The 144,179-nt window shown below is 42.2% G+C and overlaps 2 protein-coding genes across 7 annotated transcripts in view; one reads left to right on the forward strand and one right to left on the reverse strand.

Moving 5' to 3' along the window:
* Window positions 1-12,878: 12,878 nt before the first annotated feature.
* On the reverse strand, window positions 12,879-42,362 carry PGM2 (phosphoglucomutase 2). Of its 4 annotated transcripts, XR_005599275.1 has the most exons (16): window positions 42,160-42,361; window positions 34,432-34,599; window positions 30,057-30,163; window positions 29,611-29,695; window positions 29,073-29,156; window positions 28,001-28,194; window positions 27,139-27,328; window positions 26,266-26,363; window positions 20,251-20,431; window positions 20,064-20,157; window positions 18,969-19,098; window positions 17,312-17,501; window positions 16,507-16,640; window positions 14,590-14,626; window positions 13,311-13,445; window positions 12,879-13,130 (listed from the first exon to the last, which is right to left on the reverse strand). XR_005599275.1 is itself a non-coding variant. In XM_039541347.1 (15 exons), exons 1-15 carry the CDS (start codon window positions 42,211-42,213, stop codon window positions 13,425-13,427), a joined length of 1,767 nt encoding a protein of 588 aa, XP_039397281.1. In that variant the 5' UTR covers window positions 42,214-42,362; the 3' UTR covers window positions 12,879-13,424. The 4 variants fall into 4 exon arrangements, 2 of the variants coding, with proteins under 2 accessions (XP_039397281.1, XP_039397280.1); XR_005599274.1 differs by having other exon boundaries at window positions 12,879-13,445; window positions 14,468-14,626; XM_039541347.1 differs by having other exon boundaries at window positions 12,879-13,445; window positions 42,160-42,362.
* A 54,794-nt stretch (window positions 42,363-97,156) lies between these two features.
* Window positions 97,157-144,179, forward strand: part of RELL1 (RELT like 1) — a 52,976-nt gene continuing 5,953 nt past the window's right edge. The window contains exons 1-6 of one of the 3 annotated variants that reach the window (XM_039541336.1): window positions 97,157-97,300; window positions 129,897-130,139; window positions 132,883-132,954; window positions 135,519-135,576; window positions 138,682-138,921; window positions 142,069-142,252. In XM_039541336.1, the coding sequence (XP_039397270.1) occupies window positions 97,207-97,300; window positions 129,897-130,139; window positions 132,883-132,954; window positions 135,519-135,576; window positions 138,682-138,921; window positions 142,069-142,249 (888 nt within the window). In that variant the 5' untranslated portion in view covers window positions 97,157-97,206 and the 3' untranslated portion in view covers window positions 142,250-142,252. Of the gene's footprint in view, window positions 97,301-111,554; window positions 111,576-129,896; window positions 130,140-132,882; window positions 132,955-135,518; window positions 135,577-138,681; window positions 138,922-142,068; window positions 142,253-144,179 lie in introns of those variants that run through there. The other 2 variants (XM_039541335.1, XM_039541337.1) reach the window with 2 other exon arrangements.

Below are 144,179 nucleotides of genomic sequence, written 5' to 3' on the forward strand. Positions count from 1 at the left end.
AAGTCTTTTATATGTACTGGCAGTGAGTGTAAAGGAAACCATAAAATGGCACAACCACTATACAATTAAAATTAAGGTGTTCCACTGTTTGTGGTCACTGATAAAATGAAACTGTTATGGATGCAGAAGACAGCACGATTTTCTTAAGGCATCTCTATAAAACAGGTTACTTACATTAACCGTATTTCCAATGCTTTCAAATATTTGGGTAAACATTTAACCTTACAAAGCCACTGTCCAATTACATTTTTAGAAATTGATTAATTTAAAAAGACAATTTTTGATCCAGCACTTTTTATATTCTGATGTAAAAAATATTTTTAAAAAGTATTATATACGTTTTTCTGCTGCCCTGTTAGTGTTTGAAGGTGGGTTTTTTGGTTGGTTGGTTGTGTTTTTTCTGTCTCTCTCTTTTACTGGGCCCAGGAGTAACACCACCAAATATGCTTGGTTCCCTTCCTCTTTTTGTGCACCCTCTTGTCTGCTGTTGCTTCAGGGTTAGGGTATGTCTTCACTGCAGAGTTAACTTGGGCTCTTACTCTGGTGTTGCCACTCCCCACATCTGCACACACAACTATCTCACCTGAGTTTGGTGGTGCTTTAAACTCTGGCTAGCTAGGGCTTGGATGCCATTGTCACTCAGGCTGCCAACTCACCTACTTTGTAATGAGGACACAGACTAAATCACTTGCATGCTGACAGTCCTCCAATGTCTTCCCATAATTCCCCTTTTCCGTGGGTCTAAAAGGACAGACATTCTCCCACAGTTCACTGAGAACCAATCATAGAGTGGCTCACACCCATATGGTAAGGCCCGTTATTGTGTTGTTCTGTTCCAAGAAAAAGGGTACTACATATTCTACGCAATTTTATGTAGGAAATAACCTGAGAGATCTTGTGGAAAAAGTTCTCTGACAAGAAACTCTGTCATGCATCCAAAGTTAGCTGGCTGTCAACTGATTTTGACACTATGCTGATTAAAGAATGTTTGGATATAATTTCGACAATATTTGCCTAATCTGGGTCCAAGATAGTACAAAATGATTGAAATATGTTAAAAAATGTATTGAAATAATTAGTGAAAGCATCATGCAGCTCATACATGATAAACAGATGAAAACATATGTAAAATGCTCAGAAATCTCATATTTTTTATCTTTGAATTATGCATGAAATTACTTATAAAGCACAGAAGTCTAGTCCGTCTAGTGCATATTATACACCAAAATTTTCCTCATTGATCATGCAGACAGATAGTGTGCAATAATCAGCCACAATGCTATTTTGGTAAAATTACTGGTGCAAAACTTTACCCTAATCTCTAATTTATCTATCAGCAATATCCGCGGTTCAGAATAGTTATTAATGTATTCATTATAACTCCAGGCAAAGTATTTGCATGATAAATGCATGATATTTTAAATTAATTTCTTCCTAAATGTTCATAGGCATCTGTTTTCCTGCAAACATCATATTTTCCTTAGTGGCAGCATTGCAGAACAGTAGCATATAAAGGCTTTACATCTTACAATGAGGTTTTGGTATCCCAAATGATGATATGTTTAATTTTAAATAAAATAGAGAGGGTAGAAACACATTGAAAAGTGCTTGTACATAGCACTGCCACATTTTTCTAGCAAGAACAGTTAATATTATGGGATATTGTAAGCACAGCAGTGAACATTGTTATCCATGTAGATTTCCAGGAAATTATTTCATTGTTGCATGGGTGGCCAACCTGAGCCTGAGAAGAAGCCATACTTTACCAATGTACAAGGCCAAAGAGCCACAGTAATACATCAGCAGACCCCCAATCAGCTCCCCCACCCCTCTCCCAGCGCCTCCCACCCACGGGCAACCCTGGCGATCAGCACCTCCCCCTCCCTCTCCGCACCTCCCAATCAGCTCTTTCATGGCATGCAGGAGACTCAGGGGATGAGCGAGGGCATGGCAGGCTCAGGGGAGAGGGTGGGAAGGGGTGGAGTGGTGGCAGGGCCTGTGACAGAGCCAGGGGTTGAGCAGTGAGCACCCCTCAGCACATTGGCACCTTTAGCACCAGTGCCTATACAAGGAGCCACATATTAACGTCTGAAGACCCGCATTTGACGCCGGAGCCACAGGTTGGCCACCCCTGCATTACTGTCTCCTATGTGGATTTTTTTTTTTTTTTTTGCTCTCCTCCTCCACCACTTTTCAGCATCCAGCATGCAACTATTGAAAAGTTAACCCAGTATTGAGCCTGGCATGTGCACACATAAAAAGAGACAGTAATAAAACTTGCAAGCTTTGGATTTGACCAGTTAACATGTGTATTCATGCAAAACCAATGTGGCCAAGCTCAAGAATGGTGATGAAGACCAAGAAATCTCTTGTCAATCATCTAAGATTCACAAGAAATCCAGTTTAATAACGGATTTGTATCGTTATATGCATCTAGCCTCAAATCAAGGAGTCCACTCAACTAATTACATTTGTCAGGTAGGATAAATACCATGAATGTGCTCAAACATGGTTGGACTTGCATGGTGATAATAGTTATATTGCTGAAGCATTTCAACAGCAGCTGTCAAAAGAATTTGATGACATCCCCAGTGACTCAGGATTCCATTCCACCTGCTATAGGTATTCTATAGACAAAAAGCACATAGAGAATGCAAGAAAATGCTGTGTCCAGCAGTTAATATTACAGGGAAACAGACTGATGGACAGTACCTCTTCCAGCACCAGTTCCACATCTTCGCCCAACCCCAGGAAGACACTTTGGTCAATATCTGCCTTCCCTGTTTGTGTGTCTGGACCAATCTTTCTTGCCATCTGCATCATATACCAGAAAAGGAAGTGATACTTCACTGTGGAACATAAATGCAAGATTAACTAGACCAGGCAGAAATGATAGATGCAGTAAAGATAAAAAGAGCTGCAGCACTGAAGGATCAGAATATTGTCATCACATACCAGGACAGTATGGCAGTTGAAGTCCAGTATCATAAAACATGTTACAGAGACTACACAAGATTTTTGACAAAGTTTGTAGATAAGGATAAACCTACTTGTGTTGAACAGATGTACAGCAAAACCTACAAGATTTTATATGCCACTGTCATCCACCAGAGGCTCATTGTAGACCAGGAGATATTGCGGATGACAAGACTTACCCTTACCCAAGACTGTTTGCCAGAAGCTGGGAATGGATGACAGGGGATGGATCACTTGATGATTACCTGTTCTGTTCATTTCCTCTGGGGCACCTAGCATCGGCCACTGTAGAAAGACAGGGTACTGGGCTAGATGGACCTTTGGTCTGACCCAGTATGGTCGTTCTTATGTTCTTACCCAGATTTTCATTGAGCTTGTAAAAAAACATGAAGGTCTTGATGATTCAAGTTACAGATAAGTGATATTGTATAGGCCAATATTTTCATAATCATTTAGGCACAATCATGGCAGACACAAATGGAAATTTAAACATCACAGCATTTTTCTAACCTTTACGTTTGTTGGCAGGTTTCAGAGTGGTAGCCGTGTTAGTCTGTATCAGCAAAAACAATGAGGCGTACTTGTGGCACCTTAGAGACTAACAAATCTATTTGGGCATAAGCTTTTGTGGGCTAAACCCCACTTCATCAGATGCATGGAGTGAAAAATACAGTAGGCAGATATTATATAATACATACATATATACACACACACACACAGAGAGTACATGAAAAGATGGGAGTTGCCTTACCAAGTAGTGGATCAGTGCTAATGAGACAATTCAATTAAAGTGGAAGTGGGCTATTATCAACAAGAGGAAAAATCACTTTGTAGTGGTAATGAGGCCAATGTAATCAGGGTGGCCCATTTCAAACAGTTGACAAGAAGGTGTGAGTAACAGTAGGGGGGCAATTCATGTACTGTGTATATATATCTGTCTACTGTATTTTCCACTCCATGCATCTGATGAAATGAGTTTTAGCCCATGAAAGCTTATGCCCAAATAAATTTGTTAGTCTCTAAGGTGCCACAAGTCCTCCTTGTTGTTTAAGTTTGTAGTAATTATTGAATACTATAGTAAAACAAATTTAAAGCACAGTAGCAGAATCATGATTTACAACTACGATAAATGTCCCCGTAGAGAACCCTGTTTTTAGAAATCATGCATGGTTTTGTATTGCAATGTTGGCCAGCTGAATACTGTCTGATATGCAACTTCCTTCAGTTCACCTTTCATATACCACACCACAAGAATGTCAGTGACATGGTGTACGTTGATACACTTTCAACAAAATACATTTATTAATAGACTTCCTTATCAATCAGAGGCAGAAACAGCTACAGACACAACTGTGAGTGAAGAGGAACAAATTCATTTTTCAACCACAAGCTGACCTACCCTTTCAAGATCATCAACAGTAAATACACAAGCTCCTGATATGCAGTCAGCTAGGACTCCGCACAGTGGTGCACTGATCATCAAGAGCACGTTGGATGACACTCCTGGAACGAGTTGTCTCTGGCCACTAACAACAATCAATTTAAGTGTTGAATCTGCAACATCTGTCATGGCAGTTGAACTTTACAATTTGATGCCCTGGATTATTGGCACATCAGAGGCACCAACACTGGCTGGCTATATTGATCTTCCAGATGATGTGGACCGTAAACTCATATTACTTTGCTAAGAGTTTGTTTACCTTGAATCCAAGTGTTGAAAACAGTCACCTAAATCCCGTTGCCTTGGATTGACAATTAGACACTTGACAAGTGGTCGCCATACTAAAACTGGGACATTGTGCATCTGAAAATACAGTAATTAGCCATGGTGAGACACGCCTTGCTCAGCTATAGCTTGATAAAGGTTCTGATGAGATTCCACTGGGCTTTGCAAAGAAGGCTTCAACAGTTCTAGTATGGGACCGTATTGATTTTGGAGAAGAAACCCTATCTGGATACTGTAGAGCCACATCACTGAATCAACCCCAACATCAAGGAGAGCACCACTGCCAAAAGGTGTATATCGTTCTCTTAAAGCACCCCATTGATTTGTGGTAAAGCAGTACCATCAGAACAAGAGGCAAAGTCCACAAGGCTTGAGTCATAATACACATGCCCCATTAAAAGCTGACAGTTACAGATCAAACCTGGAACCTGCATTAAGAAATGAACTGGCATATATTTGTATGAAGGCTCTCAATGCTGACTCATGTACACTTCCTGGAGGGACATGTTTTCATACTTCTCTTCAGCATGACTGTGCTCTTGAGAAATCAGCTATCCCTTACCTTCCAGTTATTCAGGCATCACCAAACAAATGTCTACTGTCTACACAGTTCTGAAATGAAGTCCTGTATAGCTGATAGCTGAAATTAATTATGTAGTCTTGGTCTTTGACCAAGCAATGTATACAAAAGCACAAGTCCAATGCAAAGAAGATGACTACACAAGACGTTTGATAGTGTGGCTAGGCAAATTGTATAGCTGCATGTCATTTCTAGGTGCCCTTGGAAAAGGATTTGTGGATGCCGAACTTTGTGGCAATCTTGATAGAGTCAGAAGTTGCTGCCCAAGGATCAGAGTGTTCCAAGAGGACAGTGTTATAATTGCAGCATGAGAGCACACACACTTCTGTATGAAAACATGCAGCATCTGATTCCAGACTTAAATCATTTCCCATGGACAAAGCAGATAAGTACCTAGAAGTCATTAAAAGAAAATGAAACTAGCATTCCCTGTTGTCTTGTTTGATGTTCTGTGTAGAGCAGATGATGACCAATGTAGTCATTTAATATGAAGACTTTGTCAAGAGAAAGAGCAAAGAGAACCCAATGTTTGCCTTCTGGAGCTCTTACATAAACCTGGTGCAAATCTTGCTCCCTTTTGTGAGAGCAACCCAAGCGTCTGACTGGGAGTTGCATCTTTCAGTTATATGCTTCATGAAGCCCTGGTTCTTCTCTTACAATCAGACAAACTATACCAGGTATCGTCTATCAGATTGACTGGAAATGGAGAAACTGCCCATCACACACTCAGAATGTTAGACAGAACTCAGCGCTTGAGGACAGTGGACAGCCCAACATCAAAGTGGACCTGGGTTCTCTTAAATCGCATGTGACCAGACAGTTGAATAACCTATAATAAAGTCTCAAAAGCAAAAGGTGGTTTGATTGGGTTGACACAAAGCCATTCAGCAATTTATCGTTGGATCTTGTCACAACATAAAAGAGCTACTATGACGAGATAGCGTGAAGTGATGGCAGGCATGACTCCAGAGGCATGGAAAAAGAAAGATCTTGTCAGCACAAAAATTCAGGATGATGAGACAGCTACAATGAGCATTCTGTGCACTATGGAATGCGTGATCAATCCTTTTGATGCTCAAGATGGACTAGTGTCTTTAAGTGTTGTAGCCTCTAGTGAGATTACAAATTACATGGTTGCTGCTCAAAAGAGAGGTAAAATTGCACTGGTGGACTTCTTGAACCAGCGTCTGCTTTCTGCTACTCAGAACATTTTTTTTCTCCCATCAAAAGCCAGAAAACTTTCAGAGATCAAGTCAAACCAAAAGCAAAAAGTACCTGGAAAAGACATGATCCTTCATAACAACAAGAAACTCTTTCTTTTTTCAAGATTTCTTGTATGATCTCAGGGAAATCTTGAACCACTCTTTAGGAGCAGTTTCCTACCCTCTTGCTATTGCTGATGATACTCTGGCAAAGACCAACAAGTCATCTCTGCTCTATTTTCTTCAATACAAAGGTGGAGAACACCTTATTGACCATGTTCCAGAGAATGATGCAATAATCTTTGCTGGAGTGGCTATCATCAAAACACTATGTGATGATCCTTCAGATACCATTTTAGTGTACTTTCTTGAAAGCTCAATCAGGTACAAGTCATCTGGACTTTGTCACAAATAAAATGTATTTTACTCAAGGAATAAGCACTAAAGTGCAACAGCCATACACAACTCAAAATGAACACTGGATTTGAATAGGAAAATAAAATTCTGATTTATATGAATGATTACATCAATTCATACCAATCCAGAAAAACTGTAACTCATAAATATTTAATAAGTGTCATGTAAAGGAGATTCCAGTAAAGAAGTTTTACTTTTTCAGTGCTATTGCTGAGGAAAAAGGGCTGGTTGGCAAGGAAAATAGTAACATTTTAGGTATTTACATAGAAAAATGTATCCAACACACTAAATGTATCATTTCAAGTAGTTAAGTTGACGTACAAATACTTTTCTTGAAGGTAAATAACATAATCCAGCCTACAATGAAAGGTGAGTATTGCTGAGAAAAACAAGTTATGGAGATGGGTAATACCGTGACTTATTCTTACTACCTAGAGACAGACATGTAATTTATTGCACATATCTCTTAGACTGATGATTGTAGAAAATACTGATGCATTAAATACCTAGTCGGGCAAGTATTTTTAGTTCCCTAGCACATTTTATTGTCCATTAATACTAAAAAATAGGGCTGTCAATTAATCACAGGTAATCCATGTGATTAACTAAAAAAATTAAACCATTAAAAATTAATCACAATTAATTGCAGTTTTAATTGCACTATTAAACAATAGAATACCAATTGATATTTAAATATTTTTTGTTTTTCTACATTTTCAAATATTGATTTCAATTACAACAGAATACAAAGTATACACTGATCACTATATTTTATTACAAATATTTGCACTGTAAAACTGATAAAAGAAATAGTATTTTTCAGTTCACCTCATACAAGTACTGTAGTGTAATCTCTTTATAGTGAAAATGCAACTTACAAATGTAGATTTTTTTGTTACATTACTGCACTCCATAAAAAAAAGCAAAACTTTACAGCCTAAAAGTCCACTCAGTCCTACTTCTTGTTCAGCCAATTGCTAAGACAAACAAGTTTGTTTACATTTACAGGAGATAATGCTGCCTACTTGTTATTTACAATGTCACCAGAAAGTGAGAACAAGTGTTTGAATGTGACTTTTGTAGCTGGCATTGCAAGATATTTAAATGCCAGATGTTCTAAAGATTCATATGCCCCTTCATGCTTCGGCCACCATTCCAGGGGACATGCTTCTATGCTGATGACACCATTTAAATGTGTTTAATTAAATTTGTGACTGAACTCCTTGGGAGAGAATTGTATGTCTCCAGCTCTGTTTTACCTGCATTCTGCCATATATTTAATGTTATAGTACTTTCAGATGATAACTCAGCACATGTTGATTTGAAGAACACTTTCACAGCATATTTGACAAAACGCAAAGAAGGTACCCATGTAAGATTTCTAAAGATAACTACAGCACTCAACCCAACGTTTAAGAATCTGAAGTGCCTTCCAAAATCTGAGAGGGACGAGGTATGTAGCATGCTTACAGAAGTCTTAAAAGAGCAACACTCCAATGCAGAAACTACAGAACCCAAACCACCAAAAAAGAAAATCAACCTTCTGCTGGTGGCATCCGACTCAGATGATGAAAATGAATATGCATCGGTCCGCACTGCTTTCGATTGTTTTCGAGCAGAACCTGTAATCTGCATGGATGCATGTCTTCTGGAATGGTGGATGAAGCATAAAGGGACATAGGAATCTTTAGCGCATCTGGCATGTAAATGTCTTGCAACGAAGCTGCAACAGTGACATACGAATGTCTGTTCTCACTTTCAGGTGACATTGTGAACAAGGAGGAGGCAGCATTATCTCCTGGAAATGTAAACAAACTTGTTTGTCTGAACAAGTGGCTGAACAAGAAGTAGGATTGAGTGTACTTGTAGGCTCTAAAGTTTTACTTTGTTTTAAATGCAGATTTTTGGACATAATTCTACATATGCTAGTTTAACTGTCATAATAAGGCGATTGCACTACAGTAGTTCTATTAGGTAAAATGAAAAATACTATTTTTTACAGTGCAATTATTTGTAATAAAAAATAAATATAAAGTGAGCACTGTACACTTTGTATTCTGGGTTGTAAGTGAAATCAGTATATTTAAAAATGTAGAAATCACCCAAAAATATTTAAATAAATGGTATTATATTATTGTTTAACAATGTGGTTAATCACGATTAATTTTTTTAAATCATGATTTTTTTTAATCACTTGAAATCCCTATTAAAAAATAAAAATTTTCACCCCATTTGCAATATTTTTTCTTGTATACAACTTAAGATCTTCATTAATATTTGCCCTATAAAGACCCAGATCAGACAAAAATGATTGAAATGTATTGGACATATATTAAAGACAAAATTGAATGGATTGAAGTTATGGACAAAACCCTTTGTCTGGATGGTTTCAAAATTGGTAAATTTGGATGTGCTGTGACAGAAAACTGCAGGCTTTCTTGTGGAGAACTTTTAACACAAGATCTCTCAGGTTATTGGCTATATAAACCTGCAAAGAGTAACAAAACTCATTTTCTAAGTACTATAGAGCTAGCCATGCAGCCTATCAGCTAAATTGTTCAGTCCACCAGGTATTTGGGTTTCTTTCGCAAGTTGTTTTGAGATTAGGTTCAAATATTGAGAGTTTAATGTTTTTTAAAATACAGATTGCTCAGAAAATTCCAGTTTAATTGAAGTTAAAAAATTATGATCCCACTATCTAGTACTCACATGGCACACGTCACTGTAGATATGTCTTCATTAGAGTTAACTCAGGTAGGGTGACCAGATAGCAAGTGTGAAAAATTGGGACAGGGTGTTGGGGGTAATAGGAGCCCATATTAAAAAGAAGCCCCAAATAGTGGGACTGTCCCTGTAAAATCAGGACATCTGGTCACTCTAAACTCAGGTGACCAGCATCTGAACCTGAGCACCTGAGTAAACTTAATCCGGGCGTGAGCAGCCACACTGCAAAGCTATCCCCAAGTTATTGTGTTCTCACTGGTGCTTTACTCACCGATATGAGTTGCTAAGCCACTCTAAGATTCTTTCTCAGTGAATGGTGGGAGAACTCGTCTGTTCTTTTATCTGCCTCTGATCGCAATCTCCAGAGAGAAGTAAGTTCTGAATCATTTTTGCCAGAATTTGCTTAATCCTGGGGCTCATGAAAATAATCCTGAAGACAGAATTCAGATTTTGGCCTGGGTCAGATTTCAGTGACTAGCAGGTTCATTTTGTTTGCTTTAACTCCCCCAAAATGGATAGCCACTCTTCTAAAAAGTCTGGAAGCCCATTCCCATTTCAAGTTACACAAGATGAACACTGAACTCAACTGGTAATACACTCAGCATACTTCCAGGAACAATGTCAGCAACGAGTAGTTTTATTTTGTTTGGACCTTAGTGTTGCCTCCATTTCTCACAAACGATTTGGTATCAATGGGAAACAAATTAATAGGTTTTCCAACTCCCACATTCATCTCTACACACAAATGGATTGGTGGAATGATGGATTTATCAGACTAAAGGGGAATATTTGGTAGGAGCCGCTAATCATACTGACAGTATGAAATTGTGGTCTAATAAAACATTAAAAATCCACCAACCCCCCCCCCCCCATCAACCCAGGAACTAGCCATTTAAATCTGGTCACCTTCTCCCATATCTAGAATGGAGAGGGATTCTGAAAACTTTTTGACTTAAATAGGCAGTATTCAAGGGGCAAAGACCTCCAGCCTCTTCACATCTAAATTATAGGTTATGGTAAACAGGAAAGTATATGTGGAAGTGATGCTGCATGCACCAAAAAAATCTAGAGGGTGGAATGAAGATAAAAACAGCCCCCCAAAGTCCAACATACTTACCCGGCTAAAGGCTACTAAACTGTTCAATCCATCGTGAATCTGTTTTTTCCCCCTCTCCAGTTATGCTGAGATTAGATTGAAATCCAAAGTTCCATATTTTTTAAAAATTCAGATTGGTTAAAATTCCAGTCTCACTGAAGTTAAAACATTGATCCCACTGGTTGGTACTCAGATAGTCCATGTTATATTTGAGCACCCTTGTAGTTAATCAATGGCTGTTTTTAGTAACACTAGAAATTGAAGATGTGTACCATCTTTGGCTATGAAGTTAAATCTATTTTCATTCTTGCTCCTTTCCAAAGTATTTAGTAGAATGTCATGATTTACAACCATTTCTATGTATTTGTAATAAACTGTAGGAGATACTTTTACCAAGTGGCTACATGACTAGACAACCATCTTAACATACCTTTTAGAACTGCTGTTTACATATATAGATTATTATTTTAAGAGTTCTGTGAAAGTCCAAAGGAAACTATTTTTGGGTGAGTTACAGCAGTAAATAGATGTAAATTACAATTACACATAGGAACTGACAGATGGAATCAGATCAGTGGTCCATCTAGTTCAGTAGACTGTCTCCAGCAATGGCTAGTACTGGTTGCAAGAAATCTTTTTATGGACCCATGTGAAATAATTTTCCCATAGGACAAACTTCTTAACCATCAGTTAATAGTTGGCTTATGCCTTGATGCATAAGGGCTTATATCCATTATTTTATCCTAACTACCATAGATATGGCTGCTGATGTTTAGGTCTCCTTTTCTGAAACTTAGTAAGTGCTTGGTCTCTATGACTCAAACTTTAAGGCCAGATGACACCAGGATCATCTAGTCTGGCCTCCTGCACATCACAGGCCACAGAACCTAACCCACTCACTCCTGGAGTAGGCCCATTACTTTTGGCTGAAGTTACTGAAGTTCTCAAATCTTGATTTTAAAAAGTCTTTAAAATATCGAGAACCCACTGTTTATTCTAGTTCAAACCAGAAAGTTTGGGCCCCGCATGGCAGAGGAAGACAAAAAACCTCTAGTATCTCTGCGAATCTGGCTTAGGGGAAAATTCCTTCCAAACCCCATATATGGTGATCAGTTAGACCCTGAGCATGTGGGCAAGACCCACAAGTTAGAAAACTGGGATAGAATTCACTATAGTAATTCAAAGTACTCCCCCCTCTTGTGTCCCATCTCTAGCTGTCATTCTTAGCAGTATTTTTATCATCTGATCATATTATGAGATTCACTGAGCCAACCATAATGACTCCCATTAAAATTCAGTCCTTTTAACCATTTACCAAGTTGAAAATTGACTGATTATTCCCATTGTGTTTTCTGTCTTTCACTTTGTGGCCATCATTTCTTATAGGATTTTAATTGTTATACAGAGTAAGCATTTCTGCTTCTCACAGCTTGTAGCAGCTAAGCGCCTCATATTGGGCTATCTTTGGCACACCCACCATACTCACTATTGCCTCCTCTTTAAATCTACATGCTGTCAATAAGATCCATATGTAGTCTGATACAGCCTTCAATTGTTTGAATTAAAAAGTAATGTGCTAGTTTTAACAAATATGTTCTGTTGCCATTTTCATAAAAGCTCCACCATATAGGGTATATTTTTTGTTTGGTTAACTGCTTCTTAATTACACTTAATTATCTTGGTGGTTTGTAAAGTCACATTTCTGAAAACGTATAGAACAGTGACAGCCAGGCAGCAGTAGCACTGTACCCTTTTTTGAAGGTTACACAAATCATCAGGTTTTATTGTTTAGAATAATCCTTGCTCTAAAGTTAAGGTGACTGAAGCAAATTAATTCTTACTGCACTTCTCTGGATTCTAGAAGCATTGAAATAAGGAGTAAGAGATCAGGGCTTTGCTATCAAATTTCCATTGAAGACTAAGAAGATATCATCTGCAATAGGATATTACTTTACTTACAATGTAACTGTCTAGATATAAACATTCTGTGTTGTCACAGCCTAATATCTTGTGTACAGCCTAACATTTTCCCTTGCGTCAAAATAAAATCCTAGCAACTACCCATATATGGAGTAAGATCAGTAGTATTTATTTTACAGTACCCTATTTTTTCCATTTTACCACTTGTTTACAAAGGAAACCATTGGAATACAGGAATCTCACTTTAAAAGGAATTATATTTTGCTTTCAAGATTCAATTCAGGTTTATACTATGCCAAATACATTTTAGCACAATAAAACAAACACACAAGAATGCTGAGTTACAAACTAACATTAATATGGCATTTACAATAAACACACATTATATGGTCCTCAGTGAAGTATATTCATAATTCCAGACTGCAGTGTGTCCTTCCCATGGTTTTCAATAAGTTAGAGTTGTCCTTGCGTTTCATTTTCAGAAGATAACTACAGGGGCAATGAAAAGCAATATGCATGGAATTTCTGTACAAAGTGAAACATCCTAAGTCTCACTGAAGTCAATAGCAAACCCCTCCCACTCGTTATCATTAGTAGTATTTAATAAGTAATTATGGGCCCAGTCAAAGATCAGGGCTGCATCACATGATGCACTATATAAATACATACCAAGAAGCCAGTCTCTGCCCAGCATGATATTAAGTGTCTTTAGAGAAAGACACAGGGCTGGCATGCTCAACTCCAACCCAAGATGCTGCATTTCCTCTTCCCCTGCCTGAAAGATTATGTATTTTCATAGACACCCTGGCAATAGAAAACCAACGTCCATTCTGGCCTGCTTCATTGACTAATTTATGATGACTAGCATATATGTAGTAATACATATTACCTGCTCCATATTTTTATATACATTAGTATGCATTAAACACCAACAACATTAAGCACAAATATTGTAATAGTGATGTAGCCTAAAACCAGCCTACACCATAATCCCATTACATCAGCAACTGGAAGAAGTTAACATTTGACATAAGCATCTAAGAAACTTGTCAAAATCAAGATACATTCATTCTATGTCTTAGTACAAGCTAGGGGAGGCACCTTCATGGACCAATATCTAGAATGCTAGTATCTAAAACAACAGAACAACAAGTTAGGGAGCTGGGACAAACTGATGGGTTGGATTTTAGTGACATGTAAAGAGATATACAACTTGTATTATGTATAAATAATACCAGCTGAAATGTGTAACTTGGAGAGCACTCCTTCTGTGTAAGGTGAATGTAACATCACAGCATCACATGGCTTCCCATAGACTGGTATCGTATATAAACATTACTCCTGTACCATATTATTATTATTGTCTTATAGCAGTAAAACATGTCCACATGGTTCATTGTTAAATAAAGTGTGGCGGCCTACCCCAGTTTTACCAAAATTATCCACAGATTTCCAGTGCCCCTTAGTTACACAACTAGCCTGCCTTGCAAAAATAAAACTAGACATTCATGCAGCGCTATCCAGTTCCCACATAATCAAAAACTTGGTCATTACTTTGCTATCAAATTAGGCTACATACATGTAAAAAGCAGACTGCATTTACAGAAATTAAGGCAAGGCAAGTACAATAAAATATTTTATTAGAACAAGACTTGATTATTGAAACATATTTGCACTGTATCAGACAATTTTTGGTTGCTAGTTTTTATAAGAAATCCCTTGATTTACCCAGATAAAATAAGACATTAGACTAAAGAGGATGTGGAACACATATTGGTAAGAATATATATTTTAATAATTTTTTTTTGGTCCTTAAAAATCCCTACTTTTTAAATAGTGTAGGGTTTTGCCCACAACATGCTGCAAAGACCATCTTAATTATTTACTCTGCCTTGGGCTGCAGTTTATTTTTTTCTGGTTGAAAGAAATACTCTTCGATAGCACTGACCAGCTCATCTAATTCCTTCTTCAGTTGGTCAGGGTCACTAAGGAAAAAAAAGGAAAAATCAAGTAAACAAAACCAAAAAAATCAAAGTAGAGCAGCAAAAAAGGCTAGAAGGAAAAAAAAGTCTGTATTCTGAGGGTTTGTCAAGACAGTTAGTGCATGGCAAGTAAATTACAGTACACTAGCAGTCCATGTGGACCCTGCTACTGCATGATAAAAGTTCCCCAGTGTGCACTGATTTATATCCCAGCTTGCCCAAGCACTAACTGTTAGTCTAGACTAGCCCTCAGTCTGATGTGTGATGTTTTAACCACACATTTTCTATTAATGCTAGTAAAATTGCGCACTTGATTTCTTAGAACCACATGTGGGACTACGGCAGTGTTTAGCTCTAATCTTTGTGTATCAAGGAGCTGAATTTACATGTTTGTCCATGTTTTTCAAAATATAACTTGATATATGACAACAGCTGATTTAAGCTTCAAATCTTTCCTATTTCATCCCTACTTCATATGTTTAGCAACATTTAGATCTTGTATCACATTTTCTTTCATTCATGATAAGGCATAAATACCATTAGCCTTATTTAACAAAAGTTAAAATATTTTAAAAATATGCTATAAAAACATATTTGTATTTTTTAATCCATCCGTCACCTCTCATCTTCGATTGTAAGCTCAAGGACTGTCTTTTTCAGATATTGTTATATACAGTCTATCACAATGAGATTGGGAGCTTTAGGCAAATATTGCCATCAATATTCAACATTATATATTTAAAGATAAATTTTGATAAGCAATTCATAGACAGTGTTTTCTGGTTTGTATTTGAGTTAGTTGTTAGTGTCCAAAATCTTCAATCATCACTATAGCTTAGCAATCAAAAAGTTATGGATACAGAAAAAGGAAGAAATGCAAGCTTCTCCACAATACTCCATTAATGTGCTTCAGCCAAAATATTGCACATTGATATGGCAGTCTCCATTTCTATTCAATTCCTGACTTCTAATGAAACTTCCAAAAAGTGTTGTCTTTTTGTTTTGTGGAGACCAACTCAGCCACCAATTCATTTCACACAGAGCATGGTTCAGACACTACCAATCTGGGCTAGATCTGAATGACTAACTTAAAAGTAAACTACTACATATGCTAATTGTCAAAATTAGAAGGCATATTTCCCCTCCTCCCTTTTAAAAACAGAGAAGGAGGGTGCTTTGAGATTTGAAGTTTCTTGCTTTGATGATGGTAGGTTATACTAATTACAGTGCTGCACTTAGAATGTTACTTGTGATATACTCTTAATTTATCTTAAGAAAGCCTAAAGCATACAGACATGTGCCAGTGTTTAGCATTTGTACATCTACATAAATGTGTCCTTGGTTGAAAGAGGAGAGGAAAGAGAACATAGAGATTCTGATGAGGGATCCAGAAGACCCACCACATAATTAAGAGTATGTTCTTTGAAAAAAACTCTCCAAATTGTTTACATTTATGAAAGTGGGCCAAATTCATCCTGGTGTCAAACAAATGGGATAAATACCAAGATGTTATTTGACAAGGCTACTTGAGTCAAAGGAGTAAGTATAATATTTCAGTAATTAGAAGTCTTGATAATATTAACTTTGAAACAAACAAAAAAAACAAAAAAAAGAAGATTTGAGAAAGGAAGCAGTCCTTTCAAAGTCTCTTGGAATATTTTAATACAATTTTAAAATGGTATCAAGTTGAGGGCCCCTTCCTGCTCCTACGGAAGTCAAGATAACGTTCAATGAAACTTCAGTGACAGCAAGAATTGGCCATTAATTGTGCGGAATTAAAGCTTGGAACACATTCTTTTGCTGAAGAGTGCAATTATTAAAATTATATTAAAATAGGCCTTTAAAAAAAACCCTGAATTTAAATCCTAAAAGCAACATAATACCTGTTTCCAGGAGGTGCACAGAGTTCAGCATAGTATTTGATTTTTGGTTCTGTCCCACTGGTCCTCATAGTAGCCACCCCTCCATTAGCAAAAGTAAATGTTATCATCTGGCTACTTTTACTGGTAGGAAGCACCTAGAAATACATACATACATATCATAGAATAGCTTCCTTAAAACTTCACTACTTAAATATATACAATGAGTTTTAGATGCAAGGAAAAAACCCAACAACTTGTATTCAGTACCAAATACACCAACCTATTTTATTTTGGCCTCCCAACTTCAACAGACATGTTAGAGTTAGTCACAATCTTACCCTCAACCTAGGATTTGAAAAGTGAAGCCATGTCATGGCTTGTGAGTCACTACTAGATAACATCTTGAAATCTTGTCAAGATTTTGGTAGCATATAGAAAAAGCTACAGAAAGCATGGGCTCAGTGACTATCAAAAGGAGAAAAAAAATACATATCACCCTTGATTCTAAAAGAAGGCTAAAGAACCCAAAGCTTCACATCTGAATAGATATTTTACATTTCTTATATCAATGCAGAGGGGAAAGATAATCCTTCCAAGCAGTAGGAAAAAACAGAGAAAAACTTGAAGCTGTAGTAAATAGCACAATCCTCCAAGTTTCCTCAGCTGACTCTGCCATTTTATGCAGCTTGGACAAGATCACAAAGTATGGCTACAAGAATCTGTGTGGTTTTTAGTTGGTATTTTCACTTTTCTCTGTGTTAAGTATATTGTTAATCATATGACTACAAAACTTGATCTATCATTATTTTTTAAAAAGGATACTTACTGCCTTTTGATCAGGCTGGCTGCTATCGTAGCCAGTAGTAAGATCCCTTACTCCAGAAACTTTAAATTTGCCACATGATTTTGGGTACGTGTTCTTTCCATCATAATTTCTAAGATTCTCAAATAGCTCTTTAATAGTTTTAGGATCATGGCAGATAAAATATGAAGCTTTAGTAATGTGGTAGCCATACCTGTTAAGAAAAAATATAATGATTTGAGAACAGATTGTGTATACCTTCTCATTGTGATACAAAACACACCATGATACATGTGTGTTTATAATGCATCTAGGTAAAGGGTTCTCAACCTTGTTCTTTCTGAGGTCCCTCAACATGCTATAAAAACTCTACACCCCACCTGTGTCATAACAATTGCATATAAAAGCCAGGGCCAGTGTTAAGGGGTAGCAAGCAGTGCAGAAGATCCTACAATACAAGATGACCAGTAACTGTTGGCCTATGCCTTGTTTATGTAATCATATACCATGTATCTGCAAAACTTTCAGTAACACACAGGTCTTACAGGCACAAAACAACATTATATAAAGACAGGGGCCAGTCCTGTGTGTAACATGAGCTCTAGTCTCCCATCAAGCACATCTCTTTGGCATTAATGGGAAATACACATACACCAGGAGCTGAATGGAGCCACCTAAGTTTAGAGTGTTGTGACTGTGTTGGTCCCAGGATATTAGAGAGACAAGGTAGGTGAGATAATATCTTTTATTGGACTAGCTTCTGTTGGTTAAAGAAACAAGCTACGCCTTGTTTACATATCTTGTGATGCATGTAGAAGATCCCTGGGGTGGATTCATGGGGGGATGAGGCTGTACCATTTCCCAAGACACACAAACCTTCAAAAGATGAGTCTAGGAGCTTAAATTCACAACTTTGCTAGACACTAAAAATCATGGTCTTAAAAAAGACTGGATTTATGACTTATTACAGCCAACTGTAAGTAACCCACTAACCCTTCCTTTTTTGTCCTGTGACTGCAGGGGTGTTAATGGGCCATTTCACCTTGAATGGCCCTTAGAATGTGTGTTAATTTCTTATGCTAATCAATCTGTTTCACCTTGTATTTAAGGGTGACACTGCCACTCCCAGACCTGAAGAGCTTTGTGTAGTTCTAAAGCTTGTGTCTTTCACCAACAGAAGTTGGTCCAATAAACTATAATATCTCACCCACCTTGTCTCTCTCTGGGACCAAGACAGCTGCCGCATTGTAAATTCAGGAGGGTCCATTTGGCACCTGGTGTATTTGTAATTCCCATTAATGCCAAAGAGATGTGCTTAATGGGAGAACAGATCTCATGTTTCATACAGAATTGGATCCTGTCTTATAGAATCAATTTTTCTTGCCTACAAGATCTATGTGGTACTTAAAGAGTTACTGAAACAGTTGTATAGCTTGTCACATGAATAAAGACTCAAACTTAACAGTCAGTTGAGGCAACTGTGTACATTCTTAAAAGAGAGAGACACAGGCACTGAATATGTTAAGCTTTGTTTTTATGAGACAGGGCAACTAGCAAGTAGATAATTATTGTTGCAAAAGTACTTTGCCTCTATATTGTATTACATATTATTCAGTAGCAAGTTAACTAACATATTGGAGATGGAGAACACCTGATAACTAGACAATGAAATTAAACTCACTCATCATAGATAGCTTTCAACTGCTGAGACAAAGACAAATTTTTGGTTGCTAGCCAACTAGACATCTCTGCAGTTATAACAGCAGCACTGACGCCATCTTTGTCCAGGACAACAGGGCTGCACATATATCCTAAACAAAAGAAAGCATATGAAAAGAAACCTGTAATAAAAGAAACTAGAGTATACAGAGAAAACCAGGTTGACAAAGAAATACTGACACGCTGCAGAAGAAGTTTTTTTTTTTTTGGGGGGGGGGGGGAGGGGGAGGGGAAGCGGGATGAAATCAAAGTTTCACAATGGTGAAGCTTAATCACAGAGTTTGGTCCCAAATTTGATTCTTTCCAGTGCCAACGGAACTCCAAAAGTCACTCTTTAACTGGTGTTGGAGTGCTATTCTTAAAAGAAAAAAAGAAGTAGCGTCCCAAATGTGCCATATTTGTATGTCAATTATTCATAACAATTAGAGTTGGGTTTTTTGTTTGTTTGTTTTTTTAAATTGTCACCCATGGAAACTTGCTTGAATCTCCAATTTCAAGTTAACTTGGCTTCTTCATGGCTCATGCATACTCTGCAATTGGAACTGCATTAACTATTCTAATGATAAATGTACAAACCAGCTCACTACCATATCTGCATCACCTGTGAAGTGCTACAATAAGTAGTAAAAACTTAGTCAACCAGGCAGATATGATACTGAACACTCCTGGGGAGTGAGTGTTGAAATGATAGGTTTCAGAGTAGCAGCCATGTTAGTCTGTATCCGCAAAACGAACAGGAGTTCTTGTGGCACCTTAGAGACTAACAAATTTATTTGAGCATAAGCTTTCGTGGGCTACAGCCCACTTCTTCGGATGCATCATGCTCTCTGTATGTATATAGATCTCCTCAATATATGTTCCATTCCATGCATCCGAAGAAGTGGGCTGTAGCCCACGAAAGCTTATGCTCAAATAAATTTGTTAGTCTCTAAGGTGCCACAAGAACTCCTGTTCTTTTTGTTGAAATGATGGCATTTTTACATAGCCACATTCTGGACAGAAGTGATCTTTACTGTTCTACAGTGCACCAGAGCTATCTATACTGTTCATTTCTTACCTATAGCTTCTTCAAATGCAAATAAAACAGTTTTCTCCTGGTCCGTGAGCTGCTTGGCTCTATTTCCCATCCACTTGAAACCTGTCAATGTCTCCTAAAGTGAGATTGCAAGGGAAGAGGGGAGAAAATGTAAGATACATTGCACAGAAAAACAAAACCATGAATAGACTTTTACACAACAGTTTACCTCAAAGTGAAAGCCTTCCTTCAGTGCAATTGCTCTCAAGATTTTGGAAGAGACAGTGCTGGATAACATGTACACATCTTTGATGGCAGTAGGGTCTTGATTCTGATTTTTCCAGCAAGTGAAGATCCACCAGCCTAAAAGAGCTCCCAGCTCATTGCCAGAAAACACTTTCCACTCACCACTGAAAACAAAACAATGCAACCATTATAAAAACAATTTAAAAAAAAGACAATACTGGAGAACATTTAATAGTTATTGTGTACAAGAAAATTGCCAGAACAGATGAAGTCATCTAACTGCTGTGAAGGTGAATTTGATTTTCAAAGGACAAATGGGAGTTAGGCATCCAACTCCCACTGAAAAAAAATCAATGGGAACTGGGTGTCTATTTCCATTTGAAAATATTCTTTATTTTTTTATCCAACTAAAACAAAACATTCTTCTTGTCATTCCCATTGGCTTCTGTGCCTGTCAAAAGCTGCAACAATTCACTATCCACATTTGATTATACTTTTTCTCCTTAGCTTTAATAGTTGTATTTTTAATTTTAAACTAAGGTATTGTGGTTTTGGAGCATCTACATCATATCTTGATTAAAAAAGACCTCATATTTACAAGCTACAGCACCAACATGACTTAGGCTATGGCTACATTAGCGCTTCAAAGCGCTGCCGCGGCAGCGCTCCCGCGGCAGCGCTTTGAAGCGCTAAGTGTAGTCAAAGCCCCAGCGCTGGGAGAAAACTCTCCCAGCGCTGTCCGTACTCCAGCTCCCTGTGGGGAATAACGGACAGCGCTGGGAGCCGCGCTCCCAGCGCTGGGGCTTTGACTACACTGGCGCTTTGTAGCGCCGCAATTTGCAGCGCTGCAGAGGGTGTTTTTTCACACCCTGCTGCAGCGCTGCAAATTTGCAAGTGTAGCCATAGCCTTAGGGAAAAACCACTCGGTACTAAATGACCATTATTTGAGTGGGTTCAGTGACAGTCTGGGCTACTAATTTTCACTTAATCACAAGTACATTAAGAATGGAAAAGTCTCAAACATAAGGAGAAATATCAAAAAGGTCAAAGCTGACTCAATTATTGGAAGAGCAAGGAAAAAGAAGGGAAAAGCAGAAGAGAAAAGGAGAGAAAGTTGTTCAAAAATCTAGTTGTGAAGGGGAACAAAGACATCACTAAAGCTGACATAAATCAAGACCTACAAAAACAGTACCTGTTGTGAAAGAGAAGCAGCCTCAGTCTCTTGCATCTATTGATGCCAATAGGCACAAAGTAATGCCCAGCAACAGTTTAGTGTAATAGCAGATGACAAACTACTTGCGTTCTAACGGGAGTTTCTGTCAAGGAAGAAGTACAGATACTGTAGAAGTCTATTCTTAACATACTAGTTAGTGTACAAACATCTTCAGCAGGAGGAAGAGGACAGGACTCAAAATGCGAGGACTGTGGCTGGCCAAGAGATCAGGAAAGAGAAAGGCACAGAAAAGCAAGTACACACATTGTGTGCTTAATTCAGACATAGCTCTCATTGCCATAAAAGTGTGCTAAACTACAAGCAGAGTTTCTAATATAGAATATTAAAGTCAGGTTTAAAAAACACCTAAAGATGCATTTGGCACTCTGCTCTAGGTAAATGTCCCCAGCAGAAGCATTTTCTTTTCCCTCAGTGCCAAGGAAGTCTTTTGTGTGTGTTTAACACATGCAACATTTTGCTGGCAGCTTGACTTTGCACCTTCTTCCTAATTAGCACATTTGCTTTTTACATTTCATTTTTGCTGGTATGCTAATGGACTTGGAAATTCTGTTCCTGACTGAAATGTACTTCTGATTTAAAACTTCAGTGCACGCATCATTACACAAAGAATGGCCCAACAGGATCAGACCAAAGGTCCATCTAGCCCTGTATCCTATCTTTGGACAGTGGCCAATGCCAGGTGCCCCAGAGGGAATGAACAGTACAGGTAACCACCAAGTGATCCATCCCCTGTCGCCCATTCCCAGCTTCTGGCAAACAGAGGCTAGGGACACCATCCCTGCCCATCCTGGCTAATAGCCATTGATGGACCTATCCTCCATGAATTTATCTAGTTCTTTTTTGAATGCTGTTATAGTCTTGGCCTTCACAATATCCTCTGGCAAGGAGTTCCACACGCTGACTGTGCGTTGTGTGAAAAAATACTTCCTTTTGTTTTAAACCTGTTGCCTATTAATTTCATTTGGTGGCCCCTCATTCTTGTATTATAAAGGAGTAAATAACTCTTCCTTATTTACTTTCTCCACACCAGTCATGATTTTATAGACCTCTATCATATCCCCCTTAGTTATCTCATTTCCAAGCTGAAAAGTCCCAAACTTATTAATCTCTCCTCATACCACAGCCATTCCATACCCCTAAATTTTTTTTGCCCTTCTCTGAACCTTTTCCAATTCCAATATATCTTTTTTGAGATAGGGTGACCACAGCTACACGCAGTATTCAAGATGTGGGCATACCATGGATTTATATAGAGGCAATATGATATGATCATTGTTCAAAAAGGGGGGGGGGGGGGGGAAGGCAAACCTAGGTATGTGTGCTAGCAAACATTAATATCCTGGAACTGACATGGCTACAACTACACAGCATAAAACATTTTAGAGTAAAGGATGACAGGCTTCATCTACATGTCCTTAATGGACCCAGGGGAGAGGGTGCTGATAAGTCCATTCCTCTTCCCAGATACAGAAATGCCTCTCTAATCCACACAGCTGGAGCAAGGAAAAGCCCTTGAGTTGCTGTAGGAATGAAGAGGATCTGAGCTCTTCTGGTGAGCAGGAAGAATACTTGTGCTCTCCTCCTCTTCTTCCGTGGGAGCTTGAGAGCCTGAGTTCATTGGAGTGGTGTAAACTCAAACCTCTCTAATTTCAACAACCACAGGAGGAGATACGGTAAATAGTCCTCTCTCAGTGCTTAGCCAGTGTCAAGGATGGGGCCTGAGTTTCAAATCACTCTGATAGCTCATACATAGTGAAATATCACCCATACTGCCCCTGCCCCTGCCCTTGGCAGCAGCAGCAGAACTTAGTTCTGTACTGCAAGGAAATGAAAACGTGAAGTCCACCTTCGGTTCAGGTTTACAGTAGGGCTGTTGATTCATCACAGTTAACTCACACAATTAACTCAAAAAAAATTAATAGAGACTAAAAATATTAATCGCAGTTTTAATCATACTGTTAAACAATAGAATACCAATTGAAATGTATTAAATATTTTTGGATTTTTTCTACATTTTCAAATATATCGATTTAAATTACAACACAGAATACAAAGTATACAGTGCTCAGTTTATATTATTTTTATTAAAAATATTTGCACTGTAAAAAACAAAAGAAATAGTATTTTTCAATTCACTTCATACAAGTACTGTAGTGCAATCTCTATCATGAAAGTGCAACTTATAAATGTAGATTTTTTTGTTACATAACTGCACTCAAAAACAAAACAATGTAAAACTTTAGAGCCTACAAGTCCACTCAGTCCTAGTTCTCATTCAGCCAATCGCTAAGAAAAACATGTTTGTTTCACATTTACGGGCGATAATGCAACCCACTTCTTAATTACAATGTCACGTGAAAGAGAGAACAGGTGTTTGCGTGGCACTCTTGTAGCCGGTGTCACAAGATATTTATGTGTCAGATGCGTTAAAGATTCATATGCTTCTTCATGCTTCAGCCACCGCTCCAGAAGACATGTTTCCATGCTGATAATGCTCATTAAAAAATGTGTTAATTAAATTTGTGACTGACCTCCCTGGGGGAGAATTGTATGTTGCCTGCTCTGTTTTACCTGCATTCTGCCATATATTTCATGTTATAGCAGTCTCAGATGACCCAGCACATGTTGTTCGTTTTAAGAACACTTTCACTGCAGATTTCACAAAAACACAAAGATACCAATGTGAGATTTCTAAAGATAGCTACAGCACTCAACCCAATGTTTAAGAATCTGAAGTGCCTTCCAAAATCTGAGAGGGACGAGGTGTGGAGCAAGCTTTCAGAAGTCTTAAAAGAGCAACACTCCAATGCAGAAACTACAGAACCCAAACCACCCAAAAAGAAAATCAACCTTCTGCTAGTGGCATCTGATTCAGATGATGAAAATGAACATGCATCAGTCTGCACTGCTTTGGATCATTATCGAGCAGAACCCATCATCAGCACGGACCCTGTCCCCTGAAATGGTGGTTGAAGATAAAGGGACATATGAATCTTTAGCGTATCTGGCACGTAAATACTTTACAACACCAACTACAACAGTGCCATGCGAACACCTGTTCTCACTTTCAAATGACATTGTTAACAAGAAGCAGGCAGCATTATCTTCTGCAAATGTAAACAAACTTGTTTGTCTGAGTGATTGGCTGAACAAGAAGTAGGACTGAATGGACTTGTAGGCTCTAAAGGCTATTAGCCAGGATGGGTTAGGAATGGTGTCCCTAGCCTCTGTTTGTCAGAGGGTGGAGATGGATGGGTAGGAGAGAGATCACTTGATCATTACCTGTTAGGTTCACTCCCTCTGGGGCACCAGGAAATTGGCCACTGTCGGCAGACAAGATACTGGGCTGGATGGACCTTTGGCCTGACCCAGTATGACCATTCTTATGTTTTAAATGCATTTTTTTGTACATAATTCTACATATGCAGCAAAGAATCCTGTGGCACCTTATAGACTAACAGACGTTTTGCAGCATGAGCTTTCGTGGGTGAATACCCACTTCTTCGGATGCAAGCCTTCTACGTATGTAAAGGCAACTGTCATGCTAGAGATTGCACTACAATACTCGTATTAGGTGAAATGAAAAATACTATTTTTTTTTACGGTGCAAATATTTTTATCAACAATAAATGTCAACTGAGCACTGTACACTTCATATTCTGTGTTGTTACTGAAATCAGTCTACTTGAAAATGTTGAAAACATCAAAATATATAAATAAATGGTATTCTATTATTGTTTAACAGCGCGATTAATCCTGTTTAATTGTTTTAATCACTTGACAGCCCTAGTTTACAGCTGTATAGATTAACTTCTGCTCTACCAGATCAGGTGAAATGAGAAACATTAAATGTCTGGGTGGTAGTATTCAGCAGTGCACTCCAACTGAATCTCTGTCATCTGGTACAGCTTTCAAGAAGCTGTCTATATGATGCTGGTCACTCAAGGGGACTATGGGATGGTGAGTCAGAATTACAAGTCACATAGGCTACAGGCACATCTGACAAAGGTGACAAGTCCCCACTTTCTGTGGCCCAAGCAACAGAATCTAAATAGGCACAAATGTCCAGCTCTGCATCTTTTACAATGGAATTGAGAACTAGTAGCCAGATCATCAGAAGTTGCTGAGCACCTACAAATCTCATAGGCGTCAATGTGAGATGCAGATACACAGCATCTTTGAAAAAATCAGGCTCAAGGTGTCTAATAAATATCTTAACATATGTAGTCAATCACTACCCCTATTCTTGAACTGGGAAAAAGATAGAAGGGGTTGATATCAATGAATTACGCTGTCCCCCTGATTCTGGAGGTCAATGAAAGAGTGACATGCAATTAAAGATGTTAGTTGCTACTTACTAAATGAAATGAGTGAGAAAGCATGTTTTGCAGTGTACTACGGAAGATTTCTATTTAAAAACCTTGATAAACTATAAAGTAGACTAAGCTATTTGGGGTAAGAGCTGTCTCTTCATATTTGTCTTCTTTTTGTATGTTACCTGGCATAATGGACTCTAAACCATCATTGCAGCCTCTGGGTGCTATTGCAATATAGGTATTATAAATTCCCCCCGCCCTTCCTCCCCACACTTTTAGAGCCCTCAGGTTTTCCCAACAACATCTATGAAAGGTAAGGCTAGAAGGAACCATTGTGATCATCTAGTCTGACCTCCTGCATAATACAAGTCACAGGGCTTCTTAGAATTAAATCAGGCTTCAAGTCACATAGCTGTGGTTGAACTACAGCATATTTTTATTACTGTACCTTTCTTGTTTCTCTGCAACAAGAAGTCGATCAGCATCTGGGTCATTTGCTAAAATAATTCCAGCCCCTTCTTTTTCAGCCAAAGCAAAAGATAACGTCTAGAAAACAATGGTAAAGTGCAACATCAGAGAAGGATCAGTACTTCCAAATATTTCCACTTTCTTATAGGTCTGTAACATTCCCATTTTATTTTAATTTGAACCCACAAAGCTATGTTTATAGCAGAAATGCCGTCCTTAATTCATTCAAGGGTACCCTCAGTATTGCAGAGATCTCAGTGGGTAGCAGCAGTACATTAAAATAAAATATGGAGTGTGAACAATAAATCAAATTACACTTTTTTCTACATTTGGGGGCTGATTCAAAGCCCACTGAAGTCAATGAGACTGCACTGAAGTTAATGGGACTACTCACACAAGTCAAGTTACTCCCATGAATGTTTGCAGATAAGGCCTTAGATATCTACATTTAATATCATCTTATTCTATAGTTTAACTGTTAACCACTGATGGATCCAGGTTGTTAAAAATGTATTGTAAATCGGACATTCTTTAAAGATGGAGGAACATTCTCAGTTTGTTTTTTTAAGGGCCATTTTATTCTCCATGCTGATACTGTATATTCTACTAAAGAGTTAAAGAAAAAAAATCTTCTAGTAGTTTATCTTGTTATTAGATAACCAGTTCATTAAAAGCTAAACAGGAACTATGAAAAAACACTGGTTAGCGTTTCAAGAAATCGAACAGAATGGAAACTCAAAATGAAAAACTATTTTATGAAAATTTCATACCTAGGTTTACAGTGACAATTTCTGGCTGGTGGACAGAACACTTTTTAATATAGATTGCAAATATTTAAAAAAAAGATATTTACCAGTACACCTTTACCCTCTTCAGGATTTGGGTACTTTACTGTTGGAAATTCTGGATCAGGATCCTTCTGTTCAGCAACAGCCAATGGAGGTTTAAAGTCAAATGCCTTAAAGGCTGACTGCACAAATTCATGGCCTACACCATGCACAGAAGTGTGGACGAACTTCAGCTTTGTTTCCTTGTTTATATTCCTGAAATCAAGTAAATTAATGATGATGTTCAATTAATATGGCCACTGTGTGCCACTTAATGGGGTTCAGAAACAACCATGACTCAATGCTCTGCAACAATGTTAAACTACGAAGCCAAAGAAAGACAGTTTGTATTAAAAGGCCTTTTTTACCCCTCTCTCTAGCGCTACATATGACTGTACCAAGATATCAGATAGAGCCTTATAGAGCACCAGAGGAGGGAAAGAACATGCATGACTGGCTGATAAGATTCAGTATCTCAAGTTGAGTAATGGCATTTAAACGGACTTCTACATAGGAGCAGAAGCTACACTGAACTACAGTGCTATCTGTTGCTATGTTATTTATCTTTCACTCATATGCTTGTGTTATATTTTTTAACTACTTTAGAGGCACATACAACTAAGAACTAAACCACTTCTCCTCCTAAGTAGATGCATAATGCTTGTTTATAATATTACAGCATCATTTTTCATATATTCCTGGCTTTCTAGTGTATTGAGTTTAGCAGTAGCTAGCCTAAGGGTAAAGTTAATGTAAGTGACAGAAATTAAAGTTTTGGTACCCAGCTCCTCCCCCTCCCCACCCCCAGTTTTAGTTTCAATCTTTCTTGTTTAAAATCAAGTTAAAAATATAGGTTTGTCACCAAGAGAATGACAATCACCAGCTCACCTGTGAAAGCAGTGCTTTTGTATGTCTTTAAAGTATTCCTTATTGATAGTGACATAAGGATCATGAAGTAGCAAGCTGCTGTCAACCAGACTGTCATCCCAAGCCTGAGGCCATGGCTCTTGGTTCTCTTCGATAGCTTGAGAGATTCCTTTGTCATGAGGTGAGGTTATCTGTGCACCATTTTCCCAATAAACCTAAATGGTACACAGGACACACAGGGGTTATTTTTAAACATTAATACCTTTACTGATTTTAGTTGGCTAAATCCTGGCACAACTCATGGCCGATTCCAGTAAATACAGCTAAAACAATACAGTGTAACATACTTTGGATATAGATTTCCCTAAGCTTTGTTTTTCCTGAGGATGTACTACCCTATATTTAAATCCCCCTCAGAAAACAAGTAGACCATCATCAGGCTCATCTCATTTAGAGATAAAACCAAATTTCAGGCCATTTGCTAGGCAGGTAGTTAATACTTGTCCACAGAACACTGTATCAACCTACATAGTTTCCTCTAATTTGATATATAACCACTATGCATGAGACAAGGAAAAAAAGGGGGGGGGGGGAAGAATTTGTTTGGGGTACTAAAAAGACAATTTTTAACTGTAAAAACAGTCAAAAACTTTTAATCACCTACACCACCTGCTTCTCTTGGTCTTCGAACTACTTCCACACACGCGACAAATCATTAATTTAAGTCATGTTACTATAAAATTCGTAAAACTTTCAAAGGGCTGAACATATTTGAAAAAGCAGCAAATTATTGAAAATAAACATATAACATTTTAGAACACTGAAGCAACTCATTCTGGAGGAATGAACACAGGATGAATGACAAAGATCTGAGTTCTAACGTTGCCTCTGCCTCTAACTTGCTGTATAGCCCTGGGCCAGCCACTGTCTCATCTGTAAAATGGGGATGATACTACTTACCTTCCTCCTTCCTAGGGCTACTATGAAGATTAAGGACTGGATAGCTTTTTCAACATACAGAGTGCTATTATAAATGCTATTATTAAATAGTCATGTCTGAAAACAGTGGAAGATTTAAGTTATATAGGAATACCTTGTAACCATTATCTTGTTTTGGGTTATGGGAAGCAGTAATCATAATTCCAGCAGAAAGTTTCAGATGAGTTATTGTGTAGGGCTGTAAAACAATAGTATAAAGAGTTATCCTGGAGTCTCCATCTTGCCAAATTCTGCGAATCAAGCCATCGCTGCACCCGTTCAATCATTATTTCAAGTCTAGAAAATATCAGTATTCTCTTTACTGATTGTGAGCCATGCCATCTAGTGGCTTGACTGGTTAATTGCAGACATATTCAGTACCACACATGTCCAATAAACGTGTAAGGTCAAACAAAGAATATTTGATTTTCCAAAGACTAAATCTGGACTGAATATACCAAAATAACAAAAGCAAAGAAATAATGTATATGAAAAATGTTAGCCCAGCAGCTAGGATCTTAAATAAGCCTGAGAGTAGCAAACCAATGAGCTGATAGATCAGTTTGGTTTTTCTAAAAAAAGATTATAATAGTTTTTTGTACTTGACAGTACCCCATTATGTTGTATGAAAAAGAAATTATAGACAACCATACCACAAAAGGTGTTGGTGTTATATTGGAGAAGAGGTACACTGGAATTCCCTGACTGATGAAAGTTGTTGCAGCAAGCCTTGCAAACCTAAATGACAATAAAAGTTTATTTGGAAATACATTCATGAGATTCTCTCACTAGCCAGTTAAATAAACCTCACAAGCAGCATACAGATTTGATTCTGGTATAATTTTTGTCCCTTATTCTGGTTACAAACATGGTCCAAATTTGCAGTACAGACTGGATTTTACCTGTGTTTCATACCAAAATGCAAAAGAAGAGCAAAGTTATATTTCTTATCTTCAGATGTACAGTGTACACACTTTTACATTCAAACTGGACACACATCTAACTGCTCCAAAGAAAATGCTATTGAAGCAGTGACCAAACTAGAATAGATTCCATATAACATGCAAGGAAAATCATTTCTACAAATTACTAAGAGTACCTCTTGCTGCTACTTCCACTTGAAGGATGGGCGCGAGCATCAAAACCAATGACTACCCCTCTTTTCTTTAGGTCACTGAAGTTCTTTTCAAGGTACCTGCAAAATCCCTAAAGACAAAAAACTCAGAACTCAATCTTAGTATTTTTAAATGTGGCTGCAATAAATTTTAAAATCTTAAAAAAAAAAAAGCCAATTACTCTGAATTGGTTTAGGGTACAATTTTCCAGGAGCAAGAAACACTGACTGAAAACCAAGAAAATGTTGAGTCTTCAAACAAAAAACTACCATTGATTGGTTTTATAATGTGAATAATTCCACATGAAAAATTTAAATCCAGGTAGATTAGATAAAAATGATTATTTTGGATTACAGTACTTCAAAAATGATTAATTCAGATGCTCTTTTCCCATGCTTCTGGCCTGAAAAAGTAATAACTACTATTCAATACATTCTATTTTTAATCTCAAAAACAACAAAATGAAGCCTGTTTAGGACAAAGTAAATAAGTGACACAGGATATACCCTTACTTTTATTCAGCATCTCCACGTACAGCAAATCTACTCTAGAATGTATGTGGTATTAGAACTTTTATGCAAATTGAGGGTTACTCCGATTTACTAAATTGGCTTAATTTGTGATTTCTTAGATTTTTAATGATTGAGACAGTAGGAAAAGCAATTGAGCTCCTTTAACTAAGCTAACAATTTTGTACATAAATCAGGGTTGTCAAGTGATTAAAAAAAAATCAAAATTAACCGTGCCACTAAACAATGAAATCACTTATTTAAATATTTTTGGATGTTTTCTACAGTTTCAAATATACTGATTTCAATTACAACACAGAATACAAAGTGTATAGTGCTCACTTTATATTTATTTTTTTTATTACAAATACTTGCACTGTAAAAAAGGAACAAAAGAAATAGTATTCCAATTCACCTAATACAAATACTGTAGTGCAATCTCTATCATGAAAGTTGAACTTACATTTGTAAAATTATGTACAAAAAAATAATTGCACTCAAAAATAACAATTTCAATTTAGTTTCAATTTAAAAAACTTGAGAGCCTACAAGTCCACTCAGTGCTACTTCTTTTTCAGCCAATCACTCAGACAAACAAGTTTGTTTACATTTGCAGGAGATAATGCCATTTGCTTCTTATTTAAAATGTTACCTGAAAGTGAGAACAGGCATTGGCATGGCACTGTTGTGGCTGGCATTGCAAAGTATTTACACGCCAGATGCGCTAAAGATTCATATGTCCCTTCATCTTCAACCACCATTCCAGAGGACATGCTTTCATGCTGATGACGGGTTCTGCTCGATAACGATTCAAAGGAGTGTGGACCAATGCATGTTCACTTTCATCATCTGAATCAGATGCCACCAGCAGAAGGTTGATTTTTTTTTTGGTGGTTCGGGTCCTGTAGTTTCTGCATCTGAGTGTTGCTCTTTTAACACTTCTGAAAGCATGCTCTACAACTTGTCCTTATGAGATTTTGGAAGGCACTTCAGATTCTTAAACTTGAAAAAGATAACTGTAGTTATCTTTAGAAATCTCACATTGGTACCTTCTTTGCATTTTGTCAAATCTACAGTGAAAGTGTTCTTAAAACGAACAACATGTGCTGGGTCATCATCCGAGATTGCTGTAACATGAAATATATGACAGAATGCGGGTAAAACACAGAGCAGGAGACATACAATTCTCCCCCAAGGAGTTGAGCCACAAATTTAATTAATGCATTTTTTTTAAATGAGCATCATCAGCATGTCCTCTGGAATGGTGGCTGAAGCATGAATGAATCTTTAGCACATCTGGCACGTAAATACCTTGCAACGCCAGCTAGAAAAGTGACATGCAAACGCCTGTTCTCACTTTCAGCTGACATTGTAAATAAGAAGCGGACACCATTATCTCCCGTAAATGTAAACGAGCTTGTTTGTCTTAGTGCTTGGCTTGTAGGCTCTAAAGTTTTACATTGTTTTTGAGTGCAGTCATGTAATCAAAAAAAAAAAATATCTACAGTTGTAAGTTGCACTTCCATGATAAAAAGATTGCTCTACAGTACTTAGATGAACTGAAAATTACTAGAATTTAGTAGGTGGAGTCGAAGTTACATGGCCCAATGTGAGTGGTGGGCTCCTGCGCTGGTCTGGGCGTAGGGGAGTAGCCCCTTTCTGGTCTCCTCTTCTTCTCGGGCACTGGGGACTGAGAATGGTGCCACCCACTGCCCTATGTGGGACACCTATGTGGGGAACCCTGCTGGTGCCAAGGGTCTCTGGCAGAGTCCTTCCTCAGCGCTGACTCGTGCCTCATTAGTGCTGGCACCTTGCACACTGATGCTGAGGTGCTCTGACGGCTCCGCCGAACCAGGGTCCGAGCGAGGATGTAGAGCAGCCTCCATCAGAAGAATCTTGAGGCACTGATCCATCTCCTTCTGAGTCCTCAGATAAAATCCCTTGCAGATCTTGCAGCATTCCTTCTGGTGACTCTCCCCCAAACACTTTAAGCAGGAAGCGGGGCGGGGGTCACTTCTTGGCATAGACTCGCCACACGCTGCGCTGGGTTTAAACTCCAGGGATCGAGGCATGCCCGGGTACCAGAGTAAAAGGGGGTAATAAAGGGAGAGGGGGTGATGTTATCTAATGAAAACATGACCATGCAAAGTATTCTTGCTACAACTGTTATATAATTGCAACAAATCTTATATAAAGTGTGACACATTGCCAGAAAGGGCTAAGCAGCTTGCAAGTTGATTGACTCTGGGTCAACCATTAGGGACATATTAGAAAAGTGTGTATGGTAATTAAGGCCATTCTATGGTAGATAAGGTAGAACTTTGAAATGCAAACCTATATTGTTCGAAATTAGAGGTAATGCTAATTGTATGTGTGTACTCATATCCTGTTTAATGCTAGCCATGTAAACAGACAGTTCCTGTCTGTCTCTATAGCTATTGATTCAGAGATCAAAAGGGAATATTAACATTTAGATGAATCTTGGGTGCAATAATGTTATTGTCTGTATGTCTCTTTAAAGTTTGTGATAAAATAATTTATCCATTAAGTAGTTTATGTTAATCCATGTAGTTAATTACCGGTGAGGTTTAGGAAACAGAAGGTTACATTAGAAGCCTATTGTTCACCCAGGACTGTATGGTCAAGTGGCTGCTAGAAAACTGTATAAAAGACCCTTGGGCTCTGATCCTGTCATCTCAAATCTGCTTGAAGCTTCAATGCAGGGGAAGCTTAAGCCACAAGATTGAGATCCCAGCTCTGACTGGACCACCCTGAATATAATTTGGACTATAAACTATGGACCAATTCTGAAAGAACTCTTTGCAACTACAAAGCTCACCATCTCTGTTGTAAATCCGAACCTCAAGAATTATACTCATGTCTGTATGTATACTGATCTTTTAACCAACACACAAGCTCTCTTCTTTTTTAATAAATTTTAGTTTAGTTAATAAGAATTGGCTGTAAGCGTGTATTTGGATAAGATCTGAAGTATTCATTAATCTGGGGGGTAATGTGTCTGATTCTTTGGGATTGGTAGAACTTTTTTTATTCGATGAATAAGATTTTCAGTAATCCTCATCATATTTGACTTGGGCATCTGACTGGAGGCCTGAGGCTGGGTTACTTTAAGGGAACTGTGTTGTTGGCTTCAGGGTAATGAGTGAGGTATTATAGAAGCTGTTCTGTGCTGGCTTGGTAAATCTAAATATTGGAATATCCACCAGCTTTGGGGATTGTCTGCCCATTCTTTGCAGTTCACCCTAACTGAGTGACCTAAATTGGCTCCCCTGGGACTCCGGTCACAGGGGATTACCTGCTAACTGAAACTTCTCTAACACTATAATATACTACTATAAACCTATCTAACTATTTACAGGACAAAAGTTCAAACTACTAGAGAAGTTGCACTTGTAAAGCAAGAACTAACGAGTGTTCCAGCTAATCATTACAGGTGGTAAGAAGGAACTGAAGTGGCGGCAGATCAGCAGGGTCCTATATTCAATGCCATGAAGGCATGACCTCAGGGAGCGCCCATACGGACCCAATGGGTACTGCTAGGGGAAAAACCTTGCTGCTGCCGCGCATGCACACCTAATTGGAATGGACATGAGCAATCACTCGAAGAACTAGAATTTCAATATATGTTAGTGGGTTTTCTGAAGTGGTCAACATTGACCTAACTCTGCTCCCACTGAAAACCATCCTTGAGGTTTTGGACAGTGGTTAAGCTCAATTTTATTTCCAAATTTCATCTGGTTACTTTTTCATTAAAAATATTCATTTCTACTGAATGCAGAAGAAAAGCCTTCAGTTAAGTAATAATAGAAAAACAAAGTGAACCTGGTACCTGAGTTGTCTGGATAATAGTCAAGTCATTCATATGAGAAATTCCTGCCCCCATGGCTGCTCTAAGTCCTGCTGTCCCAAACTCCATCCGTGAACCAAAACATTTTTGTAGTTCTCCTGCATTTTCTTCAGCAACCAGTTGCTTCACTATTTCTGAGGTTTTAATATTCTGTAGAAAGATAATATTACAATATATTGCTATTCTGAAAAAGATTGTTATAACTTTAATCTCAAACTGTGACATTCCTTACCATTTCTTCTACCGAACTGGTTCTCAGACTAGACTTGGTATACCACATCTAAAACTCCAAAGTATTTGTCATAACACTTTCATAATTTTAATCAGTGTTATCTACTGAAGTGCAACAAATGTTAGATTTTAAAATAGTTACATCCTATAGAGGATCCTACATCCTACAGAGGATTGCTGAGTGCAAAGCTCACCACAAAGTTGTAAAGTATATAAACAGCTACAGGGTTTTTTTTAAATATAAAACAACCACAAGCTCTCCCCACAAAGTAACAGAATTACATATTTAAAAAATACTTTATTTCACAATAGGAAAATAAAAGACAGAAAATGCACTTTGCGTATATCATGTATTGAAAAAGTATCCTAGGGGCCTATCTGCAAACTAGGACTCATGGGAGTAATTCCATCAAAATCAATGCAACCATTTTCATGCATAACAGTTCACAAGATCAGGACCATATTTTGTTATAAGTGGGATAATGATATGCAGTTTATCAGTGATCAGAAGTGAACTTTACTTTTGATTTTGTAACTTTTTATTGGTATTAAAGCAAGCCCCTTGGAACCAAAGTACCTAAGTGGTGTTTTCGTGGATCACAGTAAGCGTACGAGGGTTATAGCTATTCAAATTGGGTTTGCTCAATAACAAATATTCTTGGAGCTCATTGTGTGAAAAAACAGTTGCAGACTGGCTCATCCCCCTTTCTCAATCACCACAGTGACCAAACAGCATGTTAATCAAGAACATCTGCAACTTCACAGAAGATAGCAGTTGATAAAAATTAATGTTTGTTTAATTTAAGTACATTTTTCAATTTGAAAAACTACTTAAAATTAAATTTGAAATTATGACAGACCTCATAAGTCACTGGCCAAACAAGCAGAATGAGAGCTTGTTGAAGTGCTAAACCAGCTTTTGACAGCAGTAGCTTCTTGTGCAGACGCAGAGAGAATACCTACTTTCTTGATCACTGTGGACAACACCACTATCCAGCGTGTCACTCAGGCCCACAGCCTATGCGTTATCTTCACTTCAGATCTTTCGATGTCCTCACATCTCTGCTATATCTTAATCTTGCCAAAATTTTCTGTATAACCTTTCTAAGATATGGCCTTTCTTATCCATTCATGTAGCTAAAACCCTCATCCAAGCGCCCATCATCTTGCATCTCAATTAATACAACATCCTTCTCTCTGGCCTTGACAAATGCAATCTTGTCCCACTTGTATCCTCTCAGAATGCTTCTGCAAACCTCACTTTCCACGCCCATTGCTTTGATCATGTCACCCCTCTGTTTGCATCCCTCCACTGGCTCCCTCTTCATTATCACATCCAACATAAGGTACTGATACCAGTCAGCTCTGTGTTCTTAGGGAACGAGGGCACAGTATCCAGCCTCCCTGACTCCCTACCCACTCCCAGCCTCTGCTTGAACCAAAACCGATCAGAAGACTCGCAGAAAGCAATAGAAAGGCGGTGGGAGACACATCTAAACCCCTCCTGACAAGGGTGACAGGATTAAGGCAACTCCCCTAGCCTCATCTGCATCAAAGATGAACCGGGGGGCATCTCTATTAGCATACACAATGGAGAACAGAGATTACCATACTGATCTCTGGGACCAGAAAAGCAGGGAAGCATTGCATCATGGGGGATCTCTGCTCCAGATGTTAATGAACCTATGCCTGCACACACCCAGCTCAGCAGTTATCAGACCAATTCTAATAATGAATCCTTGATTGATATCCAAAATACTGAAGCAGCCTAATTGCACTGTGAGCTCCCTGGAAGGAATACCACCCATAGCTAGAAGTGATCAGCTCCTATTGTCTAGCCCAGGGGTAGCCAACCTGTGGCTCTGGAGCCACATGCGGCTCTTTAGAAGTTAATATGCAGCTCCTGGTATAGGCACCAACTCCAGGGCTGGAGTTACAGGCGCCAACTTTCAAATGTGCTGGGGGGTGCTCACTGCTCAACCCCTGGCTCTGCCCCCTTCCCTGAGAGTGCTATGCCCTCACTCCTCCCCCTCCAAGCCATCTGCACACCACAAAACTGCTGATCAGGAGGTGCAGGAAGGGATGAGGAGTCGCTAATCGGCAGGCAAGAGGCGCTGGCGGGGGTTGGGAGAGCTGATTAAGGGCTGCAGACGTGGCTCTTTGACAATGTACCGGTACACTGGTAAATTCTGGCTCCTTCTCAGGCTCAGGTTGGCCACCCCTGGTCTAGCCTAAAGAAAACCCTTGAGTCATCAGTTTACCCATAAACAAATCCAGTGTTCTCCCTTGAACCATTGTTGTTTTCCTACAAAAAACCCTATCCACACTCAAGTAAGTGTTCTGATGCATGGATCCAAACTCTGCATCAGTTCCACTGGGATTTCATCTTCTCCTGACTGATGTGCTGGGGGTTCTGCCCATCTCCAGCACTCAGGATCCTGACCTTACCACCATCACCACAACCAGTTCAAGATTCATGGAGTGGTGAGACCCCAGCTCTCTCTCAATCTGTGTTTCCTTTTCTATCACAGGTATAACTTTTTAACCCTGACTTTGATGAGGTATAGTTTTCTATATATAACTTTTGTAATCTTTTATAATGTAACTTATGTTTGTTTAGGCTCTCCTTGTGTGGTTATCACTATTATTCAATAAATAACTTTTATGGTTAAGCTGGTTGCTTCCCTCCCTCTCTGAACTTTAATCCTTTGTGTTTCTGGCTTCCCCATTTACTCTGCAGCAACACTTCTCTTACCTAAGCTAAAGATCCCCGTAGTGCCGAAAAATACTGTGCGGTTTGCTCATCAAGTGGGTTACTACCAGAACAATTGTAACCTGAAAGTGGCGATAGGGATGTGCTGAACCTGTGACATATGAGGTGGCAGCTCGAAAGTGCTGTTCGACCCAGCCTACTCAGGCTTACTCTCTTCTGTTGCGGTATCTGTGGCATATAAGGGTAGCAACTTAGAAGTGCTGCTTGGCCTGGCCTATTGAGCCCTGGGGAATATAAGGATGTCAGCTTGAAAATACTGCTAGACCCAGTACACTGAGTCCAGGGACATATAAGGGGTCAGCTTGAGAGTACTGACTGGCCAGTCCACTCAGACTTGCTCTGTTAAAATATGTGTGTGTGTGTATGTGAGAGAGACGCACACTCATCTGATTCTGGGGCTTGAGGAGCCCAGCCCTGGGGAACCTAGGTCCTGCAGGATCACTCCATTGGGAGGGGACTTGCAGAAGGGAGAAGTAGAGCTCCATATGAACACACAAGTGACACAAGCAGTACATTGATAGAATTACAGAACCCCCCACCCCAGAAGAGTAACCCTAATAAATAAGCATACCCCAAAGTAACAGGCAAATCTGGTAACAGTACTTGTATTCACTTCCAAGGCCCTACACAGTCAATACATACCTATCACCTGTCATTTAGTATCAACCTACTCGTTAAAAATTTTCCACAAGCACCTCCATGCTTTCTACCATGCTGCCCCACATTTGGGAGGTGCTCTCCATAAACCACCTATTACTTGACTACAGTCAAATATTCAAGCAAAGAATGCCCTGATGTAGGCACTGGCCTACCTTTTTGTTTGTTTCATGGTGCCATTTGTTAGCTAGCCTACTTAAACGGCCTAATCACTCACTTTACTACATGCTAATGTCATCTGTTGGGAAAACAAAACTGACTGATTGGCTGGACTCTCTTATCAAGCAGAGTGCCCCAGGGATTGGTCCTGGGGCCAGTTTCATTCAACATCTTTATCAATTATCTGGATGATGTGGACAAATTAGAGAGAGTCCAGAGGAGGGCAACGAAAATTATTAGGGGGCTGGGGAACATGACTTACGAGGAGAGGCTGAGGGAACTGGGGTTATTTAGTCTGCAGAAGAGAAGAGTGAAGGGGGATTTGATAGCAGCCTTCAACTACCTGAAGGGAGGTTCCAAAGAGGATGGAGCTAGGCTGTTCTCAGTGGTGGCAGATGACAGAACAAGAAGCAATCGTCTCAAGTTGCAGTGGGGGAGGTCTAGGTTGGATATTAAGAAACACTTTCATTAGGAGGGTGGTGAAGTACTGAAATGGGTTACCTAGGGAGTTGGTGGAATCTGCATCTTAGAGGTTTTTAAGGCCCGGCTTGACAAAGCCTTAAGCTGGGATGATTTAGCTGGTGTTGGCCCTGCTTTGAGCGTGGGATTTGACTAGATGACCTTCTGAGGTCTCTTCCAACCCTAATATTCTATGATTCTATGAATAATGTTCTCTTTTAAATGCCAACCTAACATTGCTAAAAAAGGTAATTATACTTTCTTTTTTGAGGTCCTCATTACATTGTACTTGGAGTTATTTTAATATAGAAAATGCAATTAAGTCACTTTTTTTTTTGTAATTAAGACTAAGTACCTAAGGCTAAGCCTACTGGAGACAAAGTCTTGCTCTTTTTTGCTAATGTTATAATGAATTAGTGCTTTGGCCATTTTTTGACATTTGACCAATGTTTGACAAATTATTTTTGGATTGGTCAAATGTCCAATTCTACTTCAATTTACTAACTACACATAATATATACTTTGTTTAATAAATCAGTTAGTTTTAAATGCTACATCTGTTTCGATAAGACAAAAAAGCTTATGCATCCAGTACATTCCAGGTACTTTTAGTTAACTAATACAAACAACTTTAAAATGCAATTTTTGCATATGCTAAATTGAATTCCAATTTCCATTAGAAGATCTTGATACAAATTACAAGTGAAAAATTAGTCTAGTAATTAAGAAGTGTATGATTTCCCCATTTTTAACATAATAAAAATGTAAAAAATAATCTGTTTTAAGATAAATAATAGCATTGTAAGTGAGTAATGATGTGGTCTGTCCTCATTGCCAAAAAGTACCAAGTTTAATGTAAAGACTACATTTAGTTGCAAATCAACATGATTTAATGGTTACCAGCTAATTAGAAACAACTTTTCTTTAGGAAAATACCTAAAAAGTAGAAATGAAAACCACAATTAAAATCAATGATTTCAACAATTTTTCCTGCTTGCTGATTTAAATTGGTGATTTAAATTGCTTGAGTTAAGTCAATCCATTTTAGAACAGTGGAGCTGAGGGATGTGCTGGCCGCCCTTCCTGCAGCCCCCATTGGCCTGGAGCGGCACACAGCGGCCAGTGGAAGCTGCAATCAGCCGAACCTGCAGATGCAGCAGGTAAACAAACCGGCCCAGCCCGCCAGGGCTTTCCCTGAGCAAGCGGTGGACTGGCTTTGAGAACCACTGCCTTAGAAGACATTATTACACCATGAAGCCTCCTTCTTCCACCAGACTTCATGTCTACCTGCTCTCAGCTAGAAAGAACTTTAGTGAGACATCACACTCAGGAAAATGCTTTTGAAAGGGAGACTAGACTATAAAAGTGAGGGACAAAAACGCCCCATGTTCTTGTCCATCTCTCCACCTAAGACCACTAGAAAAACCACAATTGGACTTTGGGGCCAGATTCCGGCCTGAGAGTTTGGTCAGCAATGTTACTGGGAATCTGGTAAGGAACTTCACTTTGAACCATGTCTAGTTTTAAATTTAGAAATGGTTTTCTCTATTTTTCTTGTAACCATTTCTGACTTTAATGCCTCATTTCTTGTACCCAATCTCTCTCTTTTTAGTTTCGTTCTTCAATCAAAATTAATCCAGTGTTGTGAATTGTTTGTGTAACTCAATTGAAGGCAACAAGCTATTATGTACTGATCCTCTTAGAGGGGCAAAGGACCTATTGCAGGGGTCCCCAACACGGTGTCCGCGGGCGCCATGCGTCTAAGTGTGCCCGCGTACTGGCTGGCGGATGAGCATATGCCGAAATGCCACTGACAAGCAGTGTCATCCAGAGGTGTCGCCGTCGAAATGCTGCCGATTTTCGGCGGCGATGCTTCTGGATGACGCTGCTTGTTGGCAGTATTTCAGCAGACGCTCGCGTCGTCTGGCACCCGCCAGACAAAAAAGGTTGGGGACCACTGACCTAGTGTATCTTGACTGTCCAGGAGAGGACTGGACACTGCAGAACACACATTTTTTGGGGGGGGAAAACTCAGGACTTGTTGCATGTTGGGGTCACCTGCAAATAGTAACCAAGACTCCTGGAAGCTACTGGGGTCAAAGCTGCTGGACCAGGGCTGTGGCTTTACACAGACACTCAGGGTGCAACCTGCATATTGGCAGGCTAATAATGAGTGACCCAAGCTGGAAGCTACAACAGCAAAGCATTGTGAGGCACCACAGGTAGCAGGGGTGACACAGACACACTGGTCTGGATTGCACCCTGTAATGTCATAGGGACAAAACAGGAAAATTAAAATACAATATTGTTGAAAACAAACTAAATGTAAGCGCCAAATAGGATATTCAAAAGCCAAGTAAAGTGCCATCATTAAGAAGGGGTGCTAATAATTAAAATCAACTCTGAAAAAAAATAGCAGAGATTATGATAGAAGACAGGAAGTGGGACCTAATGGACAGAGTATTGGGCAGGGACTCTGGAGATCTGGGTTTTAGGCCCAGCTCTATACTACACTGGTTTGCTGGGTAGCCTTAGGCACATCACATCTCTGTGCCTCACTTTCCTCTTCTGTAACACTGTACAGAACGGCAGGAGCTTTTCAACACAACCCCAATTCCTCAAAATCAAAACCAAACCTTTTGCTTAAATGAACTGTTTTAATTTTTTTCTGAGGTTCAGAATAGAATTACTGGTCAAAACCAGAGAGAAAGAGAGTCGGCATTCACCCGGGCTGTGGGAAACCAAAGTTCAAGTTCCTGCTCTCAATCAAGCCTGACTTTTATATTTAACCATCAGCCCAGCTGAGGGGGGGGGTCCCTCTCCCTCCAGAACAGTGGGGTGTCTGGAGGTCCCTTCTAGTCCTACATTTCTATGATTTCAAAATTGTTCTGGAAATGCAATGCTTGTTCTCCAGCCCAGGCGACACGTAACAACAACACTCCCTTTGTCAAGGGCTCTGGGGCGGGAAGGCATCCAAGAGTATTATTGCTCTATCAAGGTATTATGCTAATCAACACGTTTGGCCTAAAACTTAAGGCTTAAGGGAGCTATTTTCTTCCAGTCGCAGGCCTGATGCGACTCTCGCCCTCTCGTACCTAGCGAGTGTTTGTAGCGCTGCCCTCACAGCCGAGCCAAGCGGGATGTTTTTCTCCGTCAGCTCCATACAAGAAAGCGAAGGAGGCGCTGGGACGCAGCCGCGTCCTGCGCTTTGCGACCCACACCCCGCGGGTAGGCAGCGAGCGAGCGGCCCGGAGCCCAGTGGCTCCGGCCAGAGCTCAGACCCGCTGGCCCGGGGGGCGTGCCGGGCCCAGGGAGCCGAGCGCAGGGTGAGCCCGGGAAGCTCCGTCAGCCACCCGTACCGCGACCGGGGCGATGCCGGGGCCAGCGAGGCTGCGGAGCAGGCAGGGAGAGCGCGCCGGGCCCCTCCTTACCTTGTCCCAGCGCAGCCACTGAGCAGCCGCCTCGGTCAGCCTCGGCGCCACCATCCTTCCCGAGCCGTTCAACTCAGCTTCCCGCCCGGCACTGCCCTTCCGGAACGGCGCGGGGCGGGAGCCGTTAGCTGTGGAGTAGGCGGGGCGAGGGAGGGTCGCTACCCGTCTCGCTCTGCTGCCCTTACTGAGCACGCGCCAGCTGTATGCGCATGCGCACTAGCGTCGCCTGAAGTTGGTGTTCTGCTGCCCCTCCCTTAGCTCTAAGTAACAAATTTTCGGGGCCGAGGTGGGGGAGGGGAGGTGTTTCTGTGCAGGGGCCAAACCGTGTCCCGGCGCGGGTGGGACAGATGGAGGGGGCCGGCGCCGGCGTACAGACCCGGGGCATTGCGGCGGCGGGTGTCACGGCGCTGCCTAGCCCGGAGCTTAGCAGCGCTGCTCCCTCTGAGAGGCTGCGCTAAGCTGCCCAAGAAGGCGCGAGGCCCGTGCCCTGCGTCGCCCCCTGACCCGCCGCCCCAACCGCTTCAGCCTCCCTTGGCACAGGCGTTCGGGGGGCGGCAGCGCTGCTTTCCCGCTCTCGAAGGTGTAACGTGCCCGCGCCTAGCCTCCTGCCGGCCCGCAAATGCGCCTTGTCTGCGGCTTCCAGCGCCGGCCGGGCTCTCCATTCCCTCTGAGCCGCTGTCCGCGCTTCCCTCCGTTTGTTTATTTAAAAACCAGTATTTTCATGACTCCGCCTCAGCGCCCCATCATTTACCTTGGGTACCATTGTGCACAGGGTTGGCACTGTGCTACTGAAGGTAGGATTTTAACAGTAAATAATTCTAGAAAATAGTTTCTAGTAGTAGATAATCACATTTTCTAGTATAATGTTTCCTATGCTCTTATAATGAGTCCGCAATCTGCAATTCAAAAATTGTCTTTTTTTATTTTTCCTGGAAGTACAAGTCTTTATTCTTTATTTTATGACACCAAGGCTGTCCAATTTCCTGGTTTACCATCAAAACTTCATCCATTTCCTTTGTTTCATCCACATTGAGAACTGCCTTTTGTCAACCATTCCACCTCTCTCTTTCTAGCAATGTAGGGCTTGTCTATGCTGGAAAGTTTTACCAGTTGTACAGGAGTTATACCAGTAAATACCCTACGCCTACGTGGACACACATTCTGGTATAAGAGTGCTTTTTGTGGTTTAGTTTAAGACTTTTCCAAACCAACCAAGCTAAACTTAAAAAGGCACTCTTATACCTGAACAACTGGCTGGGATGATTTAGTTGAGGTTGGTCCTGCTTTGAGCAGAGGGTTGGACTAGATGACCTCCTGAGGTCTCTTCCAACGCTAATCTTCTATGATTCTATGAACTGTGTCCACACACAGAGTTATGGCAGTATAACTATACCAGTTTAAACTTACATTAGCTTAGGGCTTGGCTACACTCAGGTGCCGACTTTCCCTCTGCCCGTTGGATGTCCGATCCCCCACCACCCCGGCCCTGCCTCTGGCCCACCACTTCCTGCCCCTGTGCTGCCCTCACCCTGGCCCCAGTTCACCCCTTCCCTAAAGTCCCTGCCCCTTCCCACCTCCATTCCACCCCTTTCCCCAAGTCCTCACCCCTGCCCTGCCTCTTCTCCTCCTCCTCCCCTGAGTGCGCCCTGGCCCTGCTCCCCCCCTCACTCTCGGAAAGTCCTAAGCGCCGCCAAAAAGCTGTTAGGCAGCGGGAAGTGCTGGGAGGAAGGGGGAAGAGTGAACGTGGTACGCTGTAGGTGAGTGGGAGAAGGAGGCGAGGAGGGGAGAGTTTGGCTGCCGGTGGGTGACGTGCATCCACTAATTTTTCCCTGTGGGTGCTCCATACTCTTTGGGGCCACCGAAGATGTGAGGAAGGCTTCCATGGTAGAACCATCTCGGTGGCTTGCATTTTCTTGGGACTGTAGGATCATCTAAATAAAGATTTCTTGCCTTATCTACTGTTGTTTCCCAGAAGTGATTGTATGACAAGTCAGTGCGCATCCCACTCAACACCCTTTGCAACAGGCCAACTTTCTTCATAACGCTTGCCAACATCGAAAACATATCACAACATTCTGGATTATTTAGGGCATCCTGCGTGGCAAGGTTAAGGGAATGTGCAGCACAGTGCACAGATTCTGCTCTCGATGCTTCACTCTGGCTTGGACCCCAGAAAATTAACTGGATACATTACTGGCTCCATTGTAACACTGCCCCTGGCAATCAGAAAAGGGGAAATCACACCTGAGAAGCGTATCTTCCACAATTTTGAAAAGAGAAGCAGCATCCATTGCATCAGTTTGGTAAAACCCAATAAACTCCTCATAAATCTCCCCGGCTTCACTAGAAAAGAATTTTAAAGAAAAACTTACTTGTTCTTTTCTTGGCAAATCAGTAGTCTCATCTATTACAATGGCGTAAAACTTAGAAGCCTTTATCTTTTGCACAATTTGTCTTAGCACCATCATTGCCATCATTTTGATTATTTCATTAATAACCTCATGTGTAGCCACTTGTATTTTGTGCGACTAAGCCACTGTCTCAGTTCCTCTGAATCTGTACTGCGTAGCAACAAGAGCTGCATCAAATTTGAATCACTCTCATTATGTCCACATAATACTATTCCTTGTTGAGCTAGGTACTGAACATTGGTAAAAATGTTGTGCAGTGCGTTCCTAGTTGATTGTGATTCTTTTCTGTAACTGGCCGACATTAATGCAGAAACATTTACCTGCAATTGCAGAGCAGCATACTTCATTACTGCTTCCTTGTGACAGGAGGATTTTTCATGTGATGTAAAGCCACGCATTGTTTGTCTCCAATCTTGAAATCCGGATGAAATAAACGTTGGTTTGGCCTTTGTAGAAAATATTAAGATCTTCTTTTCAGAACAATTTTTGCAGATGGAGCAACAAGATCTGTCTAATTAACTATTGTAACTATTGATAGCCAAGATTGATGAAAACTCCTTTTCTTATCTTGTAGATTTGCCACATCTTTCTTTTGTATAACTTCAGTCTGCAAGCTGGGTGTCGAACTCAGGCCATCACTTGATGAATTACACGTTTCTTCTTTTTCTCTGGGTAACCTTATTAAGAATTTATCCATTGTTGATTATTATTACTGGTCTTACGAATCGAGAATTTGTTGCAGGGAGAAAATGAAGCTACAGCGTACTGGCACCACAAGTTTACAAGGGCCAATTAAAAGTGGAAAGTCAGAAGCAGCACTCGCCTGCTTCAATGTCCTGCTCTGGCTGGGATGGTTTAGTTGGGGCTGGTACTGTTTTGAGTAGGGGGTTAGATTAGATGACCTCCTGAGGTCTCTTCCAACCCTAATCTCCTATGATAATACATTATATTTTGTTGTACGCTTATACAACCAATTATATACTTTATTTTAAAGAGTATAAAATAATCACATATTGTGCTAAACACGATCATACCCCAAACTGACCGCCAAATTTAAGTTGTGTGTTTTTTCCCTTAGGCACACATACAGTATATGGATGCCTTTCAAATGAAGCTGGATCAGGGCCTTATTTGTAAGAAATACAATGGTGCAGAGTGGGTGAATTCGCGACACAGACTTTCAACCACCTGCTTAGACGATGACGAAAATGACGTGGGTTTGCATCACAGTCCCGCGTCATTGTCGTAATTGTGTATGCAGACTGTCGGAAGCCTGTGCATCGCGAAAGCACCTGATTATTTAGCCTGTTTTCACAACACAGGTTTGTGGTACCTTAAAATAAGGTTAAGTGTTCTCTTCAAGTTGATGCTCAGTGGACAATTGTGAATAAGAGATATTGTTCACATCAAAATGTATGTAAAATATAAGTCCAAACATTGGTGGAGCACGGGCACCACGGGCCTATATAACTCGCTGCCTGTGAACACTGGGCATTTATTCCTCAGGTGCTCAGTGGAATTACAATAATAGCACCTTCTGGGCTCTTCTGCTTTTTCAGGAGATTTGGGACAAGAACTGGAGGAGTGAACCTGGGGAAGGTGAGTGTCCAGCCTCCCATCCACTCTCCTTCTTTCCAGGGTGGCTTTGTTCTATCAGGCTTTAACAGCTGTTGTCCTAAATCAGATTGATCTGTTTTGCAAAATATGTGGGCAGTTGCTAATTTTACTCTAGCCATCTTCAGGACACATGGAATTACTGCTACATACTATCTGCTAGAGCTCCGAAGTTGAGTACGTCACTGGTCCTATTAAAGTATACCTGACTGCTTATATCTGCCACCAACTTCAAATCAATACTGCAACTAGTAACCCACAGTCATGATGAATTGTAGCAGCACCACACACTGATCTCTGCTTAGCACCCTCAGCTGTTTTTTAAGTCCTATTACTGCACAAGTAAAAAGAGGCTCTGACTCGTTTACATTGTAAACATGACAAATGTAATTAAGAAAAAATAGTAAGAAGCTTTAAAGTGAACTCAGTATTGATGGCTGAAATTTACTTGAAAGTTCTCAATTTAATTAAATATCCTTTTTATTGTGTGTGTTTAAGGAACTGATCCAGCTCCCGTGGAAGTCAGTCAGCTGGAAAGATTCCAGTTGACTTTAATGGGAGCTGGAACAGGTCCTAAATCTCATCAGCATTGGCAATTATTTCTTTACCTTTGAGAGAAAAGCACTTCACAATAAGTCAATGAACAATAAAAAAATCTTTAAAGGGAGTAGTAAGTAAACAAGAAAAAGGAACACCTGGATTACAAAAATGCATACATTTGACAAGAAAACACTTTATACTGCCTTTAACTTGGAGTCCATTTAGGCTCAAAGCAGCTGACTGATAGTACTAATGAGGCACACTTTTTACAGGGTCATACACAATTCTGCCAATGTAACTCAATCCTGAACTGCTATTCCAGTCATCAGCAGAATCGGCCAAATGTGCCAAACTTTGTCTATTTATGTGGTGGTTGGTCAGACGGCCATTCCTTGAGAAACTGCTGTACATGGCATGCCCCCTAAAAGTCAGAACAGAATGACAGTAAAGTTCCAAAAATATCCATGACCCAGAGACAAGCTGACACAGGACATCCTTGGGTCATGTCACACAGCCCATATATCATGATCCCATGTGACATACATTTGCTTTTCATAAACATGTCTTTTCTGAAAGTCAAAGAAGATGCAGAATGACTAAGTTGGGTAATGGTAGAATTGTCTATGAAACGGAATAGTCTAGTGCACTGATCATAGGAGTAGGGATAGAAATCAAATCTGTCCTGTGCCTATCTATCCTCAGGCTTGGGGGGAATTTCCCAGGCTCTCAAGGCTTTCACTGGTGGGGTAGCCATTGCTACTACAAATTCCACTATTCCAGTTGCTAAAATGATGTTAAAGACAGCAGAAGAGAATTTACTTAAGAGCTTTAAAGAGAACCTATGTTTGGTCCCAGTGCAAATAGGCTATGAACAAGATGGTCTGAATTCATTTATTGTCAGGAGATGTATATAATTTTGGGTAACCAAATTTATATTTTATGTGATTCCTTTTTCAAATGACCCCCCTCCTCCAAATAACCAAAACCAACCACCCAGCCAGGGTCAGCTGAGAAGTGCTTTTCATTTTCCCATTGGAATCAGGTATGCCCTGACGCTGATTTGCAATGTAACCTTGGGCAAATCACTTATCGTCTCTATCTCAGCTGCTGCAACTTGTAAGATGTGGCTAGTACTTATTTAACTCACAGGTGTGTTGTGAGAACTGATTTAATATTTGTACATTAATTTGAAAATATGAGTCCAGTGCTATTAATGACCCTGCAGATTATAGACAAGAGAGGACTTCAGTACAACAAATCAAAGGGGGTATTTATTAAGCAGCTGGACGCAAGCTGACAACTAGTAATTCTTTGTTGCTCTCTCTCTTAGATTGATGAACACAGTGGTGTCCACATCAAAAGGAACTTATAACCTAGTGCTGGCTAGGATTTATCTGACCATTCCATCAATACATTATACATTCCTAGCAATATCATGGATTTAGAACAAGATATTATACAAGAAATCATTCCCAATGACATGCCGCTGTCAAAGTTAGACTCAGGACTCACAGGGTATGGCTACACTTGCACTTCAAAGCGCTGCCGCGGCAGCACTTTGAAGCGCTAAGTGTAGTCAAAGCGCCAGCGCTGGGAGAGAGCTCTCCCAGCGCTGTCCGTACTCCACCTCCCTGTCGGGAATAACGTACAGCGCTGGGAGCCGCGCTCCCAGCACTGGGGCTTTGACCACACTGGCGCTTTGCAGCACCGCAATTTGCAGCGCTAGAGAGGGTGTGTTTTCACACCCTGCTGCAGTGCTGCAAATTTGCAAGTGTAGCCATGGCCACAGTTTGTTAGACCACTCTGTTTTATTAGCACAGCGCTCTGCTAATAACACACAGATAATGTGAGCACCATGCAAAACACAAACTATCTTATTTATACAGATAAAAGGGTGAGAACTTAACAAGATAACAAAGGAAGCAGAATCAGATAAGTTTACCTGGGCTAGGCATGCATATCTTATTTCCTTACTAACTATTACCAATCTTCTGTTAATGTTTCGCCATTAGCACCATTGTTTATGCCTAATGTTTCTTTTCCTGGCACCTGTATTTCAACATTTCTTATTTCTGCTTAAAGGTACATACAGCATTTCTTTAATCCATTCTTATTTTTACAATATAATTCATTCTACTTTCACACCGCTCAGTGCAGGTTGAAATGATGTGATGAAGAATACCAGCTGTCTTATTTACAACATCTCTAAAAGAATAACGGTGAAATCACTTGGGGAGAATAGGCAAGGTTCCATGTACTCCATGGTAAACTGCACCTAAATGCTGCATCAAGGGCACTGAATGCCGCAAGACAGCTGATTGCCACAGGCAGGAGGCGGGGGGAGCAGGGAGAAGGCGCTGATCCGCGGGGTGTGCCAGCGAGCGGGAGGCTCTGGGGAGGGCATAGGAAAGCTGATGGGGAGGCAGCCAGCCTGTTTAATATCTGTATTAAAAGCTTGTTTAAAATTCTTTAAAACTTATACCTCTATTAAATTGCTTGTTTAAAATTGTTTAAAATGTATATAATGCATTTTGTCTGGCAAAAAAAAATTCCCTGGAACCTAACCCTCCCTATTTTCATTAATTCTTATGGAGAAATTGGATTAGCTTAACATCGTTTCGCTTAAAGTCACATTTTTCAGGAACATAACTACAACGTTAAGTGAGGAGTTACTGTACCACAATCAGACTAATTGCCTGTGTATTATTTATGTAACTATTACATTTTGTTATTTTACACAGTCCTTTCATCTTCAGTTTTCAATGTGCTATAAATTCTTAAATTGTTCTATAAATGTTGCAAGCTGGAGAGGAGATGTTAGGACTTTTGGCTTCTATGGAGATAAAGGAGGCTATTTGGGGCTGTAGGATAAGCATAGAAGCTAGACATTACTGCTCAAATATTGACAGTGAAATTGACATTTTTAGGTTTCAGAGTTAAACAAGTCAACATGAATGAGACAGTTAATGCTTTTCAGCTCTCATTGTATTCAGTCTAAAAATTCAAGACACCAACATGGCATCAATTTTCACTTTGTTCACTGTTTAAAGGTACTCTTCCCACCAATGACTAGAAATTTTTTTTTTTAGAATAGAGCTTCGGTTTTGCAACACAAATTCCGTGGCAAAGATTGGATTCCACTGGAAATTTCACAGACTACCAACAGCCTGGCAATAGAATAGCCTCTTAAATGAAATGCTAGTCTCCTTATCCAGGTCTGGGGGATTTGGTGATGATTATACTCTTGGCTTGAATTGTAATCTGTTCTCCACTGCCACAGAATACGAAGTGACATGAGGAACTCTTCTGGAAGAGATGCTGTCTTCAGATCACAGGATGGTTCTTTCTGGAAATTTTTATTTTGTTTTGTAAATCTGCAATACACATTAGCAGGTTCCTTCCAAAGTATGAACTGGTATGTGATTGTTAAAATATGTTTGTCTAGTTTGTTCTAGACAACAGCTCCTTTCCAAGTTCAAGGAAGAATTGCTTTATGTTTGTCTAATAGACAATAAGAGTTAGAACTAATGCCAATGCTTTTTCCAAGAATATTCTGTCTGACTACCCTTGATGTTGCTTTACTTTCAAACCAGAAACCTTGCTCTTCTGAGGTTGATTTTTATTTTCTCTCTCAAATTATTCAGTTGCATCAATGTAAATAAGATCTTTAGCATTGGAAATAACTTATCCCCTATACCAGTGTTTCCCAAACTTGGGACGCCGCTTGTGTAGGGAAAGTCCCTAGTGGGCCGGGCCGGTTTGTTTACCTGCTGATCGCAGCTCCCATTGGCCTGGAGGTAGACATTACCACATCCGAGGTAGAAGCCAAATTCGAACAACTTAATGGGACTAAATCAGAGGGCTCAGGTAATCTTCATCCAAGAATATTAAGGGAACTGGCACATGAAATTGCAAGCCCATTAGCAAGAATTTTTAATGAATCTGTAAACTCCGGGGTTGTACCGTATGACTGGAGAATTGCTAACATAGTTCCTATCTTTAAGAAAGGGGAAAAACGTGATCCGGGCAACTACAGGCCTGTTAGTTTGATATCTGTAGTATGCAAGGTCTTGGAAAAATTTTTGAAAGAGAAAGTAGTTAAGGACATTAAGGTCCGTGGTAATTGGGACAAAATACAACATGGTTTTACAAAAGGTCGATTGTGCCAAACCAACCTGATCTCCTTCTTTGAGAAGGTAACAGATTTTTTAGACAAAGGAAACACCGTGGATCTAATTTACCTTGATTTCAGTAAGGCATTTGATATGGTTCCACATGGAGAATTATTAGCTAAATTGGAAAATATGGGGACCAATATGAAAATTGAAAGGTGGATAAGCAACTGGTTAAAGGGGAGACTACAACGGGTTGTACAAAAAGGTGAACTGTCAGGCTGGAGGGAGGTTACTAGTGGAGTTCCTCAGGGATCGGTTTTGGGACCAATCTTATTTAATCATTTTATTACTGACCTTGCCACAAATGTGCTAATAAAGTTTGCGGATGACACAAAGCTGGGAGGTATTGCCAATACAGAGAAGGACCGGGATATCATACAGGAAGATCTGGATGACCTTGTAAACTGGAATAATAGTAATAGAATGAAATTTAAAGTGAAACGTGCAAGGTCATGCATTTAGGGATTAATAACTATAATTATCGTTATAAACTGGGGATTCATCAGTTGGAAGTAACAGCGGAGGAGAAGGACCTCGGAGTATTGGTTGATCACTAATGTGATATGGCTGTGAAAAAAGCTAATGCGGTCTTGAGATGCATCAGGCAAGATATTTCCAGTAGAGATAAGGAAGTGTTAGTACCGTTATACAAGGCATTGCTGAGACCTCATCTGGAATACTGCGTGCAGTTCTGGTCTCCCATGTTTAAGAAGGATGAATTCAAACTGGAACAGGTACAGAGAAGGGGTACTAAGATGATCCGAGGAATGGAAAATCTGTCTTATGAACGGAGACTCAAGGAGCTTGGCTTGTTTAGCCTAACCAAAAGAAGGCTGAGGGGAGAATATGATTGCTCTCTATAAATATATCAGAGGAATAAATACCAGGGAGGTAGCAGAATTATTTAAGATCAGTACCAATGTGGACACAAGAACAAATGGATATAAACTGGCCATCAGGAAGTTTAAACTTGAAATTAGACGAAGGTTTCTAACCATTAGAGAATGGAAGTTCTGGAACAGCCTTCCAAGGCAAGTAGTGGGGGAAAAGACATATCTGGCTTCAAGACTAAGCTTGATAATTTTATGGAGGGGATGGTATGATGGAATAGCCTAATTTTGGCAATTAATTGGTCTTTGACTATTAGCGGTAAATATGCCCAATGAGTCTGTGATGGGATGTTAGATGGGGTGGGATCTGAGTTACTACAGAGAATTCTTTCCTGGATATCTGGCTGGTGAGTCTTGCCCACATACTTGGGGTTTAGCTGATCGCCATATTTGGGGTCAGGAACATATTTTCCTCCAGGACAGATTGGCAGAAGCCCTGGGTTTTTTTCGCCTTCCTCTGTAGCATGGGGAACAGGTCACTTGCGGGAAGATTCTCTGCACCTTGAAGTCTTTAAACCATGATTTGAGGACTTCAGTGGCTCAGACACAGGTTTGATACAGGAGTGGGTGGGTGAGATTCTGTGGCCTGCGTTGTGCAGGAGGTCAGACTAGATCATAATGGTCCCTTCTGACCTTAAAGTATATGATTCTATGATTACTTTCTTTTTCTTACAATGTCACTATAATTGCAGGAGGGCTGGGGTTAGCCAACCCTGGTTAGAGAATGAGCCCCGCCTGAGAGCAATCAAGTGAATCCTGCTGCTTTTATACTGGAAGTTGAGGGGGAAGAGGAGAGTGTTCAGGAAGCTGTGGTAATACCTGCAGAGAATAAGAGGTTCCTTCAAAACCCTGAGTCAGCATGGGGGAAGGTGCCAGCAGTGAAGGCCTATGTAGAAAGCCAAACTCCAGGTGGGAAGCAGAAAGCCAGATCCTCAGGGAATAGCAACCGTGCTCAACTGAAATGGGGATGAGGACTGAGTTTGTATTCTATTTTGTGTTACACTGGATTATCAATAGAGAGACATTGAACCTGGGGTGGGGGCCTGGAGGGCCAGTGGACCTGATGACTAAATAAATTGGACCTAAGTGGAGAATGTTTACTTTCCTTTGGACTGGGGAGAGTTTAGGAAGCCCTGAGGAAGGGAAAAACAGAGGCAGAGTACTTCAGGGTCACCCATGGCCATGAGGAGATACTCGGGAGGCAGTAAGTGGCAGCCCTGTGACACAACTATATCACTATAAGTAACTTGCATAAACTGCTGTTTTTTTCCTGAAAGTCTTGGAAAGCATTTGTATGTGTGTTTCATTGGCTGGGTGGTGTGGCAAATGGTCAACACTATAATGGTGAGTCTTGCGGAGTCTGAAGCATAAGTAACAATATGAACCAAAGGCAGTGCATCAGAGTAGGCCTGGCTTTAGCAAAATAGCAATGCACCAGGTGTCAGATAACCAAGTAAGCACATTCCTGACTGGAGAAGATGGTACAAAACCACAGATCTCTCATGTAATTAATAGATCTCTCAGAGATCTAACAGGTCTCTCATTCTTACGGTATAGTACAAGAACATATGGATGCCTCGTAGGATAAGGAGGGAATGACAGGATAATGGATGAGAGTGTCTTGTTCGAACTAGCAGGTACAAGGATAATCATCATCATCATGTTCCTATTACAGCTCTGGTGTTTAGGGCAGTGACGAAGCTCCACCACTCCTTTCTGTTTCTGGCAAGTGTTTCAATGGCTCCCCAGCTGTGCCCCAGGTTTTTCAGTTCAGCTTCCACAGCTCTTCACCATATTGTTTTTGGGCGGCCTCATTTTCGCTTGCCTTCAGGTGTCCATTTTATTGCTGCTCTGGTGATGGAATCAGTTTCCATCCGAAGCACATGACTGATCCATCTCCAATGCCTCCTGGCAGTGATCGTGCTCAGATCCTTTTGGCTGCATTGTGTCAATAGATCTTGGTTTGAGATTGTTCTGGGCCAAAAGATACGAAGGATTTTTCTGAAGCAGGTTGTATGAAATGAAGACAGTTTGGACATGTCATACTTTCTCATTCCCCAGCATTCTGCACTATAAAGTAGCGTTGAAAGTATGCAGCTCTCATAAATCTTGAGTTTGGTTTTGGTGTTGTATTTTGAGGATTTCCAGACTGTATTTAAGTTCCTGAAGGTGTTCCTGGCTTTATTGATTTTGTTCTGGATGTCCTGGCTTGTTCCACGGTCCTGGCTGATGGTGCTGCCCAAGTATGTGAATGTTTCTACATTGGTTAGAACATAATCCTCTATCCGTACTGGTGATGGTGAGGCAATATTAAAGGTCATAATATCTGTCTTATTGCGGTTGATTTTCAGTCCAATTTGCTGGCTGAATGCATTGAATTGAGTTCTTTTTTCTTGTATATGGTGTTGGGTATGTGATAGGAGAGCAACATCATCTGCGAAGTCCAGGTCTTCAAGGGATGAGAAGAGTGTCCATTTAATGCTTCTTGGCATGTCTTCTGTTGTACGCCACATTACCCTGTCAATGGCAGTGTTGAAGAGGATTGCAGACATGACACCTGATGTACTCCTGTTTTGACTTCAAAACTGAGCTCACTGTGATCAACACCGCATGTAAAGTTGAAATAGAAGCTTTTGATGATGGTTATATGGAAAGAAATTCTATATGCCCACAGAATGCGCCATAGGCTTCTCAAAGTCTATGAAATTTATGTAGAGTTGCCGTTGCCATTCTAAGCACTGTCCTCTGGTGTCTGTGCCTTGTCATGGCGGGACAGCTTGCCTGCTCTAACGAACCCCCTAGTCTGTGTCGGCGGGGGCTTTTTGCTCCTGGTAGGTTCAACCATGCCGGATTGGTCTGTGGGGGGAGGGGCCAGACAAAACAGACACCTGGTCCTCCAGGTTAGGGGTTAGGCACAGGGCTAACAACCCTGTCTTGTAAAAAAACAAAATTTGTAACAGAAACAGTGACAGAGAATGTACAAGGATAAGGGTGATAACTAATAACATCTGGAGTGTAATACAAACAAATTATGTATCAGTGTGTAAAAGGAGAAGTCCTAGGAGGGCATCTTTGAGCTGATCTAAGGGACAGGATCCTGGTGTCCTGATTGAGTCTTATGGGATGCTAGTACTGAGCTTTATCGACAATAGACGTAGCCTAGCGCCATTGCTACCACGGGCGGCGGGTACCAATGGCTGGAGGTGGCTGTGCCTCCCCAAACAGCCAGGTGTGGACCCACCCACACTCCGTCCCCAGGTTGCCCCTGCTTCCGCTTGGCATGGCCACTTCAGTCTCCCAGTGAGATGGCCCCAGCTCGGGCTGCACCACACACCCTCCCAGCGCTCCAGAGCTGGGGAGGCTGGGGCCACGCAGCCTGCTCCAGGCCTGGGGGGAAAGAGTCTGGGGGCACTCTGGGGTGTGTGGGGGAGCTAGCCTGGGGTGGGGGGGTGAACTCTGGGCTCGGGCGGGGGTACGGAAGAGGGGGGCTGGGGACTAGCCTCCCCCAGCTGACAGTTCACGCGCTACCCATGTTCAATATCAAACCAAGCCTGTGGTCTTTCTTATGAATAACACTGAGATCTGCTAAATTAACATGCTGCCCTCTCTGTTGGTGCAGTTGGCATCGTAACTCCAAGAACAGCAACCCTACCAGCATTTACACTGCTGCAGCATCAGCGACACTCCACAGCACTAACAACATCTCCACAATAAACCACGTTCTTATTACTGTTAACACTGCTAGCTCTTTCAAAACAGTATTACAATACTAATCTCAACATTTAATGTCGTTAGTTACAGTTGAACAGGGAATGTGATGGAGGAGGTGTGTGTCTTGTGAGTTGTGGATAGAGACCCAAGAGTGTGGTAGTTAAGTGACGTGTAATAAGGTAGATGGTGGGGAGAGGAGAATGAACTTAAGTGGTTGGTTGCTGAGTTTGTTGTAAATCTGTGTTGGTTACTTTAGTGGATGTTGCACTTCAGCAATCTTGACTGTTACTGACTTTTGGGGGGCACAGCTAATGAGATGGTGACAAATTTTTATTGCCATGGATTATTTAAATTGTAAAATTTTAAAGTGATTGTAGCTTTAAATTATGAGGCAGATTAAATTATATTTAGCATATAAATAATATAAACTTGATAGACGATACTGTGATGGCATACACACACTAGTTGCAAACATGGATAAACCTGTAATTAAGGTGGGGTTTTGTTTCTGTTTGCACATTAGAATGTTATAGTTACAGTGCAGCATAGAATCTGCAAAGAAGGGGCTCTGCTATACATATTCAATGAGTTTCAGTATTTCAGCATTCAAGTCATGATTTTGTAGGAAAGGATGCCCTCTGCAGGACATGGAAGAAAAAACTTTTTAGGACACATTACAATATTAACGGTGATAGAAATGATCCAGCCCCGCAATCCCCTTCTTTTTTAAAGAAAAAGACCCTCTCTTGTCAGATGGTAGATCAATATTTAGTCATGTGTTTTGATGACCCAGTACTACCCTTCCTACAGGACATTAGGCAGAAGTTTCCTCTGCTTATCTCCAGAAGTAGTTCAAGTGGAAATTAAAGATCACATAGAATTCTTTAATACTAACAACAGCAGGGATATAACCTCAGTGTTTAGTCATACACCTGGTTCCTTCAAGCAAGTTCTGTTACCCAGGTGTGTAAGTAGAGATGGATGAAAAACAGTTCTCATTCTCTCATGAAAATTCACAACTTCAGGAATTTTTCCATCATGCATTGAGATGAAAAGTCAATCTCTCACATTTTCACAAATGAAAAAGCCAAAAATCCTAGTCAAAACATTGTTTTCAACCATTTTTAATATTTAAAAATTGTAATACAATTAGATTAAATTTCAAAACAAAAAGTCACTTTGAAATGAAAAACTGAATTTTTTTCATTTTTTACAATGTCAAGACAAATTTGTGTAGACTAACTCTTTTCCACAAAAACTTTTGGTTTCAATGAATCCCCATTTTTCAATGTTGAAGAATTCCCACCCAGCTCTAGATGTGAATGAGTATTGAAAGCATAATGGTAGCTCCATTTGCTTGCAAAGCCACTACAGTCTCTATAAAGCTGAGGCTATGTCTACACTTAAAATGCTACAGCATTATAGCTGCAGCACTGCACCCACACCACTGCACCCGCACCACTGTAGCGCTTCAGTGTAGAGTAGAAACTCACTACATTGATGAGAGAGGTTCTTCCATCATTCGAAGGTAATCTACCTCCTCAAGAGGCAATACCTAGGTAGACAGAAGAATCCATTGACCTAGCACTATGTACATGACGATTTAGGTCAACTTAATTCCATCACTCAGGGGTGTGGATTTTTCACATGCCTGAGCGATGTAGCTGGGTCGGTCTAATTTTCTAGTGTAATCTAATAGAGTACTGTCCAATACTCACCCACAAAAAAGGTGATGCATGGTAGAGACAGATGTGGGATGCGGGAAGAATTTCAATACCCATCTTAATAAAAGGGAAGAGATTGACAGAAGCAAGGGGATGGTGTAAGAAGAGAGACATTCTAAAAATCCAAGGACAGAGGGGAAAGACTGAGAAATAAAAATCTGAATTGCTTAATTTTAGGAGAGACTGTAAGAGGTAGGTCACCATCCAGTTAATAGTGGTCCTATAAAATGTTTGTTTATAGTAAAATAACTTTAAAAATTTTTAGCTGTGCACATAGCCTACGTAAACGGACTACTGATTCCTTTATCCTCCCTCCCCCAGTCCTTCTGATTTTTGACACCTACTTGTTGTTTTTTGTTTGTTGTTGATTGTAAGATACTTCTAGCAAAATCATGAATGACCTCTTGAGAATATCTAGAAATCACTTATTTCCACTTACATGATTAATAATATTCATTCTTCAAGAGAATGACCTTCCCCCCAGCTCCATCCCCCCAAAAATCCTTAATTTGTAGACATAACCCCAAGGCTACCTCTGATTCACCATTGCTTCAGTTTTAAGTCTCCTAATTTTATTGACTTCATCCAGGTTACTTCTAATTTGCACTGGTGTAAATGAGAAGAGAATCAAGCCTACAGTCTTTACAACTACAGAATATTATTAAGTAATGCAAATGGATACTGTGATAAACCCCTGAACATATATAGTCCTATTGTGGGCAGAGGTTGACTACGTCTGATATGCGAAGGGTGTCTCAAACAACACATGTTGGAAACACTTTGTATAGCTTGTCACACCAATAAAGTTTCATTAAATTGAAAGTCACATTTACCATACAACTTCCATCTGTAGATAACTGAAAAAAGATACTCTTGTAATTCTATCATGTTTTCATTAACAGGCCCTCAGTCTACCCTCACTTTTCCTCATTTGCTTTTCTGTAAATTTTAAATGGCTGGAGCAGCATTTGGGGGGATTCTTCCCTGGGAAAAAGTCTCCCTTCCCACAGACAAGTAGTCATTGGTGAATGGCTAGGGAAGGGTGAGATCCTCGAGGAGGCCTCTTATTGGCTGAATGTTTTTCCACATTTCTGGCTCTACTCCAGTTCCAGGAATGGGCTCCTCTGGACAAACCATGAAGAAGGGAACAGACTTATCTATGTGTTCGAAATGGGTTCCTCACCTTATCTATCACAGGCAGCCAAATGATACACAGAAAATAACATTCTTTACAGTGCGCTAAGTGTTCATGGTACTCTAAAGATAAATGAAAGACAGTGGACCGGATCTGAAATTTGCACTATACTGTTACCAGAACCTGACAGCAATGGTGGTTTAACCTGCCACGGGAAGGTTACCCTTATGTTGGAGGATCCTGTGGCAGTAGTGAACAACCAGTGCAGAAGTTCCTGTGCCAGCCTAACCCTAATTTCCACTCTCCAGGCTCCATTGTAATCTATGGGCATTCCTCTGTTTCTTGTAGTCTATGGGCATTCAGGTGTTCTCACCCACAATCAAAGAGGACAGGGAGCATAGGACAAAGCACTGCTTACTCAAGCCAGGAAGAATAGGGGGAGTTCCTCTGGCCATATTGTGGGATTGAGAGAAAGACCAGAGGCAGCAACTGGAAAAAAAGAAATGGAAACTGCCTGCCTAGCTCCTATACTTTACACCCAAACAGCAGGGGTGGTGGGCACAGAAGAAGAGCAAGCGAGCCAGTAACCTGAATGATATACTGGAATAATCAGCCACACAAACCTTAATAGCCTGCACATGACTGGAATAGCACCAAACATATGCACCCAGCCCAGAAAAAAAACTTTGTTAGGGAATGTGGATCACCTAGTATTGTTCTCTTCCCATTAGAGAATGCGGGCATTCCCTCTTTGCTACCATTAAAGTCAATGGGTATGCGCCCTCAGTCTCTCTCTAGTCTACAGGCAGTCTCGTTAATGTACCTTTACTTTGACTTCTGGTTTCTTCTCTTTTTTTTAAATGATGTGCGACAAAAGGCAGACATTGCATTGTTCTCTCTGGGAATTATGTTTTTGCCTCCCACCAGGAAAGACCAGCAGTGTTAGCTGCTGAGAGTGATAAGTGCTGCTATTTATATCCTCACACAGCACCCCTGGTGCTAGGATTTCAGCACTATTTCAGGATGCATGGAATTGTTAAAAATAGAATTCCATGGCAACACTTCTCTTTAGAGGAGCCACATCCTAACAAATTTGCACTTGCCATTGGTAATGTAGTGTTCTGAACAGCAGGAATTTTAATTTGAAGTCTTCTTTCCAAGCATTAAAATGCACTAGTTGCCATGGGCCGGTGGCCTAGGGCCAGTACTCTCTACTGCTATGTGGGAAAACAAAGCTTTCCAGCCTAGTGTCTTGTGCATTGCCTGGCTTACTGAACTCAGTTTCAGCGCTGTAAAGCGCCAGTGTAGACAGTGCACCAGCTCTGGGAGCCGTGCTCCAGCGCTGGTAGGTACGCCCCTCATGGGGGTGGTTCTCTCCCAGCACTATGCCGCGACTACACGAGCCACATTAAAGCGCTGCCATGGCAGTGCTTTAACATTGCCAGTGAAGACATGCCCTACGATTTAAAATCCCCCACAGTCAGGGGAGAAGCATTATAAAGTGTGAAATACCAGTTTACCATGAGGTGTTATCTCCTCCGCAACCAAAGTAGGTCTACAGACATCAGACAAGCCATTGTGTTCTAAAGACCATCATTTAATTGCTTTCCCACAGCTCTGAAGAGAGTATGTGGACAAATCCTTGTCCAATCACAGCTTGGACACTGGGGAAATGGAATAAAAATCCCTGTTAAAGGGTAACTGTTAACCCTATGCTGCTTGAGTTCTGAGGGGCGAAGATTTCTAAGCATAAGCAAGGGGTCTCCAGCTGTTGAGCTTGGGTTGGCCCTAAATGACACATAAAGCTTGCATATTATAGTATCTACTGTCAGAGTCTACCCTCACTTGAAACTGGGGGGTTTCAAGGTGAGGACCCGCATGCCACCATGTCAAAGGTCTCACCCCCACTTGGAACTGTTGGGCTCCAATGTGGGGACCTGACTTGGTTTCCCTCTAAACTAAAATCCTAGTTTAGATCTAGTAAGCTGCCACCACTCAATCAGGAAATGTGGATTGAGACACAGTCCTTCCCCAAAATCCTAGGGGATTCCAAGAGCCCCAAATCCATGGAGTTCTTACACCCAGGAGAAATAAACCATTCCCCCTGCTTCCTCCCCCCTCCCTTTTCTTAGGAGAGATACCGGGATCTAACTACAGAGGGATACCTCCCGCTTCTCTTTCCCTGAGAATCCACCCAAGGAAAGACCAAACAAGTCCTTAATAGAAAAGAATTTATTAAAGAATAAAAATAAAGTAACTGGTCTCTGTAATCCAAGATAGAACCATACAGGGTCTAAACTTATCAATCTCTGGAGAGAATTCCCCCTCCCCCTTTCTCAGTAAAAGCAATATCAGCAAACAGGAATAAAGAATTTCCTTTAGCAAACACACAATTGCAAATATAGAAAGCAACTCAAAAGACTAATTCGCCTTTCTAATTAATACTCACTATTAATTAGTAGAAACTACTCCAGGAGAACTTAGAGACATGACTGTCCTCTCTTAGATCCAAAAAGAGCTCTAATAAAGAACACAGACAAAGGCTTCCCTCCACAGAGATTTGAAAAAATCTTGTCTCTGATTGGTCCTCTGGTCAGGTGGTCATCAGGTACTGCATGTTAACCCTTTACAGGTAAAAGAGACCTTAACCCTTAACTATCTGTTTATGACATCTACAATCATCCTTTGGAGCCTAAGACTGTATCTTGGTTGTGTGTCTGTTTACTTGCTTTAACCTTGCAAATAACACATTTCTTTTCTTTGTTAATAATTCTTTTGTTTTAATATAGGATTGCTACAAGCATTGTCTTTGAGAGATGTGTGGTACACTTGTCCTGGGGTAAGTGACTGGTCCTTTGGGACTGGGAGTAACCTGAATATTGTTGTGGTTTTTGGTGTAAGGGACCATCTATCAGAGGCAGACTTACAAGATAGACCATAGTGCCCAAGGGGACTGTCTGTGACTCCATAGTAAGGCTATGGCTACACTTGCAGGTGTAGAGCGCCCGGAGTTAAACCAGCCCTTGGAGACAGCAGCAGGGAAAGTGCTGCCGTGTATTTACACTGCCAGCTGCAAGTGCAGTGGCGTGGCCACATTAGCAGCTCTTGCAACACCACAGAGAGCAGTGCATTGTGGTAGCTACAGCGTGCTTTTCAAATGGGGGGTGGAGTGTGACAGAGAGTGTGTTGTGTGTATGTGGGAGGAGAGACAGTGTGTTTTGGGAGGCAGAGAGTGTGTCAGCATGCTGTCTTGTAAGTTCAGACAGCAGCAGGTGGAAACCCTGACATCAGCCTCCATCCCCCGTCTCTCTCTCTCAAAAACGCCTGCCTCTGCAGCAGCAGCAGCATTCCACAGTAATAGTTTGCTTTGTGTCCCGGAGCAGATAAGCATGGCGGCTGTCAGAAACGGAGCTTTGAAAGGGGATATTCACATGTCTGCACCCGGTTCAAAACAATAACCAGAGTGGCCACTTGACTTCAAGGGATTATGGGGTGTTTCCGGAGGCTAATAACAGTGCAGTAATGCAACATGTCATCCACACTGACGCCCCAGTGTTTCAGCCAGAGCACAGTAAACTCTATGCATCTTGTGGAGGTGGATTATGAGGAGCGCTCCAGCCCTAGGGTCTGGGCACTCTACGTGCCTTGCCAGTGTGGTCACCTCAGGAGTTAGGGCGCCCGGGGCTGATTTAATGCGCTCTAACTTGCAAGTGTAGCCAAGCCCTCAGGCTGTTTAATAGTGCTTGTGGAGTTCTCAATTGATGCTTGGTTGGTGAAATCTAATTATAGAACACACAACGGGTTTATTTCTTGACAGTATGCCCTGAGGTTGGCACGTATGGTCGTGAGTCACTCTAGACAGTTTGACAAGTGTGAAGAGAATAAAATAGTGTGTGTGTGTGTGTCTTCTATAAAAACAGATAATTAGGTGGTGTTCCCTGAAAAGCAGAAGGCAAGAAGGCTATAGATTGTACCTGTGATGATCCCCAAAGAGGTCTGTCTTCGGAAGCATCCTACAATAGACTTTACTCTATGAATTACCATGGAGCCTTTCACAGAAATGCAGACTTTTCACCCAACACATTTATGCTCCTCTTCTGCAGGAGGAAGAGGATGGAGTATGTGATGGGATGTAAGCACCTGCTGCCATCAAAGGGAGGAAGGGCTAATAAACTTCCCTGGAAGGGAAGAAAAATACTTACCACAACTTGCGAGATTGTACAAATTATTAGTGGGAAGGGCAGATAGCTAACCTTGGAAGAAAATATGCCTTTCAAGGCAAGGGAATGGCCCTGACTCCCAGGGAATGCGACACTACCTGGCCCCAAGGCTGAAGAGACCCTGCCTGCAGGGCTCAGCACTGAATCAGAATCAAGTTGGCACAAAAATATGGTACTTTTGCCTATTTGTAGTTGTGCAATTGGATTCCTGAAAATACACGAGCAGACGTTTACAGATATTACACATGATGGCAGCCTTTGTAAGCATGGCCTGGCTCAACCCTTCTCACCTACCCACTTCTTCCTTTTGTCCAGTCATCCCTCCCTAGCCCCAGAGATCCCCTCCCTGCAGCTGTCCTGCTGCCCACCACTTATGTTAAAACAAAACAGAAAATACAAGGTAAAATATCAGATTTAAATCAAAATAATACTTTAAAACTGTAAATTAAATAAAAGAATACTCCACAGCCACCTCACAACAGATTCTGATATGTAGGGGGAAACTCCTCTTCCCCTGAGAAGAAATAAGTGCAAACACCTACACCTGGGCTGTATGTTTCCTCCTTGCTACCTGAAAAACCAAATATCATTGTCCCAATTTATTACCCAACCATTAACAACAAACAAAACAATCCCCCCCTCCCCCCAGCCCAACACAACCAAATCCAAAGTGGTATGTTGAGGTATTTTCTGAAGTTGAAAAAGCTGCTAGAAATTGGTATGGTGATTTTTAACTGCCCCTACAAAAATGTTTCAGAATTACTATTATTAATACTGCTCTGAAATTTTCATTTTCCTGCTACTTTCCATTTGATGACCTCAAAGTACTGAAAAAATAGCCATCAATGGAACGCCAGGACACCCCTCCACCCCCAAGAGGGAGCTTTATTGCACAGTGCCTAGCACAATACGGCTCCAATCTTGGTTGCAGCCTTTAGGGGCTGCCTTCCTACAAGTAATAAATATCCAACATGGTATGTTGATGGGAAGTGGTTTGGGGGCAGGGGCACAGTGCCCCTTAGATTTTTTTTGCGGGGGGGGGGAAGAGGATAGATCTCTCAGAGATAAAATTGTTCCCTGCCCCTCAAACCATCAACTAACTCAATAGGGCTTAAGTTTTGCTTTAATTTGCTGCATGCATGCTTTTTAAAAAAATTTAGAGTTAGTCAGCTGTAGCCTAAATCTGTGACACCTCCAACTGACAGAAGCTCATAAAAATGAGGTCCTCAGCTGGGAACTATGACTTCAGTTCCACACAGTCAGTCAATGTGTTTCCTCTTGGCTACTCACAATCCTCCTTATGATGTTATGATGGCATATAGGTTGCTCATAAACTGGCCAGAGGTAAGATACAAAGTACTAAGCTCAAGCGGGCACATTGGCTAACACTATGTGTATCTTTCTCTTATACACCTCTACCCCGATATAATGAGACCCGATATAACACAAATTCAGGTATAACGCGGTAAAGCAGCGCTCCGGGGGAGGCGGGGCTGTGTGCTCTGGCGGATCAAAGCAAGTTCGATATAACGTGGTTTCACCTATAATGTGGTAAGAGGTTTTGGCTCCCGAGGACAGTGTTATATTGGGGTAGAGGTGTACTAGAAAACGTTCCTTTGGATCAGTTGTGAAGCACTTAACATCATTGATTCTCTAGACTTGGATCCTTAACTGCGAAAGAAAGGAAATGCAGAGGCCATAGGCATTTCTTGCAAACCAATTACTATTACTTGGAGAGTTAACTTGTAAACATCCACCCTTAGACAATGAAATCATTCCAATGTCAGGTAATAGGAAAAAGCCAAACTGCACTAGGAAGGATTGAATCAGACAAAGTTCCAAGCACAAGTTGCGCATTTATCCAAAATAATACTAATTACCAGTTATCAGACAGACTTCTTATTAGTCATCCAATGGGTATGCTATCACCTCTTACATACAAAGGCCAACCAGTAAACATTGTCAGAAAAATAAGATTTGCTTGTCTGGGCAATAATAGAGTTAATATGCATAAAGGAAAGAAGATAATCCACTTCCTGGCCACACTCAGCTCTCTAAAATATATAACAGGCTGTGACCATTATGATTCAAAGTCTGAAAACGATTGTCAGCAGATTCCTATGTGCTATAAACAAGGATCATGTGCATTTTCATGCCAACACTTCCACAGCTGATAGACTGCAGGATTAGGGCAGGAGTGTATTGGACCACATGCCATTTCCTGCTCCTAAAATAAATTCATGCTCCTATTTTAACCTGCTTGCCATACAATGCTCAGCTGAATCAGTAGGGTGACCAGGTGTCCAGTTTTCGAACACAGTCGAAAAGGGATCCTGACAGGCACTGCTGACCAGACTGTTGACTGCCCTGTTGGCGGCACTGTGCAGCGGGGCTCATGGGAAATGGCATAATGTCTACCCTGCGGCTCCTATGCATAGGGGCAGCCGGGGGGCTCCGCACGCTGCACCTGCCCCAAGCACCACCCCTGCAGCTTCCATTGGCTGGGAACCACAGCCAGTGGGAGCTGCGGGTGCGGTGCCTGCAGATGGGGAAACGTAATGCCACCTGGCCATGCCGCCATGTAGGAGCTGGAGGGGGGACATGCCACTGCTTCCAGGAAATGCTTGAGCACTGGCCGGAGCCTGCACCATGACCCCTTCCTGGGCCCCAATCCCCAGCTCTGATCCTCCTCCCGCCCTCTGAACCCCTTGATCCCAGCCCAGAGCACTCTCCTGCATCCCAAACCCCTCATCCCCAGCCCCACCCCAGAGCCCACACCCGCAGCTGGAGCCCTCACTCCTCCCCCGCACCCTAACTCCAGCCCTGAGCCCCTCCCACCCTCCAAATCCCTTGATCCAAACCCAGACACCCTCCCGCACCCAAACCCCCTCATCCCCAGCCCACTCCCACCCTAGAGCCTGCACCTCCAGCCAGATCTCTCACTCCCCCCACTGCACCTCAACTCCCTACCCCAGCCCTGACCCCTCCCACCCTCCAAACCCCACAGTCCCAGCCTGGAGCATCCTCCTGCACCCTGTATCCCTCATACCTGGCCCCACCCCAGAACCTGCACCCCAGCTGGACCCTCCCCACACCCAAACCCCTGCCCCAGACTGAAGCCCTCTCCCACACTCAGACCCTCATATCTGGCCCCACCAAGAGCCCTCACCCTCAGCTGGAGCCCTCACCCCCCCTGCACCCCAATCCCCAACCCCTTGTCCCACCCCAGAGCCTCCTCCAGCAGCCCAAACCCCTCATCCCCGGCCTCACCCCAGAGCCCACACTCCCAACTGGAGCTCTCCCGCCCTCCTATACCCCACCCCACAGCGTGGTGAAAGTGAGTGAGGGTGGGGGAGAGTGAGCAATGGAGGGAGGGTGGATAGAGCGAGTGGTGGCCGGGGCCTCGGAGAAGGGGTGGGGCATGGGTGGGGTCTTGGGGGAAGGAGTGGGGCATGGGGCAGGCAGGAGAGTTTGGTTTTGTGCTATTAGAAAGTTGGCAACACTATGAATCAGCCTTGATATCTGGCTTAATTTATATATAGACTTGGAGAAGATACAAACTGTGTGTTTTGTGTTTGAAAGGTGGTGTAGCCAAAGCCAAGTAATCTACATTCTGTAGGAGCAGGGCAGAGCCATTATTAAATCTTTAGTGAGGATTTGGCCCTGTTGAGGCTCCTCGGCCCAAATGGCTTATGGTTACCGTGATTTTGTGAATGCATAGAACCCTTATTTGTGTAAGATTCCCCCACCCCTTTGCCAGTTTGAATAGTCAAACGTTTTGTGTTATAGGCATCTAAGCTGGGCCTGTGCTCACCTACTTGCATACATTCTGTCAGCCACTGCAATGACAAGCCTAGATGCAATCCTGAAGGTCATTATATGGCAGATAAGAAGATGCCCATAAAATCATGGTCTGATTCTTTTGCAGTCTAAATAGTTTGAGTGAAGAGAACTTCAGTGACAGCGTCTTACCTTTGCTCGTGTGACCTTTGTAGTTGAGACAGGATTTGATTCTATAAACATCAGGTGAAAGTACTGATTAAGGCTTTTTATTTTTTAATATACTATCACCAAAAGAAAATATTTGGAAATGCAAAATCCCCTGTTAACATAACATCGCTATTAATCTCATGGAGTATTTCTAAATGTCTTCTTTAGGCATCTGAATGAAGGTCATGTTAATCAATCCTTACAAAAAACTGTCTAGTACTGCATAGCATTTAGATATTTCCAGTGAACTGATCTATTAAGAATTTCCTAGTTTGCAGTGGCTGTTTTACCAGAGAGAGGCTCAACTATTTCTTCTATCCTATATTTGTACTGGAGTAAATGGCAATTAAGTATATGATTATTACAGTTATAGCTATTGCTTCATATAAGAAACTGATTTGCGCATCTGCACATGGACATCAAGAACCTTGGTGCTTCCATTTCTTGAGCTCAAAAGAGTCAGAGCAGTGGCTGTGGCTCTACTGCACCCCATTCCACAGAAGTCCCAAAGGCAAATGATATGCTGGAATACAGGGGTGCAACTCCATTAACTTCAACAGAGTTGTTATACCAGAGCTGAGTTTGGCCCCAAATGATGATAGTCCTTGTAACACTAACTTGCTAATGTAACCGCAAGATATTTTTCCTATTCATGTAATTATCTAATCTTTTTTTTTTTTTTAATTTTGCTGAACTGTTTGCCTCTCATTCTGTGGCAGGGTAGGTCATACAGCAGAGAAAACAGGACAGTATATAAGACTGTGCCCCACAGCAGAGTATAGCAGTACATAAACTACTGTTCAAGAACTATTTTAACTATTTTAAGAGGAACTTGTATCAAAGTTAGTTTTGTTTTTCAAAGTTGTCACTTAATTTATGCAAATTTACCAACAGTCCTAGCTTGGCCAGGACAAGCCTGGATTTGTGACACCAATTCCAGGAAACTGGCATTGATGTCTATGTCCCAGGAATGTTCACAGATATAAATGCTACCTCCTGTTCCTCAAGAAAACTAACAACTCAAGTCACTTTGCTCCCTGGTAGCTGTCCCTTCCAGTGAAGCACTTAGCAGCTGCCTTGCAGGGCTTTTGTTGATAGTTTTCCTGTAAGAGGCTTCTATATAAAAGAGGTTTATATAAAAGGTTTAGAAACTATGACCTATGGAGAAAGGCTATAAAAAAAATGACTGAAAGGGGACCTGATAACACTCTCTAAACACGTGAAGGGCTGTTATAAAGAGGATGGTGATCAGTTGTTCTCCATGTCCACTGAAGGCAGGACAAGAACTAGTGGACTTAATCTGCAGCAAGAGAGCTAGGTTAGATATTAGGACTATAAGGATAGTTAAGTACTAAAGAAGACTAAAAAGGAAAGTTGTGGAATCCCTGTCATTGGAGGTTTTTAAGAACAGGTTGGACAAACACCTGTCAGAGATGGTCTAGATTTATCTGGTCCTGCCTCAGTGCAGCAGGCTGGACTAGATGACCACTCAGGATCCCATCTAGCCCTATAAGGGAAAGGCCTTTGTCTGCAGCCATATTAAGAGAGCAGCAGCCATTAGCTAAGAAGCAGGAAGTCACATTCTCACATTCCATTTAAATTACATTAAAACAATGTAATATCAGGCTGTTAAGGAGATCCTGTCCTAATAATAGCACCCACTAGCACCAGATAAAGAAACGGATCTTAAGATGGTTAAAGAAAACTTAGTTTGATAGCATTCTTCTCTGGCAAGAAATAACATAGCAATAGCGGTGGTTGTGAAATCCTCATTTCTTTATTATTTTATCTTTATGGTCTCCGCTTCCCTATTGTTTGTCTGTATGATCTCTGTCTGGTTCTTTGATTGTTTCTGTCTGTTTCATAATTAATTTTGCTAGGTGTAAATTAAGGTGGTGGGGTATGATTGATTAGAGAATTTTGTTACAATGTTAGGATTGGTTAGTAAAATTTTAGTATAATGATTGGTCAAGGTATAGCTAAGCAGGACTCAAGTTTCACTATATAAACAGTGTCCAAAAGGAAGTTCTTTGGGAACCCACTCCAGGACACAGCCCCAAGAACAGAGCTGCCAGACCTCAACACTCTGCCAATGACACCGTGCAGAAACCGGAGTCCCCCAGATGGACCTGATCCTGACTGACCAGCAGGGAAAAGGTTCATGTGTCTTATTGGGAATGGTGAGCAGTGTACATATAGCGTGTGCATTCTGTTTTGGTGATTGTTAATAAATAGAGGTTATGGAGGATATTACTGTGTAAGGCTTTTTACTGGTAAAAGACCCTGAAATCCTGCAGAGAGTAAGGTTAGGCCTGAGCCCACAGAAGGACAAGAATGGTTGCCTAAATTGACAGGTTTATGCCTGAGCCCTAGGAACAGGGTAAGGGTGGGTGCCTAAATTAAGAGGGCTACACCTTGAGCCCTAGGAACTGGGTAAAGGTGGGTGCCCCTAGAGTGTGTGAGTGTCAGGGTTCCCTCCCCACTCTGAATGCTAGGTACAGATGTGGGGACCCACATGAAAGACTCCCAAGCTTATTTCTACCAGCTTAGGTTAAAACTTTCCCAAGGCACAAATCCTTTCCTTGTCCTTGGACGGTATTGCTGCCAACACCAAGTGATTTAGACAAAGATTCAGGAAAAGGGCCACTTGGAGTCTTTATTTCCCAAAAATATTCCCCCAAACCCCTTCAGCCCCTTTCCTGGAGAGGCTTGAGAATAATATCCTCAACAATTGGTACAATGTGAGCACAGACCAAACCGCTGGGTTTTTAGGACACTGAAAATCAATTAGGTTCTTAAAAGAAGAATTTTATTTGAAAAAAAAAGTAAAAGAATCACACCTGCAAAATCAGGATGGAAGGTAACTTTACAGGGTAAATAAAACAGAGGATTCCCCTCTAGGCTTAGCTTCAAAGTTACAAAAGACAAGAATAAAACTCCATCTTAGCATAAGGGAAATTCATAAGCTAAAACAAAAGATAATCTAATGCATTTCCTTGCCTTTACTTACATTTTTTTGTAATCTTAGATGCTCATTTCATGTAGAAACAATGAGGAGTCCTTGTGGCACCTTAGAGACTAAAAAATTTATTTGAGCGTAAGCTTTCGTGAGCTAGAGCCCACTTCATCAGATGCATGAAGTGAAAAATACAGGGGCAGGTATAAATACATGAAAGAATGGGGGTTGCTTTACCAAGTGTGAGGTCAGTCTAGCGAGATAAATCAATTAACAGCAGGATACCAAGGGAGGAAAAATAACTTTTGAAGTGGTAAGAGAGTGGCCCATTACAGACAGTTGACAAGAAGGTGTGAGTAACAGTAGAAATAAATTAGTAATGGGGAAATTAAGTTTAGGTTTTGTAATGACCCAACCACTCCCAGTCTTTATTCAGGCCTAATCTGATGGTATCCAGTTTGCAAATTAATTCCAGTTCTGAAGCTTCACATTGGAGTCTGTTTTTGAAGGGTTTTTGTTGAAGAATTGACACTTTGACATCTGTTATTGAGTGACCAGAGAGATTGAAGTGTTCTCCTACTGGTTTGTGAATGTTATGATTCCTGATGTCAGATTTGTGTCCATTTATTCTTTTGCGTAGAGACTGTCTGGTTTGGCCAATGTACATGGCAGAGGGGCATTGCTGGCACATGATGGCCTATATCACATTGGTAGATGTTCAGGTGAACAAGCCCCTGATGGTGTTGCAGCCACACCATCATGTGCCAGCAGTGCCCCTCTGCCATGTACATTGGCCAAACCAGACAGTCCCTACGCAAAAGAATAAATGGACACAAATCTGACATTTGAGCTTTTTAACCCCTTACAGGTAAAGGTGGGATTTTATGCTACTCTTAGCTGTATGTTTATGACAGTGAGTAACCAAGAATTTGATGCGGGTAACAAGCCCTACATTTCTATAAAGTAGAGCTTCTACTCTGGCATTCAGCAGATCCCCTGCAGAGCCAGATGAGATCCTCACTACTGTCTTTTCCCAATCCAGTGACACCCCTTCTCTGCTTCCAGCCCCTTTACCAAACAAACCCTCTCACTCCTCTCCAGATCTGGATTCTTTGCAAAGTTGGCACCTTTGTATATGCATAAGAATCCAGCTAAGATATCACTGGCTGTCCTCATTTCCAGATAGCAACACTAAACCTAGAACTCATCATTTTTACTCAGGCTGATCCCAGATGGAGGAGTAGGCAACTGCAGGCCATTTTTCACCCATCCCTCTGCAGCTGTATCATTCCTCTCATCAGAATGCTTCTTAAAATAATGTTGTGCCATATTTCTCATATCATTTCCTTTTCCCTTAATGAAATAGGAGGCTGAAGAAATATCTCCTCCTAGCTCTATCAAGAACTTCCTGTTTAGCTCTCAATCAAATAATCCAGCCAAGCACTTGATTTTTTAAAAAAGTTTTCATTGCAATAAGAAAAGCAATTCAAGAACTACTGTAACAGGCCCACTTGATATTGTGACAAAGTCCCTCTTCTACCTTGGTGGGTCCTGCGCTTCTTGGCGGATTTGCTCACCTCAGTGATCTTCTCCTCTGGTGGAACCCACAGTCTGGGTCAACTCCTCCTGTGTCTGATCAGGAGTTGGGAGGTTTGGGGGGAACCCAGGCCCACCCTCTACTCCGGGTTCCAGCCCAGGGCCCTGTGGATTGCAGCTGTCTATAGTGCCTCTTATAACAGCTGCATGACAGCTACAACTCCCTGGGCTACTTCCCCATGGCCTCCTCCAAACACCTTCTTTATCCTCACCACAGGTTCTTCCTCCTGGTGTCTGATAATGCTTGATGGTATGATAATTCCTCACTCCTCCAGCAGCACACCCTCTCAGTCTCAGCTCCTTGTGCCTCTTGCTCCCAGCTCCTCACACACACACACACTTCTCTCCTCTAGCTCCTTCCCCCTAGACTGGAGTGAGCTCCCCTTTTTATACCAGGTGCCTTGATTAGCCTGTCCTGATTGGCTGCAGGTGCTCCAATCAATGTAGCTCTCTCCGGTGCCTTCTAGAAAGTTCTTAATTGGCCCCAGGTGCCTTGATTAGCCTGGAGCAACTGCCATTTTGGTTCCCATGGTACTAGGGATTTGCTTAGCCTGGAGCTAACATACCTGCTCCTCAGTACTTTCCTGTAGCCATCCGGCCTTGCTCCATCACAATATGAAAACCTAATTTGGTAATGCTCCACAACAACTGTGCATAGAAAATACAAAATGAAGAACTGCAGAAAATCCCCAGCATTCATGATTGTCAATTGTTAATTTCAGGTGACAGCAGGAAAATAGATGTGTAGGCTGTCAGAAAGGAACTATAATCAAATAACATGAAAATGATGTGTAATGGGTATGTTTACAGCCATCTCCATTGCATCTCTCATTCTATTTTTAGAAACATATCACTCTTTATAAGTGTTCCCTGGCTCCAGATGTTTGACTTCCCAGAGAACATGTTTTTCCTTCTGCTCCATATATTTTCTGATTTGCATTACCATTCATTGCATTTATCCTGATGCTCTTTACCTTGGTTTGCAGTTTTGAGACCAGTTGGTGTGGCTTCTCTCTCAGAGAGTTTCACACACAAAGTAGTGCTCATAAATGGGCCTGGCAGGATTGGATTTTCATTTTATATCAGCTCCGCCCCATACAGAGTTTAAAAATAGAATAGCCAGTGTCCTATTAATCATGCAACAATGAGCTCTATAAACTATGCATGCATGAACACTGTCATTCCTTAGAAAAAGATTCACTGCAAATTACGAAATAGGACTCTCCTTCAAGTGTGTTGTCTTCAATTGCACACATACAAAATGGGAAATGACTGCCTAGGAAGGAGTACTGTGGAAAGAATTCTGGGGGTTATAGTGGATCACAAGCTAAATGAGTCAACAGTGCAATACTGTTGCAAAACAAGCAAACATAATTCCGGATGTATTAGCAGGAGTGTTGTAAGCAAGATATGGGAAGTAATTCTTCTACTCTACTCCACGCTGATTAGGCTCATCTGGAGTATTATGTCCAGTTCTGCGTGCCACATTTCAGGAAAGATGTGGACAAATTGGAGAAAGGCCGGAGGAGAGCAACAAAAATGATTAAAGGTCTAGAAAACATGACCTATGAGGAAAGATTGAAAAACTTGGCTTTTACTATGGAGAGGAGAAGACTGAGTGGGGACATAACTGTTTTCAAGTACATAAAAGGTTGTTACAAGGAAGGTGAAAAATTGTTCTCCTTAACCTCTGAGGATAGGACAAGAAGCAATAGGCTTGAATTACAGCAAGGAAGGTTTAGGTTGGACATTAGGAAAAGCTTCCTAACTATCAGGGTAGTTAAGCACTGGAACAAATTGCCTAGGAAGGTTGTGGAATCTTCATCCTTGGAGGTTTTTAAGAGCAGGTTAGACAAACACCTGTCAGGAATGGTCTAGTTATTTACTTAGTCATAGAATCATAGAATATTAGGGTTGGAAGAGACCTCAGGAGGTCATCCAGTCCAATCCCCTGCTCAAAGCAGGACCAACACCAACTAAATCATCCCAGCTAAGGCTTTGTCAAGCTGGTCCTTAAAAACCTCTAAGGATGGAGATTCCACCACCTCCCTAGGTAACCCATTCCGGTGCTTCACCACTCTCCTAGTGAAATAGTGTTTTGTAATATCCAGCCTGGACCTCCCCCACTGCAACTTGAGACCATTGCTTCTTATTCTGTCATCTGCCACCACTGAGAACAGCCAAGCTCCATCCTCTTTGGAACTCCCCTTCAGGTAGTTGAAGGCTGCTATCAAATCCCCCCTCACTCCTCTCCTCTGAAGACTAAGTAACTCCAGTTCCCTCAGCCTCTCCTCGTAAGTCATGTTCTCCAACCCCCTAATAAATTTTGTTGCCCTCCGCTGGACTCTCTCCAATTTGTCCACATCCCTTCTATAGTGGCGGGACCCAAAACTGGACGCAATACTCCAGGTGTGGCCTCACCAGTGCTGAATAGAGGGGAATAATCACTTCCTTCGATCTGCTGGCAATGCTCCTACTAATATATCCCAATATGCCATCAGCCTTTTTGGCAACAAGGGCACACTGCTGACTCATATCCAGCTTCTCGTTCACTGTAATCCCCAGGTCCTTTTCTGCAGAAGTGCTGCTTGGCCAGTCAGTCCCCAGCCTGTAGCGGTGCATGGGATTCTTCCTTCCTAAGTGCAGGACTCTGCACTTGTTCTTGTTGAACCTCATTAGATTTCTTTTGGCCCAATCCTCCAATTTGTCTAAGTCACTCCGGACCCTAACCCTAACCTCCAGCATATCTACCTTTCCTCCCATCTTAGTGTCATCTGCGAACTTGCTGAGGATGCAATTCATCCCATCCTCCAGATCATTAATAAAAATGTTGAACAATACCGGCCCCAGGACCGATCCCTGGGGCACTCCACTTGATATCGGCTGCCAACTAGACATTGAGCCGTTGAGCCCAACAATCAAGATAGCTTTCTATCCACCTTATAGTCCATTCATCCAGTCCATACATCTTTAACTTGCTGGCAAGAATACTGTGGGAGACTGTATCAAGAGTTTTCTAAAGTCAAAATAGATCACATCCACCGCTTTCCCCATATCCACAGAGCCAGTTATCTCATCATACAAGGCAATCACATTGGTCAGGCATGACTTGCCCTTGGTGAATCCATGTTGACTGTGCCTGATCACCTTCCTCTCCTCCAAGTGGGTTCAAAATGGATTCCTTGAGGACCTGCTCCATGATTTTGCTGGGGACTGAAGTGACGCTGACCGGTCTGTAGTTCCCCGGGTTCTCTTTCTTCCCTTTTTAAAATATGGGCACTATATTTGCCTTTTCCAATCGTCCGGGACCTCCCCCAATTGCCGTGAATTTTCAAAGATAATGGAAAATGGCTCTGAAATCACATCAGCCAACTCCCTCAGCATTGTTGGATGCATTAGATCTGGCCCCATGGACTTATGCATGTCCAGTTTCTCTAAATAGTCCTTAACTTGTTCTTTCACCACTGAGGGCTGCTCACCTCGTCCCCATACTGTGTTGCCCAGTGCAGCAGTCCTGCTGTGATCTCAGTAGGGTTATCTAGTCCTGCCTTGAGTGCAGGGGACTGGACTAGATAACCTATTGAGATCCCTTCCAGTCCTATACTTCTCTGATTCATGTTGTGTCTGATTGCTTGATGTGGATAAAAGTCCAAGGCCTTAAGGTAAAGTAATTGATCATGTTTAATCATGGCTGCAGCTAAGGACGTTAGTTGCTAATGATTTGGCCAGCTAGTATAGTTAAACCATATCAGACTTAGTTTCTAGAAATCATTTTCTAGACTGTGCCACACTACCAAACCATGTTATAAACTATTTTAGTGGGCACACTATTTAAGCTTATTTTTAAACAGTTACCTTGCACAATTAAAAGACCAATGTATGAGGCTTAAGCCAGACACTGTGCTACTTTGAAGGAATGTGTCATTTCAACTGCACAGATGCCATAAGATTATCACAGCATTCAATTTGATCAGAAACAACTTTATCACCATCTTTCTCAATGTCTAATGCAGACAAGTTAATTAATGCAGCAAACCAGATTTTTTTAAAACTTTTTCGCTATTGACATTCGATTCATATTCTGGAAATTGAAATGAATCAGAGGGGGGGAACATAGAAATAGAGGGAGAACAGGGAAGTAATTGTACTTACAATGCTTGCTTAGTAGTTGTGGCCCAAATTTTTAAAAGGTATTTAGGCATTGTTCCTCTCAGCATTGATTTCACTGGGAGTAAAGCACCCAGGTGCTCTTGAAAATCCCATTAGGTGTCCATCTGAATCTTTAGGTACCTAAATGCCTTTCAGATCTGGTCCTTATATGCTTAAGTCTCATTGAAAGTTAATAGGACTTCAGCTACTAAGTGCCTAAGTTACTTCTGACAATGGGACTCAGCCATCTAAATCAGTCGGGCACGGCTCTGCGCTCAGCATTGCAAGGCTCTGCTCAGCATTGCAATACCTTCTTTCCAAATCTAGACATGTGTGTCTTGAGGTAAAAAATGACTGATTCAAAGCACCAGGCAGCTGAATTTATGTGATGTCCAGAAATTTAATGATCTTGTTTTTGTGGTTAGTCTGACTTAATGCTATGTTTATCATCAGCTTCTTGATCTTTCATTCTCCATGATAAGGATACATGTGGCATAATTTGCTCATGTTATAGTTGTTTAGCTACTGCAGTTGTACCAGAGAAGTGTAAAAAAGTTAAAAAGCAAGCATGAATGTTTGCTTGTATTGACATGAAAATTAAATTATGAAAGAGGGAGCAAAGGGATTAGGTAATACAGTAACTCCTCACTTAAAGTCGTCCTGATTAACGTTGTTTCATTGTTACGTTGCTGATCAATTAGGGAACATGCTTGTTTAAAGTTGTGCAATGCTCCCTTTTAACGTTGTTTGGCAGCCGCCTGTTTTGTCTACTGCTTGCAGGAAGAGCAGCCCGTTGGAGCTAGCTGGTGGAGGTTTGGAACCAGGGTGGACTGGCAGCCCCCCATCAGCTCCCTGCTCCCCTAAGTTCCCTGTGCAGCATCTGCCTACAGTTCAGCTGTCCCTTCCCCCACTGCCATATGCTGCTCCTCCCCTCTGCCTTGGAGCTGCTCCCTGAGACTCCTGCTTGCTGTGCGGGGGAGAGGGAAGGAAGGAGGGGCTAATGTCAGGGTGTCCCCCTCCCCCCTGCTCCTGCACCCTGCTTACCCCATCTTCCATAGAGCAGGGGCGGGACACACCAGGGCTCAGGACGGAGGGAGCTTGCATCAGCTGCAGTCTCAGCAAGCGGATCTAATTAACAAGGCAGTGTACTTAAAGGGGAAATGCGCATCTCTCTCTCTCACACATACAGTGTGTGTCTCTGTCTGTGATGTCTCCCCTCCCTCCATTCCTGCTGCCTTGTAAAGTGAGAGAGTTAACCCTTGAGGGCTCAGCAATTGCTAGTTCATCATTTAGCAGTAAGGGAAATATCCCACCCTCTGACTCCTCCACCTCAACCAAGCTTCACAATCATCATCACTGTGTACCAGTATTAAATTGTTTGTTTAAAACTTATGCTGTGTGTGTGTATATATATATAATATAGTCTTTTATCTGGTGAAAAAATTTTCCCTGGAGCCTAACCCCCTCATTTACATTAATTCTTATGGGGAAATTGGATTCACTTAACATTGTTTAGCTTAAAGTTGCATTTTTCAGGAACATAACTACAACGTTAAGTGAGGAGTTACTGTACATAATGAACTGTCTTTGTAAAGGAGGCTGGGGGCAGCATAACTGCTCCGATTAAAACACCTTTTATTAGGATTTCATCAATACCTACCATATAAGTGCCCTGAGGATGTAAAGGCCCTTTTTATGATGATCAATTCATGAACAAACCAGATAACAGCAAAAAAGCAAAGCAGTCCATTTCTAGGGGAGAGCACATTCATCATCTGTGCTGCATTTTGACAAGGTCAGTCCTGAATTATCTCGACACTGCTATTACACTAAAGCTTATTATTAATATTTATTCTTTATCTCATACTTTGTTTTCTCCTTACTTCCTCATAGTCTCTTTTCTAGCTAAACTACCTGACAAGAAAGATCGATGATTACTCAAAAGTTCAGATTTTTATCTGAATTTTATCATTCATTTAAAAATCATGAATATGTGGGAAGATTAAGTGTCTGATTCCCAGTTTCTCTGTTCTTGCAGCTTGGTATAGGGACAGATGGGGTGGGGAGAAAGGTGACTTCAAGTTACCCTTCCACTTATTGGGTGAAATTCTCACCCTATTGGATTAAATGAGAATTTTGTCCAGACTCTGCTTCACTAGAACATCACAGGTGCTCTACTTTATGCTATGCTTCCCATGGTCCTTGTGAAACAGAGAAGATCCCCTACCACACCCCTGATCTCCCTGCTGTTACCCGAAATTGGGCCAGCTAGTAAGCTTAGGGAGGATTAATGACCCACCAGAGTTTGGCAGAAAGTAGCGTGTTTATTATACTGATAGCTAAGCTCAAAGAAGTGGGGGGGATCACATTCACACTCGCATACTCATGCTCGTAGGACAGGTATGGCACTGGAGATGTCAGGATCCTTTAAGGTAAGTGTCCCACAGCACAGCGATGGATGGTGTGATGAAGGTTTGTCTTCCCGAGGCACAATGGAATGCAATGCAGCGAACCACTGGCCAGGCAGTCCAGGTGAAGGGCCTTCATGGGAGGTACAAGCTTGTGAGTGCACTCCTGAGCACATGGCCCCTTCCCCTTTTAAGGACCTGCTTCTCATGGCCTGTGACTAGAAATGACTTGGCCACTTCTGGTTGGTCACACTCCACCTCAGCCAGTGTCCATGCAGTGTCCATGCATTGGGTGTGTGAGTGCTGCCTAAGAGTCCCAGACACCTTGTCTATCTGGGAGCTCTTCTGATCTTCCAGCTGTTTAAGCAGCCCATTCATCCCACAAGCATTCCAGGTGGGAGGGGTGGGGGAAAGCCACTTCACAGGTATTCAAAGAAGGAGAGGAGACAAGGAGGAAGTGTAACAGACCTTTTGAGCATACAGGTTATACATAGCATACCGATCACTGCTGCTCCTACAACACCTGCTACACTAGTCAAGTAGGGGCTCTGCTCAGGGAACAGAGCATTAATGGGATACTAACAAGCTGTTAAATAGCACAGATTGACTAGTTCTGAAAACAAACATTGAGCATCCCTGTAGCAGGGACTATTCTGTGCTGGTTCTTATACCATGCTCATCACTGCAGTATCTGAGCACCTTCCAGTAGTACATTACGCAGTCATGACTACACATGTTCTCATCTTCTTCCCAGAGGGAGAAACATGTGCAGTGGAATACCTTGTTTTGGTAGCGTGTGTGGGTATATACCATCCCTCTCCCCACATACCCTACCAGAACAAATTACTCCTGTTGCTATGTGTTTATATTCAGAGGTGGCAATGTCAAAGAAATGCCTTTTGCTTTTGTAGCAGAAAGTGGTAAAATTTGTCATGGTCCCTAGTTCATGGGGGAGTTCATTCCACAGTCTCTAACAACCTCAGAGAAGGTTCTGTCTCCTATATAGACAAGCTTTACGCTTATTGTTGAGTTCCAATGTGTGGACCAGAGAAGTATAGCTGTCAACTGTATTCTTTATCTTGGAGCTTTAAACAGTTTTTTAGATAACCTGGCCCCATGCCATGCAGCGGTTTGAAGATAAAGACTGAGACCTTGAACTTGATTTGAAATTCTATGAGAAGCCAATGTAGAAAGAGCAGAAAAGGTTCCATGTGCTTGTGGCAGTCAATGACACTGAAGGGATGTACTGCAGTGTTATGTACTAGTTGGAGTTCCCTAATTGCTGAAGACTTCATGCCCAAGTACAGTGTATTGCTGTCGTCCAGCCAACAGGTGATGACGGCATTAATAACTGAGGCTAGATCTTTATCTACCAAGATAGGATGGAGTCTCCTAACTAAACGAGATGATAGAAGGTGTTATTTGCAGATGTTATGTGTACTTCTAGAGTACGGACTGAATTGACCAGTTGTAGGTATGTATCTTCAACCAATAGAAACTGCACCATGGCTACAAGTTCTTCAAAATACTTCCCTCTGCCCACCAGCATTACCTCTCTTACCCAGTCTGCTTCAAGCCCTTCTGCTGCCTCACTTGCCCTCTCCATCACACATTAAACAAGTCCTCATATCTGGTATTTCACAATACCATGCTTTTAAAAAATCTTGCAGCCTTCTTCCCCAGGCTCAGTTAATCCTTGCGGTTTATAATAGGCTTCTCCATCCAGATAGCCCGTTCTCTAGGTTCAAAATTATTTCTTGTCTTTTATCAGGGCTTCCCCTTTATTATAGGCTTCCCTCCAGGCTCCCAGTCCTTTGCAGCCCTCCTAGCTGGGACTTGTCTCCCTTCAGATCCTTTAATTAAGGTTTATTCCTCAACAGGTTCCTCCAACTCCTTGTAGATCTCTCCCAGGCTTTCTACTGAGGCATAATGAACAGTAACCTCCTTTTCCCAGCAGAATCCCACCTCAACCTCAGGCTGCCCTTATATTCCCCCATCAGACCTGTCTCTGAATCACATGCTCCCATCACATTATCTTTGGATGCATTCCCTTCATCTGGGAAGGCTGGTTACACCTGGTAGAGAAGAGATTGAGTTCTGAATGTCAGAGAGAGCTAGCTCACCCTATGATACTCCCCAACTTTGATAGACTGTGTTATGTTAAATATATGGACATTCATCTGGAAAGTCCAGGCAGAACAGAACTGCACTTTTTGCCTGGCTATTCTGGCTGGTTTCAGATAGTACTTTCTTCTTCCATTGAAAAGGCAACAGACTCTCAAATTGCATCTCCTTGCACCAGTGTGGGCACCTGTTCATCGGGAGTATTCACAGCATGGGAAGAAATGTGGTGATTGCACTGTTTTCCTCCTCTGGAGATTGGTTTTTAAATTTCAGCCAGGAATCCACAGAAGCCCTGCTGGCAGAGGCTACCTGGGAGAATGCATTGAATCTGTGCAGCCCTAAGTGCCCTGATCATTCTCCCTTCCTGGGTAGTGTTGTCCATTTCTGGGGCTCTGATCCTAGCCTCCCAGTGGTAAAAGAATGTAAAGTGCCTTGCACCACAGAAACCTCTCAGGGCAGATTTTACTTCCAGGGACCCTATGCCTTGTATCACATTGATTATTATTTATAATTACTTGTATTATTGTAGTGCCTAGAGGCCCCATCTAGGACTGGAGCCCTATTGTGCTAGGTGCTGTATATATACATAGTAAGAAACTGTCCCTGCTCCAAACAACTTACAATTTAAATAGACAAAATGGACAAAGGAAGTAGTATTCATCTCTATTTTATAGACGGAATGGAGGAAGGAGAATTAAGTGACTTGCACACAGGCTGTGACCAGAATCCCAGGGGAGCCAGCTGAGATCACTCAATTAGGGTGAACTGCAAAGAATGGGGCAGGCAATCCCCAAATCTGGTGGGTATTCCAATACTTAGATTTACCAAGCCAGCACAAAGCAGCTTCTATTATACCTCATTGATTACTCAGAAGTCAACAACACAGTTCCCTTAAAGTAACTCAGCCTCAAGCCTCCACATAGACACCCAAGTCAAAATGATGAGGATTACTGAAAATCTAATTCAACATATAAAAAAGGTTCTACCAATCCCAAAGGATCAGACACATTACCTCGCAGATTAATCAATATTCCAGACCTTTCCCAAATACATACTTACAGCCAATTCTTATTAAATAACTAAGATTTATTAAAAAAGAAATGAGAGAGTATAGGTTAAAAGGTCAGTATACATACAGACATAAGTACAATCTTGAACTTCAGATTCATAGCATAGATGGTGAGCTTTGTAGTTGAAATGAGTTCTTTTAGAATTTAGTCCATATGTTATAGTCCAATGCCTAAGATAATATTGAGGGTGTTCCAGTTTAGGACTGGGATCTCAGTCTTGTGACTCAAACTTCCACTGATGAAGCTTAAGCAAATCTGAGATTAAAAGGATTGGGACCCAAGGGTCTTTTATACAATTTTCTAGTGGCCACTTGACCATACAGTTCTGGGTAAACAGTAGGCTTTTGTAACCTTCTGTTTCCTAAACCTCACCAGTAATTAACTACATGGATTAACATAAGATAATTAATTCATTAAGCAGTTTATCACAAACTTTAAACAGACATATAGACAATGACATTATTGCATCCAAGATTAATCTAAATGTTAACATTCCCTTTTGATCGCTGAATCCATAGCTATAGTGACAGACAGGAACTGTCTGTTTACATGGCTAGCATGTAAGGTACACACAATCAGTATCATCTCTAATTCTCTAACAATACAGGTTTGCACTTCAAAGTTCTAGCCTATTTACTGTGGATTGGCCCTAATTACCATTCACATATTTTCCTAACATGACTTAAAAGGTTGGCTGGGGTTATTCAGCCTGCAAGCTGTTTAATCCTTTCTGGCCACGTATTATACTTTGTATAAGATTCATTTCAATTATATAACAGGGGTAGCAATAATGATTTTCATGATTATATTTTAATTAGACAACATCACACAGGCAATCTGCCAAAGGATCAAGAATTAAACCTGGGTCTCCTGTGTTCTTCTCAAGTGACATAGTTGGTGTATTTGTCTCAATACTTCTAAAGATTTACAGGACAAATGCAATCCCAACACATTTGCTAAGTAATTTCCTTCCTTTCCTGGAAGCTATTCTTCCAAGAAACTAATGGGGGGAGGGAGGGCAAAAATAAACAGAATAAACTTTATATGTCACAATGGGTTTCTTTTCACCAGCTCCATCATAATACTTTGCATCATGGATGAGCTGTTTATCCCAGATGGTGCCATTATTGATGTATATAAATCTCTTGAATATTAATATGGTGCCCGTTCGCTGAATGTCTTTTTAGATACTTTAGAAAAATTAAGATGGAAAATTAAATATTTAAATGAGTATTCACAATGTTGCCAATATCTATATAGAAAAGGCAGATATTTTCATTTGTCTCTAAACCTTTGAATCAAGTGAGAAAAATGGGAGATTCTTAATATATACCATAGACTAAAACAACTAGTTAAGGACAGAAAAGGTCATATACACACCAAGACATAAATAATCAATAAAATAGTCTAAAACTTCTACAAAGAAGTAGGTATTTCTTATATAACAATACGGTTCAAAATCTCTTAAATGAGCTCCTAAAGTACAAGATAAAATTGGAGGCCAGAGAAACAGTAAAATGCCTACATTACATTTAACAAGAAAGTCAAATAAATAATGAATGCTCTTTCTGATCATAAATCATTTGGTTCGCATGTCTTCCATTAAAATTTTACAAAATATTTTCATATAGCATTTTAGACATTCCACTTCAGACTTTAATGCAAGCAAGCAATCTGGAATGTTACATGCAGTCTCAGTTACATCTTTTCTATGTGCATATTACTATGCCCCCTTTTGTGGGGGTTTATAATATCCTTGATTAGAAACTGTTTCGTTGCTGCTAGAGTACTGGGCCTGTGTAAAACAGTGAGCTTCAGTATAGTTGCCTAGAATTCCATGAGCAGCTTCTATTTTTATATTATAAACACATGCATTTTGGACCAGGAAGGCTTTTGAAGCCCCATATTGACCAATCTGACCTGAATGCTTATCCATATATCCATATATCCCAGTTTAACATTTAACAGAAGATATTCAGACTCATTGCTTGTAACAGAAAAATGTTACGGAGAAAAGGATAATCTTGTTTCAAGTTAACAATATCTTGGTAAGGGGCTCTGAGTCCCCTCACCAGGAAACAAAATGATACTAAACAGCATGTATAGACAGCAGAAATACTGATCAGAAACATACCTTTTGGGAAATGACTAGTAAAGCAGACAAGCCATAGAGCACTGATGATAAGATATTTTAAAGATCTTTGTTGTGCCATTACTAGAGCTAGTTGGAACAATTTTGAGTAAATGTATTTTCATCAAAATATGGTATAAATTCACCAGAATGTTGTGCAGATATGTATACATTTTGACTACATCTTTGATGGGAAGGTTTCTGAGATCAAGAATGAACTCTCTGGTCACTTCAGAAAGAGACCCAAATTGAAAAACCTGACCTTTCTGATCCATAAACAAACGTTGCAACATAATTCTGTTTTGTGAAAATGTTTGAAAGGCTTTGTTTACATTCTGGTTTGAAAATGAAAACAAAACCTGAAACCTCAAAAGTTGTTGCAAAATGAACTTGTCACCTCCAACCAGCTGTAGTTATTACCATTGATAAGAATTCATCAATGGTATACATGATGGATTTTCTCAATGGGCTGCCTTGCAGAAATTTTGGGGAAAAAAAACATTACTCATTCAATATGTCTACTTTGTTGTTCAGTTGTTCCCCATTTTAGAGTATCCAGTGACTGATTTATTTAGTTTTGTTGTTTATACAATTTTTATAAATATGTGCTTACCGTGACCTTTATGTTCTTGTACAATCAATAGCTATATAACCATACTTAAACAGTTAGTTGAACTCAGCTGAACCCTTAGTTATTGTAATTCAACTAGGAACTCACCAGACACAAAAGAACTCCTTCAATCCACCCCAGAATAAAAAGTCTGAACAAGCTGGGATAAACAAGGCGGGGGGAGCTCCCTTTTATGGACATCCAACCAGACAGTTAGTTATAAAGTCCCTCTTGGTGGCTGTTCTCTGCTTGCTTTACCTGTAAAGGGTTAAAAGTCCCCCAAATAAAGAAAAGGAAGTGGGCACCTGACCAAAAGAGCCAATAGGAAGGTAGAACTTTTTAAAATCGGGAAAGAAACTTTCCCTTTGTCTGTTGTTCTCTCTGGGCTGCAGGGACACAGGGCAGTAATGTTATAAGCAGGAATGATGTGAAAGGTTTGAACCAGGTATGAAAAATTATCTTCCATACCTAAAAGAAATCATTTAGATAGGGAATGTTTAGATAAATGTAATCAGGTTTATTTTTTTATTTTGGCTTGTGGATCTCCTCTGTGCTAACCCCAAATGCTTTTGTTTTGCTTGTAACCTTTAAGCTGGACCTCAAGGTTATTCTTGATGTTTAATTTTTGTAAGTGTTTTTTTTTAAATCTAGCAAAAGCCTAAGTTCTAGATGTACTTTCTTTCTTTTTGTTTTTAATAAAATTTACCTTTTTAAAGAACAGGATTGAATTTTTGGTGTCCCAAGAGGTTTGTGCATGTGTTGTTTAATTAGCTGGTGGCAACAGCTAATTTCCTTTTTCTTTCTCAGCCCTTCTCTGTAGGGGGGGTGAAAGGGTTTGAGGGTACCCCACAGGAAGGAATTCCCAAGTGCATCTTCCTGGGTTTTTTAAAGGTGTTTTTGCATTTCTGTGGTGGAAGCATTTACCAAGCCAAGGTCAGAGAAAAGCTGTAACCTTGGGGGTTTAATACAAGCCTGAAGTGGCCAGTATTAATTTTTAAAATCTTTGAGGGCCCCACCTTCTGCATTCGAAATGCCAAAGTGGGGAATCAGTCTTGATACAGGTAGATAGATGTTACAACATGTCCTGAACATCAACTAATTTGGATCATCAAATCAAAGAGGGAAACCAAAGTCAGAGACCAAGTTCCTCCATGGAGAACCAGTTGACCCAAGCCCCAGGTGAACAAATCAAACGTGCCAATTCGATGTCTTAGTTTATCACAATTGCTAAGTTAAAGCACGGGGGGAGAGGCTATCTGTAGAATAGCCAGGACCTAAAAATAACCCCTGATATTTATTAAAAAATGAGCTAGAAATTGGTGGAATCTGTGGAGCACAGGAATAACACGCTGTGTGGCATTCTGTACCTCAAAGCAGCACTCTGGAACCCCTATATTCACCCCGTCATATAATTATGATATATTTCATACAAAACATGCCATGTAAGATATCATAAGAAAGGTCATGATCTTTTGAAACCAATTTGTTCTGTCAAAATATTATTGTGTATGAGTTATGAGATTTTACTATATGGCTGTTACTGCAATATGTTGTAAGTTCTGGGGGTGTCCACTGCCAGTTCTCCAGTGACATCGGCTACCCTCAAGCTGATCTTGATTGGCTGGTGATCAGGTGGCCGGATTAATTATTGGACCCAGCTGGGGAGGAGCTGGATGATTTCCATAAAGAGCTGGGAGAGCACTGTTGGGGAAGGGGAGGTGTAGGAGGGCTATTGTCTTCTGTGGCTGGTCCTGAATGGATATGGGGGGGAGGGAAGTAGGAAGTTCCTATGAAAAGGTCAATTCCCTGGCAGATGGTTTGACAGCAGGAACCAGACTGGGGAAAGGACTCAAAGGAAGAAGCCTTAAGCATCAGTGGCTTGGTCAGAGCTGAACTTCCATGGAGAAAGTCCAGAGGGTCAGCTCCTCTGTGAGAAAGTGGGGTAGATGGATAGCCTAATAAAGGTGAAAGACACTTTTGTTTTACTTATTTTTTTTTTTAAACTTGAGATGTCTACATGACAGAGGTTCCCTAAGAGAAGATAGGCTCATCACAGGACTATTGGGAGAAATAGAAGGGAAACAGAAGCAGAGCCATGGCTATACTGTGCTACAGTGGGTCATAAGTGGGGGCAGGGAGAAGTTGCAGTGACAGATACACTCTGTCCAACAGTAGTTCAGACTACTTAGTGTAAACTGTTGAGACTAATTCAAATGAAAGTATGATATTCCTTTATCAGTCTCTGCTTTCGAGCAGCTCCATTTGGTTGACCCAGGAGTAACATTAAAGCCTTCAGGAGGGAAACTTCACTCCAGCTCTCCAGTTATAAGGATGGATTGGTTTGAGGGAAAAACCATGGATGATCTCTCATTTATATTTATATATAAAAAGTTATTAGCTCTTTTGACATGAGCAGTCTCAGTTCTAGTTCCTGGCCCCAGTCTGTCTCACCCCAGAGTTGCAGTTGCAGGGAAAGTCCTGCTCAGCGCTAGGCTGCAGGGTGCCCAGTGTGGCTGGAATCTTCAAACAACTTAGCTGTGAAGCTCTAGTAAGTTTCTACTGAGCGAGTGAGACCTGTGATTATTTTATCAAAGGCTTATGACATTGGCTGGTTATCTATAATTTTCATGACCGGTAACTCCATAGAAAGCTGCTAACTACCAGAATTCACAGCACTTAATGCCAGCCAGACCAGCTGCTGGAGCAATCTTTGCTGCCTAGTGGGTGTGAATGCAGGACTGGAAGACAGGAAATAATGAGATCTAATCCCAAGTGTGATAGTGGGTGAGATTCTGTGCTGCACATCTAAGAGCCCAGAAGGAGGGGGATCAAAGGTGGCTTTAAGCCACCATAGCACTCATCCTCCCTATTCCTGAGCTGCTCTGGGAGCTGGAGAGGACCTGGTATAACTTAGACAGCTCTGAGGGCTGCCTAAATTATAGCAGTCTCTTGGGGCTACCCTGTGGTTGTGTGGACATGATATGGGGTTAAAGTAAGGGAGAACAGAGGGACCACAACTCCTCTATCTCCTCTAAAATCGGAGGGAAAATATCACTGGATTGGTGTAGTTGTTATGGAGAACTCTCTCTTCTCCTTGGCTGGTGCAGTGACAGTTTCCACTCTTGGTTATGTCCAGTGGTTGAAACAAATGAATTTGGAAAGTTTATCTTGCTGATGCAAGTCCCCTGTTTTGTTTTTAAAACCCCAAACCTCTAAAATCCAGTCAGATATCACAGTGATGGGCTTAGTATAATTTTTATAGAATAAAATACAACTCATAAAGGTGGTGTGGTTCCCCAGTGCTCTGGAGGGGGAAGAGCTTCGCCGGACACCAGAGTGGGTGGAGCCAGAGCACACCAAGCCTGCCCCCAACAGTTGTCAGAGGCCAGACGGGATGTATAAGAGCCCAATCCCAGAGCTCACTTGAGAAGCCAGATGTCTCCGGCCCAGCTCCTGGTGGGGAGGCTCCAGCAACCAGCGGTGGACCTGGAGACTGGCCTGACCAGCCAATACTCAACGCGGACCAGTGTGTGGGAGAGTCATTGAGTCCAGGGCCGGCTCCAGGGTTTTTGACACCCCAAGCAGCAAAAAGAGAAAGGGGGAAAAAAAAGCCGCGATCGCGATCTGTGGGAGTTCTACTGCCGCCGCTTCAGTCTTCAGCGGCAATTCGGCGGCTGGTCCTTCGCTCTCAGAGGGATTGAGGGACCCACTGCTAAATTGCCGCTGAAGACCCAGACATGCCGCCCCTCACTGTTGGTCGCCCCAAGCAGCTGCTTGCTGGGCTGGTGCCTGGAGCTGGCCCTGACTGAGCCTACCCTTTGCCAGCTATCCTGAGGATCCAATGGTGATCAACCCCCATGAGGACACCAGCTTGACCCAGGTACCTCCAGAGGGGAACTTGGGAAGTAGTCTGGGGGCAGCCAACCCAAGTCTGGCTGCAAAACAGTCAGAACCCATGTCAGTGCGTTGTGGCCGGGATCCCCACTGACACAGCAACGGGCCTTTGGCTGCTGCTAGGGCCCCAGGCTGGGAGAGCCTGCGTTCCCCCAACGTGTGGGTGGCAGTCTCTCCCTCTCCCAGGCCGCTTGGAGCCTGAAGCCTGGGTGTGCTATTTACCTGTGTTTGCTCAGCCCTGGCCTGAGGGCCTGAGCCTTGAACTCCTTGCTGCCCCACCCTGACGCAGGGGCTGGGCTTGTTAACTGCTAACTGTTACCTGTGTTTGCTCAGCCCCTGCTGGATGGCTTGAGCCAGGACTCCTGTGGCCCAAGTGATTCCCCAGGAGTCAGTGCAGGGACTAATGGAGGCGGTGTGGTTCCCTGCGCCCCGGAGAGGGACGAGCCCTGATGAACCCCCTCTACACGCCACAAAAAATAAGAAAATTAAATTAAATTAAATTGGTTTATTCAAGTTGTAAATGTAGTAATACATTAATCTAGAAATAGGAGTGTACTTGTATCATCCTCTACAGGGGCGGCTCTATGTATTTTGCCGCCCCAAGCATAGCAGGCAGGCTGCCTTCGGCGGCTTGCCTGTGAGAGGTCCCCAGTTCCGTGGATTAGGCGGCACACCTGTGGGAGGTCCGCCGAAGCCGCGGGACCAGCAGACCCTCCTCAGGCATGCCGCCGTAGGCAACCTGCCTGCCGCCCTCGCGGCGACCAGCAGGCCGCCCCCCGTGGCTTGCCACCCCAGGCACGCGCTTGGTGTGCTGGTGCCTGGGCCACCCCTGATCCTCTATGATCTTCTTGTATCATCCCCTACAACAGCCAAGTCCAGGGTTTGGAGTGAAGTGGTACATATCAGTACAGTGTACCAGCACCTTGTGTGAGAGAGAAGCAAAATTAAACTGAAGTAAAATTCTCATTGCAAAAGTTAATTAACATTTTTTGAGTAGAGAGCAAGAGGCGCTGAAGAGAATGACTGTAGCAGTGATAATTTAAAGAAAAAATGCAGAACCAAGCAGTAATGTTAATTGTGAAAAGATTCATAACTTTCTACCTCCTTAAAGTGCATGTAGATGAGAAAATGCTTACCCTTCTAATTTCCCCTCTTGCATAAAACACGAAGAACTGAAAGAATCGGCAAGGTCAAAGACCATTTTGGCAATCTTTTTTATATAAATGAAGCTATCCATTTGAAGAATGTGTATATTAATGCCTAAATTATCATGACATCAAGGTGATCTGAAAAGCCAAGATTTTATTGCAAATCTAGAGGAGATAACGTAACTTATCCAATGACATATAACACAGTTTTCCACTCCAGATCTATAAGTCTGGCTGATATAGTACATAAGTCAAATGTCAGCGATTCAACCACTGTTTTTTATTGCATATCTATGGGAAACTGCTTTTCCAATGACCTATAGAATGATCTTCAGTTCCTAATTGGATGCAAACTCCTACTAGACTATTAAGCTAAAAATCCCCAAATTATATTATGACTGTTTATAAATCAAGCCAAAAATCTTACAATGCCTATGCTATATGGTATTTGTTACAGAAATATGGGTTTCTGCTCATAATAAAACTGCATTCCTTCTGTGCATGAGTCAAAACTGCAAACATCATATACCTGCTGTTAAACTTGAAGCAAACTTACCTCCTGCTTTGTGTCATTACATTCATAAAAGAGGAAAGGTAAGTTAATCATTTACTTGTCTATGTTTTGGATAAAGCTCTATTGCCTTAGCTTTTTGTTAGATCATAAAGATAACAAATGGTCCCAAGCTTACATCATAATTTTGTTTATAGTGGCTTAGTTGAAAAAGGTGATAGTGTGTTGCTGACAACAAATTATTGAAATGCTGAAGGTTAAAAGAATAACATTAAAATCTCAGTATATTTAGGATCAACTGTTGGAAATATAGCACTGGGCCTTTTACAAGCTGTCATAAAAGATGTGTTGAAGTTTGAAATGACATTCTTCAACTATAGATGTATGTGGTGTAGAAACAGCTTCCTTTTCAGATAATGACAATGAAAGCCTAAATGATATGTCAAATTGTACTCTTGTCACTAGAACCAGACAAGAATGGAAAAGAAAGTAAATGTTCCTTAAGTACAAAGTTAACATTTCATTTTTCTGTTCATGACTGAGAAACTTGTTAATGTGTGTGTTTATAAAGAATGTCATAGGTCTCTGAGATAAGAGTAGGTGCAGCTGCTAGTGCTTGGATACTACAATGATGGACAGCTGATAAAGACCCTAAATGTAGTCAACTGCAGCACAGTAGATTTTTATATATATATAAAAAATATTGGCTGCTATTTGTGACATATTGTTTTGAACTGTTCAACTGTTAAAAAGTTGGCTCTCTGCTGTGCTTCCCAGAATCATGGTTTTCCAGCATGTTATATTTTCAAACATAAGCATTTATTACTGTTCTACATGATTCTTTTAAAATGTCATAACAATGGTCCTTTCTTCATGACCAAAAACCTGAAAAAGAAAGCAGATTGGCTGATTATCAGCTGAGAGGAGGAACGAGGAAGAGATCTGATGGGTCAATGCTGGCGGAGCATATTTCTGTGGAAACGGCTGAAATCATTAACTGAACTAGATGGACAAATTGTTCAAGGAAGGTAATATGGAAATAAATGCAAGTAGTTTTATAACAATCACATTGTTGGTTTTTAAACAAACTATTGTATTGTGTGTATTCAAAAATGAGTAAAGGGAAATTAAACAAATTATTAAGTTTATGCATAACATTTTTTAAAAGAGTAATGTGTTTGGCAGCATTATGAATTTAAAATGACTGCTTTCATATAAGACTCTGACTTGGTTTTATATCATGTAAATATGTAAGGCCAATTTCAGAAGCAGAGGTGCAAAAAATCTGTAAACTATGCCTATGTATGAGTTTGACTTCTTAAAACTATCTAAATTGGGATTCAGTTGCAAAAAATATGCAAAATGAGATAGATATGAATCCTAGGCACAGTGGATGAGTGGGACAGAGTGATGATTGTCAGAGAAGGGACAGCTGAAGATTCCCTTCATCCCAAATTGCAGAAGATGTTTGGGGACACCCATTCTGGATAGTTTGTGTGTGTGAATGGGAATTAATAAGTCTTAATTTATAAATGTTACCTTCATGAGATGCCAAATTATGGTCATGAATACTTTTAGTCACTAAGGTTCCCATGCTATATTTTGCAAAGGTAATGTAGGAAACTACATTCTGCCTATCTCAATTACCCTTACAGGTTTGATATGTGACAGTATTTCTCTTCACTTCCTTTCTATGCTATTGTGAAATGTTGCTGCACTCCTGTATCTCACCCAGGGCCGCCCAGAGGACTCCGGGGGCCCGGGGTCTTCGGCGGCGGGGGGTCCTTCCGTTCCGGGACCCGCTGCCGAAGTGCCCCGAAGACCCGCGGCGGGAACCCCCCGCCGCCGAATTACCGCCAAAGCGGGACCCGCCGCCAAAGTGCAGCCTGGTCTTCGGCGGTAATTCAGCGGCGGGGGGGGTCCCCGCCGCGGGTCTTCAGGGCACGTCGGCGGCGGGTCCCGAACGGAAGGGCCCCGCCGCCAAGACCGGGCTGCACGCCGGCGGGTCCCGCAGCGGTATCGCCACTGGGGTCCTTCCGCTCCGAGCGGAAGGATCCCCGCCGCGAAGACCGGGAACGAAGACGCTCCTGCGCCCTCTTGCCCCGCCCCCTCTGGGCGGCCCTGACCCTATCCACCCCCAGAACACCCACAATCCAACCCCCATTCCCTGCCCCTGACCGCTCCCCAACCTCTGCCCCCTCCTGTGCCCTGACTGTCCCCAGAACTCCCTGCCCCTTAGCCAACCCCCCCAGCCCCCAGCCTCTTACCCCCGGCTGCCTCCTCACCCGGAGCCTCAGCGCCTCGCTGAACAGCCGCAGCGTGTCTCCGCCGGGGCCCCTGAGCTCCGTCCCGCTCAGAGCCGTGTGGGGAGGGGGCGGGGCTGGGAGCTCCACGCCGAGCGGAGGGAGCTGAGCTCAGCCCAGAGCTCCCAGCCCCGCCCCCTAACGACGCGGCTCTGAGCGGGGCGGGGCTCAGGGGCCCTGGCGGAGACTCGGCGCTTGATGCGCTAGGGCTCCAGGAGGGGGGCGGAGGCGGGAGCCTCAGCTGTTCTCTTGGGGGCCCCTGCGGAGCCCGGGGCAAATTGCCCCCTTTGCCCCCCCCTCTGGGCGGCCCTGATCTCACCTCTAAGGAGGCTACATTACAATGTTTGGTGATGTGATCCTTACATAAAGTTGACACATCTGTTTAAATTTGTAAAGATCTTTGAGATGACAATTACTATATAAAAGTATTAACTTTAGTGATGTATTATAAATAACAGTGGCCAGAGTTTTATAAAAATATTAGTAAATGAGACTCTTTGATGGAAATACAAAATAAACCACAATGAAGACATTGAAACCTCAAATGCAATTCTGATCCACATGGTGCATTTTAATTTCATAACACAAGAACTAGGGGACACCAAATGAAATTAATAGGCAGCAGGTTTAAAACAGACAAAAGGAAGTAGTTCTTCTTGCAACGCAGTCAACCTGTGGAACTCTTTACCAGAGGATGTTGTGAAGGCCAAGATTATAACAGTGTTAAAAAAAGAACTAGATAAATTAATGGAGGATAGGTCTATCAATAGCTATTAGCCAGGATGGGCAGGGATAGTGTCCCTAGCCTGTTTGCCAGAAGCTGGGAATGGGTGACAGGGGATGGATTAATGAATCACATTCCTCTGAAGCACCTGGCATTGGCCACTGTTGGAGGAAGACAGGATACTGGGCTAGATAGGCCTTTTGTCTGACCCAGTATGGCCATTCTTATGTTCTTCATTATGGGCAATTTGACATTTATCAACTGTTACTCAATTTTTGTAAAACATACTCTCCCAAACTGCTATGAAATTAGAGATTATAAAGAGGGTAGTTTTGGAAAATATACCCAAGCCATCATGTTATCAACTACCTAACTTACAGATTTTCTATAGTAAATATCCACATGCTGCAGGTATGAATCACATGTCACAGAATATTATACTCTATGACCTATATAATATTCAAATATTTGTTCTACTTAATATACAATTAGTTTTTTCTCTGTAGATCATTCACCATATTTATATATTGTAAATTAGTTCAATGAACTCTGTAATGAATATATAAACCCATTTGTCACCTATAACTAGTGCAGATGTAGCTGTTCAACTGGTATCTTGAAGGGGGAGAGTTGCTTTATTTACCCACTGCTTCACATTCTCATAAAATGCTTTGTAGTGTATGGGTTAAGTATAAGGTTAAATCCTACTATGTAAATGTTCTCACATACCTTGCTTGGTTTCCAATGCACTACATGTAGTCATACTCTGGTAGGATCCGAGTTTTAGGTCTTAAAGGAATACAGCTATACAATGGGCAGAGGAGTAGATGCTCTTTGCTTTGGAGAAACTCAGGGGGAAAGTTAGGAAAACTTCAAAAACATTTCTTCCAAAAAGGAAGGGTTTGGAATTCAATGGGGTCCAATCCCCTACGAACCCCAGGGATCCTGGTAAGCCACAGTCCCAATACCCTGTGTTTCATGAACCTGAAGCCAGTTTGCATAGAATTCTGGATGGCTCCATGGTCTCTCTAACAATTCAGATTCCCTGGCACCATACCCCCTGCAGAAGCTATTCTATTGTTGACTTATTAACTCAGACATATTTCTGTTCAGAAAACCTGCCCGTCTGTGTACAGGGTATGAGGCAGAGGACAGTAACCAATCTGTTGCTTGATGCTCTCCTCCTCATGCCTCAAACCCACAGAACCCCAACCCTCCGAAAACCTGCGGGGATGGTGGTGGGAGTGCTCTTCTATTCTATGCTGCCATGGAGATTTACCTTCAGCAGCATAGTTACTCATAGTTACTCACACTCAATTCTCTTTTATGTCAAGGCCCACTTACACTGGTCTGGCCCCCTAAAGCAACCTCAAAGGAGATGGAAATGGCACCCTGAACTAGCTGTGTACAGGGGACCTTCCCAGCCAGTGCAAAAAGCTGTAGTCCCAGGAGAGGCCTTAGGGCTGGAGTCTGGGATGGAGATAGGGAATTAACTAGGCTGCAATGCATTATGGGTAGTCTGCTTCCAAGGGCCCCCTTGGAAGACAGGAGATTAGAATCTTTCCTCAGCCTATCAAAAAGAAACAAACACCCTCCCCCCCGCCTTCTTTGTTCTAATTGTCTGAAGGAGAAATGAGAAACAAATTAACCCTGCTTTCAGGAGGGGACTGCCACAAGGCGGGTGCCTTGATCCTGTATGTTGGCTCCAGGTGAGAGGTGACATTAAAAAAAAAAAAAAAGCTCATAGTAGGGGTTGGGTTTAATTTCTTTACTTGATGAAGGGTCCAGGTAAAACTAAAAAACACCCTTCAAATTCCTCCTACTTAGTAGAAGAATAGTAGTATTTTCACAACTTCCAGCACTATCACATTAGCCACCAAGGAGCAGCACTGTTCACGTGTCTAGAATTAGACTTTTGAACATATCCTGTTAAAGGCCTGGGCAGGAGGGTTCAGTATTTGTTCTTGTCTTCAGATATGAATATGACAGCTGCATGCCTAACACTTTCAATGGATTCTACAGTTGTGTTAGAGAAGACAAAGGAACAGCCCTAAATAAAATATTATTAACACTCACTTACATACACTTTCCCTCCAATGAATTCACAAACATTTATTGACAGTCACACACCAGCTCGGAGAAGTAATCATGGTAGTGTGACAGCATACACCCATGTTTTCCACCCTATACACTATCTTTGTACAAAATATGCCTCGTAAGGTATAATTTGAAAACTAATAACTTGCTGGTCAATAATATCATGGTAAAATATATGTAGTAATATTATATGTAGAGTTCTGAACATAAGCTGAAATCAAGACTGAAGTGTATTTGCCAGACAAGTCTGGGGAGTGGGTACACCTGTTTCTCAAAGATAAAGGGCAAGTTGATGCCTCAACCAGGTGTCATAAAAACTGATGGGCCATCACCTATTTTTTGCAAAGAAAGGGGACAGGAACAAACAAATCTGATTTTGGCAATCAACAGCATGAACCCTCCTCCCCTCCCCCTGCCACAAGACTCCTGGCTCTGAGCTGAAAATAACTTTATCTAGGGGTCTCTCTCAGGAAAATGCATTTCAAAGGGTGACTGAACTATAAAAGCGAGGGGCAAAAACACCACAAGTTCTCTCTCCCTGTCCATCTGTTTTCCACCTAAGAAGACAAAGGAATCCAGTTTTTTGACTTTGGGAGGGATCCTGACTTGATGATAGTTCAGTAATGCAGTTGAAAGCATGTGGTAAGAATTTTACCTTAAACTAATCTTAAATTGTAAAGTTTTAGGAAGCATTTGATCTTTATTTTTCTTGTAACCGTTTCTGACTTTAATGCCTTAATACTTATACTCATTTAAAACCTATCACTTTGTAATTTTTGTTGTTTACTCAGAATTAATCCAATGTCGCAAAGTGTGTGTGGAATTCCAGGATGGGGGATGTGTTGAAGTCACTCTGCATGGGGAACCAAGGTTGGTGGAAGCCAGAGTGTGGCTTACGTGCTGGAAGGCTGCTTGTGAGTGGTCCATGTTGGAGCTACAGCATCAAGGCATTGTGAGGCAACCCAGCTGCAGGGCATGGATGACACAGCCCCTCATTGGTCTAGATTGAATCCCAAGAGTCATAGGTAGGTGTAGCTGCATTTTCCAGATGGAGGCAAAGAAGGTACAGAGAAGTTGAATAGTCAGATTTTCAGAAGAGCTAAACACCCACAACTTTCACTGAAGTGCACAGAAGCTGCAAATTCTAAGCATTTCTAAAAACTGCCCATAAATGACGTGCAAGATACAGTCAAAGTGAGTCAAAGCACAGATAAAAAACATTTTCTCTTGCCTCTCCATTCCACAAAACCACACTGTCTACATACTTCTAAATCCTATTTTTGACAATCACCTCAAAGAAGGAAGTTCAGCCAGCTGATATCAACAATTTTCTGTGAGGAGCTGGTAAACAGGAAAGCCATAACAGACTAACACTCAGCTCTTTGTCCCTGCTCCTTGCCATTTGTGATGCTCCACCATCTCAAACTAATGGAAAAAGCAGGAGTTACAACAGTTAGAAGTTTTTAAAATACATCAATAACATAAAAACTCAACTGAATGGTAAATATATATGCTTCAAAGCATATGCCAGATTATAATTAACAGTGGGCAGGGATAAACTTTCTCTCACTATGTGCAGGTTATTTAATAACTGCCTATTTCAGCATGCTTACACATAATTTTGTGTCTCCCTCCAGCATGTTATTGCCTTTGTAACACAACCTCCCCTCCAGCCCAACTTTGTCCCTGTGTAGTTCAAGTGGATCGATGCCAGGGCTTTTAGGTACCCCGTATCAGCCTGCATTGAATCATTCAGCACTGGCATAAACCGCAAGCAAGCAAGCAGGATTTGGCCAAATGTTTGTGTTTTTTTTCATAAAGCTCTCATTCCAGTACTTCCACTATTTACTATAATTATAACAAAAAATGAAATGGTGTAAAGAGGGGTAAAAGGCTAACACAAATTCTGAAACATATTCCTTTGTGGGCAAAATTCATCATGCCTACAGCCAAACACAATTTTCTTAAAAAACAGTGTGCCATCTTAAAAAAAGGCCTTTTATTAATTAAAAGCAAATTAAATTTCTTTCAATCATATTTCAAATTTTATTCAAAAGGCCAAACTTTAGGGATTCCACAGGTACATGTGGCTAGAGCTCTGGATAAGGAATATTCTGTTTAGATCAATCAAGCCATGTAGAGCCCAATACTTCCAAGAGCTCTGTTGATCCTCTTGAAGGCTCAGGCTCTAAATGTGGTGGGTAATTATAGCAAAATGTTTGGGTAATCTTTGCAAATTTACTCCTTACTACGTGTAAATATGGGACACACACAAGGAGCAGGGGGAAACGTTTGTCTTTACCTGACCTCTTATGCTTTAGGCTGGCCAGCTTCCCCCCGCCCTTTTGTGTCCCCAATCTGCATTTGGCAGGAGCAGCCATGGGAGCCATGGGACAGTCACTACATCAACTCCCCAGCCAGCAGCTACTTTTGCTTTCTGAGCAAGATTATGTAGGCGTGAGGCTGGATCACCGGGTATAAACCCGTGACCCAGCCCAGCGCTCTGCACCCTCCCCCCCCGCATCATTTACCCCAGCCCCAGGCTTTGCCCCTTCTAGGCAGGGCTGGCTCTAGGAACCAGCTTGGCAAGCAGGTGCTTGGTGTGGCCACTCCAGAGAGGGGCAGCACGTCCAGGTATTCAGTGGCAATTCAGCAGAGGGGCCCTCGCGCCCCCTCCCGCTGAATGGCCGCAGATCCCGATCGCGGGTTTTTTTTTTTTTTTTTTTGTCTGCGTGTGGCAGCAAAACCCCTGGAGCCGACCCCCTTCCCTCCCCCCGAGCAGCCCCAGGAGCCCCGGGGGGCGGGGCGGGGCGGGGCTCAGCGGCTCCCGGGCATGCTCAGTGCTGTGCGGGGGCGGCGCGGTCCCTAGGCGAGGCGGAGGCTGAGCAGCGGGCGCTGCAGCAGCTGGGATCGGGGATGGCTCCGTGGGAATCGGCGGCGACGGCCGGGGTCTCGCCGGCTCCCCCGCCGGGGGACGCGGCGGCCGCCCAGGGGAACCGCTCCGACCTCGGTGGGTGACTCCGTTGTTTCCTTGCGCCGCGCGCAGCTTCGTTGGGGAATGAACGTAGGGCCGGGACTGGAGCCGCCGCCGCCGCCGGGCTGCCACCCCCGAGCACCCGCTTCCTGCCCGCCGCAGGGCCCCTCACCGCGCCTGCCTTCGCCTCCCCCGGCTGCGGGCCCCCCTGTGCTGCACCCCGAGTCCCGCCGAGCGCCCCGGGGTGTGTGTGTGTGGCCCCGGGGCCCGTTCCGCTTGTCCCCGCCGCCCTCCCCCTGAGCGGGCAGCGCTCCTCGGTGAGCATCCCCCGCGGGCCGCCCCAGAGCCTCGCTCAGTCCCCGTCCCAGCCCAGGTCTCCCGGGCCCTGCTCGTTACTTCCCCGGCTCCCCGGCGTCCCCCGTCGCAGCGCCCTCCCCTCCCGTCCGCCTCTGCCTCTGCCTCGCTTCCTCCCTCCCGCTGCGCCCTGACTTCCTCGGGGGGCGGCTCACTCGCCACTACCTGCCTGCCTGGGCACACCCTGGGGGGAGCAGAGGCAGCCGGAGCTCTGGGGGCGACCCGGGTCCTTCCGGGTAGTAGCCCAGTGCAGCCGCTTGTTACTGGGAGGCGCTGCCTCCGGAGTCCCCTAATCTCTGCCCGAGGTGAGAGCGCCAGGCTGGGGCCACAGGCACCTTTTGAAGAGTTGAGTTGTATTATGTAGTCCCGGAGGCAGGGCCGTCCTTAGGATTTATGGTGCCCTAGGCGAGATTATTAAACTGGTGCCCCTGTGCCTGATCTGCTCTTAGCAACACAAATATAAGCATACAGTATTGGAAAACTTGCCACATTAACGTTATTAAAACCAGTTTAACTTAATTAAGCACACTGTAATGCTGATGCACTAGCACTAAAGAAGTAGCACTATAGAAAAAATTCTGATTTGACAGAATGATGCAAATAATATAATTTTAATTTGTCAAAATTTTATTGGAAATTTATATGAAGAGGTATTGAAACAAAGATTTGTTTTTAATTAAAAGCAATCTTTCTGGCTTTTTTGGCTGCAAAATCAGTTTAACAAGCTGGGTCTCCAAACAGTGGGAAAATATAACCCTAATTTTACTGCTAGGTAAAGCACAAAGTGACCAAAATGAAGTCAGCACAGAATCATCTCATCTAGATTAAGGTAGCACAGAAATGTTACAGAAGTCCTATTGTGCCTTATTTTTGTTTGGAAAGACATTGGCAATAGCAGCACATTCACATGATAAAATACATGATAAATCACTGTCTCTAAAGTTCCATCAAAAACTGACATTTTCACAGCTCTAGCATGATCTGCTGTACAGATTCTTCACAAGGAAGTGTCCCTGGCCTTTTTAACTCATATTAACTATGTATTTACTTTATGAAAGTTGGAGAAAACATTGTGAAAATGTAAAACATTGGCTGCCCAACTTCTTGGCTGGCAAAAGCTATACTGACTCACAGGAAAAAAAAAAAGCAGGAGAATCTTAGTACAACATATGGTCAGTCTATACCAGGGGTCGGCAACCCTTCAGAAGTGGTGTGCCAAGTTCACTGTAATTTAAGGTTTCTCGTGCCAGTAATACATTTTAATGTTTGTAGAAGGTCTCTCTCTATGTCTATATTATATAAATAAACTATTGTTATTATCTGAGGTCCTGCTCAGGCCACTGCCAGCTGAGTAAATGAAACCCAGACCAGCAGTGGGCTGAGCAGGACTGGTGACTGGAACCCTAGACAAGGATCCCAGGCCCTGCTCAGCCCGCTGCTGGTCTGGGATTCTGACCACCAACTCCTGCCACCCAGGATCCCGGCTGCCAACCCCCCTCAGTCTGCTACCAGCCTGGGATTCTGCTCACCCAGGCTGGCAGGAGGCAGAGTGGGGCCGGCGGCTGGGCTCCTGACTGGCAAGGGGCCGGCAGCCGGAACCCCGGAGTAGCAGTAGGCTGAGTGCTGCCGGCACCCCAGACTGGCAGCAGACTGAGCCACTCAACCCCCCAGCCCGCTGCCGGCTGAGTGAATGGAACCCCAGGCTGACAGCAGGTTGAGTGGTTCAGCGGCCTGCTCAGCCCTCTGCCAGTCTGGGGTTCCTTGGGGGTCCCCAGGCCAGCAGCAGGTGCTGAGCGGGGCCGGCGGCCGGTATCCCAGCTGACAATAGGGCAGCAGCCGGAACCCCAGAGCAGTGATGGGCTGAGCCGCTCAGCCTGCCGCTGCGTACATCAAAAATCAGCTCACCTGCCACCTTTGGCACGTGTGCCGTAGGTTGCCGACCCCTGCTCTATACACCAGTAAGGAGATGAGCATATTACAGTTGTTGGAGGGCTCTTATCAGGAGTAACAGGCTATAGGAAAGTCAGTCAACATTTTTTGTTTCTCTGATTAAAACTGGCCCACTCCCTGCCTCAAACCAAACCTGTCACTAATAATTGTCAACAACTTAATTTTCTGTTTTTGGCTAAGATATTAATTTTAAAAAAATATTGAAATTGGATTCAGGATTGTTAGCAAGAATTTTTGGCAAACAAAGTTGTTAAATGACAATCTAAATGGCAACACAGTACTGCTTTCATGCTTGGCTCACCCCCCAGCCTGCTGGTCCAACAGCTGCAGTAGACCCCAAAATCCACCTCTTGGGGTGCAGAGTGGCAACAGCAGCAGCAAACCCTCAGGTCCAATCACACGCCAATGGCCACCACCACCAGCCTTACGGACCATGGTGAAGTTAGCACAGCATCTGATCTCAGGGACAGGTCACCCATGGAGCCACAGCAGCTCATCCTGCCTAGTGCAGCTCCCCCCGGATGAGATGGATCCCCCCGGATGAGATGCCAGCCCGGGGGAGAGGCACTCCCCAGCTAGGGTGACCAGATCCAGATGTCCTGATTTTATAGGGCCAGTCCCGATATTTGGGGCTTTGTCTTATATAGGCACCAATTACCCCCACCTAGAGTGACCAGACAGCAAGTGTGAAAAATCAGGACAGGGGGTGGGGAGTAAAAGGAGCTTATATAAGAAAAAGACACCAAAATTGGGACTGGCCCTATAAAATAGGGATATCTGCTCACCCTACCCCAACCCCCTGTCCTGATTTTTCACACATCTGGCTAACCCCAGCCCAGCCCTGTGTGACATTCCAATCCTGGCGGAGGAAGTGAGTTACTTTCACTTTCATTCCTCAGCAGGCAGGCAGCCAGCCTCCTCCCCCCACCTACCCCCCAGCACCTCACCCAACCCAGCCCTGACGGAGGGGAGGGAGGAGAGAGACAGGGATGCTCCTAGGGAGGAGGGAGAAAGGAGGGGGTGCTCCATGGGACAGGGGGGGGGAGAAGAATGGATGTTATGGGGGACAAGGATACTGGTTCCAGAGCTGCAGAGCCTGCCTCACCTCACTTCAGCCAGGGAGAAAGAGTCACACTCACAGGTGAGCTCCTTCCCCAACCCCAACCCCCTCCCCTTCCCAGAGACCCCAGAAGCCAATCCCCTCCCTCAGACTGTGCTGCATTCGGCTCTCTCTAGGACCCAGCAGCCTGATCTTACATGGTCCACTGCTTCCCGTCTGTCCCGGCTCCCGGCAGAGTGGTGCCCCCAGACCTAGTGGTGCCCTAGGCGGCTGCCTATTCTGCCTATGCCTAAGGACGGCCCTGCCCGGAGGTGGGTGAGGAGAAGCAGAGCTCGGTCTGGGTATTTCCTCCCCCGTTCCCAGCAGTTGTCCTTTCTCTAGGCAGTATTACTTTTTTTTATAGTTGGAATAGCCTCCCCCCCTTTTCTTGTGTAATATCCCATAACTAGAGGCACAGCTGGGGGTAGTGAGGTCCCTGCAGTGTTTCAAAGCTGTAGCAAGGAAGTTCTTGGCTTTTCAAGTTCACCTCATGGTGCAAGTTGCATAATTTTTGCTAAAACAGACCTCTAAAATATTGGTTTCATGGCTCGTTTTTTGCATTTCTTATATAAATTTGGCATGTCTGTTTTAAACTTAGGTCCAAAATTAAGTCAGTTACATACATTCAAGGCAGATGGCTTCTCTTCAAAGGCTTCTTGTTGCTGCTTGGGGGAGATCAAGTGGTCCCTGAAACAGAAGATTGCATCTATTTGAAGGGATGCTGTCAACTTAAATTTGGTTCAAAATTTAAACTTTAGCAATTGAATTTTTATAATTCATGAGAACCCTGTAGGTAATTCACATTACAAAGACATTTCAATGAAAACAGTTGTTTTTAAATGAACATTCCTCTGCATGGATTTCAACCCAAACATTGCAGTACTAATAAACTAAAAGTGGAAACTGACTTTATTGCTTTTTATTGTCCAAGGTAAGAAATGCAGAAAGTATTTGGAGCATAAGTGACATGTAAATTTGGTTTTAAAAAATTCATTAATTTTTAAGGTTGTGTCCAGAATTATAGGTAAAGATACTTGTTTATAGTGTGACTTTTAAAAATTAACTATCTTTTTTAATAGTCTTGTCAAGTGGAGTTAGTCAATCCAAAGGATTGGCTTGTTTAATTTGAAAATTTGAGTTTACTGGGGAAGGGTTAACCTAAGCAAACACCAGGGTATGATATTAAGCATCGCTCCAAGGCTTTTTACACTGTGATTTTGCAGATCTGTCATTTCCAAATGGTGCAGCTGGGTTGGGGGATATAGTGGTAAATACAGCCTAGCTTTATCGGCACTATGACTTCTGCTGGAGGAGCTGCAACTAAAGGTATGTTTACACCAGGGATTGGCAGCCTTGCAGAAGTGGTGTGCCAAGTCTTCATCTATTCGCGGTAATTTAAGGTTTCACATGCCAGTAATACATTTTACATTTACAGGGGCCGGCGGATGGAATCCCAGACTGCCAGCGGGCTAAGCGGACAGACGGCTGGGACCCCAGGCCGGCAATGGTCTGAGTGACTCAGCCCGCTGCTGATTTGGGGTTCTGTCCATCCAGGCCAGCGGTGGGCTGAGCGGGGCCGGTGGCTGGGACCCCAGGCCAGCAGCAGCCTGCCACAGTAAATCAGCTCGCGTGCTGCAGGTTGCTGACCCCTGGTCTACACTGTAGCTAGGAGCAAACCTCCCAGCCCAGGTAAATCAACTCTCACTAGTGGGGCTCAAGTTAGCACACAAAAAACAACAATATGGATGTTGTGGTTCAGCCGCTCAAGCTTCTCAGTCCCCCCCCTTCTGTGTCACGTGCCCCCCAACGGAGCCCAGAGCCACTCCCACAGCAGCTGCCAGCCCCTGTCCTAAGGCTAGTGCTCCCAGCCTCCCCCGGAGCTCTGGGACGGCGGCTGGTGGGTCTCCATCCTGGAGCTGTGCTGAGTGGAAGCAGGAGGAGGAGTCTGGGGGCAGAGTGTGGTCGGGGTCATGCCTGGCTGTTTGGGGATGATACCCACCATCTGTGCTCTCAAGCCTTAGTGGGCAGTTGGGCCTGACTCAAATTTAGTTCTGTTGAATTTGAAGACAGTTATGCTGGTGAATTCTTGGGGCTGATTTTTTATATGCCACCCCATCTACCTGGGCTGGAAGGCTCGCTCCCAGCTGCAGATGAACCCTGTGGGTCTGAAAGATCATAGTGTAGACAAAGCCTTGGCGTGCACACTATTAGCGTCATATCCAGGTGTTGGCAAAGTTGACTCTTATCTGTCAATCCCAAATTTTCATTAAAACAGGTTCATCTTCTGGAGTTACTAACTTGTGTTGACTCAGGTCTTCTGTCTAGGGACTTAATTATTTTTTTCTGATGTGTGTGGGGGGAGGAGGTTGTAAGAAAAGGAGGGAATTCTCCCCACCCACACAGCCTTTCTTCTCTCAGTTTTCATTCACGTTTATGTAAAATACTACTGAGTAAGACTTACGTTAACCTTTGTCACCTCTCTGCGTTGGTATATGAGATACAGGTTTGTGCATGCTATAGTTGCTGTACAGTTTGTGCTATAGCTTCATGAAGAGAAACTGGCATTGATACAGATTTAATTAGAAGACTGGAATTGTGGGCATGTATAGACATTTAATGTATGTACAGTAAATGTCTATTCAGGTTTAGTTCTGTTGGGCTTGAAGATAATTATGCTGTGAATTTTTGGGGTGGCGTACCTGTGTGGGAGGAGAGTTTAGTAACATATTCTTTTTAAAAATCAGTTAGGGCCAAGTATCATCAGATGGGCAGGACCTTGTTTCTGAAAACTGGACTTGTAAAACTTTGGGACAGGTAACTCGTAAGAGATTGGGAGAGTCAGATTCACTTCCTTTCTGGGTTTATGATGAAATTCTTCCCTTCCCCTTTTTCAAAAAGACAGCTGCTCAGCTACACTTCTTCACATCTGGGATCCACTGGATGGCAATCTCGGGGAAGTGTGGAGAGAATCACCATTGTGCTTAAATTTCAGTTTTCAGCCGAGTATCAGAAATGATAGTGACAACTATCCTCTATAGTTAAGGCCCTACCAAAGTCACGGTCCATTTTGGACAATTTCACGGTCACAGGATTTTTAAAATAGTCAGTTTCAAGGTTTCAAATGTTTACATCTGAAATTTCAGGGTATTGTAACCCTGGGGGTCCCAATCCAAAAGGGGGTCATGGGAAAGGCTACTGTAGGGGGGTCGTGGGATCGCTACCTTTACTTCTGCGCTGCTGCTGGCGGGGGCGCTGCCTTCAGAGCTGGGCAACTGGAGAACAGCAGCTGCTGGCTGGGCTCCAAGCTCTAAAGCCAGCATCACGGTCAGCAGCAGCACAAAGTAAGGATTGCAGGGTATGGGGGAGCGGGTTACCCTACGTTTGGGTTTTCCTGGCAGGCTCTCTCCTGGGTTGGGGTGAGGGGTGCTGACAGCTGGGTCTGCAGCCTCTCTGCCCTGGTTGGGGGTGAGGGGCCGATAGCTGGGGCTCCAGCCTTTCCGCCTGGGTTGTGGCCTGTCCCAGCCAGCTGCCACGGAGCTTCCTACAGCTGGGGGAGGTTCCCAGAGGTGGGTCTGACCCAGCTCCTGGAGTGGCTCCTGTGAGGGAAAAGGAAGCCTTGTCCCTCCCCAGTCTGGGCTGCGATTAGCAGCTGGAGTCTGGCCCATAGTAGGAGCCCATGGCTAGGGTGCCCCCAGCCCTGCCCCTCCTCTACAATAGCCAGATTTCACGGGGGTGATCAGATTTCATGGTCCATGATGATTGTGAATTTGCTAGGGCCCTATCTGTAGTGTAAGGGCTGGTCTAAAGTTGTCATAGCTACACATGTCAGGGGTGTGAAAAATTCACACCCCCTGAGAGACATAGCTATGCCAATGTAGTGAGTGCCTGCACTGAACTGCTGCAGCTGTGGTACTGTAGCATTTTAAACGTAGACATACCCTAAAACAGATTGTTGAAATATAGGGCTTGTCTATGTACAGAAGCTGTGCGGGTTTAACCAAAATAGGTTTTAAAACTGATCTTAATTAAGCCTGTGAAAATCGCTCTGTGGTGACACAATGATTTAAAATTGTTTGCCACCATAGCTTGTATCTGTAGCTTTACCATTGAAAGCTTGAGTGACATGAATTAGTTTTAAATCTTCAGTGTGTCTAAAGAGGGTTTTGGACAAGTTTTGCTAAATCAGTTTAAAATACCACCCTTTGTTAATCCAGTACAGTTTTGCATGTAGACTTTGTATAAACTGGTGTTCAAGAAAAAACTCAGACTAAATTACAATTTTGAATAATTAGTCCCTGTCCCAAAACATTTACAACTGATCTTTTTGTTTGTGTTTGTACAGGACCTAGTGCAACGGGGTTCTGTTCAGTGAGTGGGGCTTCTAGTCACTGCTACAATAGATATGATAGGTAAATAACAAAACTTGGGTTCTTCCTGATTCTTGTCCTCAAGTTTCATTTTCAACCACGTGATTCAGTGAATTAAGTTTTTGGTACCCTTTCACTCTTTTTTTTTAAGGAAAAAGTTTTTTCCTTACCCAGGAGGGGAGAAGCTCCTTCAAGTGATTGCTTCTTGATCCTTTTCTAACTGTTTCTGGGGTTACCAAGAAAGTGGAACAGGGCAGGAGCACTGTTGTGATTGTTCTCAGGGAGGCTGTCTTGCTTGGATGGAGGGCAGAATTAGGGGTCTGGGTTTCCTGCTACTGCTCTATTTGTGAGACACTTTCTAACTGCTCTGGCACCTAATGCCACCTTGTTGACTCGAGAGACAAAAGGATAGGTGCATTTTTAGATATATAAATACATACAATTTTTTTTTGTCCCTTTCTGTGTAGTTTGGAATTTGAGTGTTCACTCTTCTCCACAATATTTCTTTCAGTGTTGATGTTTCAGAGTCGTGTTCTGTATGTGCAGACCACCATGGTTTTTCAACCTATACTGAAAATAGATTCCAATAAAATGTGCCACTATCTTTTTTCAAATGGTGGTGAGTCAGCATTAGAGATCTGAGACGACTTCAGTTTAAATGAAATTCTCTTACTTAGGTGCAGGGGCGGCTCTAGAAATTCCGCTGCCCAAAGCAGGGCGGCGCACTGCGCCGCTCGCGCCGCCCTTCCCCGGTCCCGCGGCCGGGGCAGACGTGCCTGCGGACAGTCCCGTGGTCCCGCGGCTCCTGTGGAGCATCGCAGGCATGCCTGCGGGAGCTCCGTCTGAGCCACGGGAGCTCAAGCGGAGCCGCGGGAAGAGGGGACCCTCCGCAGTCATGCCTGTGGCAGGTCCGCTCCTCCAGGGGCTCCGGTGGACCTCCCGCAGGCATAACTGCGGAAGGTCCACCGGAGCCAAATGCCGCCCTGCCAGGACAATGCTGCCCCACGCGCCTGCTTGGCGCGCTGGGGTTTGGAGCCGGCCCTGCTTAGGTGGGAGTCTTAGTATTTGTTTTCCTTCTCATGGCCCAGTTGTTGTTCCCTTTCAAGTTATTAAGGAAGGATATTACATAGTCGCAATGTTTTCCAAGTTCTTAATTTTAAACTGCTAACACAGGACATAAATTAAAATCAATGCTAATGATGTGGCACCCATGAGCAAGAGGAAGGAGGGAGGGGGGGAAATGTAAAATGTTAACTCACAGCCAAAAGTAAAGTTTGAATCTTAAATAACTATAGTGTTTTAAAAGGCTACAAACTAAGTTTTTGGAAGCAGCCTTTCTAATAAACAACTTAAAGGGGATGAAATCTTATGTCTGCAGTTAAATATTTGAGATAACATAAAAGAAACTGCATTATATTTTCTTTGCTTGATAAGCCTTACGGAGGAAGTGAACAAAAACCTGAGTATTTAGTTCACCAGCTCTAACTTGGGCTGTTTGGCTGACTGAGGCTACGGCTGTGCTTCAGCAGCAGGAATTCTGCAGCTGTGCTGCTGTAGTGTATATATGCTTTCTACAGTGACAGAAGGAGTTTATCTATCACTGTAGTAAATCTATCCCCTTGAGGGGCTGTAGCTAGGCAGACAGAAGAATCCTTCCATTGACCTAGCGGTGTCTATACTGGGGCATAAATTGGCTTAAGTACGTCTAATGAATTTTTCACACCCTTGAGTAATGTTGCTAAGTTTTAATTGTAGACCAGGCTCTACATATTTGTACTGGAAAAAAACGGGAAACACAGCTCATGTTCATCCACTTCTTAGAATCTGTAGAATCATTCTAGGGACTTTGAAGTAGTCAGTGATGTGTGGGCTATACATTGATGCATAGCTAGTTATGATTGCTTCTAACAGAACATAGACCTTGCTTGGAAGGCAGCAGCTGGAGGCTATTTTTCTTTCACAGGCGTCCTGCAGTAAAGCCCTGGTTGGAAAATTTGGGCAAACACTTTTACCACTATTGCACTGATTTCAGAAATAAGTAGGGCTTGGGGAAGAAACTGAACTAGGTAGAGACTTTGCATCTGATATCTAAGTTAGTCTATGGCCACTCTTGCTGGTGGCTGCTCTGATACTTTTTCATAAAAAAATACGGTAATTAACTTTAGGAAAAACAAACAAATATGCGCATATACATGTCAAAATCATAGTAATTTATATAATTAACTAGTAAGTCTTCTGTGAAAAGTGATATTTGTATGTTAATATACCGGTAACTTTTCACAGCCTCCCAGCTAGATAGGACAAGGGACTGACCTCTGCTGGTGGCCCCAGCCACCTACACCAAGGTGTCTTATTTAGGAGAAGGGGCTGCTGCTTTGCTTCCCCCTCCCCAATCACCAACCAGGAGGCTGTTGTGGTTGCAAGAAAAGTTGCTCGTGGCCACATTTGAAAACCAGTACTTCCTCTGATAAGAGGTGCTGAATTTGGCTGAACTGTATCAATACTTTTATCAATCATCAGGCCTGCAGGAGGGGACCTGTATGAAGAATTATCAGCAGGCTGCAGTTTGATCATCTTTAGTTTTAATGCTAATTACGTCAGACTATCAAGAGGCAGTTTTCTTAAATAATATCTTGTAAAATTTTACCAAACAACTTTATTTCCATGCTTTTAAACAAGCAGTGTGGCAGTACAAATCTCTGAACTATACAGAGAGACAAACTTCAGGTGTACTCAGCTTAATCAGTTGTAAATATTGATCGTTGCAACAAAGAACCCTGAAAGGACACACCAGAAGATCCATTGAATTAAAACTATACACAGTTTGAAAAGCAGACATCAAATAGAATTCTTTGCCAATGAATGAAAGAACATTAAAGCATTGTTTAAAGGATATTTTATGTTTAGTAAATAACAAACAAGCTGATGGCAAGTGCTTTAAGTAATCAGACTTGCATTACAGTGATAGATTTATCAAGTTTACAGTATGAGAGACTTGGAAAAATATAGAAAATATAGTATTTAATCCAGTATTTCCAGATTCCACTGGCCGTGGTTCGCTGCTCCAGGCCAATGGGGGCTGCTGGAAGCGGTGCAGGCCGAGGGATGTACTGGCCGCTGCTTCTAGCAGCTCCTATTGGCCTGGAGCAGTGAACCGCGGTCAGTGGTAGCCACAATTGGCCGGATCTGTGGACGGGGCAGGTAAACAAATCTGCCAGGCCCGCCAGGGGTTTCCCCTACACAAGCGATGGCCCCAGTTTGAGAAATACTGATTTAATCTCTGGTTTTGTATAGTCCTTTTTTTTTTTTAACACAGATTTGATCTTTGTTGCAAAGAGGGTTTATTCTGTGAGAATCTGAATCCATAGTTAAACAGCTTCAACGTACAGTAACTCCTCACTTAAAGTTGTCTCGGTTAACGTTTCGTTGTTACGTTGCTGATCAATTGGGGAACATGCTCGTTTAAAGTTGTGCAATGCTCCCTTCTAACGTCATTTAGCAGCTGCCTGCTTTGTCCACCGCTGGCAGGAAGAGCAGCCCATTGCAGCTAGCTGGTTGGAGCTTGTAAGCAGGGTGGACTGGCAGCCCCCCTATCAGCTCCCCCTATGAGCTCCCCGCTCCCCTAAGTTCCCTGTGCTGCAGCCACCCAGCAGGCTAGCAATTGCCGAGCAATTCAGCTGTCCCCCCACACACTGCCATGCTGCTCCTGCCCTCTGCCTTGGACCTGCTCCCAGAGACTCCTGCTTGCTGTGCAGGAGGGTAAGGGGGGAGGGGGGGGCTAATGTCAGGGTGTCCCCCTCCCCCCTGCTTCTGCCCCCCTGTCATAGGTTTATTCCCCACTTTGAGCTTTAGCGTCCACAAGATGGGGACCTGCATGGACTCCTCTAAACTTAACTCCTAGTTTAGATCTGGTTATGCTGCCACCAGCTAGAAATTCCAGTGTCTAGCACACTCCCTGTTCCCCCAAAACTTTCCCTGGGGAACACAGATCCAAACTTCTTGGATCTTAACACAAAGGGAAATAGCCCATTCCCCCACTTCCCCCTCCCTTAGCCGTCGGGAGAGATCACCTTGATTCAAACTCCTTGAATCAAACAAAGAGGGATTCACTTCCCCCCCTCCTCTTCCCCTGAGATTCCAAACAAGGGAAGAAATCAATCAGGTTCTAAAAAGAAAAGATTTTATTAAAAGAAAAAAAAGAAAGTAATACTATCTCTGTGACACCAGGATGAAAAATATTACAGGGTCTAACTTAAAACCTAGAGGGACTCCCCCCCCCCCCTTTTCTCAGAATAATCAAAAATAACAGCAAACAGAAATAAAGAGATTTCTCCAGCAAACACACATTTGCAAATACAGAAATTAATTATAAGACTAATCCGCCTTTCTAATACTCACTATACTGAATAGAAGAGAATACTTCAGGAAGCTTGGAGAACCTGGAAATACGTCTGACCCCTCTTAGATCCAAAGAGAGAACAAAACCCAAACAAAGAACACAGGCAAAGACTTCCCTCCACAGAGATTTGAAATTATCTTGTCCCTTGATTGGTCCTCTGGTCAGGTGTCCGTCAGGTTACTGAGCTTGTTAACCCTTTACAGGTAAAAGAGACCTTAACCCTTAACTATCTGTTTATGACACCCCCACTTACCCCTTCTCCATATAGAGCAAGGAGGGGACATGGACGGAGAGAGCCTGGGGCAGCAGCTGCTGTCTCAACTTCCTGATCCACTTAAAAAGACAATGCACTTAAGAGTGGGTCAGCTTACTTAAAGGGGCAGTGTGCACCTCTTTCTGTCCCACACACAAGGTGTGTGTCTGTCTCTATCTGCTGTGCTGTCTCCCCTCCCTTGTGTTCGTGCTGCCTTGTGTGAGAGGCTACATTAACAACGTGTTAATCCTTGAGGGCTCAGCCGAGTGCTAGTTCATCATTTAGCAGCAAGGCATTTCCTGGGAAATATCCCTCCCTCTTCCACCCTCTACTTCACCATCTCAACCAAGCTTCACAATCATCATAGCTGTGAACAGTATTAAATTGTTTGTTTAAAATGTATACTGTGTATATCTATATAATATATAGTTTTTTTGTCTGGTGAAAAACATTTCCCTGGAACCTAACCCCCCCATTTACATTAATTCTTATGGGGAAATTGGATTCGCTTAACATCGTTTCGCTTAAAGTTGCATTTTTCAGTAACATAACTACAGCATTGAGTGAGGAGTTACTTACTGTATGCATCAACTTGACCAGTAATTCTCATTCTATTTTATTAGAGGGTTGCAAATCCTCCATTCAAACAAATGTAGGCTGGTGGGTCGTTGATGGGACAGCCTGGTGCTCAAGAGTACAGAGAACACAGTTATGGTGCCAAATATGAAATCTGTTACAAATACATAATACTAAACAAGTGTTCTGTGAGAAAGAAACTTGATCAACTTGAAAAACTAAATTGGGTAATGTGACTTAATAGCCCTTCTTGGGCATACAAAGGGACACATTTCAGGAACTTAAAAAAAACTCTCTTCTAAGACATTAGAATGCTTTCTCTTTGAAGGTTTTGTAGTTCTGGATGTAAGCAGTCAGGGTGAGCTCTACCCTGACATCTGGTGGTGAATTATGGCGAGTGTGGAAAAGAATTTCAGAGGCTGATCGTGTTTGCATAGGCACACCCACCCCGCCTAGCATAGCCCACGGCAGCCTAAAATGGTGACTTTCACAGCTTTGGGATCCCCAATTTCTTTGTTATTGGGGCAGGAGGAATAAAGTGTTGTCACCCTGATTAAGTAAATGAGGAACTATGAAACTGTTTTATGATAAAGGGTTTCTCCATCAACTAAATAGCACTTGCTAGACAAGGGATGTGGGTTCCAAAACCCAGTGAATGGAGAGAGGCTGGGGACAGGTATCCGTACCTGGTGGTGTGGGCGCCTTGTGTGAGCCAGAAGCACCAATTGCACCTACTCCTCTCTCCACTGTTGAATATCAGAGCTGATTTTTGATTCCTTTAAGAATCTAGATACAGGTTACTGAGCTGAACTCACTTTGGGCTAATGGTGCACCAGCACTGGGGCTCCCCTACTATAAGCTGAAATCACTAAGAGCTGAAATCACTAAAGAGCTAAAATTACTGAGCTGAGAGCACTGAGTGCTGTGCTAACTAGGGGGGAGCCTGAAGCTATACTGCGGAGCAGAGCAGCTGGCAGAGCAGAGTGGAGCAGTTTGTGGGGACACAGAGCGAGCAGAGCCGAGCAGTTTGTGGGGACGGCTGGAGCGGATCACAGGACGGCTGGTGGAGCAGAGCAGCTGGCAGAGTGGAGCAGTTGTGGGACGGTTGGAGCGTCCCACCGAGCGAGCGGAGCCGAGCAGTTTGCGGGGACGGCTGGAGCGGATCATGGGATGGCTGGTGGAAGCTGGCAAAGCGGAGCGGAGCAGTTTGTGAGGACAGCTGGAGGAGTGGAGTGGCTGGTAGATCGGAGCAGTTCGTGGAGAAGACGGAAGCAGAACCCCACAGAGCAGCAGGGCATTTGGCCCTGGACCACGTAAGGTGCCCCTTTCTACCCAGGCTGCGGGGGCGGAGGGGGGAGAAAACCTTTGCAGATAGACTCTCCAACTCTGGGGCTGCACTGACCCGGGACAGAGACTTTTGGGTTGCGGGACTTTTGGGACTGTGGGTGATCTTTGGGTTGCTGGACTCTAGGGACATTTGGGGTATTGGACTTTGGAGTCTTGGGGTGATTTTGGGGTTGCTGGACTCAAGAGCCCAGGGAAAAGGACACGGCCCAATTTCCTGCGGTGGGTCTTTGCTCATGGTTTGGTCTATGAACTCTAGTTGAGGTGTTTTCCCAATTTAATGCTTGTTGTTTATCTCATGTTATTAAACATTTTCTGCTACACCGAGACTCTGTGCTTGCGAGAGGGGAAGTATTGCCTCTTTGAGGCGCCCAGGGGTGTGTGTAAGATTTTCCCAGGTCACTGGGTGGGAGCTCGAGCTGGTTTTCAATTACGTTGTAGGGAAGGAACCCCTATGTATTGAACCCGGCCCTTGCTGCTATCAATTCGGTCTGGCAGAAGGGTTACATGTACAGAAGCTGAATGTTCCCAGGTATGTTGGAGTGAGTTGGACTGAATGAGAAGCCTGAGTTGTGAATTTTCTTGATGTCTCTGGAAGTTCCAGAGTTAAATTTTACATATCGAAATAAAAATAACTCCTTTGTTCTAATTTCTGTATAGCTATGAGCATTTACATCTTATGACAATGTGCTGAAGACTTTGAGGGGAGAAATTTTGACATTGTGTAAAGATATTTGATGGATGAATGACTGATCCTAGAAGTGACAGGTTTCAGAGTAGCAGCCGTGATAGTCTGTATCTGCAAAAGAACAGGAGTATTTGTGGCACCTTAGAGACTAACAAATTTATCTGAGCATAAGCTTTCTGAGCATAAGATATCCGATGAAGTGGGCTGTAGCCCACAAAAGCTTATGCTCAAATAAATTTGTTAGTCTCTAAGGTGCCACAAGTACTCCTGTTCTTTTTGCTGGTACTAGAAGCTGGGTTGCTCTTCACGTGTATGGTACAAAACAATAAAAAAATTTGAGCAGGTTATTTTGTTTCTCGTTCTTCAATATTCTTGTTTATGCTGTATGTTTTGTCTGCTCTGTCCTAAATATCTTTGTGACATTGTAAACATAGGAACTAACCCAGTGAAAGATGTCATCTACATCACTGAACAAATTATATTTAAAAACAAGTATCAGCTTAATTTTTTTACTCTTAACATGCAAAATATGTGGTGAGTTAGTGATGCCAGTAGATCTGGAGGTCCTAAAGCGAAGTGCTAATTCAGACTTATGGAAATCCCTTCGACTGGCTCCAGGTGTTTCAGTTAGGCTCTCCCAACTAAAGCAAATGTAATTTTATGGAGTATTTGGTTTTGATATCTGAGTGTGGCTGGAAAAAAAAACTGTGTATACTTGCATTTTATAACGGCTAGTATATTGGAGCACAGGTTATCTATACACTGTAAATGGAAAAAGGATATGTTGACCCCCCACCCCCGATAAGTTAGTAATGACTTTAGAATTGAGGCCAGGTCTAAAATAAAACTTTTGCCAGTAGGGCAGTGTTTGATTGGACATGTGACATTTCTATACTGGCAGAAATCCTAGTATGTACACAGTTACCCTTGCAGAAGCACTCTTTTGCTGGTATAGCTTATTTTGTTCAGGGAACTTACATAAACTAGACCAGAAGAAGCACTCTTGCTGTTATAAGCTGCATATACACTAGGAATGTTTGCTGGTGTAGCTAAATTGGTCCTACAAATAATAGCTAAGACTTATTCTGCTCTCAGAAATTTCACTTGCACTGGTTTAAATATACTGATTTAGAAACTTATTTAGTTGGTGAAGTGTCTGTAAGCAGATCCCAAATCCTTATCCTTAAAAACATCTTGCGTGACTTACATTATGCATTTCAAAAGTCCAACCAAACTCAGTACGTTTTGTCATTTGCATAGTTACTCCGATGGGTGCAGAATTGTTTGCAGGATCAAGCTCTATGATTACTGTAAGATTAAACAGCTTCTTCAAAACGCTTTGTTTTCAAACAGCGCTAGTACAATGAAACACTACAATACATGTCTGTCTTTGGGGAGAGAATAAGAGAACAAATAAACCACACGTGACAGATGTTAGTTACATCGCTTAATGCATTACAGGAGGGCACTCAATAGTATGGCGATGAAGCTGGTATAGGAACTTATATGGACTAGTATTTCTCTGTGCATTTGTGACTGTCTTCAATGTTTTCCCTGTATAGAAAATCACTTTCTCCTGCTGATTTTCTTTTTTAATGAAGTCACAAATTGATGGGAAGTTCTTCCATAATTGTCACATTGACTATATTTCAAGTTGATGTTAATGTTTAAATGGTTCAGTGTAGTCTTGAGCTCATTTAGCTTTAGTTTCTTTTTACCTTTTTGCTCTCCTTATTTTTAAAGGGACACTGTCAGTGTATCTTGACCTTTTGGGTCATGCTTCAAAGCCCAGTTTCTCTCCTAGGCATTTACAATAGGGAAAAGTAAGGAGAAGGAATAAGCTGCATGGGGTGGTTGTGGGTGAGGGGAAAATTATAGTTGTGGAGAGAGGTCATTTTCTTGGACATTGGTTCTAGTTATTTTGTGTTAATACATGGTTTCTACTTTAAATTGGATTCTATGGTATTGTCCTCTGAATCCTGAAATATAATACCCAGTTTTTACAGTGCTTTTATCAGTTGATCTCAAAGAACTTTACAAAGGCAGTATTCTCCTCGTAGCAGAGTCAGGAATAGAACCCAGGTGTTTTGAGACACAGTCCAGTGCTGTATCCATTAGGCAGCACTACATATCGTGTATTTGTTGTTTGTAGATTGTGCTGTATAATGATATTATGTCAGAATGCATTCATGTTAAAATAAATACTTGATTTTTTTTTTTTGTTTAGCTGTTGTCTTGCTTATAGTCCTGGGTTTTATGTATGCTTCTGCTTGCAAAATTTTTTCGATTTGGTTTCCCCCCCTTCCTCCCTACTACCTTATGGTGTATAAAGAGAACCTGAGAGTGAATTTAATGCTTGCCTTTTTACCTCTGTAATATTATTAATGTTAAGACTGGTGTTCCCTGACAGCTGTAGGATTTCTTGGATTTCAGAGAATGGGTAATGTAAGATCTGCTGCTTTAATTGAAAAGGTGGGGTGTTGAATCTTTAACTAACACTTTCTGTTCAAAATATTGATTACCACTGAAATTATATGGATGTTAACAAAAACCAACATCATCCCACCAAAGGAGTAAATTCTTTATTTCAAAATCCTTTCTGATTATCTCAGTTTTCAGACTCCTGGGGTGTCATAATTTCGTCATTTTCCATGGTCCAACCGGGATAAAGAAGACCTGACTTTTAGAGTGCAAAAGGTAACTTTTTGTTGGCACCTATTTCAGGCTTTCTTTATACATCGCAAAGAAGAAAACTAAGGCACAAGTCCAATTTTTTCCCCCTGGGTGGGTCATGTTGTTCAGGGGGAAGGAAGCAAACACCATTGTTGATGACCTGCAATACTGTAACCTGCATATGGAATGTCAGTAAAGCGGGGGATATGTTAATACAGAAACTAGACTACTAACTGTTCTTGGTGCTGGGTTGGAAACTTAGGTTAAACAAAACTCTGACTTGGGTTCCATAAGTAATATGGATGAATTGGTGTGTGTTTTACCGATGAGCTAATTAGTAAAATTGGTGGTGGTGGGGAACTCCTTGTTAAGAAAAAAGAATTATAAATATTTTTAATTGTATTCTTGAAGGGACTAAATAGTCTTTTTTTACTTACACTCACTCACTCTGTAGTATTTCACAGTTACATACTGAAGTTTTTATAAATCCTGTGGTAGCCAGCCTTTTTCTTCCTTCCTAGTTTTAGCACTTCTTGTTAAACTACTATCCAAAGAGATTGCCTCCTCAAATCCTTCCCTTGACAGTGTCAATGTTTTTGATGTGTATAGTCATATCCACTAGTTAATGCCAACTGAGCCCTATTTAATAAGGTAGTGTCCTTTAAACATTATGATGTTAACCTGTTGTTAGAGCTTGCTGATTAGTATGTAACTTGGTGTTCACTCATAATCCTAAGGGCTTGTCTACACTACAAAATCAGGTCGATTTAAGTTAGGTTGACCTAAAGCCATTGCAGCATATATACTGATTTAGAAACTTATTTAGTTGGTGAAGTGTCTGTAAGTATCTGTTGTTGTCCACTCTACCCTCCTTTTGCCAGTGGTGTGCATCCTCACCAGGAGCACTTACACTGACTGAAGTGGAGCATTGTGGGGCACTGACAGCAGTGCAGGACTTACAGCTGGAGCACTCCTATCCTGGGTGTGACAGCTTGAGCTGGAGAGGAAATGTGAAATAAGAGCTGCCAAGAAACTGACAAGAATATCAATTTCACTGCTTGTAGGCTTTCTGCTATGAAATTGAGCCCTGCACCAGGCTCACAGCTCGAGCTGTCAACACCAGGGTTGGGGGGTGAGGAAGCTCCAGCTTTGAGCCTGGCTGACATCTCAGGCTGTCAGCACCGGGCAGGAGGGGCTCCAGCTGTCAGCCCTGCGGCGGGCTGACAGCCAACAGGCAATGTAAGTAACGCAGTGTCTACATGAACACTGTGTTACGCTAACTACAGAGACCTAAGTGCTACATCTCTTGCATAGGTGGAATTCCATCAGTGTGATGGGTGACTTACATCATCGGTAGCACCATTGTAGTGTAGACACTGACAGAGGTCAACATAAACTGCCTTACATCTACCTAACTGTAGTGTAGGCCAGGCCTAAATATTACTTCTACAGCACAAACTATGGGTGTTTCCTTTTCCACTGCTTACCCCAGTTATGTAAACAAATATCTATAGAGTGTCTAAAACGTGTGAAATACCCATGAGGTGCTGATCTATTATTTTCATGATGAGTAGCTGAGACAGTTCTGGTAAAACTCCCCCGGCTGGACATTCACCAGGCAGCTGTGTTTGGGCTTTACACTCTACACCTGTGAGATTTTTTTTAATTTTTATTATTTTTTTTAAAGTTTCCTGACACTGAGCATAGTCCAGGTATTGCCTCAGGCTTTGAGTTTCTTGGTACGCTGTGGGGATGCAGATCTGTATTTAGCACCCTCTCTTTAGAGCTCAGCCCCCGTTGGCCTCAGAACTAGTGCCAGATTCATCAGACTCGTCAGTGGCTTAGCGCACTCTTTCCCGGAGTTCTACCGTGTAGGCTCTCTGGCTTATACAGTTCACCTCTTCAGGGACACAAGATAGTGGAAGCAAACCATGGGCTTTGCAAATGATTCCAAAACCAATTATTCTTTACTTCAGCTAGAACAAGAAACATACAGATCCAGACAAACCAATAAACATCTGTGTGCCATTCCCTAGCTCAGTTTCCTCACCACTGTTCAGCATTCTTTGGCATTTGGCTCAGTGGCTTCTAAAGAGTCCAGGAGCCTTCTTCTCCAACTTCCTCCTGCAGTTGGCTCCACCTCTGGAACATGGCATATTTCTGGTCTCCTCTATTTCTCTCCAAAAAGGCTGAAAGAACTTTTCTTTTATAACCTCCAGTCACCTTTGTCAGGTGACCCCAATCAGCCTTATCAGATAATGGGGATCCCCCTCCAGGTGATCTGTAGCTTAGTTACCTCTCTCTTGGGGTTCAGACTTGAAAAACTGGTTTGCCCTGGTAGCCAACTCTTTGTCCACTTATGCTTCCATCAAGGTTTTAGGTGCTCCATTGTTAGCCCTGTGTCACTGTGTGGCAGATAAAGGCCTTGGCTACACTTGAGAGTTACAGCGCTGGTGGTGGCTTCATAGCACTGTAACTCCCTGTCCACACTGGCAAGGAACATACAGCGCTGTATCTCCCTGGCTACAGCGCTGCTTGTACTCCACCTCGACGAGAAGAATAAAGAGAATAGCGCTGCTGCTGCTGCAGCGCTGGGGTGCCAGTGTAAACAGGGAATAATCTTAGTATGCTGTAACTTACCTCCGGAAGCTTCCCATAATCCTTTTAAGTAAAGATAACTCTTTTTGTTTTGTTGTGATGTCTCTCTTTATTTTGTTGTGAACGCCGGGCTCCTGAAGCTGCTTATCAAAAAAACAAACACAGCTAGTGTTTGCTGTGAATGAGCAGAGGCAGCGGGGTTCCCTTTGGAACGCCCACAGCTAGTGTTTGCTTGAAGAGAGGGGAAGGGAGGGGGCTTGAGGAAAGAAGCAGCAAGGTGCGTGGGAGGGAGGGGGGTTCCGTTTCGGGGAGGCTGCTTATCTGGTCTGTGAGGAAAAAAAACAAACAGCTGTTGTTTGCTTTCAGTGAGTGAGAGAGGGGTGGGGGAGGGGGTTGGAACTTGCAAGGCAGCTGCTGACAGTGTGTTGGCTCCAAAAATCCACTCTCTCTCTCTCCCCCACGCTCCCTGTCACACTCCGCCCCACCCCCCTTTTTTGAAAAGCACGTTGCAGCCACTTGAACGCCGGGATAACTGCCTATAATGCACCGCTCCTAATGCCGCTGCAGATGCTGCAAATGTGGCCACGACAGTGCGCTGGCAGCTGTCAGTGTGGACAGACTGCAGCGCTTTCCCTACTCAGCTGTACGAAGACAGGTTTAACTCCCAGCGCTGTACAGCTGCAAGTATAGCCATGCCCAAAGACTATAGAATTCAGACAAGCCCCATATTCAAAATGCAGTTTGACAGAGTCCCAATATCAAACAGACTTCATAATCTGTACATATACAGATTCCCCAAATCACCATGGTATCATTTGCAATTTAAGTATGTTTGATTTTTTCATATCTGTATTTGGTACATTTTATAATAAAAAGGACAGTTCCCCAGTTTAAAAGTGTTATGCTCCTGATCATTTTCCACTGCCAAATAATAGATTAGACCTTCTAGTATACTGCTGTGATTAATTAGCGAGTATTGTAGATAATGGAAACTAGCATTTTATGAAAAGTTTTGTAACTAACTACTGTTAATTCAGTTCATTCAGAGTACTTGTAATGTGCATTTTAAAAGCAGATAAACTAAACAAACTGAACAAAAAGGTTAGCTTTTTGGTGGGTGGGTGTGGAGGGCTTGGAGGTTTTGTCTAATTCATTTGCTGTCTCATTTTATTCCCTGGTGCTTATTGGAATTGCATGTTTAGAGTGCTCTTATATATATATACATATAGTTCAATTGTCATGCCTAGGCATAACCAAAAAGTTCTGTACAAAAGTACTGTATCACATTTCCTTGAAGAAACAACGAAGTCCTCACTAAATTGGTGACAACTCAAAATTGAGTATTTTCAGCAGGTGGGGGCAGAGGTGCTTGAACAATTTTTATAGTGGGGATGCTGAAAGCCATTTATTCAAACTGTAAATCCTGCATATAATGAAAACCACTTCAAGCCATGGGGTGCGGCAGCACCCCCAGCACCCGTAGTTCAGCACATCTGGGTAGGGGAGAAAAATAAACCGAAAACTAACTAATAGAGTCCAAAATAAATGTCCTGTGGTTTTATTTTAAAATTTGGTGTATGTACCCCACCTGCATATCTGCTTTTCTTTCACTCAGTCCCTCCATGTTTGCTTTTATTCTTTGTTGCTAATATACAGAAAACTCAAGTCTTCATTCTCATCTAAAGGAAGTGCTTCTTGCTTCTCTTCTGCTAATGATTTAATTTTAACAGCTGTACTTTAGAAAAGGAATACCATTATCAGCCATCTTTAAGCAAATCTTTTTTTTTTTTTTTAAATGTACTACCTGTCTCATGAACTGAAGTTTTTAGGAATGTTGCTCTGGAAAAGCACTGCTCAGTGATTCTCCATCTCCAGTATGTAAAGTGATAGTCAGAATGATTATGACTTAGGGAAAATAAAACTAAGTAATAATCAGCATGGATTTATTTATCTAGAACAAATTCTGTCAAATCAACCTAATAGCTTTCTTTGACAGGGTAACAAACCTTGTGGATAAGGGAGAAGTGGTAGATGTGGTATATCTTGACTTTAGTAAGGCTTTTGATACTGTCTCACATGACCTCATAAACAAACTAGGGAAGTACAATCTAAAGGGAGCTACTATAAAGTGGGCGCATAACTGGTTGGAAAACTATTCCCAGAGAATAGTTACCAGTGGTTCACAGTAAAGCTGGAAGGGCATATTGAGTGGGGAGTGCAGGAATCAGTTTTGTGGTTCTGTTCTGTTCAATATCTTCATCTATAATTTAGATAATGGTATAGAGAGTACACTTATAAAATTTGCAGATATCAAGCTGGGGCGGGGGGAGGGTTACAAGTGTTTTGGAGGATAGGAATAAAATTCAAAATCTGGACAAACTGGAGAAATGGTCTGAAGTAAATAGGATGAAATTCAATAAGGACAAATGCAAAGTACTCCATTTAGGAAGGAACAATCAGTTGCACACATACAAAATGGGAAATGACTGCCTAGGAAGGAGTACTGCAGAAAGAGATCTGGGGGTTGTAGTGGATCACAAGCTAACTGAGTCAACAGTGTAATACTGTTGCCAAAAAAGCAAACATTCTGGGATGTATTAGCAAGAGTTGTAAGCAAAACATGAGTTAATTCTTTTGCTCTACTCTGTGCTGATTAGGTCTTAACTGGAGTATTGTGTCCAGTTCTGGGTGCCACATTTCAGGAAAAATGCGAACAAATTGGAGAAAGTCTATAGAAGAGCAACAAAAATGATTAAAGGTCTAAAAAACATGCTCTATGAGGGAAGATTGAAAAACTTGGGTTTGTCTGGAAAAGAGGTGACTGAGAGGGGACATAAGTACATAAAAAGTTGTTACAAGGAGGAAGGAGAAAAATTCTCAACTTCTGGGGACAGGAGAAGCAGCAAGGGCTTAAATTGCAGCAAGAGTGGTGTAGGCTGGACATTAGGAAAATATTCCTATTTGTCAGGGTGATTAAGCACTGGAATAAATTGCCTGGAAAGGTTGTGGAATCTCCATCCTTGGTGATTTTTAATAGCAGGTTAGACCAACACCTGTCAGGGATGGACTAGATAATATTTAGTCCTGCCATGAGTGCAGGCGACTGGACTAGACAACCTCTCGAGGTTCCTTCCCAGACCCATAGGCGTATGCAGCACATTTCATTAGGGTGTGCACCCAGGGAATTTTATTTATTTGTTTAAAGGTGAACATTTATTGAATACTCAATCATGAAGGACATTATATTTATTCATCAAACTAACTAAAGAAACTACACCTTAACTAAACTTAATTTTTTTTAAATTAACAACTAAACTTTACTTAAAAATGAGACACAAAATACCAAATATTTACTGTGGTGATAACCAGATGTTTACAAAGATACAGTCAATTTTCATGATCTCTATCTTTAACCAGATAATGAGCTAACCCAAATTGACCAAAACAGATTAAGGTTTCTTCATCTTCGTTTCCTAGACAATGAGACATTGCTCACCAGGTGTTACGGACTTAAATTCCTCAATCACATCATTGTAATTAACTGACGAAGCCAATTCTTGTTCAATGTACAAAATCATGAGTGAGTCGACGCGCTGTTGGGACATTGTACTTCTTAGTTTGTTATTTACATGTGCTAGTTTCGAAAAGGCTCTTTCACATGAACAGCTTGTAACAGGTAAGATTGCAAAGCATTGAATAGATTTGAAAAGGCCTGGAACATGGAAGACTGATCCGATTCCTTTAGCCAATAAAGCCACTCTCTGGTGGTGTTTGTAGTGCTGACTTCAGGAACAGATCAGTCATAACCCCGAAGCAATCCGACTTCAGCTTCCAACTCATCCAAGGACACTTTAAATTTGTTGGCAATGATTCTCATATCGTCCCTGCCAATGTCTAAGCCAGGGGTCAGCAATCTTTCAGAAGTGGTGTGCTGAGTCTTCATCTATTCACTCTGATTTAAGGTTTCGTGTGCCAGTAATACATTTTAATGTTTTTAGAAGGTCTCTTTCTATAAGCCTATAATACATAACTAAACTATTGTTGTTGTATACAAAGTAAATAAGGTTTTTAAAATGTTTAAGAAGCTTCATTTAAAATTTAAATTTAAAATGCAGAGCCCCCTGGACTGGTAGCCAGGACCCGGGCAGTGTGAGTGCCACTGAAAATCAGCTCGTGTGGTGCCTTTGGCACGTGTGCCATAGGTTGCCTACCCCTGGTCTAAACTCAGCAGTTTTCCCATTGCAGTCACAATTTTACAAGTCTCCTGTTCAAATGGCTGGTCAATGCTGGTAATCATTGAATCTAGGAGTGGGTAAAATGAAGGTATTCTCTCATGCTCCTCTTTAGTATCAAAGTGATGCTGGGACTCAAACGCGTCATCAGTACTAGCGGACGCTTTCCTCTTTTAACTGGAGGGAATCAATATATAATTCTCTACACACATTTTCACACTTTCATTGAAAATAGATAGAAAATATTCTGGGCCACTTCTCATTGAAGCCAAAGAGTTACGCAAGCTTTTCATCCCTGTCATTGCAGTAAGTAAGTTGAGATCTGGAGCTTGAAGAGCCTTACTGACTTTTACCACCATCGGGAGAATAGGGTGCATCATGTGAAGGGCAAAGATGAACTTGAATGAATTTAGTTCATGGATAAGGCCCCTGGCTTTTATTTTAGCATCAGCAAGGCGAGTTGTTTCAATAATCTCTTGTAAAGCTTGTAAAATGATGGAGTAGTTTTGTTTTACAGCAGCCACTGCTTCTGCTCTGCATGCCCATCTTGTGTTTGATAGTGACTTCAAAGTCTTCAACTGGGATCCTGCTTCTTGTGAAATCTTCCCCATTACTGCATGTCGCACAGGACTCCCTTCCATGAAGGCATAAAGAGTCTGAATAACACCAAAAAAATCAAAGATAGTTCTGTTTTTTTTCTTGAAGTGCACGCATGTAGTCGGACGAGATTCAAACAATGTGCATGGCAATGTACATAGAGTATTTCACTGTTTCTTTCTTTACATTTCATTTGAACTCCCGCAATACATCCAGCCATAGTAGATATACCATCGGAACAGACAGATATCACTAATGACCAGTCAATTTTAAGAATGCGAAGGACGTCATTTAACTGGTCAAAAATAGACTGAGCATGAACTGTTAATAATCTCTGAACAGACACAAAATGTTCAACTGGACTGTTTTTCATTGTCAAAATACCGCACCACAATGGACACCTGTTCATGGTGTCCACAGTCAGTAGTGTTGTCGGCAGTTATTGAGACCATTTTTCCATTTAGTGAAGACACAATCTTTTGTTGCACAACGTTGTGGAAGGCCACAATTAAATAATTTTGGATGCGATTACTCAGATAGCGTATTGAGGAGATTGTTGCGCATGCTTTGCCATTACGAGATCATATTTTTGGAGCATATTGACAAGATTAAGAAATAAACCTGTCTCAAAACTGTCAGCTTTTTCATTGTGACCCCTGAATGGTCTCCCACCTTTCGCCAAACACAGAACAATGTTAATCAATCACTCCGTTACACTTTGGTTATGGCACCATTCTCCTTGTTTAGACAGAGAAGTCTGCTTGCCCTCATCCAACAATACATCATTAAAACTTGACCATGAAGAACAGCTCAACACATGAGATTTTGACAGTTGATGGTTTTTAAAACATTTGTTAGCCCTATGCCAGTTTCTGAATCCCTTATCAATAAATGCTGGATCAGTGTGACCTTTGTTTGCTGCATCATTAGAGGAGAAGAAACGGCAGTAAAAGCAAAATGCTGCATCCTTTGATGGGCTATATTCTAACCACCTATACTTTTCATACCAATCGGACTGAAAACTTTTTTGTTTATTCCCTATTTTACTTCTAGGAAACATGCTCAATCTAGGCTGATAAGAACCTCTAGATATTTGAGACCGGTGTTCTAATCTATTTATTGGAATATCACAGACTGTGTCATCAGATGGAATGTTTGATGGCTTTGAATAGGAACTACGCTGACCTGAACTAAGAGATAAAGTCTGTTTCTGTTGGTCATTACTCAGTTTATTGCACGCACTGGAACTGGCGGCGGCATTATCTTCATGTAAGTTCTTAACCGAGGAGTCCGGGAGGTATTTGCACTACTAAGAGCACATTCATTATAATTCAGTTTTTCTGCTCCTTTTCTTATCTTAACAACGAACTTATCTATATTTTAAAATTAAAAGGGAGTATCATATGATTGAATGAAAACGTAAAGGCAGGGGCTTATTATGCTATTTCAGTAGTCTACACGCAACAAAGATTACAAACACTGTAGACACTGCACTGGGCATGCCTGATGTGGCCGCTTATATAGGTCAAAGAATTTTCTAGAATAGTAGTCAGAGGGGAAGGGGAGGACCAATGTAATGCGGTGCCACAGTAGTGGGGACGCATGCTGCGAGCGAATGCGGGCTTTCTATACATTTCTGCAACATCTGTATTACACAATTTGGCGCTTATTGCATAATACAACAATCCATACTTTAAAACTAAGAGTGCATCATGCGATTAAATTAAAACGCAAAGCCACATGTTTTTGAGACATTAGACTCATAGACTTTAAGGTCAGAAGGGACCATTATGATCATCTAGTCTGACCTCCTGCACAATGCAGGCCACAGAATCTCACCCATCCACTTCTATAACAAACCCCTAACCTATGTCTGAGTTATTGAAGTCCCCAAATTGCGGTTTGAAGACCTCAAGGTGTAGAGAATCCTCCAGCAAGTGACCTGTGCTCCATGCTGCAGAGGAAGGCGAAAAACCTCCAGGGCCTCTGCCAATCTGCCCTGGAGGAAAATTCCTTCCCGACCCCAAATATGGTGATCAGCTGAACCCTGAGCGTGTGGGCAAGACTCACCAGCCAGCACCCAGGAAATAATTCTCTGTAGTAACTCAGATCCCAACCCATCTAACATCCCATCACAGACCACTGGGCATACTTACCTGCTGATGAGGGGACCGGGGTGGGCAAACTTTTTGGGCTAAAGGCCACATCAGGGTGGGGAAATTGTATGCAGGGCAGGAGGTTGGGGTGTGGGAGCGAATGCAAGGTGTGGGAGGGGGTGCGGTGTGCAGGAATGGGCTCAGGGCAAGGGATTGGGGCAGAGGAGGGGTGCAGAGCATATGAGGGGGCTCAGGGAAGGGGGTTGGGGTGCAGGAGGGGTGCAGAGTGCAGGCAGAGGGCAGAGGGCTTAGGGCAGGGAGTTGGGGTGCAGGAGGGGTGTGGCAGGGCTTAGGGCAGGGAGTTGGGGTGCAGGAGGGGTATGGGGTGCAGGCAGGGGGCTCAGGGCAGGGAGTTGGGGGGCAGGGTGCAGGAGGGGTTCATGCTCCAGCCCGGCGCTGCTTACCTAAAGCGGCTCAGAGTGGTAGCGGCATGCTCCCTGGCTGCCTGCCCTGGCCCCACGCCGCGCCGCTCACCACACCATGTCCCTGCGCGGCTCCTGTGGGGAGGGGGGCCACAGGGCTCTGCACGCTTCCCTTGCCACGCCTTCAGGTTCCTCCCCCAAAGCTCCCATTGGCTGTGGTTCCCTGTTTCCGGCTAATGGGAGCTGCGGGGGGCGGTGACTGGAGCAAAGGGCGGTGCCTGGAGCAACGCACGGAGCCCTCTGCCCCCTGGGATGTGGTGTCGGCCGCTTCTGAGAGTGGCGCGGGGCCTGTGGCACCATGGGGGGCAAGTCCCGTGAGCCGGATCCAAAGCCCTGAAGAGCTGGATCCGGCCATACTTTGCCCATCCCTGCATTAGGGTGTGCCTGGGCACACCTAGCACACCCCGGGCACATGCCTATGTCCAGGCCTGTGTTTCTATGGTGATCCATCAATGCTTGCATAAGCATGAAGCACCCTTTTGTGTTTTTCCTCAGAAGCAGTTTGGGGTGGGGGTCAGAATTGAGAAAAGCATCCTATCTATTGCCCTACCCTGATTGAGGAAGTCCCATCTCATCAAATCATCTATTGTTTCGTGGACACGTCCAGCCTGACAAGCCTGTGAAGTAGGAGATGTTTAATTGTCTTACACAACTGGATGACAACTGCCTCCACTGTAGACATCCAATGCCCCGTTGATTGCTCACCCACCAGTAGCAACTGGGGTTGCAAGCTTCCAGAGAACAATTACCACCCATTTCTCTACTGTCGGAGCAGCTCTTGTCTTGGTGTCTATGCACTTTAGTGCTGGGATGAGCGTGGCATACAATACCAGGAATGTGGCCTTCCACATACAAAAGTTCTGGAGCCGTTGCGGATCATCCCAGATTTGCATCATGATCCAGTCCTACCACTTAATGTGTGTAGTACAGGCCCCCAAAGCACTGTTACACTGTGTCCAGTTTGTCAGTGAATACCTACAGTATCCGGTTAGCTTTTTTGCTATCTTCCACTCATCCTCAGTATCCCCTCTGTCTCGACAGTGTGGTTCTTGCAAATATGAAAAAATTTCTTACCTTGTCCTTAAAATGGGCAAGAGAAGTTCCACTGATCTGTGTGGCTTCTGGTGGAAAGGTGAAAAAACTGCAAAAAGGTAGCCAAATGTTCACTCTCTCTGTTGAAATAGCTATGTCAGTAGCAGTATTCTATAAGAACTTCTGTGGGTAAAACTTTTTCTAGTTTTCTAGACAAGTCCTTAGTGGACACCACCTTCTTTCTATCAGAATTTCCCTGCTCACTTTTGTGGGAAGCTGCAGTTCCAGGTTGTTGTCATGTAACATCACTATTCAGATCCTTCAACATTCTTGTTAAAGATCTCTGGCAAAGAGGGAATAGTGAGGACCTGGTTCACGTATTTCAAATCTAAGTTACATGTACTTAAATGTAGCTTTCTTATTACATTATCTAAATTGCACAAATGTTGGGGGCTCTTCTTTCTACAGAGAAAAAACTTGCTAGAGATCTTTCACTTTTTGCAAAAACTTCATAAAATTCTTAAGACGTTCATACCCCATATCCTCTTTTTCAAACCATTTGTTCAAACACTTACATTGTTATTGCAGTAACTAAAAGCATCTTTAACATACCTTATAGTACAGAGTATACCTTTTTAAATTTTTAAATACATTTGGAATACAAATTTAAATATTTGTCCCATTCCAAGCTATATTGCTATTTGAGTCTATACTTACAAAATAGCTAAACCTAAACTGCAAAGGTTTCTTTTTGCTTACGGGCTCCCTCTCTCTATCAAACTTATTTATATCCAGAATTAGGTTAAAAAAATGTCATGACACTTCTGAAGGCTGAGCTGCAGCATTTCCTTTTTCCACCCCAACTGTTGCTGATGTCACAGTACCATAAATCCAGGAATATTGCAAAATTCAAGGGAAATGAGATGTGTGTGGAGGTGGGGGAACAAAAGGAGGAAATGGGTGAATGGGATAGAAGCCAAGCATCTGAGCAGTTCATAGGAAGCTAGCAAGGTTGGCACAGGTAACTGTAGACTTAACTGCTATAGCAGAGAGGCTGCCTTCATCATGCCTAGTCCATAAGTTTCAGAGTAGCAGCTGTGTTAGTCTGTGTCCGCAAAAAGTCCATAAGTGGCTCTCAGGTATTTTGAGAGTGCTCTTGTTTTAGGCTGTTTTAGGTAGGAGAATCCACTTGCCCAGATGTTCTCACACCTTTCTTAGTTTTCCACTGGCTGTTGGTGGGTCTTCTTAATTTAGCCATGTTACTTTCCTTCCAAACTTCAAAATTATTTGGTGGGATGGGACAAGGAGAAAAGAGGGATGATCGAGGAAAGGAAAGAATTCCCACATTCTCTGCAATATTTAATATCTTTAGGTAAGGCAGACCTACAAGCTGATCTGCCTGTGATTTAGTAGCAGGAGCAGAGGCTATGTAGAAATAATTTGGAGTACTCGAATAGTATTGCACAGATAAAACCAAATTGGTCTCAAGCAAAATGAGCCATATGAGACATTGACTGCTGTCTTTAAAACATTTGCATGTATTTCCTATTCCAGAAAGGCCAATCTGCCTCTACATCCATACCAGTAAACTTTTTTTATTCAGCTGACTAGTGACATTTTTGTGAGAGTTTAAATGTCAGTATAGAACACCTCTTTCACTTATGTTATAATGTACAAGTTCTTGGCAGAAGCTGTGCTTTTTTACTTCAGTTTTAGAAGATTTTATATTCTAGAATCTTTTTAGAAATCAACAAATCTTAATGGAGTTTAGGGGTGTGCGTATTATTTTAAGTAGCAAGTCATTAAAGATGACTAATTGCTTTCACTTTAACAGCCGCTGTGCATGTATGACACCCTGATTTCCTAAACCATTTAGCACATTTTGTATTCCATAAGGTACAGAGAGCAGATTAGACAAAGTGTGTACATAAAATCTTCACTTGGTATAAGCAAATAATGGATGTAAACTTTTTTCAGTGAGAAGCATTTAAAGTTACAGGTTGGTCCAAACTGTGTGCCAATATTATGGGGAGAAAGTAAAAACTAACTTTTAGGTAATCGTATTGAAGTACAGTTAAACAAGATAATTTTCACCTTCTTGATCTGTATGAGGTGAAAATTGAGGAGGAAGAGTAAAAAGTTATTTCTGCTGTAAAAGCCTCTTTATATGTCTTGTATCACCCCAGTATGGGAAGAACAGGTTGCCTCTCCTAAATTTGGTGATATATATTTTTCCCTTTACAAGGGTCTGTGCTAAACATAGGTGTGGACTCTGTGTGTGCTCTGGGGCTAGAGCACCCGTGGAAGAAAAAGAGTGGGTGCTCAGCAGCCAGCCCCCAATCAGTTGTTTGGTGGGCCCTGCTGATCAGCTGTTTGGAGATCAGCTCCTCCCCTTCCACACCCTGCACTTCTCACCTGCTGCTGATCAGCTGTTCAACGGTGGGAGGGAGGCGCTCGGGGGAGGGGAGGAGCGGGGGCAGGAAGAGGAGGAGTGAAGGCAGGGTTTGTTCAGGGGTGATGGAGCAGAGCGGGGCAGGAAGAGGCAGGATGAGGGTGGAGACTTGGGGGAAGGGATGGACAGGGGGTGGAGCACCCCCAAGGAAAGCTGAAAGTTGGCATCTTTGGTGCTAAATCCAGTTTCCACTCAATGGATCCTTCCAGTATCTCAATTTTTTTTATGGAAGATAAGATCTGCAAGGGTCCTGTTTTTAAAGTGGTGTCGGGTTATACTTGAGCCAAGGGGAGGTAATGGGGTTATTTAGTGCTTCTGAGATGTAGGCGTGGATAATATTTATCCACAGGGGTATGGGAGTGGGAGGAATGAACTTTCAGTGTGGTAGGACCAAATGATGAGTGATAGGGAGGCATATAAACAATTACATATTCATTAAAGTTAATGGCCAGGTATCTGGTTTGCCTCCAGTAGAATCTGTTAAGTATTTTAGATTAGATGTGAACTGCTTTTCATTTTACATCAGATCCATTTCCACTCTTCATTCCACTGATGTTCTTTTTTTCCATTTTGTCCCAGGTAAGGATGAGTAATGGATAATATTTAGCCACTGGTAGCATTGGGCAGCATTATGGAAGTCTGCTTGCTTTGGAGATAAACTTCTTGAGTGGTGAGGTGGTGAGATTGGGGGTGCATCTGAGCATGGCTTAAACAGCAGGTTCAGAGGCATAATCATAACAATAGACAGTACTCCAATGCAGCGTAATAGCTGCAGATATGCAGGTATGCTTCCAATTCAATGAACTATTGTAATGATCTGTGACAGTACATACACTTCCCCTTTCAGATAGTACAGAAAGTATTGTAAAATGGGCCATCTTTATGATGATAGCCCTAGTCAGTTTCTCATTGTTTCTAGGTGCATAGGTGGGATTTCAGCACTAGTGATTTTCTGTCTTAAATTCTGTGTCTGAGCTAAACAAAATGAAATTCATGATATCTTTAAGGATCTGTGTTGACATGAACTTTGATTTAACTATAAAAAGAAAGTTTGACATTTTCCCTCCTTATTTTGAAATATAATAAATGTTTGTGGAAGGAATGTTGCCTAGTGGGTAGAGCTGGGGCCAATGGGGCTAGATTCTTGACTTCTGTTCCCAGCTCTGCCACTGAACTGCTGTGTCCTGAAGCAAGTTGCTTCACCTTTTGTGCTCGTTTCGCCACCTGTAAAACAGAGAATATCTACTTGTTATAGGGGTTTGTGGCTTAATTCACCAGTGGACCTGGATCCATCAGTGTAAAGACTCCTATTGACTTTAGTGGTCTTAGGATCAGGCTCATAATTCACCCAATCCTTTGAGAGCCTAAAGTCAGAGCTGCTTGAAAGTGCAAAGTATTATCTACAACTGTGCTTCATAAACATGTATTTATTTTACATAGGAAATCAAGATTTTCCTAATATTTTGGCAAGCCATCGTTTAGAAAGTACTACAACTCACGCTGTCAGTGATCACACAGGAAGTGGTGTGCATCCAGAATATCTTGCTTATGGGTTGGTTCCTGTCTTTTTCATCATGGGCCTTTTGGGGATCCTCATCTGTCACATGCTTCAGAAAAAAGGGTATCGGTGTAGAACAGAGGCCGAGCAAGAAATTGAAGAGGAAAAACTTCGCGAAAAGATAGGTAAGTAATGTCAATGTCTTTTTGTTAATTTGTATGCAGTAAGTTACTAATCTGGAATGATCCATAGCTGGACTCTTTCCCCCCCCCCCCCTCCTTATAATATATATCCTCTATTAAATAGTTTAAGAACATTGACTTAACAGACAATAGTAATTACTTTTGGCCATTCCCAGCCTAACCAAGTGACCTCCATTGGGAAATTCTACCAATTCCCAATGTCAGTCCTCTAAAATATACTTTTGAAACCTTTTTTTGAAGGATCAGAGTGGTCATGGAGACAAGGTGGATGAGGTAATATCTTTTATTGGACTAATATCTGTTGGTGAGAGAGACATGGGCTCTTAGAGTCTCTCTTACCAACAGACGTTGTATTACCTCACCCACCTTGTGTCTCTAATATCCTGGGACCAACACGCTACAACAACACTGCATACAAAATACTTTATAGCTTTTGTGACTATAAACTGAGATCTGAGTAGCTAACCACTTTTTTGTATTTCATCTGCTGTCAGCAGCAATAGTGTGCCGTGCATAACTCTTTTAAAGATAAGTATCCATAAACCAGCTTTTATTAAATTATAACTTTTTGGTGTGTGTTTAACACTGCAGATACTTTAATTTTATTTGAGTAAATTTAATACTCTAGTACTACGGTTTCCACCCTCTCTCTTCTCCCCTGTTGTGATGGATTGGAACATTGTTGTGCTCTGGCTGTATTCTTTGGTATTCTTAGTACATTTGCTGCTATCATTTTTTCCCCCTCATCTTTTCCCTTTTTCCCTCTCTAACTTTTGTTCTTTTGTACGCTTGTTCTTGTCCCCTTACTTGTCAAAAAGTACTTGGAGTGTGTGTTAGTAGCTCCATGAATTCAGTAGCATGTGGTGCTGAAGTTACTTATTTGACTTGGGAGCAGAGGAGAGAAGCTTAGGCCTGGTAGGTTGTTCCCGTTGCTGTCTTTATTGGGAGGTCCTGTGAGAGCCGTGGGTATTTTTCTTTAACTTTGTAGCTGGAAGTCAGGTAGGAATGGTAGTGTGGGTTCTATTCAGGAGACAGGCAGGAGCTCCTCAGTGAAGCAGAGACACCAAGTAGCTTTAGGGATAATGCTTTCTTTCCTATTCTAATAAAATTAAAATGTTGAATAAGGAAGTGACTCTCTATATTTTTGCCACATAGGGTTGCCAGGTGTCCAGTTTTCAACCGGAATGTCCGGTTGAAAAGGGAAACTGGCAGCCTCCGGTCAGTGGCCTCTGCCACCGGGGTGGGAGCCAGGAAGAGCAACCGCTGCTGCTGGAGCCTGGAGGAATGGCTCTGCTTAGCAGCTGCTGCTCTCCCTGCCCCCCCAGCCTGACAGAGAGAACTAGCTGGCTCTTGGACTGGGCTCCAAAGTAGGTACTAGCGCCATCCAGGGATGTGTGTGTAACCTGTCTGCCCTCCTGCCCCGTTGTGTCACGATTTTCCAGCCCCTCGCTCCAGGGACCAATTTCCCCTCTGCCCCAGTCCCTTTTTCTAGGGACAGACCCTGCTGTGCCCCGAATTCCCCACCCCAGCCCCTCGGTCTGGGGACTGACCCCTGCCGTGCCCCAATTGGGCAGGCTGGCAGGCTCTGTGCCAGCTCCTGCAGGCCCAGCTCTGCAGGTGGCAGGTAAGTCCCAGGAGTTGAGGGGGCGAGTGACAGAGGCGGGGGTGGGGAGAGAGTGATGGGGGGAACAGGTGGGTGGTGGGCAGAGCCTCGGAGGAAGAGGCAGGGCAGGGGGTGGGACCCCAGGGAAGGGATGGGGGGGTTAGTTTTCAGGGATTAGAAAGTTGGCAACCCTATAAGAGAGTGAATGGCAGTGGTGTAATCATTATCCACAGTCACAGGGTCAATTTTCACCCCTTATACTACTTTGAGAAGGCTTTTTGTGAGGCCCACCCCCAAGAGTTCTCAATTCAGAGATTTTTGTACACAAGTATATTTATATATTCATTATATTTAGTGCCTTTTCTTAAAGCCCTGGCTCCTGGAGTCATGCTGTTTAAATGAAAATCTTGGCTTTCATTTAAAAAAAATGTTTCTATCTCTATGTTGTATGGAAAAGCTTAAAAATGCAAATCCTAAAGGTTCAAACACTAGAAGGCAAACAAAAATCTAAAAATTAGTATTTTTATAAAATCTTTCAATTTTTAAGATAATCTCATGATTTTGGGAGGGTCTGGCTCGTGATATTTGAATGCTTGGGATTGGCAGTACTTTACTCCTGTAGTGAAAGGTGCTGATTTTACAGTCTTAGATACTGAAGTCTGTTGTAGTTAACAGTATAGCAGTGCAAACTTCCCTGCAACAACTCATTACTTTGCTATTAGTCAAGTGTGAGACATTCCAAATGTGGTAGTTTAATCTCCAAACCCATTTTCTGCTGAGACTTATATTCCTTCTCCTCTCTTAAAATTGAGGTGAGAAGGAGGATGAAAGTGATAATAGAACTTTGAAAATACATAAAATATGGATGGAACTTAAGAACTCAGCTCTGATGTCTTTAGTGAGAGAATCTTGCCTGAATAAGGGCTGCAGGACTGTCTTCAGGATTGTTACTAAAATCCAATAAAAAGTGTTTTGTTTTAATATGGCAGTGATATAATACTTATTATATATATAATATAAATAAATATTTATTCCGTGAGATGTTTTCCTTACTTTACCATAGGAAAAATAATTTCTAGGAGGCTGTAATACTGAGTATATGTTGTTGTTTTCCCCCCATAGAAATGAATGAAAGTGTAAATGACAATAACGATACTGTGGGGCGAATCGTCAACATCATTATGAAAAATGAAGGTACAGTTTAAAATCAGTGTTCTCCATTAAAGATGTGAATCCCTCTGATGCAGTTTGATACTATGTAGCTTTTTTGAAGTGTTTCCATAGTATATTATAGGGCCTGCTTCATTCCGATACACTCTTATAGTGTCTTAGGAATCATTAAAAAAGGGATAGAGAATAAGATGGAGAATATCTTGTTGCCCTTGTATAACTCCATGGTACGCCCACATCTTGAATACTGCATACAGATGTGGTCTCCTCATCTCAAAAAAGATATACTGGCATTAGAAAAAGTTCAGAAAAGGACAACTAAAATGATTAGGGGTTTGGAATGAGTCCCATATGAGGAAAGATTAAAGAGGCTAGGACTCTTCAGCTTGGAAAAGAGGAGACTAAGGGGAGATATGATAGAGGTATATAAAATTACGAGTGGTGTGGTGAAAGTGAATAAGGAAAAGTTATTTACTTGTTCCCATAATATAGGAACTAGGGGCCATCAAATGAAATTAATGGGCAGCAGGTTTAAAACAAATAAAAGGAAGTTCTTCTTCACACAACACACAGTCAACCTGTGGAACTCCTTGCCTGAGGAACTTGTGAAGGCTAAGACTATTACAGCGTTTAAAAGAGAACTCGATAAATTCATGGAGATTAAGTCCATTAGCGGCTATTAGCCAGGATGGGTAAGGAATGGTGTCCCTCACCTCTATTTGTCAGAGGGTGGAGAGGGTTGTAAATGGATGGCAGAAGAGAGATCACTTGATCATTACCTGTTAGGTTCACTCCCTCTGGGGTACCTGGCATTGGCCACTGTCGGTAGACAGGATACTGGGCTCGATGGACCTTTGGCTTGACCCAGAATGGCCGTTCTTATGTTCTTGTTTGCACACACTTAACTTCTGAAATTGCTTTTCAGAATGAGACTTTCCATATCTTATCTAAAGTTATTTTTTTTTTCTTTTGGAAGGTTGGTTCATGTCAGAACTTTAACTTGTCTCTTTCACCAACAGAAGTTGGTCTGATAAAAGATATTATCTCACCCACCTTATCTAATATCCTGGACCCAACACAACTACAAAACTGCAAACTTGCTTTTCCTGTCATTTCTATTTTTTTTTAACTTTGCAGTCTTTGCAAGAGGCTGAATTTTCTTATTTTTAAAAGGAGAAGATAAAAGAACTAGCTTGTTTGCTTAATGGTAATGTCAAATCCTATTTGGGAGCATTGAAATACTACGATCACATTGAATGCCTTGAAATGGAGGGGCAAGTTCCGATTACTGCACATGTGTGACTGAGGCAAAGGTTTTCAGTGAAGTAGGGAAAACAGGACAGCAACACTGCTGTTTACTTTGTGATGGTTGTATCTAAACAATGGAAAAAGAAAGAAATGTTTGGAAGGGGGAAAGAATGCTTCTGAGCAGCTATGCAGACATGAGAGTGGTGCCTGTGTAGCATTCTTCTCGGTAACATTGATGGAATCTGTTCTTTGCAACATCACACAGTTGGGATTACATGGGTTTTTAGTGAGTTGTTGGATCTTAATCAGGGAGTAGCTGCTCTGTATTGAACTGCTTTACTAGTAGTTTCTCCCAGTGTAAATTTACATACAGGTTAAGACTGCCCCTTAGACCATTACCTTCTCCTTTGTGGCATCCAACCTGCAGTGCATAGCTGAACTAGTGATCCAGTAGCAGTACAGCTCTAGGAATATGCCAAAAGCAACACAAAGGCTAGTATCTATGTGGATGTCCTGGAAGCTAAGGGAATGGGACCAGATTTTCCTCCGGAAACTTGGGCTTTTCACAGTTGAAGGCCTTTCTGTACATTCATAAATACCCTGAATAGAGAATGTGGTGGCAATTCAGAATTCACTTGTTTATAATTGTAATACTTTTTTTGTGCAAGTTGGGAGTAGCTGGCCCTCAATATGCTGCTTTGAATGTGTCATCTGCCTATAATTCTTAGTAGTTTACTTGAGGTTGTGTAGTACTAGTCTGCACTGTTACACAGCTGCTTATTTTACCAAAAGGCAGCATTATTTTAGTAGTGGCTGAAATGATTCATTTGAGAGCCATCCAAATAATTAAATATTCATTAACTCTACTAATCTTTGACTTGAGGCCTAGGAGTGCTTTTTAGGCAGAGTGATCAGTGCTGATAGATTGTATGCATGTTATTAATGGCAAGCATTCTCATAACATAGACAGTAATATATGTGCTTTGTATTGGGACTGAGATATGTGTTCTATAGCAAGAGTAACTTTTTACCTTCTCAATATAAATGCCCATAAATTTCAATAAATGGGCATTTCATAGAATCGTAGGACTGGAAGGGACCTTGATGCCTTTGGCATCTTGCCTTTTGGAGATTCCATAATGCAGACTTCTCTGGTCTAGATGGAACTAAATTCAGAGCCCTTCAGTTCAGCTGTGAGATTGCTGTTAATGCACTTTAGCTAAGTGGGTTCTGGGTCAAAATTAGAATCTTCAGCTTGCTTACTTTTTACTATCTTTTTTGATTATACAAGGACATAGCAACACATTTCTTATAACAATGTCTGTTTATGCTTTTTGCAGCAAATGCTGATATGTTAAAGGCCATGGTGGCAGATAACAGTGTGTGTGATCCTGAAAGGTAAGGCCTTCCTATTTTAACTGTGTATATTTTCTCTGCATGTCAAGATGTACCCTGCCAATGATTCTGTGTTAATTTAAAACTGAAATCTCAGTGAAATTTGAATCCTTTAAATGCTATTATGATAACTGAAAGTTTGTTCACTTTAGTTTTAGATTGAATTATGTTCAATAGCAGTCATTTGGGAGCTTAATCACTGGGATGCTACTTCAAAGATGCAGTTACTTTAAAAAAAAATTAAAAAATGCATACATTCTTTTAACACTACTCCTGTAAGTTTATGTAGTATCCATTTTTATCAGAACTGGAAGTGTACATTTAATTTCATAAAAACAAAGTATCAGAGGGGTAGCCGTGCTAGTCTGGATCTGTAAAAGCAGCAAAGAGTCCTGTGGCACCTTATAGACTAACAGATGTCTGTTAGTCTATAAGGTGCCACAGGACTCTTTGCTGCTTTTACATAAAAACAAAGTATCTGTATCTCTTATTAGAAAAAATACGGATTGCCACAAATTACTTTACATGCTAATCAAGCTTTTTCTATTCTTTTGTTCCCACTTGCCTTTGATTGAAAAGAAAATATTTTGATTTCATTGTCTTATTTTTCTCTGAGTCACTAAGATTTCCTTTCTTTCTTCTGAGAGAAACTTTTTGATGAACTTTCAATTCTGTGTGTATGCATTGAGATTTACAGCAGAAATCTATCATACTGGGGATTGAAAATTGATAGTAACTCATAGTGCCTTTGCACACTTGTTTAATTCTTTAAAACAAGGCTAGGGCCTAAACCAACACTTAACAGCTAGAGCAGGGGTAGGCAACCTATGGCACGCGTGCCAAAGGCGGCACACAAGCTGATTTTCAGTGGCACTCACGCTGCCCGGGTCCTGACCTCCAGTTCAGGGGGCTCTGCATTTTAATTTCATTTTAAATGAAGTTTCTTAAACATTTAAAAAACCTTATTTACTTTACATACAACAATAATTTAGTTATATATTATTGACTTATAGAAAGAGATCTTCTAAAAACCTTAATGTATTACTGGCATGCAAAACCTTAAATGAGAGTGACTAAATGAAGACTTGGCACACCACTTCTGAAAGGTTGCTGACCCCTGAGCTAGAGGACTAACCCAGATTTCTAGAGGCTGATCTGAAAGATGAGAGGGGAAGAGAGAGTAACTTTCTAGAAGCTTGATTTGTACAAAACTTGACTTCAAAAAATACACATCTTTCTTTTTTCTTAGAATATTTATTCTGTTGTAAATGTGCATATACTTTGGGGTTTTATTTACCGATACAACTATATATGTTTTAGAAAATGAGATAGTTAAAGTGGAACAACCCTCCTTAAGCCTTGTCTACACTGGCAAATTTCTGTGTGGTAAAGCAGCTTTCTGTGGTGTAACTACCGAGGCGTACACACTGCCGAGTCACTTGTTGTGCAGAAACTCCTCAGTTGCAGCGTTGCCAAAAAAACACCTCGACAAGAGTCGTAAGCCTTACAGCGCAGAGGGTCCAGTGCTGTATTGGCAGTGTAAACACATTACAGCGCAGAAAGCAATCATTTGGCCTCCGGAAGTGTCCCATAATCCCTCAAGTGGCTGCTCTGCTCATTGTTTTCATCTTGGCTGCCCTGTAGACATGCGCCCCTCCCCTTTTAAAGCTCCGTTTCTGACAGCCCTTGCATGCTGTGCTGATCTGCTCCGGGACACACAGCAAGCCATTAACGTGGAATGCTCGTGCTGTTGAATGCAGAGGGGTGTGTGTGTGTGTGTGAGAGAGAGAGATTTGCTGTGCAGAGTCCAGGGAGGGAGGCAGAGGCTGATGTCGGGGGTTTCCCCCTCCCCCGTCTCAGTCCTGGTTGCTTCCTGCCGCTGTCTGAACTTACAAGACAGCATGCTGACACACTCTCTGTACCCCAAAACACACTGTCTCTCCCCACCTCCATACACACACACTCTCCCTGTCACACCGTCTGCCCGCCTTCCTTTCAGTTGAAAAGCAGCTGGCAATGTAGTAGGATGCCCATGGAACAGTGGGATTGGGAAACCTGCATCATGTGATGCTGTGCCTGCCCCCTGAGGCATTGCAAACCCCTCCCAAAGCACCCTGCAGCCAGTTGCACAGTGGAATAACTACCACAGTGCACTGACTGCTCTCTTTGCCATTGCAAGAGCTGCTAATATGGATGCGCTCCGCCGTCACAAGGAGTGCAGTGTGAACACGCAACAGCGGTTTAATTCCAGCGCTTTAATAAAAGTGGTATAACTTATTATGCAGAAACTTGCCAGTGTAGACATACCCTTAGTGTGAATGCAGTTGTACCAGTCTCTAAAGGTGCTGGTGCCTGTACTGATAAAACATGTTTAACTATATCAGCACCAATATAAACACGTTTAGGCTGGTACAGCTGCATCCAAGATGAAGAGGGTTGTTCCACTTTTAATTATACCATTTTCTAAACAAATATAATTATAGTAGTACAAAGCCTGTGTGTAAATCAGCCCTCTGTATGCATTATTTACACACTTTGTTCCTTCTCCTTCGTTTTACCTCCTATTTTACTTGGAGCAGTTTTTTGAGGAAAATACCTTTACAATCTTGAGAGATGTCCGTTTTCAAATATGGGCCAATTTCAAAATAATCTTTGCTGATGATGCAGGAGTGTGTGGTTGACTTAAAATTTAATAAATATAATAAATAAATAAACAACTAATAAATAAATGAACAACTAAATGGTTTTGGCTTCTCTTTGACTTTTCACAAGAGAAAATGAAGATGTGTGTGTGAATTTGCAAAACTGCCTTTTTTTGCTGGATGGGGGTGTCTGCTCGTGCTCTTCTCTAGTAAAAGGCGGGGGAAGGCTGGAATAAATCATTGACATTAGTCTGCTGTGGAAAAGTATCTTTTTGACAGCTAAAACCCCCTTCTGTGGGGGGGAAAAACAACCTAAATTTAACACTAGCTGAATACAACCCTAGGGTATGTGATCAGAGAATAAAGTGGGATGGTTATTTAAATTTAAAGAAACCTTATTTCTAAGAAGAACAATTATATGCAATTAAAATTAAACATTGTTAATTTGTTTTGTTTTTAAAAATAGCCCTGTGTCTCCTACCACTCCAGGCAGTCCTACAAGTCCAGGCTCTCCTTTGTCACCAGGTGATACTCCATCAAAACATAACTGTCGTGGCCATCACTTGCATACAGTTGGGGGAGTAGTAGAGAAGGATGTTTGTAGTCGCTGTAGTCACAAAAGGTGGCACCTTTTAAAGCCAACCAACAAATCTAAAGAACCAAGAAAAAGCCGACAAGGAGAAGTTACAGTACTTTCTGTGGGAAGGTAAGACTGTTCTGTTTTATTTCATGCTTTATTTACGTTATCTCGTCTGACTCTCACTGATAGATTAGTTATATTGTGCTATCACCTATTTCTGTAACGATTCTTGCCACAACCCAGCACATGGATTTTTCTGAATTGCAAGACTGTAATTAACTTTTGAGGCATTGTGTTGTTTTCCTAGACATCAGATGTCTGACCTGTAAATCCAAACTTTGTCAGTTCACTAGTTCTCTTTTTGATCAATCTTTTAAAATTGGGATTCGGATAAGCCTACTGGCAAGCTAAAGAATTTTAATTATTAATTTGTATTACCATTAGTGTCTGGAGCCTTAGTGATGGACCAGGACCCCATTATGCTAGATTCTGTACAAATGCAGAATAAAAAGACAACCCCCGCCCCAAGGAACTTGCAGTCTAAGGCCTGGTCTACACCTAAAACTGACCTAAAACTTAGGTCATTCTAACTACATTGCTCTGGGCAATGAACATTTTCATTCCCTGTGTGGTAATGTTAAGTTGATCTAACCCCTCTGTAGATGCAAGATGGAAGAATTCTTCTGTCAAGCTAGCTATCACCCACTGAGCGATGGAAACCCCCTTCTGTCACTGTAGTGAGCGTCTATGCTACAGCTCTATAGCTGCACCTGTGTTGGTGTGCTGTGTAGCACTTGCAGGGTAGATAGTCTCTAGTGTAGACGTAGCCTTAAACTTCAAAGTGCTGCCACTGGAGCACTTTGAAGTGTTGAGTGTGGTCACGCATGAGTGCTGGGAGAGAGCTCTCCCAGTGCTCCTGGTAATCCACCTCCATGAGGGGAAAAGCTCCGAGCGATGGGAGCCTGTCCACACTAGGCTTTTAAAGCACTCAAACTTGCTGCGCTCAGGGGGATGATTTTTCACACCTCTTAGCTAGCAAGTTAGCGCGCTATAAAATGTAAGTGTAGACAAGCCCTTGGTGTAAGACAAAAGATGATCGATGGGGAAGTACAAGGAAACAATGAGACAGCATTGGTCGGCATGATAGGCAGTGGTCTCAGCACACCATGAACCTAACCATTGTTAGGGTTTTTGTAGGCCCTGTGGAAAAGGAGAGTTTGAAGGAGGAAGATGAGCTAGTTTTGCAGATATTTTATATGGAGCTCCTCCCAAGTGTGAGGGGACAGCATGAGAAAATGCACCAAGATGTTTATTTGAAAATTTAACAAGTGGTCAGTGGGCTGATTGGAGGCGTGATCCAACACCTTGGTAGTGAATGAGAATTGATAGGGTGGGGATAGGCTATGAAAGACTGTGAAAGTGAAAGCAAGTAGCTTATGTTTCTTGAGAGAGAGAAAGGGGAGCTTGTGGAGGGATGCATAGAGAGGGGAGATGGGATGCAAAGAGGTCAAAGCAGTGGGAGAGGAAATTATCTTTGCAGGAGCATTGTGAATGGGTATGACCGAGGCAAGATCTAGTGTGTAATTAGAAACTGTATCATAAGACATACACATCAGCGGGCGGAATTAAGACTGCACAGAAATCTTTATTCTGGCATTTCCTATCTTTTGAGTGCTTGACTTTACAACCTTAATATTGTGTGTGTGTGTTTGTGTGTGTGTGTGTGTGTGCGCGCGCGCGCACGTGCACGCGTGCTGCTGGTTTTTATAAAAGCAAACTTAGAAATTCTATTGTGGCATCGTATTGACACACCTGGGTCATCATCAGTGTCTGCGACATGGAACTTTGCTATTTGAGCAAAGTGACTGTTGTCATCCTCTGTGTGGAGGGCAATGAGACACTTTACCAGAGGCTTTCACAGATATTTGCTGACACCAAAGGAATGATGAGGTTTGGGAATCTTAGATTGAGATGGAACCCCTGAGGGGGAGTCATGTTCTCTAGTGATAACAGACCTGTCTGCCCATTTGGTGCCCCTTTCTCTCCCCCCCCCCGCCCCCAACCACCCAACTCGACCTTTTCTGCTCTGTCCCCTCTGGCCTTTTCCAAGTCCTATTTTATCCACTTTTGGCTCCTCATCCCATTTTCTTCACGACTCCTTGAGCTTCCCATCCTAGTCACAGTCTCCTTGCTCAGTTTAGAGGTTAAAGTACCACCTCCCAGAAGGCACAAAATGAGGCTGAAGACATGCATCTTGCACTAACCTGCTGTTGTCATGAAATTCTTGATGGGTCCCCATACTTCAATAACATTCAGGTTTATACTGAGTCTTTAGAGCTTCAGGGTTCCAGCATACATGTGTGCATATTACTCCCCCCTCACCTCCTCCACACACCCTGATAGAGATAACTCTTAGGTGGGGAAGTCTACAAGCTCCAATTTTCCCTCATAATCAGATCTTTTTTATGGATGCATGCCTCCACCATCATAGGAACCACAGAAGACCTGGACTCAGGTTCTTCCTCTCTTCTGCTCATGTGCATAGCATGTTGACATGAGTATTTTCAGTTTAGTGCTTGAATTGCATGTGGACCCTGATATCTGTGACGTATGTCTCCGAATGTTTACGCTTGCTTTGAGGGGATGGAAATGGAAGATGCTTAAGGAGCAAAATTAAGTGAATTTCACCTCAGTGTGGGCTAATATGGTTAATATGTTTCTTTTTAATCTAGTCAAGGACACTAATGAATTATACTTTGCCTCAGAGCCAGATGGCTTTAGAATTTTGTGCTGTGGAATTTTTTAAAATCCCTTCATAGTGAGAGTAGAAATCCAAAGCTGTGGATCCAGTAACACAATTGCCTAAAAAGAGAGCAAGAATTACAGATAGATCCTCATCCTTCTCTTGACTTTCTTTACAGTAAGTATCAAATACAGAAGATGCAGTTTTCCCTCTAGTTTCAGGTTTTTTTGGCTTTTGGACTATTCATGATTGTTCAACCAATAAAGTAGTCTTTTCTTAAAATTAGAGATCTTCTTTCTTTTTCCAAGAGAGGTAGGTATGGCCCAAACACTAGAGTCTGAGATAGGAACTCCCAACTTTAGACTTCGCTCCTGCTGTATTCTTGGAAAGCCCCTTTAAAATATCTTGCTTTCCATCTGTGTAGTTGGTATAATACTTGCCTCATTGGGATGTTGAAGATTGATTAGCTGATTTCTGGAGGAAAAACCAACCAACCTATCCTAAGTGGGTTCTTGTATTGCTTGTTTCAGATTTAGAGTCACAAAAGTAGAGCACAAATCTACATCCAAAGAGCGGAAAAGCTTGATGTCTGTTAATGGTGTTGAAGGTGTCAATGGAGAAGTGCCTGCCACACCTGTCAAACATGGATCAAGAGACGTTCCTGCCACACCTGTCAGACAAGGAGCAAGAGGGAGAACTGGCACAGAATAACAGGTGGGTATTAAAGATTATTGACTGACATGGAAAGTAGGATCTGATGAGAGGGTCAGATATATTCTCACTGATTTCTTTTGTTGAGAGGTAGAATATGGATAGCCACGTATTTAAACACACATTGGTTAATTATAAAATGTCACAAAGAGAAAATACATCTACAAAGCTTTATTACTACCTTTTAGTTAATTTGTCAAGACTAACAGTACCCAGCCAGACTCTTACCCAACCAGACTCTTACCCAATTATTTATTTATATTCTATATTTAAGGTTTACATTGAAATAAAATCCATTTATCTTTTATGGTGGCTTCCACAATCCAAAGAATGAAGAGGTGTAAAAGAACATCTGTATTTACTCATTTTCTCTGTAAATTACTTGATTTCATTCCAGGTGCTGGTGAGGAATATGTCCTCAGTACAGAAAACACTACCACTACTAGCACTAACTGGAAAATACTTGGGTAGTCAACAGAGGCTCAAAGCACTGAATGGGCATGGAATCAAACTTATTTATAATGGTGGTTGTTAAAAGACTTGCAGATCACAGCCTCACAGGAATTGCTTCTTGTATCAGATGGTGCCATAATTGTGGAATCTTGGATATCTCTATATGGTGCACATACCATGTTAGGAGCACCATTTCAGATTTTGGTCGGTGTGGGAAGGCAACTTTAACCATGATCTCAGAGGCTACTTAGGCACCTGAAACAATCCCTCCCCTCCAGATAATAACTTAGAAATTAGCTGACAGGAGCCCTGTATCTAATTCCTATATAAAGAAAGAAAAAATACATACAGACACCAATTAAAGCCACATTTAAGTTTATATTTAAATTTAGAAGAATGAGGAGATAATATAGCAAGATATTCCCAATTCAAAAATTGGAATCGATCATTTAACTTTTGGAAACACCCTACTAGGGCAAGGCCCGGTGAGTTTATACCGCACCTATCTGGGATTCTAGGGGTGTTAGGGTAGTACAAATAATAATAGACTAGAAACTGACTTTAAATGGGAGTGAAACTGACATTTTCAAGTCACTTTCTCTTCTGTTTAAAGGTTATTTACTTTCCAGAAGGCTCTTAAACACACTACAGTGATTGAGTTGAAGTTCTCAAAGGAGAATATTTAAAACCAAACACCAAGAAAACTCCACATTTTAAAGTTGAGAAAAAATGGAGTCTTGTTTATTATTTAGAGTTTGTACATACATTTTTAAAGTTCCGTCTGTGTTTAGATGCTGTACCTCAGTTCTCATTGCTGTAAAATGGGAATAATAATACTTGCCTGCCTACCATATGGAATTATAAGGATTAGATTGAGATCTGGGGGATAGGAACTGGGCCTTCTTAATGGTTTGTATGGTGCTTAGCACAATGGGGGACTCCTCCTGATTTAAGGACTTTGGTCCCTAGTGTAACATTAGTCAGCTGTTGAGATGCCTGCTGGTGGTAGCTGAAGGGGACTGTGATGGGTTGGATCACAGAAACCCCCTTGAACTGCCAGCTGATGTGCCAAGACTACTTCTGCCCCTGCTTTCCCTGCCAGCTTGAGACTCCAGCACCCTGTTTTGTTGAGCCAGACATGCTAGTCTGCTCCAACACAGACCCAGGGTCTGAACCACGTGCCCCAAAGCTGCAGACTTGACTGAAAGTGGCTTACAGAAGTGTTCCTGTCTTTAACGCTCAGATGCCCAACTCCCAATGGGGTCCAAACCCCAAATAAATCCATTTTACCCTGTGTAAAGCTTATACAGGGTAAACTCCGTAAATTGTTCGCCCTCTATAACACTGATAGAGAGATATGTACAGTTGTGGGGACTGTTCCCCCTCACTGCCTCCTCCCTCAGGACACAGCCCTGTGCCCTCACTCCTCCCTTGCCATGGAGATTGACTCCCCTTTTCCCTCCCCACTGCTCCCCTC

The sequence above is a fragment of the Mauremys reevesii genome, linkage group 5, assembly GCF_016161935.1.
Source record: "Mauremys reevesii isolate NIE-2019 linkage group 5, ASM1616193v1, whole genome shotgun sequence".
Taxonomy (NCBI): Eukaryota; Metazoa; Chordata; order Testudines; family Geoemydidae; genus Mauremys; species Mauremys reevesii.

Excerpts from the sequence above, each read along its gene's own strand:
- PGM2 (XM_039541346.1), bottom strand. The coding sequence starts at position 42,213 with ATGGTGGCGCCGAGGCTGACCGAGGCGGCTGCTCAGTGGCTGCGCTGG. Across the intron at positions 30,164-34,431 it reads CTATTATCCAGACAACTCAG|GGATTTTGCAGGTACCTTGA; the intron begins GTACCAGGTTCA and ends TTTTGTCTTTAG. Across the intron at positions 27,329-28,000 it reads CAAAAGCACTGCTTTCACAG|GAATATAAACAAGGAAACAA; the intron begins GTGAGCTGGTGA and ends ACTTGATTTCAG.